The 144,179-nt window shown below is 42.1% G+C and overlaps 1 protein-coding gene and 1 long non-coding RNA gene across 2 annotated transcripts; both read left to right on the top strand.

The window, feature by feature from the left end:
- The first annotated feature begins 79,572 nt into the window (after positions 1-79,572).
- Positions 79,573-104,114, top strand: LOC106607562 (sine oculis-binding protein homolog). Its single transcript, XM_014204613.3, has 7 exons — positions 79,573-79,978; positions 82,687-82,825; positions 83,624-83,818; positions 84,107-84,258; positions 90,835-90,936; positions 91,622-93,679; positions 100,538-104,114. Exons 1-6 carry the CDS (start codon positions 79,886-79,888, stop codon positions 93,668-93,670), a joined length of 2,730 nt encoding a protein of 909 aa, XP_014060088.1. The 5' UTR covers positions 79,573-79,885; the 3' UTR covers positions 93,671-93,679; positions 100,538-104,114.
- Positions 104,115-109,677: 5,563 nt separating this feature from the next.
- LOC145879871 (uncharacterized) lies at positions 109,678-140,322 on the top strand. The gene is made up of 2 exons (XR_014392693.1): positions 109,678-110,098; positions 139,710-140,322. It is a non-coding gene; the product is annotated as an uncharacterized LOC145879871 (long non-coding RNA).
- Positions 140,323-144,179: the final 3,857 nt, after the last annotated feature.

Here is a 144,179-nt window from a genome sequence, read left to right as displayed (position 1 = left end):
AAGTACTTTAGTCTAGTAAACTCAACCAAAGACCACCTCGTGTGTAACATTTGAAGGATCCAGTCTAACGACTGTGTGAAGGATCCATCCTAACTAACACTCTGAGACAAAGAAGCCTACTACAACTACAAAGGACACTGTGGTGTACAAACCAGAGATTTACATCGAAACCAGAGACTTACATCGAACTACTTGCCATAGATGGATCGTGTGGTTTCAACAGAGAGACAACAGAGAAAGAAATCTATACGTACAGTACTGTGCAAAGGTTTTAGGCAGGTGTGAAAAAATGCTGTAAAGTAAGAATGCTTTATAAAATAGACATGTTAATAGATTATATTTATCAATTAACTAAATGCAAAGTGAGTGAACAGAAAAAACATCTAAATAAAATCCGTATTTGGTGTGACCACCCTTTGCCTTCAAAACAGCATAAATTATTGTTGGTACAGTTGCACAAAGTCAGAGATTTTGTAAGCATATAGTCAAGTGTTTGATTAAAAAATTATACCAAACAGGTGCTAATGATCATCAATTCAATATGAAACACTCATTAAATGAAACTTAAACATCTGTGTAGGAGGAATAAAACTGGGTGAGGAACAGTCAAACTCAGGTAACAAGGTGAGGTTGCTGAAGACAGTTTACTGTCAAAAGCCATACACCATGGCAAGACTGAGCACAGCAACTAGACACAAGGTAGTTATACTGCATCCGCAAGGTCTCTCCCAGGCAGAAATTTCAAGGCAGACAGGGGTTTCCAGATGTGCTGTCCAAGCTCTTTTGAAGAAGCACAAAGAAACAGTGTTGAGGACTGTAGACGCAGTAGTCGGCAAAGGAAACTTACTGCAGCAGATGAAAGACACATTGTGCAATACTTCCCTTCGCAATCAGAAGATATCCAGCAGTGCCATCAGCTCAGAAGTGGCAGAAAACAGAGGGACCCTGGTACACCCATCTACTGTCCGGAGAAGTCTGGTCAGAAGTGGCCTTCATGGAAGACTTGCGGCCAAAAAGCCATACCTTCGACATGGAAACAAGGCCAAGCAAAACTCAACTATACACAAAAACACAGGAACTGAGGTGCAGAAAAATGGCAGCAGCTGCTCTGGACTGATGAGTCAAAATGTGAAATATGTGGCTGTAGCAGAAGGCAGTTTGTTCGCCGAAGGGCTGGAGAGTGGTTCACGAATGAGTGTGTGCAGGCAACAGTGAAGCATGGTGGAGGTTCCTTGAAAGTTTGGGGCTGCATTTCTGCAAATGGAGTTGATCAATGCTGGTCTCCTCAATGCTGAGAAGTACAGGCAGATACTTATCCATCATGCAATACCATCAGGGAGGCATCTGATTGGCCCCAAATTTATTCTGCAGCATGACAACGACCCCAAACATACAGCAAAAGTCATTAAGAACTATCTTCAGCGTAAAGAAGAACAAGGAGTCCTGGAAGTGATGGTATGGCCCCCACAGAGACCTGATCTCAACATCATCGAGTCTGTCTGAGATTACATGAAGAGAGAGATCCACCTAAGGCTGCCTGAATCCACAGAAAAACTGTGGTTAGTTCTCCAAGATGTTTGGGCCAACATAACTGCCAAGCTCCTTCAAAAACTGTGTGCAAGTGTACCTAGAAGAATTGATGCTGTTTTGAAGGCAAAGGATGGTCAAACCAAATATTGATTTGATGTAGATTTTTCTTCTGTTCACTCACTTTGCATCTTGTTAATTGATAAATATAATCTATTAAACATGTCTATTTTTCACACCTGCCTAAAGCTTTTGCACAGTATTGTAAATATGTATTGCATTCCTTTTCTGAATGAGCAGTTGTTAGGACGCTAAATATTCATATTGATGGTGAGCATGGTTCCCCCATGCATGTACGATAAGTCCACACTGTCTCTCCTGCTCTTCTTTCCCCATCCCCTTTCATTGTGTAACAAGCCGTCATATCGGGTTAGTCCACTAGGGGCCTTTCATTGCGTTATGTTAATAATCAATGTATACCGTGTGTGTTTATGTATTTCTGTGTGATTATTTAGTTAGTAAATAAATAATTAAGCCAATTTGTGTATCGCTGAATCATCATTTTGACTAGGGTTCATGCAGATTAATAAAGTCAACGACATTCAGAATGAGACTGATATGAGGTAATAATAACTAATAATTGACTGTTATTGATGTAAGAGATATTTATATCTTTAGAGTTTAAGTCAGGAGATAGTAACTCGTTAAATAACTTTTCCTGTGGTGCCCCAAGATTGCGAATGACTTAATTTTTTACATGATCGAATCACAAAATAATTAAACATAGTTGACTGTTATTTGATCAAATCAATTATCACATTAATGATAGTCACGTCACAACAGGGGTATTAGGCTTAATGCCCCCGTAACCCCACCCAGATAGAGGGATGTGGTCAGTTGGTTTAGCCAAGTTACAAAAACTGCTTTTTAAACTTTTAGATTGCCTTCATATATTAGGAAGTCTTGCCCTTATGCGTATGTAGCGGAGGTGAGTCGGAGTCACGCTCTCGTGATGAGGTAGCCCTGCCTGCGACTTGGTCTAATGCTGAAGACGTTGGTTACCTGAGCAGAATACTGGAGATCAGACTCCACCGGTGACACGTATGCATCGTTCACACTACCAGTATGCATTGTTCACACTGCTATCAACTTTCTTTTGCATGCTTACTGTGATGGCCTTCTGGTGCAGGATGAACCCTGAGTGCACGGGTCCCTCCAGCAGGCCCATGGAGTCAGTATTGAGCAGGAAGGGGGTGAGCAGGAAGGGGGTGACCAGGGTCACATACTTGGCCTCTGCCCAGGGCTTCAGCAGGCCCAGGGTCCACTGCTCTGTCCCACCACATTGTCCAGGATCACGTCAAACCTTAAGGGGGAACACAGGGAGACCGATAACTGGTGAAATAAAAAAGTCTAATACCCTTTTCACATTATTGTGTCAACCCGACATACACATTTATTTTCACTTTGTCCTTTCCAGTACGGTTCCAGCAAAGATGGAGGATGCATAACCAGGTCAGTGCAGTAGAGAACGACTTGATTAATTTGTGTAAAAAGGGTAAGACAGGAGGAAGAAAGAGAGACAGAGACAGGAGGAAAGGAGAGAGATAATCCGATCCACAACAACACAACAATCAAGATGGTCTTTACTGCTATACCTTCATGCTATCCAACAGACAAATAAACACCTTAACCTGAAGACAAACTGAGACATATAGCCAAGCCTAAGTGATTGAAGTGTGTTTCTTAGTAATCTCTGTATGTCTCTACACAGGGCCACTGAGGCAAGGTTAACAGGGTTTATCCTGATCAGCCTCCCATAGGAAGGCATTTAGCCTCCCACTGTAGTCCTTCAGCCATGTCACCATGGAAACCAGGAAGTGAATCAGTGGGCAGGTGTGCCAAAGTGCTCTTGCTCTGCTGGGTGAGTAGGTGTGTGGGAAAAGTTGTTTATGATGTTGACCGTGGGGGGTCATGTTCATTAGGCACCATACTGAAAGAATTGACAAAATCAGGGAGGGACTACCTGTACTTGTCCAATAAGAAACATAAGTTGTTGTTGTCTGTTGCAAAATGTTTTTAAAGATTTTCCGTTACATGACCTAATTATGAACATGACCCAGCTTTGGACTCCCCCAGCCCAGCCCCCCACACACACGCACACACACACACACGCACGCACGCACGCACGCACGCACGCACACACGCACACACACACACACACACACACAAACACAAACACACATACACACACAGACACACACACACACAATTTTACATTATTCCAACGAATAAAACCCACTTCTCCTGCAGTCCCAGCTCTGCGGCCACGTCTCCTGCTGTGTAGTCTGCGACTTCATCTGCCCCCAGACGTCTCACAAGCCCCTCGGCATTGTGGGAGCAGGTCACTGTTCACGTGGGCTCCCCGATCCTTCAACAGCTACGGAGGAAACAGACCACTCTGTGTGTGTGTGTGTGTGTGTGTGAGTACATGCGCATATACTCTTTGTGATTGCTCAAGGTCACCACTTGTGCTGGTTTAAGAACAGTGTTGAGTGTCGGTGCTATGTGCTACTGGTCAGTGTACTTACCTGGATGGAGAACTTTCCAACACCACCTGAGGCTCCAGAGATAAGAACTCTGAGGGAAGAGAGAGAGAGATCAGACAAGGTCAGCATTCATAGAGAGAAGAGGATCCATTCACTTGCAGTGTAGCACATGTAGCAGACATAGTAGTATCACTGGCTAGTTTGCCGAGCACCAGAGCGAGCATCGTGCAGCTGTGACGTCATCCCGCATGAGAATTAAAGCAGTGTCACTCTCAATCAAACAAGACCATGTTTTGGTATAGTGATTGGTTAGAACGCTGCTTCGGAAGTGCAAAGTGTTGTTGTTGGGCAGATGGTCTTGGGTTTGATGCCAAATTGGAACATGGTGGGGACCTACTGTTACACACAGCGATGCCTGGGAGAGGGCGTATTTGATCATGTAAGAACGTGTGTGTTACTTGCCGTTTGTTAGCACAATTGTCTCTGCACAGGTAGTCTGCGTTGACCAGGGCAGTCAATGCCGTGGTGGCCACGTACGGGATGGACGCAGCCTCCGTGTGACTCACGGCTTTGATTTGGGGGAGACCTAGGGTGGGAGGGCACACACACAGACACACACACACATTTGTTGATTCATAGAAGGACACATGCACGCAAAAACACACATCTGTCCATTTCCCTCCCTTCTCCTCTTTCTTCTGTTTTAGGCAATGATGGGAAAGTGGAACTACTGGAGTTGCTGCGAGGACAGGACAACAGGAAAGGACAGCTTACCGAGAGGTGCCAAATAAATGATGCACCCCACAACTCAATGGCACAGTGGGCACACAGAGGCCAGTTTGTCTGGTTAGTCTAATTGCTGCTTTTGCTGGCTCACGGAACCAGTTGTACTGTGAGTTTTAATTAATTATGCACACTTCGTTGCAATATGATTACATAATAGACTTGTGCCTTGTCCAAGTTGTACTTTTTACAAAATGTTCTCAGTGATCAGGGCCGGATTAAAGCAGGGGCTTACCGGGGCTGAAACCCCTGAGCCCAGGCCAATGGGGGGCCCAAGAGGCATCAAAAATGATATTTATACAGTATATACAGTTGAAGTCGGAAGTTTACATAAACCTTAGCAAAATACATTTAAACTCAGTTTTTCACAATTCCTGACATTTAATCCTTGAAAAAATTTCCTGTTTTAGGTCAGTTAGGATCACAACTTTATTTTAAGAATGTGAAATGTCAGAATAATAGTAGAGATAATGATTTATTTCAGCTTTTATTTCTTTCATCACATTCCCAGTGGGTTAGAAGTTTACATACACTCAATTAGTATTTGGTAACATTGCCTTTAAATTGTTTAACTTGGGTCAAACGTTTTTAGTAGCCTTCCACAATCTTCCTATAATAAGTTGGATGAATTTTGGCCCATTCCTCCTGACAGACCTGGTGTAACTGAGTCAGGGTTGTAGGCCTCCTTGCTCGCACACGCTTTTTCAGTTCTGCCCACAAATTTTCTATAGGATTGAGGTCAGGGCTTTGTGATGGCCACTCCAATACCTTGACTTTGTTGTCCTTAAGCCATTTTGCCACAACTTTGGAAGTATGCTTGGGGTCATTGTCCATTTGGAAGACCCATTTGCGACCAAGATTTACCAGAATTCCATACTTTTATCACTGAGTGTATTAGACAATGTAAACACACTAATCCACCAGAAGGTGGCATAATACCCATTTTATGCCGGAATTTAATTTAATCACACCGTTACACTAACACCTAATCCAGTTCCCACCTGTGACTGAAAACAGGGGGAGAGATCCCAGTTGAAAAGCCCTCTTAAAAATGTAGCTGGCTATAGGACATAAAATGCTGTGTAAAATAGCTAAGACTATAAAGTTGCATTCACTGTAAAGCTATCAGTCACAAGTGGAAACATTTACAACTAAATTAAGTTCTCTTTCATGTATTTTACCTCAGACGATCTGTTAGTTTGGTTGCTAGCTAGCACTCCTAGCAGTTTATGCTGGCTAGCATTTACTGCTAGTAAAGTTGATAGCTTGCAAGTTAGTGCTGCTTTATGCTAACTGGGCTAGTCATTGTCTAAATGACATTCCTAACCATAAAGGGGTAACTAGCCCCCAAGGCCAGTTACCCCAACATATTAAATGACTTTAGTGCCTTCGAATACATTTTTTGAAACACGAGTTTGGCCAGTCTGTGGCTTGAGGCTCATGCTATGTTGCCTGGAGAGCAGGCCAGCAGCTGAGAATACCGTCTCCACACTTGCAGAACCACTGGGGATGCTAAACACCCTTTTGACCACTCTTGCCAGGCTGGGCAGAGATGCAGAGTACAGTAAACACACACACACACACACGGTTTTTAGGCAACAAAAAAAAACAGAAAGCTCCTTGAAAGTGGGAATATGCCAGGCCTATTGGGCCATAATCAATTATGGCCTATTGTATAGATAAATAACAAAAATCAATCATACGTTTAAGAGATCTGATTCCACAATGATTTAGTTTGTAGCAGGCTCAAGGGTGTGGGGTTTCCACATCACCAAGTTCAATAACAAAATGTACACCAGTAGCACAACTAGAACGCAAATGGGGAGTTTATTAGGGATTTTGGTAGACTGGGGAAGAAAGGGGAATTCATCAATTACTTCACAGTCCACAAGCCGTTCTCGTTGTCCGTTCTGTTCTCCAGCGGTAATCCTCACACTCGGGTCCTCAGCCAATCTGGTTCAGTACACAAGGGGGATAGTCTGACAGTCCAGGTCACAACAGGTAATCACACAGATATTGTTTTCTCTTCTCCCACTCTTTAAAACACACTTTGTTCTCTGCCCCTTTGTGGGGGCTGCTTCCTCCTTTATCCCCAAGCACTCCCTGGCTTAACGAACAACAGCCTCGCCTCGTTGGGGCAGGAAGTCCATATATGGCTCAGGGGTGGAGCCAGTGGCCTGCAAGATATCTCCCTTCAATAATAATATAATCCTTCTAACCCCCCCCCCCGCCCCCCCCAAAAAAAGATGTAGATGTATTGTAAAGTGGTTGTTCCACTTTACAAAGTGAATGCACCAAATTGTAAGTCGCTCTGGATAAGAGCGTCTGCTAAATGACGTAAATGTAAATGTAAATAACCACTCCCCTCACCTCTCCCTGCTGTCTGCCACAAGTTGTTGACACTACATCACCGCACTCCCTCTCTTGCTCTTGGTCCTCATCTTATTAAGTCACCTTTATTTAGTACCTGCGTGTTTTATCAGTTTCTTTATGAAAATATTTAGCGAACTCCATAACAGTAGCTAAAGCAAGGGGCTATAGCAGCACATAAGTAGACTACAAATGCATGCTGGGCCGGGCATGCCCTGAGCTCGTGAAGTGAGAGCTACTGGAGCAAAATTGGAGCGGGCAAGAAGGCCGATGCTCCAGCATTTGGGAATCCCGCTCTGTGCTCCAGTCAAATTGGGCATGCCCCTCTCCTCGCTCTGCTCACATACTCTGGTTCACAGCATTCCAATCTTCCTGCTACGCCAACATGTCTGTATCAATGGCTGATTTCACCAGTAGGCCAATTTCAACATATTGCACTTCAAAGTAAATCTCAGCTCTATTAAAAATACACTGAAGAAAAAGTTGTATATTCATCATAGAGATTCAGGTCTCCCGAGTGGTGCAGCAGTATAAGGCACTGCATCGCCAGTGCTAGAGGTGTCACTACAGACCTGGGTTCAATCCCAGGCTGTGTCGCAGCCAACCGGGAGAACTGCGAGGTGGTGTGCAATTGGCCCAGTGTTGTCTGGGTTAGGGTAGGGTTTGGCTGGCAGGTATGTCCTTGTGTCATTGTGCTTTCGTGACTCCTTGTGCCAGGCTGGGTGCATGCATGCTGACATTGGTCACCAGTTGTACGGTGTTTCCTCCACCACATTGATGCGGCTTGCTTTTGGGTTAAGGAAGCAGTGCGGCTTGGCAGGGTCGGGTTTTGGACTTTTGGCTCATCCGAGTCCGTATTGGAGTTACAGCTAAGGGACAAGACTGTACTTTTTACCCCAAATTACTAGTTAAACACATTTTTTTATTTATAGTAATAATTTTTTAAAAATCATTGTGATTCAGGAGTAATAATAAAACAGAATAATATGCCCCACCAACATTAGAGACATGAGGTTCTTATAGGATTATCTACACAATTAACATATTATTTTACCCATTTGATTGGACACCATACCTGCTGATACATTTAGCCATTTGCTGCCATAGCTATATTTGTAGTAGACAAGTACCATCCTTTGTTTATTTTTGCCCTAGAAAATCCAGAATAAACTTTCATGACAACAGGTATGTTGTTTTTGTGTTAGGTGACGAAGCCCATACCTTATTTACAAATCCAGGTTGGTTAACATATCTTTGTCCGAGTTTAATTTAGTTGGCTAGCTAGCTAACATCCTATGAAGCTCAAATACAATTGTATTTGTCACATGATTCATAAACAACAGGTGTAGACTTTAAGCAAATTGCTTACTTACAGCTCCTTTTCCAACAATGCAGTTAAAGATCAAAATAACTTAAAAATATAAATATTGACACAAGGAACAAGTACACAGTGAATAATGAATACCAATAACAAGTAAAAATAACATGGTTATATACAGGGAGTACCAGTACAGAGTCAATGTGTAGGGGTACGAGGTAATTGAGGTAGCTACAGTATGTACATATAGTATAGTAGGTGTAAAGTGTCTGGGCAACGGGATAGATAATAGACAGTAGCAGCAGCTTATGTGGTGAGTGTGAAAGTGTGTGTGTGTGTGTGTGTGTGTGTATGTGTGTGTGTGTGTGTGTGTGTGTGTGTGTGTGTGTGTGTGTGTGTGTGTGTATGTGTGTGTATGAGTGAGTGAGTGAGTGGCATCAGTAGGCATGCATGTGTGTGCATGTATGTGTGTGTTGGGGTGTCAGTGTAGGTATGTGTGACTGTGTGGGTAGAGTCCAGTGTGTTTATGCATTGAGTCCGTGCAGGAGAGTTAGTGCAAAAAAGTATGTATATGACCATTTATAAAATTGGCATTTTTTTATCTACAGACTAGCCCAAAAATAAATGAAACTTGACAAATTATCCAATGGATTATGATAATTTGCTGATGAAAAAGTGGAGGTGCGAAAACAGTTTTAATTTGTTCCATGGCTCAGATGGCCAAGTGTAGGCAACATCGAAAGCTGTTTGACTCAGCCAAAGATGATCTATTAAATTGCTCAGCTCAGTCGTAACCCGTGAAGAAGAAAAATAACTTTGCAGGTGTTTCTAGTTAATAAACAATCCCATGCAAATTGGTGGTAACATTCAAGTAAAGCCCAGCCTTGAAAAGAAATGTAAACTGAAAAGTATTCCCTTCGTCATATCATTGGGGAAACACACGGCATTGGCACGGAAAATATCTGTAGTTACCGCTTCGGGATCCTCCCCTTCAATTTGTCGGGGCTTGGACTCTACAAGGTGTTCGAAAACGTTCCACTGTGTCACAAACGTTGTTGTAATGATCGGACCAAGGCGCAGCGTGCATAGAGTTCCACATGTTATTTAGATGAAACTTACAGAAAAAAATAAAGTGCAAAACGAAACGTGAAGCTAATGTAGTGCTCGCAGGCAACTAGACATAGACAAGATCCCACAACAAACAGGTGGGAAAAGGCTGCCTAAATATGATCCCCAATCAGAGACAACGATAGACAGCTGTCTCTGATTGGGAACCATACCAGGGCAACATAGAAAAACAAAAACTAGAATACCCACCCTAGTCACACCCTGACCTAACCAAAATAGAGAATAAAATGGCTCTCTAAGGTCAGGGCGTGACACAGTGATGTTGGCCCATGTTGACTCCGATGCTTCCCAGTTGGGTGAATGTCCTTTGGGTGGTTGACCATTCTTGATCCACCTAAAAACCACCAGCGGTACAGTTCTTAACACAAACTGGTGCACCAACTACTATACCCCGTTCAAAGGCAATACAGTTTTTGTCTTCCCTATTCACCCTTTGAACGGCACACGTCTCAAGGCTTAAAAATCTTTCTTTAACCTGTCTCATCTTCTTTATCTACAATGATTGAAGTGGATTTAACAACTGGCATCAATAAGGGATCATAGCTTTCACCTGGACTCATTTGGTCAGTCTATGTCATGGAAAGTGTCACGACTTCCGCCGAAGTCGGCTCCTCTCCTTGTTCGGGCGGCGTCCGGCGGTCGACGTTACCGGCTTTCTAGCCATCGCCGCTCCATTTTTCATGTATCCATTTGTTTTGTCTTGTTCCCTGCACACTTGGTTTTCATTCCCCAATCAATCTACATGTATTTATTCCTCTGTTCCCCATCATGTCTTTGTGAAAGATTGTTTGTGTTACATGTTATTTGTTGATGCGCCAGACTGGTTTGTTTTTTTCCGTGGTATTTCACGAAGATGTTTATTCTTAAACATAATTCTTGTGACTGTTTTGCGCGTTTTGCACTTTTGCCTCAATAAAGTATGCGCCTGCTCACAAATCTCTGCTCTCCTGCACCTGACTTCGCTACCAGTACGCACACACTTGACAGAAAGCGCAAGTGAGCTGAATGTTTTGTATACTCAGTGTATATCATACTTCACTAAAACTATGACCTATTGAGTTAAATCGTTGTGCAACATCATAGATAAGCTATGGGCATCGTCCTTCATCTGTGTCACGATCGTCGTAAGAACTGGACCAAGGCGCAGCATACGTAGAGTTCCACATGTTTAACTTCTATGGGCTAGGTGGGACGCTAATTGGACACAGCCAGTGAAATATCAGGGCGAAAATTAAAAAACAACAAAATGTCATAATTCAACTTTCTCAAACATACAACTATTTTACACCATTTTAAAGATAAACGTCTCGTTAATCTAACCACATTGTCCGATTTCAAAAAGGCTTTACAGCGAAAGCAAAACATTAGATTATGTTAGGAGAGTAAATAGACAAAAATAATCACACAGCCATTTTCCAAGCAAGGACATGTGTCAATAAAACCCAAAACACAGCTAAATGAAGCATTAACCTTTGACGATCTTCATCAGATGACACTCCTAGGACATTATGTTATCCCGGTGAATGTGCACATCAATTTACAAAAATACTCATCATAAAAGTTGACAAAATATATAACAATTATTTTAAGAATTATAGATAGACTACCCATGGATGCAACAGCTGTGTCAGATTTTAAAATAGCTTTACGGAGAAAGCACATTTTTCTATATTCTGAGTACATAGCTCAGCCATCACGGCAAGCTACTCAGACAGCCGCCAAGCCTAAACTCAGAATTAGTATTAGAAATATTCTCTTACCTTTGCTAATCTTCGTCAGAATGCACTCCCAGGACTGCTACTTCCACAAGAAATGTTGTTTTTGTTCGAAATAATCCATATTTATGTACAAATACCCCCGTTTTGTTCATGCGTACAGATCACTTATCCAAAAGCATAATGCGCGAGCGCGGAACGAGAGACGAAAAGTCAAAATGTTCCATTACCGTACTTAGAAGCATGTCAAACGCTGTTTAAAATCAATATTTATGGTATTTTTAACGTAAAATTGCGATAATATTCCAACCGGATAATAGCATATTCAAAAGAAGGAACGGCATGTCCGTGTGACCGCGCCTATCCAATCCCTTTGTTGCCAGGCAGACGACTCAGTAACTGAGCTCCTATTATCTGCCCAGTGACAGGAAAATGCTCAAACCACTTTCTGAAGGCTTTAGACAGCCAATGGAAGCCTTAGGAAGTCCAACGTCCCCCACAGACACTGTAGCTTCGATAGAGAATCAAAAAAAGAACTACAATTCTCAGACTTTTCACTTACTGGTTGGATTTTTCTCAGGTTTTTGCCTGCCATATGAGTTCTGTTATACTCACAGACACCATTCAAACAGTTTTAGAAACTTCAGAGTGTTTTCTATCCAAATCGACTAATAATATGCATATTCTCATTTCTGGGCCAGAGTAGTAACCTGTTTAAATTGGGTACGTTTTTCATCCAGCTGTGAAAATACTGCCCCCTAGCCCAGATAGGTTAATCAATGAAATTCACACAAAAAAACAATAAAGAATGAACGAAACGTGACGTCTGGATTGCTCACAGGCAGCTACACAAAAACAAAACCAAGATCCCACCAAACACAGTGGGGAAACGGCTGCCTAAATATGATCCCCAATCAGAGACAACAATAAACAGCTGCCTCTGATTGGGAACCATACCAGGCCAACATAGAAATAAAACAACCTAGATTACCCACCCTAGTCACACCCAGACCTAACCAACATAGAGAATAAAAGGCTCTCTATGCTCAGGGCGTGACAATCGGAAAAAAGTGAATGGGCGTTTAAGGGTGAAAAAAATATGTTTTGAGTTAAATAGAGTTTGGCAATTCAATAATTTTTCTGATGGTGCACTCTGATGTCATCGGCTCCCCCTTGCATGCAGGAACAATAGAGAGCATTAGTAATGACATATTTTTGTAGGAACTAACTATGGGTCATGGACAAAGCCTATGGGGAAATGAAGGGAGTTTTTGTAGGGTTTTTGGATAAAGGCCAAAAATAAGGTATGTTGCAAACACAGGCTTAGGAGATCTTATACATTTTGTTCTATGAGATACATATCATTTATTTATTTTCCTATCATGGGGAACTACATTTTTTAAATAAATAATACATCTAATTTATTTCTTTTTGGTTCTATATTGACCACAACCCTATACCCTAGACACCCACCTGTATGACCCAGATACTAAGGAGAAATCCTTATCTGTTTTATGGGCCTGCTGTAAGCGGCCTGTATGCAGCCAACATGCGGTCAGAGACCTAGAGCAGCACCGCCCCCTCAAGATTCTGAGCCTGCTTGGCAGGGTTGGTCCTGCAAATCCAAATCCCCCTGAAGGGAGAGCATAATATACAAGGAAATTCTCAAAGCTGCTAATGAGAACCTTCACGACCTTGTACCATAGCCAGTGGGGATTCCGGTAGGGTGCCCCCACCCAGGCAGTGGCAGTGCTGGCAACACTAGCTGCAGTAACCCATGGGGAGGGGGTCACACTCGGACATTCAGAAAGGGGGCATATTATTGTGGCCCTGGTGGAACAAAATCAAAGGTCTGACTGCATGGAGATGCTTGGGAATATGGTCACTATGGGGATGGTGCAACTGTTGAGAATCTCAGTCTATGGTTGTGGGAGAAAGGGGTTGAGTGTGTATGAGTGTGTGGGTGTGTGTGTATCCCACAACTGTTGCAAGGTTAGGGAAAAATATGTTAGGGACAATATAGGATGATTCACAATAATTGTTTGCTAATATATTAATTGCCATGATGTAATTTTGGTAATGGCGAGAGGTAAAAATCCTTTGCATAAATTGCCTACATTACTACAAATATTAATAGGTAATTATGGAAAATAAGATAAACAGGATTTTTTTAAATATAGCTATTTTTAATGGCTATATATAATACAAATCGAGGTGAGGGCGACGGAAATGTATTTGATCTGCTTCTGTTCTGTGGGGGGGGGGGGGGGGGGGGTGGTCTGCCAGGCAGTATGGATTTTCTTCCTATTAATAATGTAAAATTAACATCTGTACAGAAAGACTCATGTGAAGGCTGAATTACACGAGGAGGAACTTCTTGATGCAATTAACATCTCTGGGCTAGGTGGCACCAAATCGTCCCACCTACGTAACAGCCAGTTGAATCCTGTGGCGCGATTTTCAAATACCTTAGAAATGCTATTACTTCAATTTCTCAAACATATGACTATTTTACAGCTATTTAAAGACAAGACTCTCGTTAATCTAACCACACTGTCCGATTTCAAAAAGGCTTTACAACGAAAGCAAAACATTAGATTATGTCAGCAGAGTACCCAGCCAGAAATAATCAGACACCCATTTTTTCAAGCTAGCATATAATGTCACAAAAACCCAGAAGACAGCTAAATGCAGCACTAACCTTTGATGATCTTCATCAGATGACACACCTAGGACATTATGTTATACAATACATGCATGTTTTGTTCAATCAAGTTCATATTTATATCAAAAACCAGCTTTTTACATTAGCATGTGACGTTCAGAACTAGCATACCCCCCGCAAACTTCTGGCGAATTCACTAACAATTTACTAAATTACTCACGATAAACGTTCACAAAAAGCATAACAATTATTTTAAGAATTATAGATACAGAACTCCTCTATGCACTCGATATGTCCGATTTTAAAATAGCTTTTTGGTGAAAGCACATTTTGCAATATTCTAAGTACATAGCCCAGCCATCACGGGCTAGCTATTTAGACACCCGGCAAGTTTAGCCTTCACCAAAATCAGATTTACTATAACAAAAATGTTATTACCTTTCCTGTTCTTCGTCAGAATGCACTCCCAGGACTTCTAATTCAATAACAAATGTTGGTTTGGTCCCAAATAATCCATCGTTATATCCAAATAGCGGCGTTTTGTTCGTGCGTTCTAGACACTATCCGAAATGGTAAATCAGGGTCGCGCGCATGGCGCATTTCGTGACAAAACATTTCTAAATATTCCATTACCGTACTTCGAAGCATGTCAACCGCTGTTTAAAATCAATTTTTATGCAATTTATCTCGTAAAAAAGCGATAATATTCCGACTGGGAATCTGCTTTTCGGTAAATAGAGGGAAAAACAGAAAGACGGGGGTGGCCAGTGCACGAGCCTAAGCCCTTTGTCCTCTGATAGACCACTTAGCAAAAGCGCTCGTGTGTTTCAGCCAGGGCTTTGAATTACGTCATTCAGCTTTTTCCCGGGCTCTGAGCGCCCATGGAAGCCGTAGGAAGTGTCATGTAACAGCAGAGATCCTTTGTAAAGGATAGAGATAATCAAGAAGGGGAAGAAATGGTCAGACAGGGTACTTCCTGTACAGAATCTTCTCAGGTTTTGGCCTGCCAAATGAGTTCTGTTATACTCACAGACACCATTCAAACAGTTTTAGAAACTTTGGAGTGTTTTCTATCCAAAGCTAATAATTATATGCATATTCTAGTTTCTGGGCAGGAGTAATAATCAGATTAAATCGGGTAAATGTTTTATCCAGCCGTGAAAATACTGCCCCCTAGCCATAACAGGTTAAAGCCTTTATGGCTGGGAAAACTCCAGGGCTGGATGGCATACCAGTGGAAGTAAACCAAACTTTTGTGGATATACTCAGAGGACCATTATTAACATGTTTTTACCACTCCTATATAAACGGTAGATTGTCGGACACCCAAAGAAATGCCACCCCACACCATGACTGACCCACCGCCAAACCGGTCATGCTGGAGGATGTTGCAGGCAGCATAATGTTCTCCACGGCGTCTCCAGACTCTGTCACGTCTGTCACCTGTGCTCAGTGTGAACCTGCTTTCATCTGTGAAGAGCACAGGGCGCCAGTGGCGAATTTGCCAATCTTGGTGTTCTCTGGCAAATGCCAAACGTCCTGCACGGTGTTGGGCTGTAAGCACAACCCCCACCTGTGGACGTCGGGCCCTCATACCACCCTCATGGAGTCTGTTTCTGACCGTTTGAGCAGACACATGCACATTTGTGGCCTGCTGGAGGTCATTTTGCAGGGCTCTGGCAGTGCTCCTCCTGCTCCTCCTTGCACAAAGGCGGAAGTAGCGGTCCTGCTGCTGGGTTGTTGCCCTCCTACGGCCTCCTCCACGTCTCCTGATGTACTGGCCTGTCTCCTGGTAGCGCCTCCATGCTCTGGACACTACGCTGACAGACACAGCAAACCTTCTTGCCACAGCTCGCATTGATGTGCCATCCTGGATGAGCTGCACTACCTGAGCCACTTGTGTGGGTTGTAGACTCCATCTCATGCTACCACTAGAGTGAAAGCACCGCCAGCATTCAAAAGTGACCAAAACATCAGCCAGGAAGCAGAGGAACTGAGAAGTGGTCTGTGGTCACCACCTGCAGAACCACTACTTTATTGGGGGTGTCTTGCTAATTGCCTATAATTTCCACCTGTTGTCTATTCCATTTGCACAACAGCATGAGAAATGTATTGTCAATCAGTGTTGCTTCCTAAGTGGACAGTTTGATTTCACAGAAGTGTGATTTGACTTGGAGTTACATTGTGTTGTTTAAGTGTTCCCTTTATTTTTTTGAGCAGTATATATATATGAATGAATGCTTATGTATACATTTATGGGTATGTATATGGATATACAGTTGAAGTCGTAAGTTTACATACACTTAGGTTCGAATCATTAAAACTCATTTTTCAACCACTCCACAAATTTCTAGTTAACAAACTATAGTTTTGGCAAGTCCGTTAGGACATCTACTTTGTGCATGACACAATTAATTTTTCCAACAATTGTTTACAGACAGATTATTTCACTTATAAATCACTGTATCACATTTCCAGTGGGTCAGAAGTTTACATACATTAAGTGTCACGTCCTGACCAGTATAAGGGGTTATTTGTTATTGTAGTTTGGTCAGGACGTGGCAGGGGGTGTTTGTTTAGAGTGTTTCGTGGTGTGTTGGGCTATGTTCATATTTTAAGAGGGGTGTTTCTTTAGAGTGTTTCAGGGTTTGTTGGGCTATGTTCTTTGTTAGTCTATTTCTATGTTAGTTCCAGTATGTCTATTTCTATGTGGTGTTTGTTGGGTTGACCTTCAATTGGAAGCAGCTGCTCCTAGTTGCTTCTAATTGAAGGTCCTATTTAAGAGGGGTGTTTTTCTATGGGATTTTGTGGGTAGTTGTTCCTTGTTTACTGTTTGTTGCACCTGACAGGACTGTTTAGTTTTGTTATTTTTTGTATACGTATTTAGTTGTTTCTCCTTCTTCAAATAAAAAGATGATCATTTTCCAAACGCCTGAAGGTACCATGTTGATCTGTACAAACAATAGTACGCATGTATAAACACCATGGGACCACACTGCGGTCGTACCGCTCAGGAAAGAGATGCGTGCTGTCTCCTAGAGATGAACGTACTTTGTTGCGAAAAGTGCAAATCAATCCCAGAACAACAGCAATGGACCTTGTGAAGATGCTGGAGGAAACAAGTACAAAAGTATTTATATCCACAGTAAAATAAGTTTTATATCGACATAACCTGAAAGGCCGCTCAGCAAGGAAGAAGCCACTGCTCCAAAACCGCCATAAAAAAAGTCAGACTATGGTTTCCAACTGCACATGGGGACAAAGATTGTACTTTTTTGAGAAATGTCCTCTGGTCTGATGAAACAAAATAGAACTGTTTGGCCATAATGACCATTGTTATGTTTGGAGGATAAAGGGGGAGACTTGCAAGCCGAAGAACACCATCCCAACCGGGAAGCACGGTGTGGCAGCATCATATTGTGGGGGTGCTTTGCTGCAGGAGGGACTGGTGCACTTCACAAAATAGATGGCATCATGAGGATGGAAAATTATGTGGATATATTGAAGCAACATCTCAAGACATTAATGCTTGGTTGCAAATGGGTCTTCCAAATGGACAATGACCCCAAGCATACTTCCAAAGTTGTGGCAAACCTGACTAATTTACACCAGCTCTGTCAGGAGGAATGGGCCACATTTCACCTAACTTATTGTGGGAAGCTTGTGGAAGGCTGCCCGAAACATTTGACCCAAGTTAAACAATTTAAAGGCAATGCTACCAAATACTAATTGAGTGTATGTAAACTTCTGACCCACTGGGAATGTGATGAAAGAAATAAAAGCAGAAATAAATAATTCTCTACTATTATTCTGACATTTCACATTCTTAAAATAAAGTGGTGAACCTAATTGACCTAAGACAGGGAATTTTTACTAGGATTAAATGTCAGGAATTGTGAAAAAAAAAGTTTAAATGTATTTGGCTAAGGTGTTTGTAAACTCCCGACTTCAACTGTATATTGTATATTACCCCAAAAATATATGGGGGATTGAAAATGATGCAGACAATTACATTGAAGGAAGCAACAGTCTATTCGCAATATTAAAGCTGATCCACCCCTTACATAAACATTTGTTTTTGTAAATGAAAATTTTACAAAAAATAAAAATACTCAGATGAAACATAGTGCTATTTATCACAGACTACTTTGTGTCAAAGTTTGAGGACTCTCCCCTCCTCACCAGTGTCATGATCAAAGATATGATCAAGAGCCTCACATACGGTATATTGTTTGATCATTGTGCTGCCACAGAATGAATTGTGAGCAAAGCCTCAAAAAAGCTTTAGATACACTTGAGCTGCGAGAAAATGTCTATATATTATTGAAACAATGTTACGATTGTTTGTGAGAATGCCAACAAGTGTTTCCCGTAGGGGCAAGATTCTATTGAGGAAAGGCTCCCGTGGGGGTTGCCATGGAAGCCAAGAAGGGGAGTAAGGTCTGTGTATGTGTGTGTATATATGTGTGTGTGTGGTGTGTGTGTGTGTGTGTGTGTGTGTGTGTGTGTGTGTGTGTGTGTGCTTAAACACACATGCATGTGGGGGTCTGGGAGAGGAAGTGTGTCCATCTGATGAATGGGCATGGGCCTGAACTCAATTTTATACACTAATTGTAGTCTCACCCATTAATTTGTAATGACCGGTCATTTTGATCTGGAACACCACAGGTGTACAGAAGTTGAGTAAAACACCCAAAATGTAATCAAAATTATAAAAATGTATTTTGTGTGTTCAGATGCCCTGTGTGGACAAAGTCATGGAACCTTATGACAATCAAATTAAATGAACTACAATTTTCAGAGAGAAAACTCGTAAATCGGTCCAATTCGACAGGAACACATCAGGAGGGTTAACAAAACGTTTTGTAAATTTTGAAGCATTTAGGTCACATAAAAAAAGCACATTAAGCACATGGGGTGGCAGGTAGCCTAGTGGTTAGAGCATTGGGCCAGTAATCGAAAGGTTGGTGGATTCTATCCCCAAGCTGACAAGGTAAAAATCTGTCGTTCTCCCCCTAAACAAGGCAGTTAATCCACTGTTTCTAGGCTGTTATTGTAAATAGGAATTTGTTCTTAACTGACTTGCCTAGAAAAATGAAGGTTATGTTTAACTGACTGATATTATCTCATAGAACAAAACGTCTAAGATCTCCTAATCCTGTGTTAACCTCAGATCTTATTTTCTGCGTTTATCCCAAAACCCTATTCTTTCCCCATTAATTTACCACATGGGAATGGCTGAACGAACCAGGGGCAACTCATTTTCGTTTTTTAGGACTACAAGCTGGCGAGCTCTAAAGAGGATCACTAGAGGACGAGTGTTGGCAACATCAATTACCTAGCTAATCATCTCTAAACCTGTGAATTGTTTGTGTAATCTTTAACTGGGTCATTGATAGCCTATGACTTCTGCTGGCAAGCTTTTGAAAATTTGTGGTGATGTTCCATCAAGTCCCTTAATTTCCCCACACTTGTATCAAGTCCCCTCACGTGTACGTGGCCTAACATCCCACTGCTGACAACAATGTAGCAAACAGCGACAGTGCAGCGGCAGTCAACAACAGACATGTAGTTAAAAGCTAAGTCATTAAGGCCAAGGCTAATTAAAGGCAAGTAATTACTCGGATGAACTACGCTAATTGTTGTACCAAATCATTGTGTCAGCCAGGAATAACCAGATTTTTAAGACTTTGATTTGATTTGTCTAATTACATCTATAGTCATTCACCTAAGCTTTTCAAGCTTTATACAGTTTTTGTTTAGTGAAAGAACAGGGGTGTATAAGGTTAGCAGTGTTGTTTGGGTTAAGGTTAGGGTTAGGTTTAAAATCACATTTTAAGAACATAAATTGCAGAAATAGGCAGGGTTTAGCCATAATTATGACTTTGTGGCAAATAGTTACGACCAAGACAAATTGATGAAAAGGGGAGGGTCTAACTGAATTTGTCCAATAAGAAACACTTGTTTCTGTTGCAAAAAAAAAATGCTACAGTGTTCACTAATGAATACACCTCTGGTGCAGGTTCCCCAAATTTCCCCCCCTGCCACACTATAGAATCGAATGTAATTTATGTCAGGCTATATTTCCATGTATGATAGTTTGGACAGACATGACGACACACGATTCCAGGATCATAGGACCAAATATGAATAAAGGTGCCTGTAGTCCCCTGAGGTCAGAGATTGGCTCACATTCATTTGGAATAGTTTGTGTCATGCACAGTAGGTTCTAAGAGCAAAGTTGTAATGAATCTGATGATGGTTTGGGCTTCTGGATGAGAATATGTTGGACCAATGATAATGTGATGATTTGAATGAGTCTAGCGAGTCTATCCTGGTTTATCTTTATTGAGATCCCTGCCTCGATTATACTACAGGTATACTACATGTGCAGCCTACTTTTCCACTGCTTCCCTAGTTGTAACAAAAAGCCACTAGTCACAATTATACAGTAGTCCCACTTGTATCATATTAAAGAGCTCACCAGCAGTAGTCTACAAGCCCCTGGCATTGGTTCAACTTCAAACAGTAGCAGATGAGCCCATAAAGTTTCACAGTAATACTCTGCCTCAAATTAGTGCTAGTAGAGATTGGAGTGAAAGAGTGTCCCCAGAGCCCCTGAAGCAGAATAACCATGGTTCTGTTCCAAATGGCACCTTATTCCCTATATAGTGCACTACTTTTGACCAGATCCTTTTGAGCCATGGTCGAAATTAGTGCACTAGATATGGTCTATGTCCCAAATCACCCTGATTCCACATGACACCAGAACAACAGACAGCTGCTTTTATAATCACAGAGCTTTCGGGGATAGACAAGAGGACACACATATTAGATGCTTTGTTTCAGACCGCCTCATTACAGTAGAGGCTGCCTAATGAAGTGTGAGGGGTGATTCTCATGATAACAAGAGTGAGTCCCAATTATCTCTCCTTTCTCCCAGTTTGCACTTGTTCATTTCCCTTCACTGATTCAAATGGAATGAACTGGTGTAAGAAATATGTTGGACATTCCCAACAGCCAATGCCCCCACTAAAAGCCAGTGCTTTTAGATTTGTGGGAAGGATTAAACAAGTGCACCACTTCTATGTGAGAAAGGAGAAATTATTGGGATGCACGGAAGGAACTTGGCTACAGTTTCTGGTTATTCTGAGTGGGGGATCCCTTTCTCCTTACTACACTATGTAAATCATGGACAGTATAAAAAGACTCTTAGATGACTGACATTTTTGGTGTACAACGAGCTCTGTGAACGTCGCAAGGTCCAATGCCTTTTAGTGCCAGAAATAAACTTTCACACCCACATTTGCATATGGAGAGATGTGTTGCATTTTCTGGCCTAAACAGACAAAGAATCGATTTCCTCTGCCTCTGAGAAACAAGCTGAGTCTGGGAGACGGCATATTAAATGGGACAGTCTAGCGAATCCAACAATCTCGCTTCAATATTCTTAGCCTGATTTAGAGGTCTGAACATGAAAGAATACGAAACAATTTTGTAAAATACGAAAGAACTTTGTAGAATTGAAACAAACACTTTCTATTGGTCACAGAGAGAGATAATCACTTTGTGTGTAAAGCTGAAGTTGTAATGAGTCTGCTAACATTTGAATAGTGTCTCTGCATCACTCAGAGTATGACTTGGCAGAAAATGCTTTGTCGTCACTTATATGAAATGGGGACAAAATTGTACCGTTACTAAATATAATCATTTTTATTTTACAGTTGTAAGAAAGGTGAAATCTTAAGGTAAGTTATTTATAATTTAATTGTTACTATATTTAGAAAGCATTTCAGTCCTTTCAAGCCCTATTCCCCCACTTTTGTTGAAAAAAAGGTAACACTACACTGCAACGAGTATTGTAGTTAACTGTAATAACAACATGTAACTGGTAGTAATTGCGGTCTGTAATTACAAAGGTGTAACGATGAACGTTGTTATCATGCTTGTTACAAATGGGCAGGTTAAAAAAAATCACAAATGTAGTGTTTTAACTGTGTGGGATAACTGTGGTAGCCATGGTGGTTAAGTGTGCCTTGAATTCTAAATAAATCACAGACCGTGTCACCAGCAAAGCACCCCCACACCATCACACCTCATCCTCCATGCTTCACGGTGGGAACCACACATGCGGAGATCATCCATACAACTAGTCTGCGTCTCACAAAGACAAGGTTGGAACCAAATATATAAAATTTGGACTCATCAGACCAAAGGACAGATTTCCACCGGTCTAATGTCCTTTGCTCGAGTCTCTTGGCCCAAGCAAGTCACTTCTTCTTATTGGTGTCCTTTAGTAGTGGTTTCTTAGCAGCAATTTTGCCTGATTCACACAGTCTCCTCTGAGCAGTTGATGTTGAGATGTGTCTGTTACTTGAACTCTGTGAAGCATTTGTTTGAGCTGCAATCTGAGGTGTGGTTAACTCTAATTCATTTATCCTCTGCAGCAGAGGTAACTCTTGGTCTTCCTTTCCAGTGGTTTTCCTCATGAGAGCCAGTTTCATCATAGCGCTTGATGGTTTTTGCAACTGCACTTGAAGAAACTTTCAAAGTTCTTGAAATTTTCCGTATTGACTGACCTTCATGTCGTAAAGTAATGATGCACTGTCATTTCTCTTGGCTTACTTGAGCTGTTCTTGCCATAATATGGACTTGGTCTTTTACCAAATAGGGCCATCCTCTGTATACCACCGCTACCTTGTCACAACACAACTGATTGGTTAAAACACATTAAGAAGGAAAGAAATTCCACAAATTAACAATTAACAAGACACACCTGTTAATTGAAATGCATTCCAAGTGACTACCTCATGAAGCTGGTTGAGAGAATGCCAAGAGTGTGCAAAGCTGTCATCAAGTCAAAGGGTGGCTACTTTAAAGAACCTAAAATCTAAAATATATTTTGGTTAGTTTAACCTGTTTAGGATAGGGGGCAGTATTGACACGGCTGGATAAAAAACGTACCCGATTTAATCTGGTTACCACTCCTACCCAGTAACTAGAATATGCATATACTTATTACACATGGATAGAAAACACCCTAAAGTTTCTAAAACTGTTTGAATGGTGTCTGTGAGTATAACAGAACTCATTTGGCAGGCAAAAACCTGACAAGGTTTCAGGCAGGAAGTGGCCTGTCTGACAAGGTGTCGTTCTTCTTGTCTCTGTTTATTGAAGAGTGAGGATCTTAGCTGTCCCGTGACACTTCCTACGGCTGCCATAGGGTCTCAGAAGGCGGCAAAAAGCTGAATCATGGCTTTGCAGGCTCTGGCTGAAAAAAAAGTAGCGCGTTTGGGTAGTGGCTGGTTACAGTACTGTGAGACTCAGGCGCGTGCCCGCGTCGACCGAAAGCTTTGTTTACTTTCCTCAGTTTAGATAAATGGACATTCCCGGTCGGAATATTATCGCTTTTCTACGAGAAAAATGGCATAAAAATGGATTTTAAACAGCGGTTGACATGCTTCGAAGTACGGTAATGGAATATTTAGATTTTTTTTGTCACGAATTGCGCCATGCGCACGACCCTGATTTACCATTTCAGATAGTGTCTGGGACGCACTATTCGGATATAACGATGGATTATTTTGGACCAAACCAACATTTGTTATTGAAGTAGCAGTCCTGGGAGTGCATTCTGACGAAGACAACAAAAGGTAATCAAACTTTTATAATAGTAAAGCTGATATTGGTGAGTGCTAAACTTGCCGGGTGTCTAAATAGCTATCCCGTGATGCCTGGGCTATGTACTTAGAATATTGCAAAATGTGCTTTCACCAAAAAGCTATTTTAAAATCGGACATATCGAGTGCATAGAGGAGTTCTGTATCTATAATTCTTAAAATAATTGTTATGCTTTTTGTGAACGTTTATCATGAGTAATTTAGTAAAATGTTAGCGAATTCCCCGGAAGTTTGCTAGTATGCTAGTTCTGAACGTCACATGCTAATGTAAAAAGCTGGTTTTTGATATAAATATGAACTTGATTGAACAAAACATGCATGTATTGTATAACATAATGTCCTAGGGTTGTCATCTGATGAAGATCATCAAAGGTGAGTGCTGCATTTAGCTGTCTTCTGGGTTTTTGTGACATTATATGCTAGCTTGAAAAATGGGTGTCTGATTATTTCTGGCTTGGTACTCTGCTGACATAATCTAATGTTTTGCTTTCGTTGTAAAGCCTTTTTGAAATCGGACAGTGTGGTTAGATTAACGAGAGTCTTGTCTTTAAATAGCTGTAAAATAGTCATATGTTTGAGAAATTGAAGTAATAGGATTTTTAAGGTTTTGAAAATCGCGCCACAGGCTGCAAGTGGCTGTTACGTAGGTGGGACGAATTCGTCCCGCCTAGCCCATAGAGGTTAACACTTTTTTGGTTACTACATGTTTCCATATGTGTTATTTCATAGTTTTGATGTCTTCCCTATTATTGTACTGTACTATATAGAACATAGTAAAAATAAAGAAACCCTTGAGTGTGTCCAAACTTTTGACTGGTACTGTATATTCGGATATATTACAAGTATACTTAAATATACCAATTCTAATGATATACTACAAAAATAAATATTGTATAAATATAATATAATTACACTACACACTTATTAAATGTGTGCTTTAAATTAATTGTTTTTCAGTCTTTGAGTATACTGTAACTATAATATCATAAACCTTCAATACACTTATTAAAAGTGTACTTAAATTAATAGTTTCAGTCTTTAAGTAAACTATATGTGACTGGAACGAGCTGCAACAAGCACTCAACGTGGACAGTTGTATCTCCATCGCTTCATTCAAAGACTCAATCATGGACACTCTTACTGACAGTTGTGGTTGCTTTGCGTGATGTATTGTTGTCTCTACCTTATTGCCCTTTGTGCCCAATAATGTTTGTAATATGTTTTGTGCTGCTACCATGTTGCGCTGCTGCCATGTTGTGCTGCTACCATGTTGTTGTCATGTTGCTGCCATGCTATGTTGTTGTCTTAGGCCTCTGTTTATGTAGTGGTATGTTGTCCCTCTTGTCGTGATGTTTATTTTGTCCTATATTTTATTTATATATATTTTTTAATCCCAGCCCCCGTCCCCGCAGGAGGCCTTTTGCCTTTTGGTAGGCGGTCATTGTAAATAAGAATTTGTTCTTAACTGACTTGCCTTGTTAAATAAAACACACTCATTAAAACTGTACTTCAATTTCGAATGCTTTCATTGTACAAAAAAGCTTTACGGCGAAAGCATAACATTAGAATATGTTAGGACAGCGCTGAGACAAGAAAAACCACACAGCCATTTTCCAAGCAAGGAGAGGCGTCACAAACACCAGAAATACAGCTAAAATGAATCACTAACCTTTGATGATCTTCATCAGATGGCACTCATAGGACTTCATGTTACACAATACATGTATGTTTTGCTCGATAAAGTTCATATTTATATCCAAAAACCCTATTTTACATTGGCGCGTAATGTTCAGAAATGTTTTGCCTCCCAAAACTTCCGGTGAATGAGCACATCAATTTACTGAAGTACTCATCATAAACGTTGATAAAATATTCAACAGTTATTCAAAGAATTATAGATACACTTCTCCTTAATGCAACCGCTGTGTCAGATTTCAAAAAAGCTTTACAGCGAAAGCTAATTTTGCAATAATCTGAGTACAGCGCTCAGATATCAAAACAAGCCATACAGATACCCGCCATTTTGGAGTCAACAGAAATTACAAAAATTACATTAGAAATATTCACTTACCTTTGATGATCTTCATCAGAATGCACTCCCAGGAATCCCAGTTCCACAATAAATGTTTGTTTTGTTCGATAAAGTCCATAATTTATGTCCAAATACCTCCTTTTTGTTCGCGCGTTTAGTCCACTACTCCAAATGCAGGAAGCGCACGCAAAATGTCACGACGAAAAGTCAAAAAAAGTTCTATTTACGTTCGTAGAAACATGTATAGCATCAATCTTTAGGATGTTTTTATCATAAATCTTCCATAATATTCCAACCGGACTAGTCCTTTGTCTTCAAAAAAGAAAAGGAACACAGCTAACTCTCACGTGAGTGCGCGCCTCTGAGCTCATGTCATTTTCTCACTCATCTAATTCCAGGAGCTCTTGTTCTCTCCCCATTCACAGTAGAAGCATGAAACAACGTTCTAAAGACCGTTGACATCTAGTGGAAGCCGTAGGAAGTGCAAAATGAACCCTAAGTCACTGTATACTGTATAGGCAATCACTTGAAAAACTACAAACCTCATATTTCCACACTTCCGGGTTGGATTTTCCTCAGGTTTTTGCCTGCCATATGAGTTCTGTTATACTCACAGACATAATTAAAACAGTTTTAGAAACTTCAGACTGTTTTCTATCCAAATCTACTAATAATATGCATATCCTACCTTCTGAGCCTGAGTAGCAGGCAGTTTACTACGGGCACGCCTTTCATCCAGACGTCAAACTACTGCCCCCTACCCTAGAGAAGTTAAAGTGGGAGTAAAATTGATTTAATTGTCATATGTAGTCAACAACAATTTGTTCTTAACTGACTTACCTAGTTAAATAAAGGTTACATTAAAAAAAACAATGAACTGAAAATACTCTGTAATGTCAAAGTGGAAAAAATATATAATAATATAAATGTGATAACTAAAATATAGTCATTGCATAAGTATTCAGCCTCTTTGTTCAGGCAAGCCTAAATTAGTTCAGGAGTAAAATGTGGCTTCACAGAATATCTTACATGGGCTCTGTGTGAAATAGTGGTTAACATTATTTTTGTATGACTAACCCTTCCTCTGTCCACCATACATACAACATATGTAAGGTCCCTCAGTCAAGTATCGCATTTCAAGCACAGATTCAGCTACAAAGACCAGGGAGCCTTTCGAAAGTCTCATAAAAGGGGAGTGATTGGTAGAGCGGTAACAATATCAAATCAGACATTGAATCTTTTTAAGCATGGTCAAGTTAATAATTATGCATTAAACCACCCTGACACATCAAAGATACAGTTGTCTGTCAGGTGTGTGCGTACTGGTAGCGAAGTCAGGTGCAGGAGAGCAGAGATTTGTGAACAGGCGCACACTTTATTGAGGCAAAAGTGCAAAACGCGCAAAACAGTCACAAGAATTATGTTTAACAATAAACATCTTCGTGAAAATACCACGGAAAAAAAAAACAGTCTGGCACGTCAACAATAGACACGTAACACAAACAATCTTTCACAAAGACATGATGGGGAACAGAGGAATAAATACATGTAGATTGATTGGGGAATGAAAACCAGGTGTGCAGGGAACAAGACAAAACAAATGGATACATGAAAAATGGAGCGGCGATGGCGACAAGCCAGTGACGTCGACCGCCGAACGAACAAGGAGAGGAGCCGACTTCGGCGGAAGTCGTGACATTGTCCTTCTGAACTGAGCTGCAGGACAGGAATTGTTACCGTGAGGCCATTGGTGATTGTAAAACAGTTCCAGTTAGAGTTGAATGGCTGCAATGGGAGAAAACTGAACATGGATCAACAACAATGTGGTGACACCAAAATAATGATTTAAAGGACATAGTGAAAATAATAATACAAATATACAGAATACAAATATTCCAAAACATACATCTTCTATGCAACAAGGCACTGAAGTAATACTGCAAAGAAAATGTTGGGCCTAAATGGAAAGCCTTATGTTTGGGGCAATTCCAACACAACACATCTCTGAGTAACTGCCACCTTATTTTCAAACATGGTGGTGGCTGCATCATGGTATGGGTATGCTTGACATCGGCAAATAATGGGCAGTTTTTAAAAAAGAATGGGATGGAGCTAAGCACGGATAAAATCCTAGAAGAAAAGCTGCTTCAGTCTGCTTTACAAAAGACACTGGGAAAGGAATTCACCATTCAACGGCACAATAACCTACAACACAAGGCCAAATCGACACTGGAAATGCTTACCAAGAAGACGGTGAATGTGACCAAGTTACAATTTTAACTTAAATCTGCTTGAAAATCTATGGCAAGATTTGAAAATTGCTGTGCAGCCATGAGCTGGTACCAGCAGCTTGACAGAGCTAGAAGAATAATTATGATAAGAATAAAGGGCTAGGCACAGAACTTGGGAAGGGTATCAAAAAATGTATGCAGCATTGAAGGTCCCCATCATTTTTAAATGGAAGAAGTTTGGAACCACCAAAGACCCGCCCGGTCAAACTGAGCAATTGGGGGAGCAGGGCCTTGGTGAGGGAGGTGACCAAGAACCAGATGGTCACTCTGATAGAGCTCCGGTTCCTCTGTGGAGATGGGAGAACCTTCCAGAAGGACAACCATCTCTGCAGCACTCCACCAATCAGGCTTTTATGGTAGAGTGGCTAGACGGAAGCAACTCCTCAGTAAAAGGCACATGACAGTGCACTTGGAGTTTGCTAAAAGGCACCTAAAGTACTTTAAGACCATGAGAAACAAGATTCTCTGGTCTGATGAAACCAAGATTGAACTCTTTGGCCTGAATGCCAAGCGTCACTTGTAGAAAACCTGGCACCATCTCTACAGTGAAGCATGGTGGTGGCAGCGTCATGCTGTGGGGATGTTTTTCAGCGGCAGGGATTGGGAGGCTAGTCAGGCTTAAGGGACAGATGAACGACGCAAAGTACAGAGAGATCCTTGATGAAAAGCTGCTCCAGAGCGCTCAGGACCTCAGACTGGGTGAAGGTTCACCTTCCAACAGGACAATGACCCTAAGCACACAGCCAAGACAACGCAGGAGTGGCTTTGGGACAAGTCTCTGAATGTCCTTGAGTGGCCCAATCAGAGCCCAGACTTGAACCCGATCGAACATCCCTGGAGAGACCTGAAAATAGCTGTGCAGCGACGCTCCCCATCCAACCTGACAGAGCTTGAGAGGATCTGCAGAGAAAAATGGAAGAAGCTCCCCAAATACAGATGTGCCGAGCTTGTAGCGTCATACCCAAGAAGACTTGAGGCTGTAATCGCTGCCAAAGGTGCTTCAACAAAGTGCTGAGTAAAGGGTCTGAATACTTGAATTTGATATTTCAGTTTTACAATTTTTAATACATTTGCAAAAATGTATAGTAACCTGTTTTTGTTTTGTCATTATGGGGTATTGTGTGTAGGTTGATGAGGGGAAAAAACTATTTAAGCAATTTTAGAATAAGGCTGTAATGTAGCAAAATGTGGAAAAACTCAAAGGGACTGAATACTTTCCGAATGAACTGTACAGTACTTTCAAAAAAGTATATTTAACTTGAATGTCCACAAAATATATTTAGTGTACTTTCAAAAACGCAGGTGCACAAAAATGTACACTGCTCAAAAAAATAAAGCGAACACTTAAACAACACAATGTAACTCCAAGTCAATCACACTTCTGTGAAATCAAACTGTCCACTTAGGAAGCAACACTGATTGACAATACATTTCACATGCTGTTGTGCAAATGGAATAGACAACAGGTGGAAATTATAGGCAATTAGCAAGACACCCCCAATAAAGGAGTGGTTCTGCAGGTGGGGACCACAGACCACTTCTCAGTTCCTATGCTTCCTGGCTGATGTTTTGGTCACTTTTGAATGCTGGCGGTGCTTTCACTCTAGTGGTAGCATGTGGCTCAGGTAGTGCAGCTCATCCAGGATGGCACATCAATGCGAGCTGTGGCAAGAAGGTTTGCTGTGTCTGTCAGCGTAGTGTCCAGAGCATGGAGGCGCTACCAGGAGACAGGCCACTACATCAAGAGACGTGGAGGAGGCCGTAGGAGGGCAACAACCCAGCAGCAGGACCGCTACCTCCGCCATTGTGCAAGGAGGAGCAGGAGAAGCACTGCCAGAGCCCTGCAAAATGACCTCCAGCAGGCCACAAATGTGCATGTGTCTGCTCAAACGGTCAGAAACAGACTCCATGAGGGTGGTATGAGGGCCCGACGTCCACAGGTGGGGGTTGTGCTTACAGCCCAACACCGTGCAGGACGTTTGGCATTTGCCAGAGAACACCAAGATTGGCAAATTCGCCACTGGCGCCCTGTCAGGTTGGATGGGGAGCGTCGCTGCACAGCTATTTTCAGGTCTCTCCAGGGATGTTCGATCGGGTTCAAGTCTGGGCTCTGATTGGGCCACTCAAGGTGAAAGCAGGTTCACACTGAGCACGTGACAGACGTGACAGAGTCTGGAGACGCCGTGGAGAACGTTCTGCTGCCTGCAACATCTCCAGCATGACCGGTTTGGTGGTGGGTCTGTCATGGTGTGGGGGGGGGCATTTCTTTGGGGGGCCACACAGCCCTCCATGTGCTCGCCAGAGGTAGCCTGACTGCCATTAGGTGCCGAGATGAGATCCTCAGAACCCTTGTGAGACCATATGCTGGTGAGGTTGGCCCTGGGTTCCTCCTAATGCAAGACAATGCTAGACCTCATGTGGCTGGAGTGTGTCAGCAGTTCCTGCAAGAGGAAGGCATTGATGCTATGGACTGGCCCGCCCGTTCCCCAGACCTGAATCCAATTGAGCACATCTGGGACATCATGTCTCGCTCCATCCACCAACGCCACGTTGCACCACAGACTGTCCAGGAGTTGGCGGATGCTTTAGTCCAGGTCTGGGAGGAGATCCCTCAGGAGACCATCCGCCACCTCATCAGGAGCATGCCCAGGCTTTGTAGGGAGGTCATACAGGCACGTGGAGGCCACACACACTACTGAGCCTCATTTTGACTTGTTTTAAGGACATTACATCAAAGTTGGCTCAGCCTGTAGTGTGGTTTTCCACTTTAATTTTGAGTGTGACTCCAAATCCAGACCTCCATGGGTTGATAAATTGGATTTCCATTGATTATTTTGGTGTGATGTTGTGGTCAGCACATTCAACTGTGTAAAGAAAAAAGTATTTAATAAGATTATTTCTTTCATTCAGATCTAGGATGTGTTGTTTAAGTGTTCCCTTTATTTTTTTGAGCAGTATATATATTCCCCAGTATCCTTTTCTACAGTTGAAGTTTTGATTGATAATATGATATTGCTCCACATAATAAAATACTAGTACAATTGACATTAAATCCATTAAATGTATTTAAAATTGTTCCAAATTAAAGAAATATATACTTAAAATATGTTAATGCAATATGATTTAAGAAAATTTTCCACTTGATTAAGTCCAATTTAATTACTAGGATTACCGGATTTAGCTAGTTAAAATAAAGTGTATCTTGAAGGGTACTTAATTAATGTGTACTTGTATAGTACATTACTCATCCTTACAACCTGGCCCTAATTAGAAGATAAACATACTTGTACACCACAGAGTAGATGTAGTAAGTGCATAAGTACAATGTAATTACTAGGATTTACTATGCTTTGAAATAGTGTATTTTTCCACATCTTGGATGCCACTCATATAGATCCCAGTCAGTGAGCTGGGGTATCACAACCTTTGTGAAAGTTGTTACTGTGTGCAGCAGAGAAGAAGCGAAACACTAAGTTGGTAATTTTTATGGAAACCTGCCCATTTGTAAGAAGCATGGTAACAAGCATTCATTGTATTTACATACCGGAATTATTGCCAGTTACATGTTGTTATTACACTGAAACTATGAGCTGTTACAGTTAACTACAATACTTGTTAGAGTGTAATTACACATGTAATTACACTGTAATAAAGACCCCTTAAATGAAGTGTTACCAAAAAAAATTATATATGATTTTTTATATTTTAATAATAGTTTTACTATGTACTTGAGTTTGTGTCCTCAAAAGTGAGTACACCTCAGCAATTTAGAACCATTTTTACCAGAAGGTGAGTTCTAGACCTTTCTAGAACCATGCAGCATTACTAGTTATTGTTTATGGATGTCTAATGAAAAATAATTACTTTTGGGTACATCTATTTAGGCGGAAATCTATATTTTGCTTTAACGTTCAAGAGTTAAAGATGGTTAGAGCTTTCCCTCAGAGACTTATGAGGACACAAATGGGTCACTCTCACTAGCGTCCCTTTAAAATCGTGTTTGTGTGTAGACTGGTGTCCTGGTTCTTTCTAAGTCTTATAACAGCATGGTATACTTTCTTATCTGGGCCTACTTAGCCACCCTGGGACTGATAGCCCACATCACATCATCACATGGTCGTGTTGGGACTACTGCCTAAATAGACAGGCTTTTAATTGATCCTATTTGGTGTTTTAATTAAGAGCACAAAGGGGCCGGATGTTGTGCACCGACACCATTTGGTCAGGGAGATCTAGCCCAAGGCTTTTGAGGACTTCACCCGCCCTGACCAGCTGGCCACAGATTGATTTATAATCCCTCCTCAAGGGTAGTTTGCCTCTCTTCTGTTTGCTATTCATCTCAATTTCTCTCTCTCTTTTATGTTTCTCTCTTTCGCTATAACCACCTCTAACTCCCTCTTTTTCTTCCCATCTAACACCTTCTTTCTCTATTTTTCCTTTTCTCCCTGTCCCTTTTCTTCTCCCCCCATCTTGCTGCCGCGTCCCTCTCAGAATTAAAACCAAATGACTTAACAGATCATCCTACTTCTAATAGACAACAGATACATTGAATATGTGGTGAGTTTGGACATTGATAGATACTCACGGCACTGTTAATAAAATTGAGCAATGACTAGCACCCCTGTTTACTATAATATTGAACAGATGCCCTGCTCTGGATGTGCTAATAAAGAAAGAGAGGCTCCACGATAACCCATATGAACGGGGCTAGGCTGGAGGATATTTTTAGAGCGGGCAAGTTGTTTGTTCTCCCTGGAAACCAGGCTGCTGCTGCTTCAGTGATTGGGTACTTGACCTCAGCCAAGCCAAGCCGTGGACCAAAGCACGGAGACCTACTGTAACTAACTAACTAACTCCTGGAAGGCTTATCTCCATGGAGTTTTTTTCCAGGCAGAGATGTTGTAATGTTGTAGGCACCCCCTCCATTTCAGAGTAACCTGGGTTGTGTGCATTAGGCACCAAATGGAAGAAAACGGACTTAAAACAGAGGGGCTACTTAGGCTTGTCCAATGAGAAATGTTTGTTTTCATTTGCTGTTGAAAAACGTTTTCCGTTGTGTACCACAATGAAAAGGACCAAGGGTGGGGATGTTCATGACAGTATGATCTACTCAGCATTATTCAAGTTTGTGGGGATGATCCGCTCTCATGACTTGTCTTTTACTCGTGCCTGATTGGTCAGCGGGGAAACACATTTCTTCCCCTACCCCTCTGCTTGAAGGTCAGCGGTTGAGAGTCACCCATATTCAGTACAGTGCATGTGTGCATGTGATGCTTTTGGCTCTCACAGAGCAATAGAAAACCATACACCCACTACATCTGTATGAGTATTTCCATTTGAACAAGTTTACTCATACATTTGATCTGAGACCTCACTTGCTGCAGTTTCAGATGAATAAATCAAATACATTTAATACTTTGATACTGTGAACCATCAGATCCTCCTCTCCACCCTCTCCGAGCTGGGCATCTCCGGCGCGGCCCACGCTTGGATTGCGTCCTACCTGACAGGTCGCTCCTACCAGGTGGTGTGGCGAGAATCTGTCTCCGCACCACGTGCTCTCACCACTGGTGTCCCCCAGGGCTCTGTTCTAGGCCCTCTCCTATTCTCACTATACACCAAGTCTCTTGCCTCTGTCATATCCTCACATGGTCTCTCCTATCATTGCTATGCAGACGACACACAATTAATCTTCTCCTTTCCCCCTTCTGATAACCAGGTGGCGAATCGCATCTCTGCATGTCTGGCAGACATATCAGTGTGGATGACGGATCACCACCTCAAGCTGAACCTCGGCAAGACGGAGCTGCTCTTCCTCCCGGGGAAGGACTGCCCGTTCCATGATCTCGCCATCACGGTTGACAACTCCCTTGTGTCCTCCTCCCAGAGTGCTAAGAACCTTGGAGTGACCCTGGACAACACCCTGTCGTTCTCCACTAACATCAAGGCGGTGACCCGATCCTGTAGGTTCATGCTCTACAACATTCGCAGAGTACGACCCTGCCTCACACAGGAAGCGGCGCAGGTCCTAATCCAGGCACTTGTCATCTCCCGCCTGGATTACTGCAACTCGCTGTTGGCTGGGCTCCCTGCCTGTGCCATTAAACCCCTACAACTCATCCAGAACCTCGCAGCCCGTCTGGTGTTCAACCTTCCCAAGTTCTCTCACGTCACCCCGCTCCTCCGCTCTCTCCACTGGCTTCCAGTTGAAGCTCGCATCCGCTACAAGACCATGGTGCTTGCCTACGGAGCTGTGAGGGGAACGGCACTGCGTTAATCCACCTCTGGCCTGCTCGCCTCCCTACCTCTGAGGAAGCACAGTTCCCGCTCAGCCCAGTCAAAACTGTTCGCTGCTCTGGCACCCCAATGGTGGAACAAGCTCCCTCACGACGCCAGGACAGCGGAGTCAATCACCACCTTCCGGAGACACCTGAAACCCCACCTCTTCAAGGAATACCTGGGATAGGATAAAGTTATCCTTCTACCCCCCCCCCTTAAAAGATTTAGATGCACTATTGTAAGTGGTTGTTCCACTGGATATTATAAGGTGAATGCACCAATTTGTAAGTCGCTCTGGATAAGAGCGTCTGCTAAATGACTTAAATGTAAATGTAAATGAGAAGTTAGCTACTGAATATGACATTTAATACCAGACAGACCCATTTTTCCAGAGGGAAAAGAGAGAGAGAAATAGGTGAATCAACATGTGTCTCTCTAATGAAAACTGATACACCAACCACTCTTCCCAAACACACACACCACACACCCCTCTCTCTCATCATTGTCATTGTGCCTCAGAGGAGGCTCTAACGTGTAGGAAACACAATGTAGTCCGTCATTCATCGGAGGACAGATAGGATCTTATCTGCAGGCTTCCTCCACAGTGCCAGGACAGCGAATGAAATATAATGTTTATCCTGCGGATTAGCGGGCTGATTATGCTGACATGGGAGTTATTGCCCCCTGTGTTCGAAAGTACAGGGAGAAGCCCTTGGGTCGGCACAATGATTTCAGAACAGACAGTACTAATTGGCACACACCATCAAGTAGTGTTCGTTTTCTATCAAATACAAATTATTCGCTCAATTGGCCTTTCCTGGTGCAATGGAATAGTCCCAAATGTGCAAACTGTGCATGATGGAACCAATGGTGTTGTCCCAAAAGTGCAAACCACACTCAATCAAGCACTCATTGCATTTGAGAGAAAGCAAACACTATTTGAACCCAGGTCTAGTACACACACCATCAATATGAATATGAGTTTCCTTCTCCTCTCACGTACCTTTTCAGTTTTTGTTATGAAAGTTCTACTTGCTCTATGAGAGTTGGAGGTTGTGTTTTCGTGGGGGAGCTCATTCCTGCTCAGCCCTGTTAGCTATGTCTGGTTGCCAGTTCTTCATGATATGAGGAATGGAGGAGGGAAGTGTTTGCGGTGGAAGCCCAGCAGGTCGGACGGAGTGTGATGTCTGAATCACCGTCTGAGTCCAGGCTACGGCACATGAGTGTGGCTATTGGACCCATGTCACATCTCACTCACTTCACAACGGAGTGATGCTAGCGAGAGGAAAACGCAAACTTGCTAGGGGGAAAACTCAAAGATGAGTTGACTCTGCTCACACGAATACAAACTCATAAAAAGCTAGATGTTCCTTCTACCCTCACACATACACACACTCTCGCTCCAGAGGCAATTGACTTAAATATTCCAGTCCAGTCACACGCACACACCATAACATCTGTCACCGGCCATGGTATCTGACACTTAATTGGGCACCATGTTCATTATACAAATGTCAGGGGATGGAGGGAGGGTGGAATGGAGGAGTGGGAGAGCTGAGTGGAGCTGGTGGACTGTTAATGAGATTTCATCCAGGCGATAGGCTCCTTAGTCAGACCTCACATCCAGTGTGTGTGGTTGTGTGTGTGTAATTCTAGCCGCCTAGAGAGAACACACTCACTCACCTCACCTAAACCATTAGTTGTGTATATGGTATATCTCAAATTTATGAATGATAGACATATTATTCCACCATCATATGTAAACAGCAGGGTTGCGAACAGTAAGGAGAAAACAGGGAAGTGAAACGGAGAGATAATACCTGAGCTTGTCCTATAACACAGATTTTCATCTTCTGTTGAAAAAGGTTTGCTACAGTTAACCCCACTGAACACGACTTGAGTTTTGATTTAGGACGATTTATCTAGATCTTGGGCATTAGGAGCCATCCACGCTGGTCCGACGAGCTGCTACTCGCTCCAACATTTCCTATGGAAATCTGCTGAAACCTACTTACCATCCAAACCTTTGTCCCATGAAACATGTGTACAACATTGATATTGTATATGCTGAGAACATGGTAACCACATTCTGGGTATGTTCTGTTTGACATTAAGGGAATGTTCTCCTAACTCCAACACCAAAAATGCTGAAACGGTTCTCAAAAGGGTTTTGCTAACATAGATAGAATGTTCCCCTAACTAACGGAAAACTGGACACTCAAACATTAGGGGAACATTACATGTAACATTACAAAAACGTTTTCTCTCCCTATAATTGTAAGCTGGGTTCCTGGGGGATTATAATTGTGATGCATAGGCGTGAACAGGAAGTGAGAGCTCTTGTCTGATTCCTGTGAGGGAGACAAGGGAGCCAATGTGGGTCTAAAAGTAATGCCTCCTGGGTAGGTGATGTGGGCAAACATAGCCCTATACCATGACACGATGAGGGCAGAATGCTATGCGAAGTGCTATGCCAGTCAGGTGTAGGAGCTGGGAGGGTCTGTTAGTGTTGATCTAGTGTTGAGTCAGAGATCTCTATCCCTGATTGAAGAAACCAGTATCTCAATGGTCTACCTATCGTCATTGCAGCTACTGTAAATAAATGTTTATGGTGAATACTTGAAGGAGCCTTTGGTACAGGAGTAAGTTGTGACTGAAAATATTATTTTCGGACAGAAAAAAACATTGTAATCAAGTCAATAGTGTGATGTGTATAACAGGACAATGATTTGAATTTTCATTGTATGTATTCTTCCTATTTTCCTCTCAGTTTGGAGGACAACCATCCTACTCCTCCCTGGAGGAGCCGCCTCTGCTTTGGTATCCAAGAAGAAAACATTTGTACTCGAATGCTTGCTTGGGGGTTTCATGTGCATGAGGAGTAGGAGTATGAGTAGGAGTATGAGGCTCCCCTAGGTCTGGAATTATGTTGGAAAAGAGAAAGTGTCCCCTCTAGCCACAGAACCCTGAAGAATGTCACATGGACCAGCCAATGATGCAGGACACCCTGCCACGGACATCTGAAATGAGAGCAGATAGAGAAGTGATAGAAAGTGGGGGATGAGGTGGATGATATCAGACACTTCTTTACTCTATGACTCATTCCGTTTGAAGGTGCTTTTTCACATCCTCGAAAGTGTTCTCTTTATTCTCAGATCTGTAGGGACAAGCATTTAAAAAAACCAAAATATTTTTGCGTATGTTTCAGAACAGTCTAGGCGCACAATGCTGTTTTGTAAAAAATATGTACTTTTGTCTGAAAACATGATATTTTGTGATATGGCATTTCGGTTGTAAAATTACAGTCCAAAAATGTGGTTTGTTTCAGGTCAGTAAACTTGTCATCTATACTAGGTGACAGGATATTATTCACTACAGTATGAATGCTTTATCCTACGTGTGTATAACAGATTACAGTGTGTTGTTTGTTTTGATAGCTGTCAGATGTTCTTGACAAGTGAGAAAGGTTTGGGGACGCCTGGGTCATGCTCATTGGCTCATTTGACGGAAAACATTTTGCAACAGAAAACAAAAATGAGTGTTTCATATTGGACAAGTCTGGGTAGTCCCTCCCTGTTTCAGTCAGTTTTCTTCCATTTGGTGCCTAATGAACACAACCCTGGTGCCCTGGTGAGCAAAACAAGCCGACTCAATAACACATCCATGTATTCAGCAGTCATTGTACACAGGTATTAACCCCATGTACTTTGTGGGTTCCTGGCTGAGCAGCCTAAATAAATCCTAGTTAAGTCAGACTGAACGCTGCACGTTCAAATGGGCACAGCCTTCAGTCTGGTTTAACCAATATATGGTAGCTCAGATGGCATTCTTTCGTCACACTCCCCCGGCAGCAGACAGAGTGGGTGGAAGCTATTTCCCAGCAGCAAACAGGTGGCATCAGGTGTGTTTCCAAAAGGTGAGGAATAGAAAAGAGAGGGGAGGCAGCTGGAGCTCATCCTAGATATGCTGTTACTAGAACAGACACTCTCAGAGAACAAGTGAGCAGCAGACCTGGGTTCAAATACGTTTAGAAATCTTTCAAATGCTTCTAGTATTTGCTCTAGCCTGCCAGGTTAGCCAAGTGGGCTTTATCACTCCTGTCATTTTAATCAGGTCAGTGTAATATAAATGAGAGAGAGAGAAAGAGCGAGAGAGAGGGAACTTGAGATGGATAGTAAGCAGAAGAGAGGCAGACTACCCTTGAGGAGGTATTATAGGAGCTATAGGAGGACAAGCTTATTGTAATGGCTGGAATGGAATAAACGCAGTCAAATATGTAGTGCATATGTGTTGATGTGTTTGATACCATTCCATTTGAGCCCATGATGGACTTCCGGGTTTGGAGCGGGTAGTCGCACTTCGCTTCGCTCCACAGGTAATATTACATTTCATTACATTACAACGGTTTGATTTGTTTGATCTGAGCAATCTTTTCTTAGCTAGCTACATAGCCGTCTTTGTATCAAAGATAATTGTGTAGTTTAGAGTAATTATCGAGGTTAGCTAGCCAGCCAGCTGTTTTCGTCCTCCTAACTTAGTCAACACTGCTAGCTAGCCAACTAGCCAACTTCTACCGACTAGCAGCACTGTAGAAACTATTACATTATAACGTAACGACTTGATTAGTGTAGTGCTAGCTAGCTACACAGTTGTCTTTGCTGTCTTTGTATCTAAGATAATTGTGTAGTTTAGAGTAATTATCGAGGTTAGCTAGCCAGCCGCGCCTCGACACGACGCCGTTGTCCAGACTCCAGACTTAGTCAACACACCTAGTCACCATCAAACCCACTGCTAGCTAGCCAACCTTTACTGACTAGCAGCACTGTAGAAACTAATACATTACAACGGAACGATTTGACTAGTGCAGTGTTAGTTGTCTTTGTCATAGTTTGATAATTGTGTAGTTTAGAGTAATTATCTAGGTTAGCTAGCCAGCTATTTTCGTCCCCCGCGACGCCATTTTTCCAAACCTAGCCAACTATTACCGACGAGCAGCATTGTAGAAACTAAATACATTACAAAGGGAACGTCTTGATTAGTGCTATGTTAGCTAGCTACATAGTTGCTTTTGTATCATGATAAGGTGTAGTACTGAAACTATCGAGGTTACCTAGCCAGCTACACGTTCAAACAAAGTCAACAACGCAGCCACTGCTAGCTAGCCTACTTCACCAGCCAGCTGTACTGTATCATCTTCGTCATTTTAGTCAATAAAATTTTTGCAACGTAAGCTTAACTTTCTGAACATTCGAGAAGTGTAGTCCACTTGTCATTTCAATCTCCTTTGCATTAGCGTAGCCTCTTCTGTAGCCTGTCAACTATGTGTCTGTCTATCCCTGTTCTCTCCCCTCTGCACAGGCCACACAAACGCTTCACACCGCGTGTCCGCTGCCACTCTAACCTGGTGGTCCCAGCGCGCACGACTCACGTGGAGTTCCAGGTCTCCGGCAGCCTCTGGAACTGCCGGTCTGCGGCCAACAAGGCAGAGTTCATCTCAGCCTATGCTACCCTCCAGCACCTCGACTTCTTGGCACTGACGGAAACATGGATTACCACAGATAACACTGCTACTCCTACTGCTCTCTCCTCGTCTGCCCACGTGTTCTCGCATACCCTGAGAGCATCTGGCCAGCGGGGTGGTGGCACTGGAATCCTCATCTCTCCCAAGTGGACATTCTCTCTTTCTCCCCTGACCCATCTGTCTATCTCCTCATTTGAATTCCATGCTGTCACAGTTACCAGCCCTTTCAAGCTTAACATCCTTATCATTTATCGCCCTCCAGGTTCCCTTGGAGAGTTCATCAATGAGCTTGACGTCTTGATAAGTTCCTTTCCTGAGGATGGCTCACCTCTCACAGTTCTGGGTGACTCTAACCTCTTGGGGCTAGGTGGGACGCTAGCGTGCCACCTGTGGTGCACTCCATCAACAGCAGGTGCATTTCAAGAGCGGCAAATTTGAATCCAAATAAATGTCAAAATTCAAATTTTTCAAAAATACAACTATGTTACACCATTTGAAAGATAAACATCTCCTTAATCTAACCACGTTTTACGATTTCAAAAAGGTTTTACGGCGAAAGCATAAATTTAGAGTATGTTAGGACAGTACATTTACAAGAGTTGTGTGTAATGTTTTGTCAAGTCAAAGACAGGGTCACCAAAACCATAAAACCAGCTAAAATGATACACTAACCTTTTACAATCTCCATCAGATGACACTCCTAGGACATTATGTTAGACAATGCATGCATTTTTAGTTCTATCAAGTTCATATTTATATACAAAAACAGCGTTTTACTATGGCATTGATGTTGAGGAAATCGTTTCCCTCCAATAACCGGCAGTCAAGTCAGCGTCAGAAATTAAATAATTAAAATTAGAAAACATTGTTAAAATATTATATTGTCATTTAAAGAATTATAGATTTACATCTTTTGAACGCAATCAACTTGCCAGATTTAAAAATAACCTTACTGGGAAATCACACTTTGCAATAATCTGAGCACTGTGCCCAGAAAAATACGCGTTGCGATACAGACTAGACGTCATGTTGGGGAGATCTAAAATCGAAAATACTATGTAAATAATCCATTACCTTTGATTCTCTTCATCAGATGTCACTTCCAGGTATCACAGGTCCATAACGAATGTAGTTTTGTTCAAAAAAGCTCATCATTTATGTCCAAAAATCTCCGTCTCGTTAGCACATGATGTAAGCCAGCCGGACTTCTCGTCATGAACGAGGGGAAAAAATATATTTCCGTTCGTTCAAACATGTCAAACGTTGTATAGCATAAATCATTAGGGCCTTTTTTAACCAGAACATGAATAATATTCAAGGTGGACGAATGCATAGCCTTTTATAACGTATTGGAACGAGGGTACCCAACATGAAGTAGCGCGCCAGGTGTCTAATGGGACATCACCGTTCCATGGCTCTTGTTCGGTCAGATCTCCCTCCAGAAGACTCAAAACACTTTGTAAAGGCTGGTGACATCTAGTGGAAGCAATAGGAAGTGCCAAAATATTCCTAAACCCCTGTGTCTTTCAATGGGATAGCTTTAAAGTCAATACAACACATCAGGTATCCACTTCCTGTCAGAAAATGTCTCAGGGTTTTGCCTGCCAAATGAGTTCTGTTATACTCACAGACACCATTCAAACAGTTTTGGAAACTTTAGAGTGTTTTCTATCCATATATAATAAGTATATGCATATTCTAGTTACTGGGTAGGATTAGTAACCAGATTAAATCGGGTACATTTTTTTTATCCAGACGTGCAAATGCTGCCCCCTAGACCCAACAGGTTAACCTCCCCACGTCTACCTTTGACTCATTCCTCTCTGCCTCCTTCTTTCCACCCCTCTCCTCTTTTGACCTCACCCTCTCACCTTCCCCCCCTACTCACAAGGCAGGCAATACGCTTGACCTCATCTTTACTAGATGCTGTTCGTCCACTAATCTCATTGCAACTCCCCTCCAAGTCTCCGACCACTACCTTGTATCCTTTTCCCTCTCGCTCTCATCCAACACTTCTCACTCTGCCCCTACTCGGATGGTATTGCGCCGTCCCAACCTTCGCTCTCTCTCTCCCGCTACTCTCTCCTCTTCCATCCTATCATCTCTTCCCTCTGCTCAAACCTTCTCCAACCTATCCCCTGATTCTGCCTCCTCAACCCTCCTCTCCTCCCTTTCTGCATCCTTTGATTCTCTATGTCCCCTATCCTCCAGGCCGGCTCGGTCCTCCCCTCCTGCTCCGTGGCTCGACGACTCATTGCGAGCTCACAGAACAGGGCTCCGGGCAGCCGAGCGGAAATGAGGGAAAACTCGGCTCCCTGCGGACCTGGCATCCTTTCACTCCCTCCTCTCTACATTTTCCTCTTCTGTCTCTGCTGCTAAAGCCACTTTCTACCACTCTAAATTCCAAGCATCTGCCTCTAACCCTAGGAAGCTCTTTGCCACCTTCTCCTCCCTCCTGAATCCTCCTCCCCCTCCCCCAACCTCCTCCCTCTCTGCGGATGACTTCGTCAACCATTTTGAAAAGAAGGTCGACGACATCCGATCCTCGTTTGCTAAGTCAAACGACACCACTGGTCCTGCTCACACTGCCCTACCCTGTGCTTTGACCTCTTTCTCCCCTCTCTCTCCAGATGAAATCTCGCATCTTGTGACGGCCGGCCGCCCAACAACCTGCCGCTTGACCCTATCCCCTCCTCTCTTCTCCAGACCATTTCCGGAGACCTTCTCCCTTACCTCACCTCACTCATCAACTCATCCTTGACCGCTGGCTACATCCCTTCCGTCTTCAAGAGAGCGAGAGTTGCACCCCTTCTGAAAAAACCTACACTCGATCCCTCCGAAGTCAACAACTACAGACCAGTATCCCTTCTTTCTTTTCTCTCCAAAACTCTTGAACGTGCCGTCCTTGGCCAGCTCTCCTGCTATCTCTCTCAGAATGACCTTCTTGATCCAAATCAGTCAGGTTTCAAGACTGGTCATTCAACTGAGACTGCTCTTCTCTGTGTCACGGAGGCTCTCCGCACTGCTAAAGCTAACTCTCTCTCCTCTGCTCTCATCCTCCTAGACCTATCTGCTGCCTTTGATACGGTGAACCATCAGATCCTCCTCTCCACCCTCTCCGAGTTGGGCATCTCCGGCGCGGCCCACACTTGGATTGCGTCCTACCTGACAGGTCGCTCTCCTACCAGGTGGCGTGGCAAGAATCTGTCTCCGCACCACGTGCTCTCACCACTGGTGTCCCCCAGGGCTCTGTTCTAGGCCCTCTCCTATTCTCGCTATACACCAAGTCACTTGGCTTTGTCATATCCTCACATGGTCTCTCCTATCATTGCTATGCAGACGACACACAATTAATCTTCTCCTTTCCCCATTCTGATAACCAGGTGGCGAATCGCATCTCTGCATGTCTGGCAGACATATCAGTGTGGATGACGGATCACCACCTCAAGCTGAACCTCGGCAAGACGGAGCTGCTCTTCCTCCCGGGGAAGGACTGCCCATTCCATGATCTCGCCATCACGGTTGACAACTCCATTGTGTCCTCCTCCCAGAGTGCTAAGAACCTTGGCGTGACCCTGGACAACACCCTGTCGTTCTCTACTAACATCAAGGCGGTGACCCGATCCTGTAGGTTCATGCTCTACAACATTCACAGAGTACGACCCTGCCTCACACAGGAAGCGGCGCAGGTCCTAATCCAGGCACTTGTCATCTCCCGTCTGGATTACTGCAACTCGCTGTTGGCTGGGCTCCCTGCCTGTGCCATTAAACCCCTACAACTCATCCAGAACGCCGCAGCCCGTCTGGTGTTCAACCTTCCCAAGTTCTCTCACGTCACCCCGCTCCTCCGCTCTCTCCACTGGCTTCCAGTTGAAGCTCGCATCCGCTACAAGACCATGGTGCTTGCCTACGGAGCTGTGAGTGGAACGGCACCTCCGTACCTTCAGGCTCTGATCAGGCCCTACACCCAAACAAGGGCACTGCGTTCATCCACCTCTGGCCTGCTCGCCTCCCTACCTCTGAGGAAGCACAGTTCCCACTCAGCCCAGTCAAAACTGTTCGCTGCTCTGGCACCCCAATGGTGGAACAAGCTCCCTCACGACGCCAGGACAGCGGAGTCAATCACCACCTTTCGGAGACACCTGAAACCCCACCTCTTTAAGGAATACCTAGGATAGGATAAAGTAATCCTTCTAACCCCCCCCCCCTCTTAAAAGATTTAGATGCACTATTGCAAAGTGGTTGTTCCACTGGATATCATAAGGTGAATCCACCAATTTGTAAGTCGCTCTGGATAAGAGCGTCTGCTAAATTACTTAAATGTAAATGTAATCCCCCTTATAGCGCTTCCCACCAGCCTCCGCTGGTCATATTTGACCAATTTACAAGTTTTCTCTCTGAAAAATGTAGTTCATTTAATCTGATTGTCATAAGGTTCCATGACTTTGTCCACACAGGGCATCTGAACACACAAAATAAATGTTGATGATTTTCATTACATTTTGGGTGTTTTATTTAACTTTTGTCCACCTCTGGTGTTCCCTGTCAAAAATGACCGGTCTTAGAAATTAATGGGTGAGACTACAATATAAAATATAAAATTGAGTTCAGGCACATCAGATGGACACACTTCCTCTCCCATACCCCCACATGTATGTGTGTTTGAGCACACACACCCCACTCCCCTTCTTGGCTTTCATGAAAACCCCCATGGGAACCTTTCCCCAATATAATCTTTCCCCGACAGGAACCAGACCTGTTGGCATTCTCACAAACAATCGCAACATTGTTTCAATAATATATAGAACTTTTCTCGCAGCTCTGGTATATAAAGTTTTTTTGAGGCCTTGCTCACAATTCATTCTGTGGCAGCACAATGACCAAATGATATACTGTATGTAAGGATCTTGATCATATCTTTGATCATGACACTGGTGAGGAGGAGAGAGTCCTTGTTAAACTTTGACACAATGTAATCTGTGATAAATAGCACAATATGTTTCATCTGAGTGTTTGTTATAGTCAAAATAATTCATACATTATGCATTATTTTTACTCAAAAACGAGTTGTATGAGCTCAGGTCAATGAGCCCTACAGGCCATAAATAGCCTATAGGTTCAAAACTTGTAATGTTCACAAGAACTTAAGTTGATAAAAATATCTAACACAACATTAGGTGATAATATATGTGTTATTATCGATTTATAATCAGCTATAATGGAGGTCATTTGGACCGGGAACACAGAATTAATGAACATGAAACAAAACAGGAGGGTTAAAAAATACAAATGAGTTTATCTTGATTTGAGAAAGGCATCTTCTAATTATATGGACAGATTCTGTGTTATGATATGTGAGATGCTCTGTTATGAGCAGAGGTAAAATACCCAAAATTCTCTGGGGTTTAACCCAGGGACACACAAAGCCAATGGGGAGGCAGCTTTCTAATGCTGCAGAAATGTGCTTGAAAGCAGTATCCATATCCATTGGATGTAGTGATCACAATATAGTAGCCATATGTAGGAAAAACAAAGTTCCAAAGGCTGGGCCTAATATAGTGTATAAGAGGTCATACAATAAGTTGTGTAGTGATTCCTATCTTGTTGATGTAAAGAATATGTGTTGGTTCGTGGTGTGTAATGAGTAGAAAACAGACATTGCACTTGGACATTTATGAAATTGCTTATCCCAGTTATAAGCATTAAGAAAATGACTGTAAAAACTGTTAAATCCCCGTGGATTGATGAGGAATGTAAAAGTTTTATAGTTGAGAGGGATGAGGCAAAATTAATGGCAAATAAGTGTGGCTGCACAAGCGATTGGCAAACATACTGAGAAATCATGTGACTAAACTTAATAAAAAGAAGAAGCTATACTATGAAACAATGAAAAACTTTGGAGCACCTTCAATTACATTTTGGGAAAAAAAAGGCATACTCTGCTCCCTCATTCATTGAATCAGATGTCTCATTCATCACAAAACTGACTGATATTGCCAAATACTTTAATTATTTTCATTGTCGAGATTAGTAAACTTAGGCATGACATGCCAGCAACAAATGTTGGCACTACACATCCAAGTATATCTGACCAAATTATGAAAGACAAGTGAGTGTGGGAAACGTTAAAAAATTATTGTTGTCTATCAACAACGACAAACCACCAGGGTCTGACAACCTTTATGGACAATTACTGAGGATAAGAGCGGATGATATTACCACTACTATTTGCCATATCTTAAATTTAAGCCTACTAAGAAGTGTGTGCCCTCAGGCCTGGAGGGAAGCAAAAATCATTCCACTACCAAACAATAGTACTGGCTCAAATAGCTGACCAATCAGTTTTGGAAAAAATGGTGTTTGACCTGAATCAATGCTATTTTACAGTAAACAATTTGACAACAGACTTTCAGCATGCTTGTAGGTAAGGACTTTCAACAAGCACAGCACTTACACAAATGACTGATGACTGGCTGAGAGAAATTGATGATAAAAAGATGGTGGGGGTTGTTAGACTTCAGTGCAGCTTTTGACATTATCAATCATAGTCTGCTGATGGAAAAACATATGTGTTATTGCTTTACACCCCTGCTATATTGTGGATAAAGAGTTACCTGTCTAACAGAACACAGAGGGTGTTCTTAAATGGAAGCTTATCCAACATAATCCACGTAGAATCAGGAATTCCCCAGGGCAGCTGTCTAGGCCCCTTACTTTATTCAATATTTACTTACGACATGCCATGACATGGCTTTGAGTAAAGCCAGTGTGTCTATGTAGGAGGATGACTCAACAGTTACACATCAGCTACTACAGTGACTGAAATGACTGCAACACTTAAACCTCTTAAGGATCCATGATATAACCAAATCTAACTGCCTGTAGCTCAGGATCTGAAGCAAATATATGCATATTATTGATACCATTTGAAAGGAAACACTCTGACGTTTGTGGAAATGTGAGATTAATGTAGGAGAATATAACACATTAGATCTGGTAAAAGATGATACAAAGAAAAACACTTTTGGGGGTTTTGTACCATCATCTTTGAAATACAAGAGAAAGGCCATAATGTATTATTCCAGCCCAGACGCAATTTAGATTTTGGCCACTAGGTGGCAGCAGGGTATGTGCAAAGTTTTAGACTGATCCAATGAACCATTGCATATATGTTCCAAATGTTGTATCAAGACTGCCCAAATGTGCCTAATTGGTTTATTAATACATTTTCAAGTTCATAATTGTGCACTCTCCTCAAACAATAGCATGGTATGTATTCACTGTAATAGCTACTGTAAATTGGACAGTGCAGTTAGACTAACAATAATTTAAGCTTTCTGCCCATATCAGGTATGTCTATGTCCTGGGAATTTTTTTGTTACTTACAACCTCATGCTAATCACATTAGCCTACATTAGCTCAACCGTCCCATGGGGGGGGGGACACCAATCCCGTAGAGGTTTTAAATGACTAGCACACAGCTCAGACACCCATGCCTACCCCACTAGGCAGAAATGCCTTCTGGAACATGTGAACTTTCATGTGCCTTAATAACAAACTTGTATGCCATCTGTAAATATGAATACAACTGTTAAACTACGAGCCTAGTTAGTTTAGCTACGGAAAAAAACAGCAACCTTCCTGCAAACCATGATTGTTTGAGATAATGACTGGGCTGGACATGCCGAGAGATGAGTTCGGGTTGGTCTGCCATGTAGCACGCTTCTGTCTAAAGCATGAGCTGGTCAGTATGTGCAGGTAATCCTTTCTAACATGGCTTTTTTTTAAGATATCACATACTATAAGTGTTGCTCTCGACTTTCTGGAGGACCAAATTTAGAAATCAGTGGAATTAGAGTATGTGATAGCTAAGGAGATGGAGACAATTCTGCCGTTGGATTGCAAATATGCAGGCGGGAGAACACACAGAAAAGAGAACACACAGAAGGCATTCTTTTCGCCACACTCCCCCGGCAGCAGACAGAGTGGGTGGTAAGATAGTCTAGCTAGCTACATTTTCAGATATTACACGTTTCTAATTTTGTCAGAAAGTTGTTTTAATTTCAAGTTAAAGTGTACTGTTAGTTAGCTAGCTAATGTTATGTGTATGATCTGTGAAGTAATATTATTCGTATCTCAGAGCCATTTGCATTGCTAGTTATAGCCTAATGTTAGCTAGTGTCGTGGAAATATTGGCTCAAATATTTCTCAGATACCGGAACTTGTGAATTCAAATAGACATTATTACAAAAGTAACAAAGCCGAGCAGGCCCATGGACCAACTGAACTTTCCAGTCTCAGCACTCTCCTTTTATACAGTTTTACCCTTACTGAACATAGTCACTCCACTTTATGTAAATTATTAATACCCTTTAGCCTTGGCACCCCTTATCTTTTTGCCTTGCTTAGTTTCCATTCATTATTGGCTCAGACATTAGGGCATAGATTCTAGTGGTGGCGTGATAGCAATGACACAAAAATAAACAGACATGCTCACTCCTAATGCAAGTGCCTATCTAATGATGACTATAACTGATTAACTAATGTGCCTGTCCAAAGGCCTTCACAAGACCCAGAATGACCAGGCCTGTGTTGATCCAGCTTTGCACAATCACATGGATTCTGCTTACATTCTGCTTACATATGTTTAATGATTTAACCCTATATTGATTAAGCTTTCTACATTCACATGGGCTCAGCCTACATTCTGCTTACACATGTCTAATAATTAACCCCATATTGATTATGTTTCACTACTTCTGGGAAAACAGTATAGATACTGGAAAATCACCAAAGCACTGGAAATTCTCCTACACTAGCTAACATTGAACCTTGTTGCTTATCTACCTGCAGATTCATCCAGGATAGTAACATTATGAGTTGGGATTACAGTTCATTGTTTAGCTAGCTAGCTACATGTCTAAACAAAAGACTCCACATTGCAAGTAAACATTTCAATAGAATGTTAAGGATGTCACTGTGACAACTGTCGATAGACGTAGCTGGTAAATTCGCTCTGGCTATCTACTCCAATTTCAGAGCACTCTCGTCTGAGTGTGCCAGAGCGCAGAATGACTGATGAATTTACAAACGCTCAACATATGAGCATAAATATGGCCAGTGTCAGTAAACGTTGGCAAAAAAAGTGTAATTCAATTGTTGCCAGCAGCACAGTTGCAGTCAATAACACTCTGGATAACATAAAAACAGCCTATCCAGCTCTGCTAGGATGAGTAAAATGGTCAGAGTGAGCTGTTCTCTCCATTGGGTCTGGAAGTAGCTAGCAAGCTAGCCAACATTAGCCAGTTAGCTTGGGTGTTTGACTGCTGTTGTTAGGTCAGAACGTTAGCATCAACCCTACTCCTCGGCCAGAGCATCCAGTGTGCGCTCTGAAAGCTCAGAGCACAATACGCTCTGAATTTACAAACGGACAATCTGACAATGCTCTGAGTTTACGAACGCCCAGAGCACACTCTGGCACTCCAGATTAAATGTACAAACACACCGGTAGTACAAACCAGCCTTTGGTCTTGAAATCTTTGGTTGTTTAGTACATGGCCTCACATTTGAATCTTTAAAGAGATGGGAGGGGCGAAAGCTTAAGAGGGTGTGAACCATGCTGTATGTGTGTAGACAAAGAAGAGCTCTCCAGTAGGTGTCGCAAAATATTCAAGGGCCATTTTCTCAAAAGTGAGGTAATAAGTTTATCAACTTTCAAAGCAGAATTACTTTCACATTGTTCCTGAACTGTAGTATATGATATACCATTTTCGAGCTATGAGTCTCTACTTTATCCAATGTAAAAAACACAATTTCATATGTTGCTACATAAGACCGAATCGAGACAGTCGGTCACATATGTGGTAGTGGAGTAGGGGCCTGAGGGCACACACTTAGTGTGTTGTGAAATCTGTTATTGTCAGGAATCCCGCTTCCTGAGTCTGTTTTCTGCCTGAGCTGACTGTTTTTTGTTTTGGAGTCTGTTTCCTGAGGTTCCTGAACGCACCCTGTCTGGTTGCCAGGTGACGAAGCTAGGCGGGAAAACTCTTGATTACCCGCACCTGCATCTCATCAGCCATCTGCACACCTGGTCCTGATCATCAGCTCTTCTCTTCATAAGCCCTGACCTGACATCCATTCCCTGCCGGATCGTTAGCAATGAACAGTATGTTGTGTCAGCGTATCAGCCTCATGTTTCCAGAGTTAGTTTTGTTGTTCTGTACTTTTTGCCGGTTACTCACCCCCGTTTACTCTGTCTACAGTCATCCTCCCGGAACATTCAACTCCCTTGCCTGGCCGTCGGTGGATTCAGTGACATCATTGGATCTGCCTATTCACTCTCATCAACTCACCTCCGCTGCCGCTCCGTCTCCTGGATTATTCTATTTTCACATCAAGACTGTAAATAAATACTCACCTTCATTTTACTCACCTTGTCCTGGTCTGCTTCTGGGTTCAGCTTTAGAGAATCGTGACAGAACGATCCGGCCAGAAATGAATCCAGCGGACCTGGACTCCGTTCGCCATGCCATTTCCCATCAGGAGAATATGTTGGGACAACACAGCACGGCGCTACAGGAGATCGCGCTTTCGGTTCAGAACTTTTCTGCTAGTCTGACGAGTATCCAGGCTCAGCTCAGTTTGCCGGCCGATCATCTACCACCTACTTCACCTCTCTCACCTGTCGTTTCTGGAGATGTTCCCTTCCGTGAGCCCAAGGTTCCGACGCCAGAGAAGTACAAAAGGGATTTGGGAAGATGCCGTTCGTTTCTTATGCAGTGTGGGTTAGTGTTTGATGTGCAGCCCCCCTCTTACGCCACAGATCGCTTTTGTTATTGCACTGCTGCGTGGAAGAGCTCTGGAGTGGGCTTCAGCCATATGGGAACGACAGGACACCTGCATGGTGTCATACCAGGAGTTCACGGCAGAGCTGAGGAAGCTTTTTGACCATCCTGTCCAAGGTAAGAATGCAGCTAAGCGTTTGTTCTCTCTTCGCCAAGGAGCACGCAGTGTGGCAGAATTTGTTATTGAATTCAGGACATTGGCTGTGGAGAGTGGGTGGAATGAGGAATCACTGCAAGTGTTTTTTTTTTACCAGGGGTTGTCGGAGCAACTCAAGGACGAGTTGATCTCCTATCCTGAGCCTAGTGACCTGGACAGTCTGGTAGCATTAGCGATTCGGGTGGATAACAGAATCCGAGAGAGAAGGAGGGAGAAGCAATGGGGCACGTCCCATCAATCAGCTACTCGGTTACTATTCGGGTCAGGAAGTGGACCGGAATGAGTCGATCATTATTCACCTCACGGGATGAGTGGAGGGGTCCTGCTTCCAGATCCTGAACCCATGCAAGTGGGGCAGCACGGGTTAACCAAGGAGGAGCACCAACGTAGACGTGAGACCAACAGCTGCCTCTACTGTGGTAGCTTGGGACATTACAGCTCCACTTGTTCCCATTGCCCGTTAACCTCTATGGGCTAGGTGGGACGCTAGCGTGCCACCCGTGGTGCACTCCATCAACAGCAGGTGCATTTCAAGAGCGGCAAATTTGAATCCAAATAAATGTCAAAATTCAAATTTTTCAAAAATACAACTATTTTACACCATTTGAAAGATAAACATCTCCTTAATCTAACCACGTTTTACGATTTCAAAAAGGTTTTACGGCGAAAGCATAAATTTAGAGTATGTTAGGACAGTACATTTACAAGAGTTGTGTGTAATGTTTTGTCAAGTCAAAGACAGGGTCACCAAAACCATAAAACCAGCTAAAATGATGCACTAACCTTTTACAATCTCCATCAGATGACACTCCTAGGACATTATGTTAGACAATGCATGCATTTTTAGTTCTATCAAGTTCATATTTATATCCAAAAACAGCGTTTTACTATGGCATTGATGTTGAGGAAATCGTTTCCCTCCAATAACCGGCAGTCAAGTCAGCGTCACAAATTAAATAATTAAAATTAGAAAACATTGGTAAAATATTATATTGTCATTTAAAGAATTATAGATTTACATCTCTTGAACGCAATCAACTTGCCAGATTTAAAAATAACCTTACTGGGAAATCACACTTTGCAATAATCTGAGCACTGCGCCCAGAAAAATACGCGTTGCGATACAGACTAGACGTCATGTTGGGGAGATCTAAAATCGAAAATACTATGTAAATAATCCATTACCTTTGATTCTCTTCATCAGATGTCACTTCCAGGTATCACAGGTCCATAACGAATGTAGTTTTGTTCAAAAAAGCTCATCATTTATGTCCAAAAATCTCCGTCTTGTTAGCACATGATCTAAGCCAGCCGGACTTCTCGTCATGAACGAGGGGAAAAAATATATTTACGTTCGTTCAAACATGTCAAACGTTGTATAGCATAAATCATTAGGGCCTTTTTTAACCAGAACATGAATAATATTCAAGGTGGACGAATGCATACTCTTTTATAACGTATTGGAACGAGGGTACCCAACATGAACTCGCGCGCCAGGTGTCTAATGGGACATCATCGTTCCATGGCTCTTGTTCGGTCAGATCTCCCTCCAGAAGACTCAAAACACTTTGTAAAGGCTGGTGACATCTAGTGGAAGCAATAGGAAGTGCCAAAATATTCCTCAGCCCCTGTGTTTTTCAATGGGATAGGTTTAAAGTCAATACAACACATCAGGTATCCACTTCCTGTCAGAAAATGTCTCAGGGTTTTGCCTGCCAAATGAGTTCTGTTATACTCACAGACACCATTCAAACAGTTTTAGAAACTTTAGAGTGTTTTCTATCCATATATAATAAGTATATGCATATTCTAGTTACTGGGTAGGATTAGTAACCAGATTAAATCGGGTACATTTTTTTTATCCAGACGTGCAAATGCTGCCCCCTAGCCCTAACAGGTTAACTTCTTGGGGCTATGTGGGACGCTAGCGTGCCACCCGTGGTGCACCCTATCAACAGCAGGTGCATTTCAAGAGCGGCAAATTTGAAACCAAATAAATGTCAAAATTCAAATTTTTCAAACATACAACTATCTTACACCCTTTGAAAGATAAACATCTCCTTAATCTAACCACGTTGTCCGATTTCAAAAAGGTTTTACGGCGAAAGCATAAAGTTAGATTATGTTAGGAGAGTACATTGACAATAGCTGTGTGTAATGTTTTGTCAATTCAAAGACAGGGTCACCAAAACCATAAAACCAGCTAAAATGATGCACTAACCTTTTACAATCTCCATCAGATGACACTCCTACGACATTATGTTAGACAATGCATGCATTTTTAGTTCTATCAAGTTCATATTTATATCCAAAAACAGCGTTTTACTATGGCATTGATGTTGAGGAAATCGTTTCCCTCCAATAACCGGCAGTCAAGTCAGCACCACAAATTAAATAATTAAAATTAGAAAACATTGGTAAAATATTATATTGTCATTTAAAGAATTATAGATTTACATCTCTTGAACGCAATCAACTTGCCAGATTTAAAAATAACCTTACTGGGAAATCACACTTTGCAATAATCTGAGCACTGCGCCCAGAAAAATATGCTTTGCTATACAGACAAACGGCCATGTTGGAGAGATCTAAAATCGAAAATACTATGTAAATAATCCATTACCTTTGATTCTCTTCATCAGATGTCACTTCCCGGGATCCCAGGTCCATAACGAATGTAGTTTTGTTCAAAAAAGCTCATCATTTATATCCAAAAAGATCCGTGTTGTTAGCACATGATCTAAGCCAGCCGGACTTCTCGTCATGAACGAGGGGAAAAAATATATTTACGTTCGTTCAAACATGTCAAACGTTGTATAGCATAAATCATTAGTGCCTTTTTTAACCAGAACATGAATAATATTCAAGGTGGACGAATGCATTCTCTTTTATAACGTATTGGAACGAGGGTACCCAACATGAACTCGCGCGCCAGAGTCTAATCGGCCATCACCGTTCCATGGCTCTTGTTCGGTCAGATCTCACAGTAAAAGACTCAAAACACTTTGTAAAGGCTGGTGACATCTAGTGGAAGCAATAGGAAGTGCCAAAACATTAATCAACCCCTGTGTGTTTCAATGGCATAGGCTTATAGGTAATTCAACACATCAGGTATCCACTTCCTGTCAGAAAATGTCTCAGGGTTTTGCCTGCCAAATGAGCTCTGTTATACTCACAGACACCATTCAAACAGTTTTAGAAACTTTAGGGTGTTTTCTATCCATATATAATAAGTATATGCATATTCTAGTTACTGGGTAGGATTAGTAACCAGATTAAATCGGGTACGTTTTTTTATCCAGCCGTGAAAATACTGCCCCCTAGCCCCAACAGGTTAAAGTGCTCGGCTCGCTAAGTTTGGGAGGTCTTTTAGCGAGTCAGTTTCAACCTCTCAATAGTTCTGTTAGCCTGTCCTATTACTTCAATTTCTGAAACATATGACTATTTTACACAATTTTAAAGACAAGACTCTCGTTAATCTAACCACACTGTCCGATTTCAAAAAGGCTTTACAACGAAAGCAAAACATTAGATTATGTCAGCAGAGTACCCAGCCAGAAATAATCAGACACCCATTTTTCAAGCTAGCATATAATGTCACATAAACCCAAACCACAGCTAAATGCAGCACTAATCTTTGATCTTCATCAGATGACAACCCTAGGACATTATGTTATACAATACATGCATGTTTTGTTCGATCAAGTTCATATTTATATCAAAAACCAGCTTTTTACATTAGCATGTGACGTTCAGAACTAGCATACCCCCCGCAAACTTCCGGTGAATTTACAAAAAATGTACTAAATTACTCACGATAAACGTTCACAAAAAGCATAACAATTATTTTAAGAATTATAGATACAGAACTCGCTATGTCAGATTTTAAAATAGCTTTTCGGTGAAAGCACATTTTGCATTATTCTCAGTAAATAGCCCGGCATCACAGGGCTAGCTATTTAGACACCCAGCAAGTTTAGCACTCACCAAAGTCAGATTTACTATAAGAAAAATGTTATTACCTTTGCTGTTCTTCGTCAGAATGCACTCCCAGGACTTCTACTTCAATAACAAATGTTGGTTTGGTCCCAAATAATCCATTGTTATATCCAAATAGCGGCGTTTTGTTCGTGCGTTCAAGACACTATCCGAAAGGGTAAATAAGGGTGACGAGCATGGCGCATTTCGTGACAAAAAAATTCTAAATATTCCATTACCGTACTTCGAAGCATGTCAGCCGCTGTTTAAAATCAATTTTTATGCAATTTTTCTCGTAAAAAAGCGATAATATTCCGACCGGGAAATCGTTTTTTTATTACAAAGAGAGTGAAAGTAAAAGCATGCTATCCCCTCATGCATGAGCCTCAGTCTAATGGCCCTCTGATAGAGCACTTGCCAAACGCGCTAATGTGTTTCAGCCTGGGGATGGAATTACATCGTTCAGCTTTTTCCCGCCTTCTGAGAGCCCATGGGAGCCGTAGGAAGTGTCACGTCATGCCAGAGATCCCCTGTATTTGTTAGAGATGATCAAGGAAGGCAAGAAATGGTCAGACAGGCCACTTCCTGTAAGGAATCTTCTCAGGTTTTGGCCTGCCAAATGAGTTCTGTTATACTCGCAGACACCATTCAAACAGTTTTAGAAACTTTAGGGTGTTTTCTATCCAAAGCCAATAATTATATGCATATTCTAGTTACTGGGCAGGAGTAGTAACCAGATTAAATCGGGTACGTTTTTTATCCGGCCGTGCAAATACTGCCCCCTAGCCCCAACAGGTTAAACCCCTTTTTCCTGCTACACTCATGAACAAGACCCAGAGTTTAGCGATTAACGCATTTATCGACTCAGGTGCAGAAGGCAGCTTTATAGATGCCGACTTGGTGGAACAGCTGGGGCTTTCCAAGGAGAAGTTACCGGAAGCCATTGAAGCAACCACTCTGGATGACAGTTGTCTGTTACGTATCACTATGAGGACTGAACCGGTTAAGATGTTGTTGTCAGGGAATCATTCAGAGGTTGTCTCCTTCTTCATTCTGCCTTCTCCCCATGTTCCTCTGGTTCTTGGATACCCCTGGCTGAGAGAGCACAATCCCACATTCGATTGGGTGACTGGCAAGGTAACTAGTTGGAGCACAGTATGTCATGCTAACTGCCTGAAGACGGCCTGTTCTCATTCTGTTCCCAATCAGGTCAGTTATTCTAACCCCCCAGATTTGTCCCTGGTTCCTGAAACATATCACGAATTGGGTGAAGTGTTCAGTAAGCAGAAGGCTCTGTCACTTCCTCCCCACCGACCTTATGATTGTGCCATTAACCTGTTCCCTGAAGCTGCCTATCCCAAGGGACTGTTATACAGCATCTCTCAACCTGAACGGGAAGCTTTGGAGACCTACATAAAGGAGTCTCTAGCTGCTGGTCTCATTCGTCCCTCGTCATCACCCCTGGGGGCAGGATTCTTTTTTGTGAGTAAGAAGGATGGCTCTCTTCGACCTTGTATTGATTATCGGGGGTTGAATGATATTACGGTCAAGAACAAGTATCCCCTGCCATAGATGAGCTCAGCTTTCGATTCCTTACAGGGTGCTACGGTGTTCACTAAGCTAGATCTATGCAATGTGTATCATCTGGTCCGTATCAGAGAGGGGGACGAGTGGTTGACTGGCTTCAATACACCGATGGATCATTTCGAGTATCTGGTGATGCCGTTTGGATTGATCAATGCTCCAGCAGTGTTCCAGAGCATGGTTAATGACGTCTTGAGAGATATGATCGGTCTGTTTGTGTTCGTTTACCTGGATGACATTTTGATCTTCTCTAAGGAGCCTTCCAGCCACGTCCATCATGTCAAGCAGGTTCTGCAGCGGTTGTTGGAGAACCGCCTGTTTGTGAAGGCCGAAAAGTGACTTTCACGCCCACAGTACATCCTTCCTCGGGTACATCATCTCCCGGGGAGAGATTAAGATGTACCAAGAGAAGGTTAGGGCAGTTCTGGATTGGGCCCAGCCTGATACGAGATTGCAGCTCCAGAGGTTTCTGGGGTTTGCAAATTTCTATCGTAGATTTATCCGTGACTACAGCCGTGTGGCCGCTCCATTAACCTCTATGGACGTAACAGCCACTGTCAGCCTGTGGCGCGATTTTCAAAACCTTAAAAATCCTATTACTTCAATTTCTCAAACATATGACTATTTTACAGCTATTTAAAGACAAGACTCTCGTTAATCTAACCACACTGTCCGATTTCAAAAAGGCTTTACAACGAAAGCAAAACATTATATTATGTCAGCAGAGTACCAAGCCAGAAATAATCAGACACCCATTTTTCAAGCCAGCATATAATGTCACCAAAACCCAGAAGACAGCTAAATGCAGCACTCACCTTTGATGATCTTCATCAGATGACAACCCTAGGACATTATGTTATACAATACATGCATGTTTTGTTCAATCAAGTTCATATTTATATCAAAAACCAGCTTTTTACATTAGCATGTGACGTTCAGAACTAGCATACCCCCCTTCCGGGGAATTCGCTAACATTTTACTAAATTACTCACGATAAACGTTCACAAAAAGCATAACAATTATTTTAAGAATTATAGATACAGACCTCCTCTATGCACTCGATATGTCCGATTTTAAAATAGCTTTTTGGTGAAAGCACATTTTGCAATATTCTAAGTACATAGCCCAGGCATCACGGGCTCGCTATTTAGACACCCGGCAAGTTTAGCACTCACCATAATCATATTTACTATTATAAAAGTTTGATTACCTTTTGTTGTCTTCGTCAGAATGCACACCCAGGACTGCTACTTCAATAACAAATGTTGGTTTGGTCCAAAATAATCCATCGTTATATCCGAATAGCGGCGTTTTGTTCGTGCGTTCCAGACACTATCCGAAATAGTAAAGAAGTGTCGCGCGCATGGCGCAATTCGTGACAATAAAATTCTAAATATTCCATTACCGTACTTCGAAGCATGTCAACCGCTGTTTAAAATCAATTTTTACGACATTTTTCTCGTAGAAAAGCGATAATATTCCGACAGGGAATCTCCTTTTCGGCAAACAGAGGAAAAAATCCCAAAGGCGGGGGCGGTCGGGTCATGCGCATAAGCCCAGTGTCCCTTGATCGGCCACTTGAGAAAGGCGATAATGTGTTTCAGCCTGGGGCTGGAATGACGACATTCTGTTTTTTCCCGGGCTCTGAGCGCCTATGGACGACGTGGGAAGTGTCACGTTAGAGCAGAGATCCTTAGTAAATGATAGAGATGGAAAAGAAGTTCAAGAAATGGTCAGACAGGCCACTTCCTGTAAAGGAATCTCTCAGGTTTTGACCTGCCATTTGAGTTCTGTTATACTCACAGACACCATTCAAACAGTTTTAGAAAATTTAGGGTGTTTTCTATCCATATGTAATAAGTATATGCATATTCTAGTTACTGGGTAGGAGTGGTAACCAGATTAAATCGGGTATGTTTTTTATCCAGCAGTGTCAATACTGCCCCCTAGCCCTAACAGGTTAACTGCTCTGACTTCTAGCACCAGGACCTTCAGTTGGAATCCTGAGGCAGACCGAGCATTTCTGGAATTGAAGAGTCGATTCACCAACGCCCCGATTCTCTCTCAACCTGACGCTGCCCGGCAGTTTGTCGTGGAAGTGGACGCATCTGATGTGGGGGTTGGCGCCATCCTGTCTCAGTGAAGCTCCACTGACGGTAAACTCCATCCCTGCGCTTTCTACTCTCATCGTCTTTCGGCTGTGGAGAGGAATTACGATATGGGTAACCGGGAGCTTCTCACGGTGAAACTGGCCTTGGAGGAGTGGTTGGAGGGAGCGGAGCAACCGTTTATTGTCTGGACTGACCACAAGAATCTTGCTTATGTGCGATCGGCTAGACGTCTCAACTCGCGTTAGGCCGGTGGGCTTTGTTTTTTGGACGCATTAATTTTTCCCTGACGTTCTGGGTCTAAGAACGGTAAGGCAGACGCCTTGTCCCGGATGTTTTCCAAGACGGAGGAGAGTGGGGCCAAGACCGAGACGATTCTTCCCCAGAACTTCGTCGTGGGAGCAGTCACATGGAGGTTCTGGCGGCCCTTCGGACGCAGCCTGGTCCCGGTAGCGGTCCACCCAGTCGGTTGTTTGTGCCTGAGTCGGTCCGGTCTGCTGTCCTCCAATGGTCCCACGCCAGCAAGATGGCTTGTCACCCGGGGGTGGCTCGAACGATGGCGTTACTACGCAGACGATTTTGGTGGACTGCCATGGGAGAAGATACCCGGAGGTTTGTTGCTGCATGCCCAGTATGTGCACAGAATAAAAGTGCCAATCGGGCCAGCTCTGGACTTCTTCACTCCCTACCTATTCCCCGGCGACCATGGTCGCATCTGGCCCTGGACTTTGTCACTGGGTTGCCCTCTTCTGATGGGAACACGGTCATTCTGACTATTGTGGACAGATTCAGCAAGTTCGCCCACTTTGTACCCATCTCCAAGCTTCCCTCTGCCTCTGAGATGTCCGAGATCCTGGTTAGGGAGGTTTTCAGGGTCCACGGGTTGCCCAGTGACATAGTTTCCGACCGTGGTCCTCAGTTTACCTCTGCTGTCTGGAAATCTTTCTATTTGGCCATTGGAGCAACTGTCAGTCTCACATCTGGATTTCATCCCCAATCTAATGGTCAGGCAGAGAGAGCCAACCAGAAGATGGAATCCACGCTGTGCTGCCTTGTCTCCTCCAACCCCAGCTCTTGGTCCTCTCAGTTGCCATGGGTCGAGTATGCCCACAATACTCTCCCTACATCTGCTACTGGGATGTCTCCCTTCCAGTGCCTGTACGGTTACCAACCCCCCTTGTTTCCTTCTCAGGAGAAGGATCTCTCGGTACCCTCGGTCCAGGCCCACATTCGTCGTTGCCACCGGACCTGGCATCGGGCCAGAAAGGCTCTCCTTAGAGTTTCTGACCGTTATCAGCTCCAGGCGAATCGTCGCCGGATTCCAGCTCCCGCTTATGCCATCGGAGATAAGGTATGGTTGGCTACACGGGATCTTCCTCTGCGGACTGAGTCAAAGAAACTGTCACCGAAGTTCATTGGTCCGTTTGTGGTGGAGAGTGATCAATCCTGTTGTGGTTCGACTCAAGTTGCCTAGAACGCTCAGAGTCCACCCCACCTTTCATGTCTCCTGCCTCATTATGAATGTATTGAATGTTAGGAATGTTATGAATGTAATGTTTTTAAAATTGTATAACTGCCTTAATTTTGCCGGACCCCAGGAAGAGTTAATGGGATCCATAATAAATACAAATACAAATATGACAGCAGAGTGATAATGAATAACAAAATCAATGGAGGCACTGCCCTGTGTGCCCGGTTGGTATTCAGCCTTGATTACCTCAAGTTCAGATAGCTTGCTAGACTATCTACCAATCTAAAAAATGTTAGCTAACATGGCTTATCGAGTGACTATCAGTGACTGAAATATGAGAAAAAATGCTGATACACAACCTAATTTCGAAATTGCACCTGTTGACCTCTTATATTGCTTATGCCTGGAACCGGTACTATGTATGTCAAAAGTAATATTGAATTGTGTTTGGATGACACATTTCAAGGACATGCATCTACTGCTTGGATAGTTCCATCTGAGCCACTTTTATTTGTGGTTGAGCATCAGCTGGAGTTGTGTAATGCTCACCGCTATTGGACACTTGAGCAGTGGAAACATGTTCTCTGGAGTGATGAATCACGCTTCACCATCTGGCAGTCCGAAGGATGAATCTGTGATTGACAGATGCCAGGAGAACTGTAAAGCTTGAAGTAAGAGGAATAATGGTCTGGGGCTTTTTTTCATGGTTCGGATTAGGCCTCTTAGTTCCAGAGAGGGAAAATCTTAACACCACAGCATACAATGACATTCTAGACGATTCTGTGCCTCCAACTTTGTGGCAACAGTTTGGGGAAGGCCGTTTCCTGTTTCAGCATGACAATGTCGCCGTGCACAAAGTGAGGTCCATGACCTCAACCCCATCTAACACCTAGGGAAGAATTGGAACCCTGACTGTGAGCCAGGCCTAATCGCCGAACATCAGTGCCCGACCTCACTAATGCTCTTGCGGCTGAATGGAAGGAAGTTCCCATAGTAATGTTCCAACATCTAGTGAAAGCCTTCCCAGACGAATGGAGGCTGTTATAGCAGTGAAGGGGGGACCAACTCCATATTAATGCCCACGATTTTGGAACGAAATGTTTGACGAGCTGGTGTCCACATACTTTTGGTCATGCAGTGTATGTTAAAAATTGGCTACAATGATTACATAATCCTGTGTTTGAAATTTCACACTCAAAATAACAGTTGATTACTTTTTCAAATCCAATGTAATTTCCATTTAGATAACATTGTTTCAATGTAAATTGTGACAAGGTGATTCAACCAGTTTGTGCCCATTGGGACAATAAATAGCCTATTAACTTGTGGACAAGTTAAATTATATGTTGGATTCATGTTTCCAACTAAATCAAAACAACAGTTAAAGAATAGGATTAACCCAGGGGCTCAGATCAAACTCTGTCACAACTGCCCAGAGAAGGTGGCGCCTCTCCCCGGTCGGGCGGTGCTCGGCGGTCATCGTCGCCGGACTACTAGCTGCCACCGATCCATGTTTCGGTGTCTTTTGGTTGTGTCTGTTTTAGTCTGCACCTGTTCATTGTTTGTCATTAGTGGGGGGGTATTTAGTTTGTCTGTTTTGTTTGGGATTCGTGCGGGATTGTTGCTTGTCATGTTTTATGTGGTGGGAAGGATTTTTTCATGTATTGTGTTACGCCGCGTATCTTGTTAGGCATTAGGGTTGCTGGGCTGCGCCCTATCAGTTTGGATTTTGGAGCTGTCCTCCTGCCTTATTTTGATTGCGCACCCTGCCTTGGTGCGGCATTTGCTCTTTGGATTATTAAACGTCTGTTCAACGGACCTCAGTCTCCTGCGCTTGACTTTAGCCCTTTCCTGCTATCGAAGGATAACGTGACACTATCCAAGCATCAGATATCCTTTAAATGTTGATATTTGGTTTTCTCAACCAAAAACAATTCAATATTACTTTTGTTATACAGTAAATAGCCTAAAGTTAAGGCTAATTCATAAACCTGGCATAAACCTTTATTCAACCTTAAAATGAGTAACACATCCATGGCCCCATTGAGGTTAGCCTACTGTAGTCTAACTATAAATGTCTTATGTAATCTTATAAAGCGTGCATGTTCAAGCTGTCATGCAAAGGTCACAGGTCTGTGGAGATCTCCACAATTGCAATAATAATCTGCACAATGTTCAAGCAGCATTAATCACTTGCTCTATGCACTCTGTATTTAAGGCTAGGCGTCCCGCTAGCGGGACACCTGTCGACAACTTCCGGTGAAACTGGAGGGCGCACAATTCAAATAAATAATCATAAAAATTATGGATATTAAACATTTAGGTACATACAAGTGTCTTATATCGGTTAAAAGCTTAACTTCTTGTTAATTTAACTGCATTGTCTGATTTACAATAGGCTTTACAGCGAAAGCATGCCATGCGATTGTTAGAGGACGGCGCCCCACATCAAAATATTTTTCAACCAGCACAGGTTTCATAAATTCACAAATATCAATTAAATATTCAATTACTTTTTGAAAATCTTCCTCTGATTTGCACTCCAAAGGGTCCCAGCCACAACATGTAGTGTCGTTTTGTTAGATAAAAACCTTTTTTATATCCCAAAAAGTCTGTTTAGTTGGTGCCATCGATTTCAGTAATCCACTCGTTCAACATGCAGAGAAAGGATTCCAAATTGCTACCGCTAAACTTTGTTAAAACAAGTCAAAATACAATTCTATTTAATCCTCAGGTACCCTAAAATGTAATTAAACTAAACTATTTCATACGAAAAGATGTATGTTCAATAGGAAAGTGATATTAGCAGGTGCGCACACAGACTGATTTCCAACAGTACTAAAACTCATTATTCTTCCTCGTTTTGGAAGAAACAAGCCTGAACCCTTGAACAAAGACTGTTGACATCTAGTGGAAGCCATAGGAATTGCAACTGGGAGCTGGATTTGGATATGCCCCTATACATTCCATTGTAAGAGCATGGGCTATCAAAAAAATAATTCAGGTTGGTTTTCTCCTACCATATCTATTGTGTTGTAGTCTCCTACATTATTTAAAAATTTCCACAAACGTCAGTGTCTCCTTTCTAATGGTACCAATTATATGCTTATCCTGGCTTCAGGGCCTGAGCAACAGGCAGTTTGCTTTGGGCACGTCAGTCAGACAGGAAGTGGAGAAAAATAGACCCTAGCCTGAAGAACATTTATTTTTAATGTAGCCTAATCGCAACTGCAATCGAGGTTATTTGGTTGTGCCATTAGATGAAGCATCGTGATAACTTTAAAGTGTTGTATAAATACAAAATATCTGACATGCTTTTATATGGTTGAAAGCACAGTGATAATACATTTAGATGAAAACTAGACAAAAAATCAGACATTGTTTTTCCATTAGAATTCGTTTGTGCTTTTAGATGTTTGAAGCGTAGTGATAGCACATCGGGAATTTCAACAAACTTCTGGTTGTCTTTTTGAGTGGGTGAATGAAGGCTGAAATCTCATAATCAACTTCTCAACCAAATACAAGGCATTTGGAAAGTATTCAGACCCCTTCTCTTTTTCCACATTTTGTTACGTTACAGCCTTATTCTAAAATTGACAAAATAAAACATTTCCCTCATCAATCTACACAGTACCCCATAATGACAAAGCAAAAACTGTTTTTTAGATATTTTTGCAAATGTGTAAAAAATACAAAACAGACATACATTATTTACATAAGTATTCAGACCCTTTCCTATGAGACTCGAAATTGAGCTCAGGTGCATCCATTGATCATCCTTGAGATGTTTTTACAACTTCATTGGAATCCACATGGGGTAAATTCAATTGATTGGACATGATTTTTCAGGGGCAGGTACTGGGAGACTAGTCAGGATCGAGGGAAAGCTGAACGGAGAAAAGTACAGTGAGATCCTTGATGAAAACCTGCTCCAGAGCACTCAGGACCTCAGACTAGGGCGAAGGTTCACCTTCCAACAGGACAATGACCCTAAGCACACAGCCAAAACAACGCATGAGTGGCTTCGGGACAAGTCTCTGAATGTCCTTGAGTGGCCCAGCCAGAGCCCGGACTTGAACCCGATCGAACATCTCTGGCAACCTGAAAATAGCTGTGCAGAAACGCTCCCCACGCAACCTCACAGAGCATGAGAGGATCTGCAGAGAAGAATGGGAGAAACTCCACAAATACAGGTGTGCCAAGCTTGTAGAGTCATTCCCAAGAAGACATCAGGGCTGTAATCACTGCCAAAGGTGCTTCAACCAAGTACTGAGTAAAGGGTCTGAATACTTATGTAAATGTAATATTTCATTTTGAATTTTTTTGTTTTTTTGATAACATTTCGAAAAACCTGTATTTGCTTTGTCATTATGGGGTATTGTGTGAAGATTGATTAGGAAATAATCTAATTGAATCAACTTTAGAAAAAGGCTGTAACGTAACAAAATGTGGAAAAAGTCATATTTCCACGTTGAAATTACATGGTGTATATAAAAGTTATATTAAATTGTGTTTAGTTGTCAATGCAACCAAATATTAACATTTAAAGGAGATGTATCTACTGGTCTAGTATGGCTTTGATTCCAGTTTGTCTTCAAATGAGTAATTGATATGTTGGATTAACAGCTCCATCTCAACCAAAAATCAACAATAAAGAATAGGATTACATCAAATAAAACTTTAAATGCACTTTAATGTTGGGTCTAGGGGGCAGCATTTGCACGTCTGGATAAAAAAAATGTACCCGATTTAATCTGGTTACTAATCCTACCCAGTAACTAGAATATGCATATACTTATTATATATGGATAGAAAACACTCTAAAGTTTCCAAAACTGTTTGAATGGTGTCTGTGAGTATAACAGAACTCATTTGGCAGGCAAAACCCTGAGACATTTTCTGACAGGAAGTGGATACCTGATGTGTTGTATTGACTTTAAACCTATCCCATTGAAAAACACAGGGGTTTAGGAATATTTTGGCACTTCCTATTGCTTCCACTAGATGTCACCAGCCTTTACAAAGTGTTTTGAGTCTTCTGGAGGGAGATCTGACCGAACAAGAGCCATGGAACGGTGATGTCCCATTAGACACCTGGCGCGCTACTTCATGTTGGGTACCCTCGTTCCAATACGTTATAAAAGAGTATGCATTCGTCCACCTTGAATATTATTCATGTTCTGGTTAAAAAAGGCCCTAATGATTTATGCTATACAACGTTTGACATGTTTGAACGAACGGAAATATATTTTTTCCCCTCGTTCATGACGAGAAGTCCGGCTGGCTTACATCATGTGCTAACGAGACGGAGATTTTTGGACATAAATGATGAGCTTTTTTGAACAAAACTACATTCGTTATGGACCTGTGATACCTGGAAGTGACATCTGATGAAGAGAATCAAAGGTAATGGATTATTTACATAGTATTTTCGATTTTAGATCTCCCCAACATGACGTCTAGTCTGTATCGCAACGCGTATTTTTCTGGGCGCAGTGCTCAGATTATTGCAAAGTGTGATTTCCCAGTAAGGTTATTTTTAAATCTGGCAAGTTGATTGCGTTCAAGAGATGTAAATCTATAATTCTTTAAATGACAATATAATATTTTAACAATGTTTTCTAATTTTAATTATTTAATTTCTGACGCTGACTTGACTGCCGGTTATTGGAGGGAAACGATTTCCTCAACATCAATGCCATAGTAAAACGCTGTTTTTGGATATAAAAATGAACTTGATAGAACTAAAAATGCATGCATTGTCTAACATAATGTCCTAGGAGTGTCATCTGATGGAGATTGTAAAAGGTTAGTGCATCATTTTAGCTGGTTTTATGGTTTTGGTGACCCTGTCTTTGACTTGACAAAACATTACACACAACTCTTGTAAATGTACTGTCCTAACATACTCTAAATTTATGCTTTCGCCGTAAAACCTTTTTGAAATCGTAAAACGTGGTTAGATTAAGGAGATGTTTATCTTTCAAATGGTGTAACATAGTTGTATTTTTGAAAAATTTGAATTTTGACATTTATTTGGATTCAAATTTGCCGCTCTTGAAATGCACCTGCTGTTGATGGAGTGCACCACGGGTGGCACGCTAGCGTCCCACCTAGCCCCAAGAGGTTAAGATTCGATGTAGTCCTATTTTTTTCTTAGATTTATTGTTGAGATGGAGATGTGAATCCAACGTATTAATGATTTATTTGTAGAAAACTGGAATTAAAGCCAGATTAAGTCAGTGGCACAGGTGGAACTATCTAAGCAGAAGATACATCTTAGTGTTTGCTTTGACAACCAAACACTATCACTAAATATCATTACAACCAGAGCATGAAACCATAGGCCTATTTTATTGTTTATTTTTTATTCTGGGTTGAATTGAAACAATAGCTGCTGATGACTTTGCAAATGATATATAACCCTCAATAGCATCATTGATGATACAGTATATGAGTGCTAAAGTATGGTCACATTTCATTTCCTCTGAAAAAGCTACCCTTTTGAAAAGAAATACATAGTCCGCCACCCCTTGTCTTACCAGACGCCGCTGTTCTATCCTGCCGGTACATCGTATAACTAGCCAGCTGTATGTTGATATTGTCGTCGTTCAGCCACGACTCCATGAAGCATAAGATGTTACTGTTTTTAATGTCCAGTTGGTAGTTTAATCTTCCCCGTAACTTGACAATTTTGTTGTCCAAAGATTGCAAGTTTTCTAGCAGAATTGAGGGAAGTGGGGGATTATATGATCTCTTCCGAATTCTCAGAAGGCAGACCGCTCTCCGGCCTCTCTTTCTCCGCCTCCTCTTCACGCAGATCACGGGGGTCAGGGCCTGTTCCTGAGGGAGCCGTATATCCTCCGCCTCGGGCTTATCAGAGTCGTGAAAGAAGAAAAATAATTCTGCTAGACCGTGGTGAGCAATCGCAGTCCTGATGTCTAGAAGTTATTTTCGGTCATAAGAGATGGTAGTGGCAACATTATGCACAAAATGAGTAAAAAAATAAGTTACAAACAACACAGATAAACGAACAAAAAACAATATCGGTTGGGGGCACGTTAAATATCTGCCTACTACTCCGGCGCCATTTTACAATATTTTTGTAAATAATAGCTGATATCTAAGGATATCTTGAGCTATTGCTCGCCTAAGGTTGAATATATCATGAAAAGCTGTAGACCACACTACCTACAGAGAGTTCTCATCTGTATTCTTCATAGCTGTTTACATACCACCTCAGTCAGAGGTTGGCACTAAGATAGCATTGAAGGAGCTGTATTCCGTCATAAGCAAACAAGAAAATGCTCACCCAGAGGCGGCGCTGCTAGTAGCCGGGGACTTTAATGCAGGGAAACTTAAATCAGTTTTTCCACATTTCTATCAGCTTGTTAAATGTGCAACCAGAGGGAAAAAAACTCTGGACAAGCCTGTACTCCACACAGACAGACGCATACAAAGCTCTCCCTCGCCCTCCATTTAGCAAATCCGACCATAATTCCATCCTCCTGATTCCTGCTTACAATCAAAAATTAAAGTAGGAAGCACCACTGACTAGGTCAATAAAAAAAGAGGTAAAATGAAGCAGATGCTAAGCTACAGGACTGTTTTGCTAGCACAGACTGAAGTACACCACATCTATCATTAGCTTCATCAATAAGTGCATCGATGTACGTACAATGACTGTACGTACATACCCCAACTAGAAGCTATGGATTACAGGCAGCATCCGCACTGAGCTAAAGGCTAGAGCTGCCGCTTTCAAGGAGCGGGACTCTAACCAGGAAGGCTTATAACAAATCCCACTATGCCCTCCGACGAACCATCAAACAAGCAAAGCATCAATACAGGACTAAGATCGAGTCTTTCTACACCGGCTCTGACGCTAGTCGGATGTGGCAAGACTTGCAAACAATTACAGACTACAAAGGGAAGCACAGCCGAGAGCTGCCCAGTGACACGTGCCTACCAGACGAGCTAAACTACTTTTATGCTTGCTTCAAGGCAAATAACACTGAAACATGCACGAGAGCACCAGCTGTACCGGAAGACTGTGTGATCATGCTCTCCGCAGCCGATGTGAGTAAGATATTCACAAGGCCGCAGGGCCAAACGGATTACCAGGACATGTACTGTGAGCAAGCGCTGACCAACCAGCAAGTGTCTTCAATAACATTTCAACCTCTCCCTGTCTGAGTTTGTAATATGATTGTGGACTACAGGAAAAAGAGGACCGAGCACTCCCCCATTCTCATCGACGGGGCTGTGGTGGAGCAGGTTGAGAGCTTCAAGTTCCTTAGTGTCCACATCACCAACAAACTAACATGGTCCAAGCACACCATGACAGTCGTGTAGCGGTCACGACAAAACCTATTCCCCTCAGGAGACTGAAAAGATCTGGCATGGGTCCTCAGATCCTCAAAAGGTTCTACAGCTGCACCATCGAGAGCATCCTGACTGGTTGCATCACTGCTTGGTATGGCAACTACTCAGCCTCCGACCACAAGGCACTACAGAGGGTAGTCCGTACGGCCCAGTACATCACTGGGGCCAAGCTTCCTACCATCCAGGACCTCTATACCAGGCGGTGTCAGAGGAAGGCACAAACATTTTTCAAAAACTCCAGCCAGTCATAGACTGTTCTCTCTGCTACCGCACGGCAAGCGGTCCTGGAGCACCAAGTCTAGGTCCAAAAGGCTTCTGAACAGCTTCTAGCCCCAAGCCATAAGACTGCTGAACAGCTAATCAAATCTGCATTGACCCCCCCCCCCACCTTTTTTACACTGCTGCTACTCACTGTTTATTGTCTATTATCTATTATCTATTATCTATTATCCATGCATAGTCACTTTACCCCTACCTACATGTACATATAACCTCAATTACCTCGACTAACCTGTACCCCTGCACATTGACTCGGTACCGGTACCCCCTGTATATAGCCTCGTTATTGTTATTTTATTGTTGCTCTTTTATTTTTTACTTTAGTTGAAGACCTTTACCGAATGGAACCCTATTCTCCATGTTGTGCACTACTTTAGTACTACAAAAGTAGTGCACTATACAGGGAATAGGGTGCCATATGGGATGCATACCATGAGTTAGCAGCTGTTCTTCACTGTAATTGTCTAATCTTTGGAAAACCTCTTCAACCCCTATTGGCCTTTATCCCTCAGCCTTGGGCCTCTCCTCCCATTACCGAGAACTAACCAACACAGAGTAGGTAGGCGCTTCCGGGTGCTAGGCAACCGGTCATGTGTTGGCCAGGTGTGTGACAGAGATACAAGCTAACATGTTTGTTAGTCCAGTTTACATGAAGCTAATATATCGGAAATAACTTTCCTGTTTCACTCTATTCTGTGTATATAGCTCGTTCCTACAGGTCTAAACATAGTTTACACAAATGAAGAACCTCAATCAAAACCCAGTGCCTATATGCAAAATACCAGACAGGACTCCACACACATCCATACACCAACAGGTCCATACACACTGTCCCATAGGAGTCTATATGTGGATGGAAGGATGGTACACCTGGTTGCTGTTTGGATAGGAATGTCTCTCTCTTTCTCTCTGCATATGATTACCAAACACACAAGTGGTGTCCCACTGGGCGCAAACCGGTTGAATATTTATTCAACCGGTTTGCGCCCAGTGGGACACCACTTGTGTGCTTAATTTTGTGAATTTCGTTCCATCACACAGACAATTGACGTCAAACATTGATTTTTATAACTTTAGTTTTAACTGTGTCTGCAGTTTCAACCTCATTTAATTTGTCAATGTATTGTTCCGTGGAATCTACATGGAAAATGCATTCCATAAAAAAAAAAAAAAAAAGGGTGGAATTTCAACCTCAGCATTATGTCATCATTGTAACCAGTTTACATGACAAACTTCACAAACGTTGTATAAAATGTTGAATTTGTACCTTTGAAACGTCAGATCTTCAACATTATTTCCATTATCAGAAAATGAATTTCTCTGGGCAGCACCTCCTACCGAATAGCTGATCTATCTACAGCTATTAATTTGGTCTCCCATCCAGGGTTTTAACCAAGCCCAGCTTAGCTTTGACATTTCTCACTGACTACTCCCAATGTGCTATCGTGAGAATGCTTATTGAGAGATCTATATATTCACTGTTGCTATTGAAGTCATTCCAAAGGGTAGGTTTAACAGAGCAAATTCAATATTTCAAATTGAACCTTCAAGTTATTCATAAATATGTTTGATTCATTTCTCCACCTCAACCAAAAATCTAAGTTAAAGAATAGGAATAAATCAATTGAAAAATAATTTCAACTGCATTTAAAGTTTGATTAGATTAAATTTAGACCTATTCTTTAACTTAAATTTTTGGTTGAGATTGAGATCTGAATCCAACACATTGGTAGACAAACTGGATATTGAATTGTGTTTGGTTGTCAACGCAAACAAATATCAACATTTGAAGGCGATGTATCTTCTGCTTGGATAGTTCCATCTGTGCAACTGACTTAGTCAGGTTTTAATTCCAGTTTGTCTACAAATTAATAATTTCTATGTTTGATTCACATCTTCAAATTAAAGAACAGGACTAAATCAAATCAAACTTTAAATGCACTTTACATAAAGTTTGATTTCATTTAGGACAATTCTTTAACTTTGATTCTTGGTTGAGATGGAGACGTGAATCCAACATATCAATTATTAATTTGTAGCTAATCTGGAATTAAAACCAGACTAAATCAGTGGCACAAAAGATAGGCCAAAGATATCTCCTTCAAATGTTGATATTTGGTTGTTCAATTCCAATATCACTTTTGCAATACAGTAAATAGCATATTAAATTGTTGGCAAATTAACAAATTATAGGTTGGATTCACATCTCCAATTAAATACAAAATAAAAGGATTACGCCAGTGGATCAGATGAAACTATCCAAGCATTATATATCCTTTAAATGTTGATATTTGCTTGTGTTGTCAACCAAACACAATTCAATATTACTTTTGTAAAACAGCCTTAACTTTAGACTATTTAATATCTTACAAACTAATGTAACAGTACTCATTCAACCTTACAATGAGTAACACATCCATGGCCACATTTTGAGGTAGGCCTACAGGAACTATAAATGTCTTATGTAATCATAGAAAGCGTGCATGTTCAAGATAGCATGCAAAAGTCGCAGGTCTGTGAAGATCTTCACAATTGCTATAATAATCTGTGCTGAATCTTGAACAGCATTGATAATTTGCACTATCATTTTAATGCACTCTCAAGGGGGATAAGACAAGCTGGGCAGGGAAGGGTAATAGAGCAGGGAGAGGATGGAGGGAGACAATAGGCAGGTCAATGGCTCGTAAAGCCTGGCTTTAGGGTTGCTGAGAAGCACTTCCGCACTGCATGGTCTCTCTCCACTGACTGTAGCATCATCAGTTTACTGCGTTCTCACGCTCTACTAGTCTATTCACTGAAGATGTCATTCCACAGCATGCACAACAGGTTGCACAAAAATAACACAGTGGTGGGAACATACTTTAGATTTCGGCATTTGTGCAAAATTTGTTTCCTGTCTATAATGTTGAAATGGATTGAATGTTGTGGATTTTAATACTTTGTTAAATGGGAATTTCACCTCTTTTTAACCTTATATTCAATATCTCCACTCCAGCACCATACCAGTCTCTACATAGGGGTGGCCAGGGTTGGGGAATAACGGATTACATGTAAGGGATTACAAAAAACGGTAACTGTAATCCGTTACATTAACTGCAAAAATATTGTAATCAGATTACAGATACTTTTGAAAAAGTAGATGATTACTTTGAGGATTACTTTTAAATTCAGAAGGGGTGTTTGCGGAAAAAATCTTTGACACTTTTCTGTTTTCTCAATGACTTTCAAATCAGCATTGAAAAAAGGCGCAAGTTTAAGGTGTTTCGACCTGAGTGAGTCTGACCACAAGTCAGAGACCAGTATGATGACACATCATGTGTTTATTGGATCGCGGGAAAATAGCAGGAATAGACTTTTGTAGGCTACAGTCCAAGCTATGTCTTCCAATGCTGCGACTGCTGTCGGCATCCAAAGATTATCAAACTTGAATAAACGCTTAGAGGTAAGGCTGACAGCAGTGGTGTAGTCTACAGTGATACGGATATCACTTATTATTAGAAAAATCTACATAGCGCATTGATGTGAATCACACTGCTGCTCTCTCATTAAGCTATTTGCACCTTATGGATTGTGGCTGTTCACAAATCTAGATGTGCATTTGGACGTTTGGAGTTCTACCTTTAGACATATGAAATGGTAACACTGGTGCTAGAGCTGCTGAATCAAGTGCACCTATTGTCAACAGCATGAAACAAATGAAGAAGAAAAAATAGTTACCCAAGGCTTTGTTGTTTTTTACAAAAATGTTTGGTGATAGACTAGGAATGGCTTGGAGATCGACCGGTTGGTTACCACTGGTCTATGACAAACTAGTAGCATGTTTGTCTGAGGCTACTGATCTCTTCATTTTGCATGGTAAAGATGTCAGACACCAGATAGGTGCACTAAAATGTACATAGTATGGCGCGCCCCTGGAGCAAACGAAGGTTATGTGCCTCGTTCAAACCAGTGACGTTTTGGTTACTTTTTCTGGTATAATTCAACAACGAAAATTGGATGTTAATCCATATTTGTCTGCTGGGACACAAAATGGCCGTCGACGTAGTTGTAGTCCCTTTTTAAAATTAGCCTACATATTAGAACAATATCTGTATTAAAGGGATAGTTCACTGCAAAACTGAGTTTTTGCTACATACTGAAAGTGCTCTCTTGAAATTCTTGACTGCTGACATGGACAATTGTTTGGAACAAACTACATTAAGTGAACTATGCCTTTAAGATGGTTCTAGCCATGAAGCTGCATCCCTGTGAGTATGAAAGTATTTTTCCCCCATTCTCTGCAGCCGTCCTCATGAGTATGCAGCACTGAGGCAAAGACTAGACAGTGTTGGGTAGACTTCGGAAAGCATCTCATTACCTAATCAAATAGTAAATAATATACCTTTGGGGGACCCACTCCAACTCTTGGCAAGTGCATAAAAAAAGTCAGTGCCTTAGGGTTAAAAAGTGATAAATGTGGCATTCTTAGGACCCCAGTCAAAAACGGACATCTAGAGAACATGGTCATAACTATTTTGTAGTGCGTGTCACTGGACTAGAGATCGAGGGGGCATCATAGAATGCAGAGTCTAGCTCAGGCCCATGCAGCCAGCTCAGCAGTTGCTGTCTAGACAAAGTGGCAGCTCAATAAATAATCTGGCTGCTGCTGTTGGACCCCTATAGGAAACTACATTAGGATGTAATGGACCGAGATCGATTGCGAGAGATGATGGATCAAAGTAGAGGTGACAGACCTAGAGGAGTGTTTGAGGGCTGGATCAATGAACAAGCCAGAAATCTTAAAACAAGATTTGGTAGTTTGAAATTACAAAGAGTTTACAGAAGTTAGAAGCTACATGGAACTTTTGCCCTCCAAAAGGGGTTCCTAAATAGAGAATCTTCAAAATGCCAACTCATTGAACCCAGTGACCCAGTTCAGTATCAACCAACAAACCACCTTCAAACAGTAATCCAAGGAGGACACAAAATATAATTTATTATAATTTATTGTACATTGTTATTCTGTACCATTCATTCGGAAGAGCTAACAAAAACTAACATTGCCATTTATACAAAATATAAACTATAAGGGGGAATATACATGTGTCATCCTTTCCCACGTGGTTACAGTACAGTCATTTTGTTATGACCAACCCATGCATTGAAAGGAAGATATGCCAGTTATATCCTCCTTGAAAAAGACCAGAAAATCTTTAGAAATCACTATGCATACAGACTCAAGTCCAGTGTCAAGGTTATTCTCTTCACGTACAACACATTCTGGTACATTGCCAATAACACAAACTAAAAAGCACCAAATCGTGAAAACCCCATTTAAAATATTTTAATTAAAAGAGGTTTGAATTTCTTTATTAATAATCTCCTATGCACAACCTTCACTTTGGGCACATACAAAACACATTTCAGATTATTTTCCTAGGTATAATTAAAAACTACGATTAGAACTTCTGTACACCAAAGTGGTCCACCTTTTGAGAGACATGTGACATGACAACCACCTGCATCCTCCAGGCCTACATCCCCCAGCATTCCACAGACTGATAACCAGGATGTTTTGGTGGAGTTGCTATGGAAACACAGGTCTTGAGGGATGATGGAGTATAGTGCTGGAGCAGGAAGCCATGTTGAAGAGTGCCATTCCTTTGATTCTCCATAAGTGATTTGAAAGGGGTGGTGATGGTGGCAGCTTCCTCTCCAACTGACGTTACACTCCCCCTTCGGAGAAAAATGGCAGCACTAGGATTTTCTTTCTTTTGGGCAAATGAGTGGGTGGGGTGAAATCTTAGATGTGAGCCTAGTGGTCTCTGTTCAGTGCGGTTGAGGGGAGTGGTGGTGGTGATGGTAATAGGGCGGTGGATCAAGGGTTCAACAGTAACGGTGCAGGAGGGAGGTCGCCATGACGGTGGGGAGCAGGTGAGAGAAGGGGCTGGACTGCAGTGACACGCCCGCTCCGGTAGGGGAGGTGGAGTTGGCCGAGCTGCTGTATGTGTCTGTGGCCATGGTGGTGGAATTGACGCTGGAGCCCGCACTTGTCGCGTTAACCCATGTGGATCCTGTTGTGTTTTGGGAGACCACCTGCAGGCAACCAGGAAGAGGCTTGGTTAAGCGGAAACTCAAAACGTAATTCTACAGAATTGGAACAATTCCTCATTGATCCATGACAAAGCACATTTCAGCCAAATCGGACATCTTCAATATGATGTAATATCTAGAGGACTTGTGAAATGTTGACACAGTTGTGAAATTTCGGTTGTGGAAGGCTGGCTGTGAAAAACTAGCACACAATAGGTTGAACACCAGCTATAGTGGCATGGGTATTCTAGGCCAAGCGTGTAAAACAATGGATTGCGATGTAGATATTACAATGAAATGGCCATTAAGGTTTGCGGAACGTAATTATCCCAGCTAGCACATATGGTTCCTTGGACGTTCTGGGAATGCATGTTTGTGGTTTCACATTTGTGTCCTGACCAGTAAAAAGTTAACTTATTTTGTTTATGTTCTGAGAACAAGTAAGAATTGCCTGTTCTGGGAACATTTATTTTTAGGTTGGAGTGAGGTTCTGAGAACAATTTACTGTGGTTCCATGAAGGTTTTATTAACACTCTGAGAATAGAATGTACAGGTTTTTGAATAACTTCCTTAACGTTCCCTGAATGTTTGAAGACTTAACACTGCTAGCTTCTTTTTTTTCTCAAAGCACAGATAGGACACATGAAAGTGTAATTTTCTTAGGCATTGATCATGCAAACACTTTTGTGACATAGCCTCAGTGAGATTCTACAACCTTCTGTTCTCTATGCATGGAATTAGTTCATGCCGCCACCAGGATGGAGCTAGCGTTCCATATTATATATACACAAAAAGCTGTTCATTTGAATATATTCAAACAGACCCAATTTCAAAGGAAACTCATTAAGATCAGGTGTGGCCAGTTAGTGTGAGTGGCCAACACCTGAACAAACTTCACGTGATAGCAGATAGAGTTGTGGATGCTGAGAACGGAATGTATGCGTTTTTAAATTACATTCTAAGAATGTTTTTTGACGGTTACTAATGTTAATTTTTTTGGAAAGGAATCTTAATGTTCTCAAAACAATTGAGAACATGACATTAATAGAACCATGAGGAAACATTATGCTGAAGTACTGAAATCCACACAGAAAGTTGTTTCTTAAAGTTCTCTTAACATTGACAACATTCCTAACAGTCAAACAGTTGGAGAACGTTCCTGGAACATAACCAAAATTGAAATTAATGTAACCATGTTTGAACTTTCACGAAACGTTCTGTTAAAGTAATGAAATACCAAGAAAAGAATGTTCCTTAAATGTGCCAAAGCCAAGCAACTATACTGCACAATTTCCAGAAAGTTGTGGGGAGGTTGTATGCTAAATAACCACAGTTCAACCATGCTCTCACCAAGCTCAGAAACATAGTTCTCAGAAGTTGTGCTAGCTGGGTACTGATTGAACAATTTTGTAGTCCAACTTTTCATGTCAAATCCCACAGGAAACCCCTGGATTAGATCAAATATCAGTTGCCTATCCAAGCCAAGCACATTTCCATGGAATGGAAATTAAAATAGCAAATAAAACGCAATGCACCTTTAAATTACAGACATACACTGGCAATAATTAGGAAAATCTATATATTTTTTGAATTGCTATGTGTGACTAGCCTATCTGGGTCACAACCACGTATTGCATTGGCCAGTAACACCATACAAAGAGAGAATGATAGTCCAAAAGCAGACAGACGCGCAAACTGTTGGTCTTTGCTACCCGTTTCAGGTTTCGTTTTAGCGCGCTGCACTGACATAAACTTTAACCCTTGGAAAGACTCAGGTGTACCGTGGGTTTAAATAATTAATTCGCCTAAGTGTTTTTATAACAAAGTGATACAAGAAATAAATGTGGGATAATTGCAGAAAAGACACCGAAATTATATGATGTATATGTTTAGGCCTATAAATGAGAAGTAACGAATACCCTAATGGGCTAGCTATTAGGCTACTTTAAGTCCTGTCCACTAAAGCCATATAAAACCTAATCAAAAACAATGTGTTATAAACTATCGAATTAATAACCTACCACAAAAATACCGCAAGCAAATGAAAAGCGAATTACTTAATTTAAAAAAAGTATTTTTCTTTTTAATATGAATAATACATGTATTTGTCATACCTGTGTCGATAAATATATGGCGAAGACAATCACTCCAAGATGAACAACTGTCATTTTTGACATCCTGATGATGATCTTGGCCACAACTTCAAGCGCAGCCACAGTCCCTCTGAAAATGTGATCACTGAAATAGTCGGACCAAGGTTTTATACCAGCATCATGACTGACGTGTGACGTTGAAACTTGGTCACATACACAAACAACCTATAAACAAAATAACAATGTAGCCCACTGTAAAAGCATGTGATACACATATTTGTTTTTATATTGAACATATGCGTCGTTAAAATCCACATGGATTGTATGTATTTCATACATTTATTTTAATAGATGATTTAATTAGAGTATGTGTCATCAGTGGGAAGGCAAAATTCGGAAGCATTCATTGGACTACAACCAAACAAAATATGGCTATTAAACCCATTATATAATGCAATTGGATGGAAAGGTCTGCTACACGGGCCAACTTCAATTCAGTTATTATCAGATTTTAACATCCAAATGAAGCCACATAAAGTTGCCAAATATTGTCGAATATTGCAGTTAGAGATTCTTATTTTACATGCCAGAGTCATGTCTGTTCTAGCCTACATCGTATATCTATTACATCTGAACGTTCCAAAACCTTATGTCTTACTGAACGCGACATTACTTTTGACCAACGGTGACATCTCCTGGCTATAGTTGGTAATGAACCTATTTATGGTCCTATGTGGATTATATTAGGCTACCTGCGTCTTTGGTTTTTGTTTTACCATTGTATGGACAGGTTCCTATGACGCATAGAGTTATCTCAAAATGTTCTGTCCGAGCGTTATATGTATGCAAATCTAATGGGTCAAATACACATGGGTTTCATCGGCAGAGGTAGCCTAACGCTTCGAACGCAGCATCATCTGGATATGTATGGAACAAAAGTTCAACATTCACATTCTGATACATTTTCTGTTAAGCCGTCTACGCATACAGTTTGACGCATACGTTCGATAAATCCAAAGTATGCACCACACCGAACGCACTGAAACTGCCTCTGCAACGCAATGCTGCAAGGCAAACGCAGCGTTTCATTGGAAATGAATGTAATGATGGTGTACCGAGATGCATTACACTGTCGGCGTGCTGGAAGCGTGACTCCATAGTCTAAACAAGCATCCAAATGGTAAGCCAATTTGCCTCAACAGAAAATATGGTAATATCGCCCTCTGGTGGCAAGTCAAAGTATCGCATAATCCAAGACCTTATATAACCGCCCATTGTGAATTTATGGGGGGAACCTGTTTGTACCGCACAAACGTTCTCGATAATTTTCTAAATTGGCAGGGACAATACACTATAATCATCCCTCTATGAACAGTAATGCAAATAATGATACATTAAGGGTACACCAAATTGCCCTTCTTATGATTGGATCCAGATGTGGGGATTGTAACTTTAGGCCTATAAATACCGTCTTGAGTCCCTGCCATTTTGGTAAGTGGATTTCAGGGGGAATAGTGAGGGTCTGGGTCCCCTCCAGAGGGAACCCAAGGGACAGTGTTCCCTTCACTGTCTGTGCTCCCTGCAGAGGCACCAGATGTGCTCTGAGACGGGAAGAGAGGGGGCCTTTTGGAAGGCATCTGATAAGCCCCGTTCCCAAAGCCCAGGCGGATCTCGTATCACCAGTGGCCAGCGGGTCTACGAGGGGAGCGCAACCTGAGCCAGCGCACTGGGATCAGGTTTCTGTTTACATGAGCTGTGGTCCCAGGGTTCCTCGAAACAGAGCAGGGCAGAGGGGGCCGAGGGGAAATGGAAGAGGGGTTGTGCAACACCCCGCTTCCTGTCTTGTCCTGTCTGTCTGTCTGTCTGTCTGTCTGTCTGTCTGTCTGTCTGTCTGTCTGTCTGTCTGTCTGTCTGTCTGTCTGTCTGTCTGTCTGTCTGTCTGAGGTCCATATAGTCACAGAGGGAGGAGAGTGAATACGGTAAATAAAGATCAGAGAGCGAGAGATAGAGAAAAAGAGGAGAGAGAGAGGAATGCGAAGAGAGGGAGATCAGCAAATCAGCCACAGAGTTGTTGGAGACGTATACATTTTGCTCCCGAGTGGCGCAGCAGTGTAAGGCACTGCATCACAGTGCTAGAGGCATCATTAAAAACCCTGGTTCGATCCTGGGCTGTATCACAACTGGCTGTGATCGGGAGTCCCAGGGTGGCTCACAATTGGCCCAGCGTCGTCCGGGTTAGGGTAATGTTTGGCCTAGGGTAGTGTTTGCCCGGGGTAGGCCGTCATTAAATAAATAAATAAAAATTAAAAAGACACTTCTCAGTGGCATAGGCCTATGTGGTCTCATCTAAATAAGGCCCTAGCAGGTCCGACTGTGACATCCCGAAAATATAGTGTTAAACATTCATTGAATAGGGATTTCAGCAGAGCAGGCACATCATTATAAGGTACATCAGATCAGTGTGTAGTGGCGTCCTTTCCTCTTGACCATAGCCACTAACAAGTGTGTGGTATCACTGACAGTAAAATAATAGTGGATTGCAGGCTACTTTCCATTGTTATGTATCCCCTGTCCGAGGCTGCTATGTGTCCTCTCGCTATCTCTCTCTTTGATCGAACAGATGTCATTTGAGAAAGCCCCAAACATTATGTATGGGTATCATTTACCCAAACTGACTTTTAATCTATTTATTTAAAGACTGGAATATAACAGACAGTGTTGGTAGTATGTTCCCCACAGTCCTTGCATTCCTAATGAAATGTATCTGTTGAGGGGTGGGCGCCCGGTGTTGGGTTACAGCGCGGAAGCCCCTCCTTGCTCTCCGGGACAGAGAGAGGGGATTGTTCGTTGGCGGCGGTACCACGGCAGCAGCAGGCCACAGCGCCCAACACGCATGTTCAGTGGAGAGTCAATGGAAGGAGCCCTCAGATGACGGACGCAAACGTCTGGGCATGACAGCCGCTGTCACCGAGAGTGACAGCTTTCGCTCTCTGACTCCGCACCTCGACTAGACCCGAGTGAAGCCCGCCAAAGAAGTGACACGGAGCCAGTCAGAACTATGCCAGAGATGGAAAAAGGGAGACCACCGGAAAATAAACGCAGTAGGAAACCTGCGCACCCCGTCAAGAGAGAGATCAACCAAGAGATGAAGGTGAGAGGAAATGTTTTGGCTGCTTTTCTTTTGTCGGTGTTCCGTTTGTGAATTCTTTCAAGGGCAGTTTGAGACAGTGGGAGAGAGCGCCGTGCGTAAAAATCACAGTTGAAGAGGCACAGAAGCGACGCAAACTTTGATTTGTTTCATTGAAATGATTAGCACACCTCCCTTTAAAGTTGTTTTATAATCTAATGCCAATATTATTGAATACTGACGAAATAAAAATGATAAAACAATTGTGTAACATTAGTCCCATATTGGTGAAATAAGACAGCTATATTAGATTACCTGGCCTTGCCATAATAAACCAACTGTCGGGAAATGTACTTTTCCGGGGGGATAGAAAAGTGTGTGTTTAATTAAAGTGTCAATCTTATGTTATCCAATAGGCTATTTGATATCGTGCACACTGAATTGTAGCCCTTCTTTAGTGACGCCATGTCAGTCCAGCTGTGGCCGCGCGCAATGTCCAGTGGTGTTCCAGATGTGCGTCACCACCAGACAGCAAGAACACATAACTTTTTCCCGGCATTGGCTGTGCGCACACTTCTTGTAGTAGGATAGTCTATTACAATCTAACTTTTTATAAAATGGAAGGCATTTGGCCAAACATACTGAGTAACACTGGTCACTTGAGACTATCCGCTTAGGACATTTGAGACTTGTGAGTAAAAGGTAAGGAATATCCATGAGCTTCCCCTCCATAGGACAGAAAACCCCAAAAGGAGTTTGGGTTTTTATTCTGGTCTTTTCGTGAGAGAAGAAATGTGGTCTTTTTACGTGAGTGGTTTGGATTGTAGCTTTGATATACAGGGAGGGGTGTAGAATTACAACTTAACAAATTTTAATCAAAACATGCGAAATGCTATCCGTGCTTGATGTAAGTCAGCCTGGCCTGGATCTGGGCTGGATCTGGGGGTCGGCCCTGGGTTGTTGCCTTTGGCTGGGGCTCTCTCTGTGGTTTGGGATATGGCTTGTCACTCTCACAAAGCAGATGTTTGTCTGAACTGCCAAGAAGAAACAAAAACAACATTGTGGGAAGTAAAGCATGGGGAGGGGAAAGAAAAGATGCCTGTCTCTGTCTAATGAGAAAATAGTGAGACAAAACGACACTTAAATGTAAAATAGAAGGACTTGCCCTGATGTAATCATTGATGAACACTGGGCTAGTCCCATGGCAGGCAGCACTGACAGACTACTACTTTGTGATTCTCAGACATGTACTGGATCTACAGTATAGGCCTTGGGTTATGCGCGGTAATGAACTGGGGCTGTTGGCCTTGAAGGCCAGTTGTATAAGGGTTGCATTATGAAATAGAGAAGGGGAGGGAAAGAAAGAAAGAAAGAAAGAAAGAAAGAAAGAAAGAAAGAAAGAAAGAAAGAAAGAAAGAAAGAAAGAAAGAAAGAAAGAAAGAAAGAAAGAAAGAAAGAAAGACGGATAGACAAAAAGACAGATAGACACAGTTGTTTCTGGGGCATTCTGTCTGCGGGCTGATCCGGTCTGGTCCTGTCCAGTGTTGTGTCAGCTAAAGGATCTATTTCAACACCATAGTCTGACCCACTCCCTCCACGTAAGACCGTAGCACAGCACGGACACCAAAACTTGACTAATCATCATTAGGCATATTTAGCTGGATATGATACCTCTGTGTGCGCACACACACACACACACACACACACACACACACACACACACACACACACACACACACACACACACACACACACACACACACACACACACACACACAGAGCTCCATTTCTTTGAGGCCCTGGTCCGGAGCAGAGGTCAGTCAGTGTGAGGAAAGCAGGGGAAAAGAATGTGCAGTCAGTACTACAGGCCTAGTACAACACTCCCACAGGCAGGCTGTCCACGCTGGAAAAGGTTGAAACCCGAGAGTGCAGTGTCGGGTATCAGGGCTGGAAGGTGCCGGGCGGAGGGGGCCAAGGAGAGGCAGAGAGAGGAGAGGGCAGGGGAGAGGAGGGAGGGGACACACAGAGAGGGACTGGAGAGGAGCGGGTCATTTCCCAGAACCATGGGACCTAGCGGTGGTGTAGGATGTCCCGCTCTGATTTCTGCCCATTCCAGATCCTGTTTCTGCTCCAATCCCCGTTTGCCCCCAAAGCCACAGAGGCAGAGAGGTGGGCGGATGAAGAGACAGGGCGAGACGGAGAGAGAGACCTTTGTGTTGTTTTTTAAATCATGGTCTTAATTTAAAAAAAAGCCAGGATGTTCACTTCTCAACCCATCTGCTAAGAACACTTTTTCTTCTTCTCTGTGTCTCTTTTTTCCCCCTCAATTAAAAGAGATAAACAAATGATGATTCATAGATTTCACAATAGTATTAGGTTGAAAAACTTTTCCGTCTCCGATTTAGCAAGAGTAAACAAACTGGAATACATCATGGAAAAAAGAGTCATACTGTATGCCTCTGTGTTCCCCTATTCATTTCATCCAGGCAGGGCTGGTCTGGAAGTCAAAAGAATCCAGCACATTGATTCGGGAGTGGAAGCTCTGGTTACATTTAAAGAGTGGGATAAAAAAGTTCCACTCACAAACCTTGGATGTAAGGTCACTCAAAACTGAAGTTCACATTGGCTTAGCATTAGCATGCAGTGTTTCAGTTGCCCGTTTCCCGCCATATCACCTGACTGACATAACCTATAATGTTGCTCAGTGATTTATTTTCCTTTTCTCCCTCTAGACGTTTGCAGAGAGCACCATGAATGAGCTCCTAGGCTGGTACGGCTATGACAAGGTGGAGCTCAGAGACAACGAGGCAACCGAGATACGGAACTACCCCAACCGAGAGAGACGCCAGCAGCATGTCTCCGTCCTGAAAGGTAAGAAAAGGCGAGGGTCCCGTTCAGTAGGGCACATCGTAGCAAAACGTTTTGCAACAGATAGTGGAAATCTGTGTTTTAATTGAACAAGTTCAGTTAGAGCCTTACCGTTTCAAAATTGTTTCTGCCTACTGAACACGACCCAAGATCATTAGTTCAGATAGTATCTTCCCGTTTCACTCCCTTTCAAAACTTTTCTGCCAACTGAACAAGGCCCAGGTATCTGCAACACAGGTAACATAGTTAACAGAGGTCAGACAGAATTCACGGGTAACCCAATAACAAAGCATACAGGTTGTTCAATCCAGACATAGAATCACTTTAAACATTTGCTAGACATACTTGCAACTTAATTCACCCTTCTTATGTTTCACTTATTATCCCTACAGTAAACCTGTATGGCTGGATTTTTTCTCTTTCTAAAATGTTCAATGCCATTATTGTCTTAGGTCTCTCTTTATCTAGTGTTGTGTTGTCTCGCTTGTCTTGATGTGTGTTTTGTCCTATATATTTTTTGTTTATTTGTATTTTTAATCCCAGACCCGTCCCTGCAGGAGGCTTTTTGCCTTTACGGTAGGCTGTCATTGTAAATAAGAATTTGTTAAATTAACTTTGTTTTGTAAACATCCTTTGGGCTGCATATACATTATTTGTTTATATAGAGTGATATTAGTGCCCCCAAAAGCTCAACATTTTGAATGCAGATTACATTTATTTTGGCACTTATATCATTCCATACCTATGTTAGAACATAAATTGACTCTCATAAAGTGACCATACATATCCTGTGCCTTCCAGAAAACTCAGTGCCGAAGTCCAAGAGCTTGAACAGCAAAGTCAGCCCCTCTGCACTGCCCATGAGGAGTGGAGAGAGAGAATCATCCAGCGTCCCCTCTTCCACTTCCTCTTCCTTCCCCAGCTCCTCCTCTTTGACCAGCCCTAAGGAGCATAAGAGCACTCCCATAATTGTCCCCCTTATAAAGCCATCTGCAGGTAGGGCAAACATCACACATGCACACACACAAACAAGCACTTTGTGTGAACAACTGGGTTAGAACCTGGGTCTCCTGCACATCATAAAAGCTTGCTAGCCCGCTGAGATAAAGCCTAGTCTTCAGGTCATCATCATCATCATCACTACCACATGTAGCCTACAATTATTTGATACAGCTGTTGATTAAACACTTACATGCTCCTAACATGGTCATCTTCATCATCATCATCATCAATCACACTTCGCATGTTGATGTTGATTCCTCTCTCCTCTGGCTCTGTCCACAGTGGAAGACGTGCAGAATGTGCAGATAGTGTGTGTGTGGTGTCAGAAGGAGGGGGTGAAGCGCTACTCTCTCTGTATGGGCACTGAGCTGAAGAGCTTCTGTAGTGAGAAATGCTTCGCAGCCTGCCGACGTGCCTACTTCAAACGCAACAAGGTGAGGGATTCAACCTTGATTCAACTAGGAGTCAATGGACCATTTTAGGTCCGACAAAACTGATGCAGTTCAGATGGAAATAAAGATAAGCACGCACACACAGATACACACACATATACACACACACACTTTAATGGTGAGATTTCTGGCAGGTAAACAAACCCTCGGAAATGGAATACCACTGTTTTCCTCAGTGAGGTCATCATACCATTGTATTGATAAAAAAATCAAGAATTTAAAAAGAGTGTGTGGGTGCATGCATGTGTGAGGGGTTTTATCCAAGCACAGGTAACACACACACACAGCACACACACAAGCTACCCAGGAAAGGGCTGAAAATAGCCCACATGAATATACAGTGCATTCGGAAAGTACTCAGAACCTTTGACTTTTTCCACATTTTGTTATGTTACAGCCTTATTCTAAACTTGATTAAATAGTGTTTTCTCCCTCATCAATCTACACACAATACCCCCTAATGGCAAAGCAAAAACAGGTTTTTAGACATTTTTGCAAAGTTATAAGAAATGAAAAACTGAAGTGTCAGTTTTACATAAGTATTCAGACCCTTTACTATGTACTTTGTTGAAGCACCTTTGGCGGTCATTACAGCCTCAACTTTTCTTGGGTATGACGCTACAAGTTTGGCACACCTGCAGATCCTCTAAAGTTCTGTCAGGTTGGATGGGGAGTGTTGCTGCACAGCTATTTTCAGATGTCTCCAGAGATGTTCGATTGGGTTCAAGTCTGGGCTCTGGCGGGGCCACTCAAGGACATTCAGAGACTTGTCCCGAAGCCACTCCTGCATTGTCTTGGCTGTGTGCTTAGGGTCGTTGTCCTGTTGGAAGGTGAACCTTCACCCCAGTCCGAGGTCCTAAGCGCTCTAGAGCAGGTTTTCAGCAAGGTTCTCTCTGTACTTTGCTCCGGTCATCTTTCGCTCGATCCTGACTAATCTCCCAGTCCCTGCCGCTGAAAAACATACCCACAGCATGATGCTGCCACCACCATGCTTCACCGTAGGGATGGTGCCAGGTTTCCCCCAGACGTGACGCTTGGCATTCAGGCCAAAGAGTTCAATCTTGGTTTCATCAGACCAGAGAATCTTGTTTCTCATGGTCTGAAAGTCCTGTAGGTGCCTTTTGGCAAACTCCAAGTGGGCTTTCATGTGCATTTTAGTGTGTAGTGGCTTCTGTCTGGCCACTCTACCATAAAGGCCTGATTGGTGGAGTGCTGCGGAGATGGTTGTCCTTCTGGAAGGTTCTCCCATCTCCACAGAGGAACTCTGGAGCTCTGTCAGAGTGACCATCGGGTTCTTGGTCACCTCCCTGAACAAGGCCCTTCTCCTCCGATTCCTCAGTTTGGCCGGGCGGCCAGCTCTAGGAAGAGTATTGGTGGTTCCAAACGTATACATTTAAGAATGATGGAGGCCACTGCGTTCTTTCTGCAGAAATGTTTTTGTACCCTTCCCCAGATCTGTGCATTGACACAATCCTGTCTTGGAGCTCTACGGACAATTTCTTCAAACTCATGGCTTGGTTATTAATCTGACATGCACTGTCAACTGTGGGACCTTATATAGACAGGTGTGTGCCTTTCCAAATTATGTCCAATCAATTGAGTTTACAACAGGTGGACTCCAATCAAGTTGTAGAAACAATTTGAAAATGATGATCAATGGAAACAGGATGCACCTGTGCTCAATTTTGAGTCTAATAGCAAAGGGTCTGAATACTTATGTAAATACATTTTTTCAGTTTTTTACTTTTAATACATTTGCTAAAAACCTATAATCACTTTGTCATTATGGGGTATTGTGTGTAGATTGATAAAGATTTGTTTTTAAATCCATTTTAGAATAAGGCTGTAATGTAAGAAAATGTGGAAAAGGTAAATGGGTCTGAATACTTTCCGAATGCACTGTATGTCGCCTTAGAAATAAGGTTCATGAAATTAATAACTTGCTAACATCAGATAACATGTATATATTAGCCATTTCTGAGACTCACTTGGATAATTCATTTGATGATACAGCAGTAATGATACAAGGATATAACATCTATAGAATAGACAGCAATGATTATGGGGGAGGTGTTGCTGTATAAATTCAGAGCCATATCTCTATAATGCTTAGAGACATTTTTTTGTCAAGTGTTATTGAAGTGTTGTGGTTGCAGGTTCACCTGGCACATCTAAAGCCTTTTCTTTTGGGGTGTTGCTATAGGCCACCAAGTGCTAACAGTCAGTATCTAAATAATATGTGTCAAATGCTTGATAGTGTATGTGATGTAAACAGAGAGGTCTACTTTCTTGGGGACCTGAATATTGACTTGTTTTCATCAAGCTGTCCACTCAAGAGGAAGCTCCTCACTGTGAGCAGTGCCTGTAATCTGGTTCAGGTTATTAATCACTTGAAAAGAAAAGGAGAGCCGCACACTCTAGGATCTCAGATGCAATAATTTAATAACCTAATAACCAATTTTTCGACAAACCTGTCTTCATCAGGTTATTAATCAACCTACCAGGGTGTTTACAAACACTACAGGAACAAGATCATGCACATGTATTGATCACATTTTTACTTATACTGTAGAACTTTCTACGTCTAAAGCTGTATCCATACCCATTGGATGCAGTAATCACAATATAGAGGCTATATCCAGGAAAGCCAAAGTTCAAAAAGCTGGGCATAAAATAGTATATCAGAGATCATACAAAATATTACGTGGATGATGTAAAAAATATTTGTGATGTGATAAATAAGGAGCATCCAGACACTGCACTTTAGTAATTTATGAAATTGCTTCTTTCAATTATTGATAAACATGCAACTGTTAAGAACTGACTGTTAGAACTATTAAAGCTTCATGGATTGATGAGAAATTGAAAACTGTATGGTTGAAAGAGATGGTTGCAAAAGGAGTGGCAAATAAGTCTGGCTGCACATCTGACTTACTGCAAATTGAGAAATTATGTGACTAAACTCAACAAAGAGAAGAATAAACTTCATTATGAAGCCAAGATCAATGATATAAATGAAATTATGGGCCGAAAGACAAATTCAACTCCATCGTTCATCAAATCTGAAGGCTTATTCATCACAAAACCATTTGATGTTGCCAATTATTTTAATGACTACTTCATTGGAAAAGTGGGAAAACTTAGGCAGGAAATGCCAACAACAAACAGTGAGCCATCATACTCATGCATAAAAAAACTAATAATGAAAGAAAATCATTGCAAGTTTTCATTTTGTAAAGTTAGTGGGGGAGAGGTGAAGAAATGATTGTTATCAATCAATAATGACAAACCTCCTGGCATTGAAAACAGGTGGAAAGCTACTGAGGATGGTAGCTGACTCTATAGCCACTCCTATCTGTCATATGTTTAATCTGAGCCTAGAGGAAATGTGTTGTCCTCAGGCTTGGAGGGAAGCCAAAGTTATTCCGCTACCCAAGAGTTGTAAAGCCTTCACTGGTTCTAACAGCAGACCTATCAGCTTGCTGCCAGCTCTTAGCAAACTGTTGGAAAAAATTCAGCATGCTTATATAGAAGGGCACTTAACATGTACTGCACTGACACAAATTACTGATGATTGGTTGAAAGAAATTGGTAATAAGAAGATTGTGGGAGCTGTACTGTTAAATTTCAGTGCAGCCTTTGATATTATTTACCATAACATGTTATTGAGAAAACGTATGTGTTATGGCTTTTTAACCTCTGCCATATCATGGATTCAGAGCTGTCTAATAGAACTCAGAGGGCTTTCTTTAATGGAAGCTTCTCTAATGTCAAACATGTAAAGTGTGGTGTACCGCAGGGCAGCCCCCTAAGCCCTCTACTCTTTTCTATTTTTACCAATGACCTGCCACTGGCATTAAACAAAGCATGTGTTTCCATGTATGCTGATGATTCGTTCATATACACATCAGCAACCACACCTAATGAAGTCACTGAAACCATTAACAAAGAGTTGCAGTCTGTTTTGGAATGGGTGACAAATAATTAACTGGTTCTGAACATCTCTAAAACTAAGAGCATTGTATGTGGTACAAATAATTCCCTAAGTTCTAGACCTCAGCTGAATCTGGCAATGAATGGTGTGGCTGTTGAACAAGTTCAGGAGAGTAAATTACTTGGTGTTACCTTAGATTATAAACTGTCATGGTCAAAACATATAGATTCAATGGTTGTAAAGATGTGGAGAGGTCTGTCCATGATAAAAAGATGCTCAGATTTTTTGAGACCACACTCCAAAAAGCAAGTCCTGCAGGCTCTAATTTTGTTTTATCTTGATTATTGTCCAGTCGTGTGGTCGAGTGCTGCAAGGTTGAGCTGCAGATGGCCCAGAACAGAGCAGCACGTCTTGCTCTTTATTGTAATCAGAGGGCTAATATAAATACTATACATGCCAGTCTCTCTTGCCTAAGATATTGTCTAGTCGTGGTCGAGTGCTGCAAGGAAAGACCTAGTTAAGCTGCAGCTGTTCCAGAACAGAGCGGCACGTCTTGCTCTTCATTGTAATCAGATGGCTAATATAAATATTATGCATGCTTGTCTCTCTTGGCTAAGAGTTGAGGAGAGACTGACTGCATCACTTCTTCTTTTTAAAAGAAACATTAATGTGTTGAAAATCCCAAATTGTTTGGATAGTAAACTTACACACAGCTCTGAAACACACGCTTACCCCACCAGACATGCCACCAGGGGTCTTTTCACAGTCCCCAAATCCAGAACAAATTCAAGAAAGCATAAAGTATTATATACTGTATCCGAGTGGCGCAGCCGTCTAAGGTACTGCATCTCAGTGCTGGAGGTGTCACTACAGACCCTGGTTTGATCCTGGGCTGTGTCACAACCGGCCGTGATCGGGAGTCCCATAGTGTGGCGCACAATTGGCCCAGCGTTGTCCGGGTTAAGGGAGGGTTTGCCCGGGGTAGGCCATCATTGTGAAAAAATAATTTGTTCTTAACTGACTTGCCTAGTTAAATAAGGTTATAAATATAAGAGACATTATTGCATGGAACTGTCCCATCTCGTATTGATCAAATGAACAGCAAACCTGGTTCCATAAACAGATAAAGCAACATCTCACGGCACAACGCCTCTCCCATATTTGACCAAGCTAGTTTGTGTGTATGTATTCATATGTAGACTACGTGTGCCTTTTTTAAATTGATGTAGTTCTGTCCTTGAGCTGTTCTTGTCCATTAATGTTCTGTATTATGTCTTGTTTCATGTTTTGTGTGGACCGCAGGATGAGTAGCTGCTGCTTTTGCAATAGCTAATGGGGATACTAATAAAATACAAACAAAATACACACAGACACCCACATACATGCTGGTTTCTAATAGACAGGCCAGTGTTTGGAGCGTGGGAAGGGGTCAAAGTTCGCAGAGGACAGTTAGGGCTCTATTCAATCTGTATCGCTGAAGCATTACAGATTAGGTGATAGAAATGTAAAGGTAATTTTCGTATGCATCGTTTACCAGGAATGCAGTCTCAGCTAACTTGGGAACATTGCCTTTAAATTTCAGCCATGCTGTAATGCTGAACTTCTGCGATACGGATTCAATAAAGCCCTTAGTATCAGTTCGCCTTAATGGAGAAAGGGCCAGTCATAAATACACCACTTCTCTCCCATACACATTACCACCATTTTTCACCCTCCATCCAAGACATGGATTCCCCCTCTTAGAGGCATGGGGGTGTCAGGCAAGGCTATCCCCATTCAAAATTTCCGTTATTTATGCAGCGCTAGGTTATAGTCACACAACAACTGACAGGGGGGGAAGAGGGAATCGTCTGCTGCCTACCTACCAGGCTGCAACAAACCGTCCATTTTTTTGGTTTGTGGAGGTGGGGATGGAACCGTGGCCATTGGCTTGTCCCTGCTTGTCTCACTGAGGAAGAAGGGCAGGGGGCCTAGGGGCAAGGTGTCCACTTTCAGCACATACCTTACCTGCAGCTGCCTCATGTTTCGTAACTGAACACGACTCAGTGGGTCACAGAGAAGGGGGGTGCTCACTGCTCGCAGATCCACACAGGATCAGCTTACATGAATCGGGAGGAATTTCCAATATTAATACAGCCGGACCATTGACAATAATATAAGGGTTTTATGTTTGTCAACTACTTTATCTTATCAAGACATTCCAAAACGTTCCCTTTGTTTCAGTGACCTCAAAGCCCACAGGTCAATGTACTCTGTTACATTGAACCCCTATGACGAGGCGAATCTTGCAGTGGTTATTTTGGAATTGGTTATGTAAGTTTGCTTTAATGACCACGAGAGCCATCCACGATGACTTAAAGCAAATGCTACCTTATCAAAGCTTGGTGCTTAAATCCCATAGCGGTTCAACTGAATCCAGGCTGTACTCTAAAACAACTTTAACTCAATCCTGGGACGTGTTCACAACGTTTTAAAACATTTTGCAACGGAGATAAAAAACAAGGAGTGTTTCTTATTTGACAAATCAGTCAATTTTTTTGTTTGTTTGGTGCCTAAGAACATGACCGAGCTCTTGATAGTTGGTTATAAGTGTATAATGATGTGGCTTTGCCCCCGTCCATCAGGCCCGGGATGAGGATCTCAATGGAGGTGAGCAATCCCCCCAACACATCCGTGCCGATGAATCACCCCGACTGGTGATGAAGATGAACAGCGGTGGGGCCAGAGTAAGAACAGAACATAATCCACATCATGGAAATACTGAAGTTACTAAAATGTTTTTGCTCAAAGGGTACTAATGAAGTCAAGCATGTTTGTCTTTAAGAGGTATACAGCTACTTTAAAACACTTAGGGGCAGTTTGCAGGACACAGACTAAGCCTTAGACTAGGAGTAGGCTTAATTAATCTGTGACTGGGAAACTGCCCCTTAAATTGATAGTTCAGCTGTTTTCCATATATAGATATTTGTTACCTTAAAATAGGCTATGGACAAGGAGAGGCTGCAATCCACATTAGGTTTTGTTAAAGTAGTCATAGCCAACAATTAGCCACATTAGCATGTTGTGACCAATTCCCCATGCAAATTAATCTCTCGTGTTTAGAATATATTACATTTCATGCCCAAATCATAAAAAAAGAACACAATGAATTTAATATGATTTGGCCATGAAATTGAACACCTGCTAAATAGGGAAGATTGCCTTACATGGAGAATTCTTCCCAAATGTTGAAGTCACTCCTTGTCCATTATAGACTGATTAAATGTTTTTTTGCGGAAACAATTAAGAGCCTTTAAGGCATTTTGAGATGGAAAAACAAAACCACTCTATTCAAATAATGTTATACAGTACATTCCACATTCAAATAATTGGTTTTCCCTTTTCACGAGGCACTTTAGTAATTCTCCACAGTCACTCTCGCCTGTACCGCAGGTGTGCGACTGGTGCAAACACGTCCGCCACACCAAAGAGTACCTGGACTTCGGCGCAGGCGCCGAACGGCTCCAGTTCTGCAGTAGCAAGTGCTTGAACCAGTACAAGATGGACGTGTTCTACAGAGAGGCCAGGGCAGCTCTCACCAGCTCCAGCCCAGGCCCAGGAAGACCCACCCAGGATGGGAGAACTGAGTCCAGCGGAGGGGGTCAGAACCAGAAACTCCTGACCCCCGAATCGTGGAACAATGGCGCGGGGGTCGTTCGGGGGAGGACCAGGTCACCCAAAGGGCCCATGCCGATCCACAGCACAGCGGCGGCAAGGACTGTGTCACCATCTGAGGCGTCGTCCTCGTCCTCCAAGGTCCCCGTCTCTGGGCTGAGACACCTGGAGAGGCATGTCCTGCCACCGTTGCCACCCCCAGAGGTGGCAAACCACCACCCCGTCGCCCCTCCTCCTCCTCGCTCCCCCATGGAGCACCACCAGCACCACCACCAGGCAATTCCTCAGATCCCACTGCCCTTCATCCGGCCCCCCCTCCACGCCCAGGGACTGACGAGCCCCCTTGCCAATCCCCACAGGTGCCACCCTGGCCCCCCTTCCAGCCCCATCAACCGGTCCACCCCTCACTCCCCCCACCACCCCCACCTCCAGCCCCCATCGGCCTCCTCCATGAACCCACCTAGAATGCACTCATACCCGGGGGCATACTTCCCCGGCCTGCACTCCCCTCCAATGATGGGGCCCCGTGGCCCTGTGCCCATGCCCCCTATGATGAACTTTGGGAGATGGCCGTCCCTAGGCCCCTTCTTCCCTCAGCCCATGGTCCTGGTTCCCTACCCCATTATTGTACCCATCCCCGTCCCCATCCCCATCCCTATCCCCGTACCCATATCCCCTAAGGCTTCCCCCTCAGACCCCCTAGGGATCTCCCCCATTGGGGTTATCCAGCCCGTGCCAGATGGGATGGAGAAGAGGTGCTCCAGTGGTGTCAAACTGCCCTCTCCCGGGAGCTCTGTGCCAAACAGATTAAATAGAACCACCAACCAGGGTCTCCCGTCGCCCTCCGAACACCCCAAAAGGGATATCACAGATTGGGTTAAATCAGAGAGGCAGGCTCCGTCGCCCATGACGACCCCCCACAGTGCAGAGTCCTCCCCCAGGGCTTGCTACGATGCTTCCCCGTCTTCCACCTCAGTGATTGAGGCACTGTTAGACTTTAAGCTGGGCCAGCAGCAGCAGCCAGAGAGACAGCTCATTCATAGAGTGCTCCAGAGGACCCCAGTCAAGCTGGAGCTCAACCCCCATGGAATGGTGGACCTGTCGAGTAAACGGGAGTCCAGAGCGGGGCAAAGCACCAGGGTAGTGGATACCAGAGTGGACCACCACAACCACCACCATGACATTATCAAACCCACCCCTCCACTATCCCAGTCCCCCCCTCCCCTGCACGACACTTCCTTCCCCCAGAGCCCAAACACACAACTTCCCTCGCACACTCCACCAATGACCAGAGGGGGATGCCGCAGCCCTCCCTCTGATGCCGCCACCTCCTCCCCCCCGATGTCCCCAGACATCCCTAACCGAACGACTACGTCATCATCCACCGACCCTGCTCCCAGCCCAGACTCCTCCCAGTCCCAGAGAGAGGCCCCGCTCCTTGGCCCTGACTCTGTCCTCAGCGAGCTGGAGGCGGTCAAAGAGAACAGCTGCTCCAATGGCCAGGTCCAGGGGAGGGACCAGGGCCAGTTCCCTCCCCTCCCCACTAGCCAATCAGAGGAGCCCTCGCCCAGTGCCGACCCTGAGGACCCCCACATCCTCGATGAGGACCATGCCTATGCCCTGCCCACCCCCACCCCTACACCCACCAGGACGGGCAGTTCCCCAGCCACCACCCACACCACACTCCTTCTGCCCAAGCTCAGGGACAAGGGCGCCCTCTGGAGCCCACCGAGTGTGGCAAGGCCTGGGGACATGGAGCCTGCTCAGAAGAGACGGTGCCTCCGCATCCGAGATCAGAACAAGTAGAAGAGGGAGGTGGGTGTTGTTACACAGGCTTTTGGGGGGGGGGGGGGGGGGGTCATGGAGATGTTAGGATACCTAGTGGAATCTGAATGAGAAAGACGTAATACAGGTGAAGATTATATGAAGGAACTTCCATATAGATTAAATAACCTTAGAAGAAGGTATACAATTAACTGTTTATATCTATCACCAACAATCAAACACACCCATACACACACTCGCTTGCCCTGACAGATCCCCATATAAAACAGTCCAACATCCAAACAAAGCGTTATCACTGTAACAGGGCCTGCATGGTGGGGTGATCTCTTTTCAAAGTTACTCTCACTGTCTCTCTTCTCTGCTCCTTCCCCTGGCCTAGCTGTAATCCTAGAGCTGTGGGGAGTGCCAAGCTCTAATCAAACACGGTTGATTCAAATACATTTTGAGAACCGAGCTAGCACATTTGGTTCCAAAGCCATACACTTACTGATCAGTAAAACAGAAGGTTTTTAAAACATTCTGAGAAAATTTCACCTGTTCTGTGTACATGTTTAGGTTGCAGAGAGGTTCTGATCAGAACCTTTATTGTAGCACGGCATCAGTGAGATTCAACCCTATGCTCTTCTCTTACTTTACTCATGGTATTAGACCACTGCACCACCAGGGTGAAGGTAACATGCAATGTTTTTTTAACTCATTCAAACCTATTCATTTTAGTCTGTTCAAACAAACCACATTTCAAAGGAAACAACCCTATCAGTCCCGAGACCCCAGCAAAAATCGTCTTTTAATTTATCTGACCTTCATTTATCTGATTGTTCAGCCTTTATATTTAGCCTCACAATGAATTGTTTTACCATTTTCTTTTCAGGATAACCAGGGCTACAAGTAGAATAGAAAACAGTTTGATTGACAAATGAAATAAAAAAACAAGGTCCGCCAAAGCAAAAACCTGAGAAAAAATGAATTTATATGAATGCAGTACAGAAATGGTTTGCTCAGTGGAAAATGTACGTCCTACTAGTCAGTGACAACTGTGTGGAGTTTGTGACAGAAAATATGGGAGCTTATTACAGTATTATAGACACTATGTCCTGGGATTTCCTATGATCTTCTATATAGAAGAACCGCTTACCTTCTAACAACTCTTGTGTAGCTTGTGAGTGTCATAGAGTGTCATAGAGAAACACATGTTACATGTGTGTGTTTGTGAGAATCTCAGCTTTATTTTAATAGTTTGTAGCTCAAACCATTCAGACTCTACGGACATTTTTGTAAAAAGACCCGGCCCGAGCCCCTTCGGGATCCACCCTTGTCTCACAAACACCGCTCTAGCTCAGCCCCCATTAATCACAGTGTCCACGGGTGAGGTCGATTGATCAAGGGTGATCGAGCAGCTCACCCAAAGGTTTGGGTACTGCCAAAGTTTCACACTGTGATATTATTTTCTCCCATGAACCACCACTCTTCCAATCCAGCCCTCTTTCTGGCATTACCTTGGAGACGGTGGCGATCAGCAGACTCGAAGGCGCTGTGAATATGAGAGCCTGTGTGTGTGTGTGTGTGTGTGTGTGTGTGTGTGTGTGTGTGTGTGTGTGTGTGTGTGTGTGTGTGTGTGTGTGTGTGTGTGTGTGTGTGTGTGTGTGTGTGTGTGTGTGTGCTGTGAAAATGAGAGCCAGCCCTCAGTGATAGAGCTCTGGGGCTTCATTAGAAAACTGAGCAGCAGAACCGGAACGATCCGGTTACGTGTGTCACAACGACACTGACATGCAATACTGGCCCTGGCGCCGTCGCTCGGTCGGTCTCACTCCTATGTAGGAGTTTAGTGGTGTGCAATCATCTCTTCTAGTCTCATTTAGTAGCATTTATTGGCGTTCTCTTCTCTCCTCATCTCCCCTATTCTTTCTTATCCTCTCCTTCTACACTCCCGTCCTCTCCTCTTCTCCAACTCCTCTCCCCTTTTCTCTCCTCTCCTCTCCTCCCTCTCTCTTCTCTCCATTTCTCTACTATCTCTCCTCTCTCTTTTCCTTTCCTCTCCTCTCTTATTCCCTTCTCTCACTTCACATTCTTCTTCCTGCCAACCAGATGTTCTATGGAAGACATAAAGTACATTCAAGTAACAACCCTAACGACCAATCAGATTGGAACCCTCCTTACTTTCGACAAATCAGATCCGTCTCCAGTTTACCCTTTTCTAATTGTTCATTCAAATGGTCCTTTTGCCACCCAGAGCTGTGTGATTATGTGCTTCTCTTTCCGTTTTACATCCTGGGCTTAATGTACACATGATGACAGAGAAGGTTTTGATTTCCAGTTACCTCTACTTCCTCCCTTCTCCCCTCCCATTTCGAAAAAACCTCAAAAGGTCAAGGGTCATCTTGTGTCTGAAAGTGAAAAAGATGGCTATTGGCAGAGTGACACATAACCCAATAACTGTTTATGGTATATTCCCAAAAGCCATGTGCCAGAAGTATTAAACCATCCTCTTTCAGAGAGGTCCCCGCTTCACCCTTTGTCATTTGTTGTGTTTTCACGTGGTCCACCGGTCTCCTTAGTAACCAATACACATGAAAATCACAGAGTGTTGCCAGCGTTGCGCAGGCGGATTTATTGCTTGGTGTTCTGTGTAAGGGGAGCCTGTGTGTGTGTGTTTGTGTGTGTGTTTTTGGTTTTACTATCTTTGTGGGGACCACAAGTCCTCACAAGGATAGTAAAACAAGGAAAATTCGGACAAGTGGAAGTTTCCTCAGTCCCCACAAGAAAAAATACTATTTTGGGCTTAGTGGTTAGGTTAGGTTGACAATTAAGGTTAGGGTTACAATTAAGGTTAGGGGCTAGGGTTAGGAGCAGTGCTTAATTTGAACCGGAACCTATTTGGCCGGATCCGGTACATCTCGTGGCATGAAAAATGATTGTCTCTCACAGAACTAGAATGAGATTCACTTTCTATGATCTCGCTCCCTCTCTCTGCTCTAATAGAGCCTGCATGTCACATTCGTCATAATAATGATCGGACCAAGGCGCAGCGTGAGTAGCATTCCACATAATTTATTAGAAAGTGAAACTTAGAAAAATACAAAACAAATAAAGAATAGACGAACTGTAATTACAATGCAACTAAACATAAACAATATCCCATAACCCATAAGTGAAAAATAAGCTACTTAAGTATGATCCCCAATTAGAGACAACGATTACCAGCTGCCTCTAATTGGGAATCATACACAATCATCAACATAGAAAAACAAACCTAGAACCCCACATAGAAATAATAAACTAGACTAGCCCCCCAGTCACGCCCTGACCTACTCTACCATAGAAAGACTAGCCCCCCAAAAAAGCAATATTACAACCTATGTGATGTGATAATTGCGTTGTTTGCTCTATAACCTGTTAATTCATATGCCTTACGACCGTGTTATAGAGGCCTAAAGGCCCAGACAATAAGAAGACACAGTGGTAGAATATATTTAACCACACCTTTGTTTTATCACCGGATAGCAACCTCTGTCCAGTGAAGTCCACAAAGCATATTGCATGTACAGTAACAGACAGTTACAAGTTAATGTTTCTGGCATTTTCAGACCACTAAACAAATATTGATTTAGAGCCACAGAGAGTTACCCCAAGTCGCAAAGAAAACAGGAGCTGCCTCCACTATTCCAGCACCATTTCAACTTCTACATTTCAACATTATCAAATCACCTCTTCTTTTGTCTAATACAGTGAAAACTAAAAGATACCAAAAAATAATTTAGTCCAATCAACATCAGTTAAATATGATGTGGCTATTCATGGTTCTGATTTCTTTGTGTGTGTGTGTGTATGCGCGTTTGTGCAAGTAGAAAAACATTTTGACTCACCCTACTTGTGGAGAAACAACAATGCAATCTTCCTCTCTTTCATGTTGACGAAACGGTCTGTCACTCTGTCATACAGTACACGCTTGTATTTGTTGTTGTCCTAGGTTACCTGGCTAAAATGCTTGTTTGCTATCCTAACTTCCATTCATTGGCAACCTTAGTTAACATTAGCCTTCAACATTTAGCTACATATTGAACTTCCATCCTCTCAGGCCAGTGGCACAACAATGTATGAATTAATGGTTGGATCAGAATAGCCATTATAATCATTGGCCAGTACGGAGAATTAAGTAAAACCTCAAGTCCAAATCCCTATCTCCATCCATGGTTAATTTAGAAAGGGACAATTTTAGCTAGGTAGCTAGCCACCAGAGGACAAGAACACAACGAGATGCAACAATTCAAGTTTTTCTGTCAATACCATATGCTCCAAAATCAAAGCTGGCTTCCCTTAACACTTTTTGTTGATGCTCCAGGACCATTTACAGTTAAGCTGGCTCAGTTTAGTTCAACCCTGATTGGCACATTTTTTATACTTTTTTTTTATCAAGGGAGGCCAGATGCTCGCTGGCTTCCCTTGCCTTCAATGCTATGGGCGACAACAATGTCATACTTGTTTGGACCAGACAGCATCAGATAGATGGCATACACGTAGAGAGACAGAGGGGCGCTGTTTCACACGCTCGGATGCTTACTCCTGTGAGATACATTCAGCTTGAAGGAAAATTATGAAACACAGAACGACAAAAGATCAATTATTTTATATATATATATATATAGGTTTTTTTCATTGGTCCATTTTTTGGGTAAGCCTGGCTTCCCTTGGCATCCATGAATACACACCACTGCTACACCATGAGAAAGCCTCAAATTTAGCCACAGAGGATAAATAGCTTCTTTTAAAAATAGCCTAGCTGTGGAGTGTAGCCCAATAACAAGGCATAGCCTACAGTTGGGAACGTGTGGCAAATCTGTCAGTGAACAAACAGCATGCAGACAAAACTGGCCTTTTGCAATATTTGAAATAGTCTACAATCGCGGGAAAACACAGGTTGTAAACCACATGGCTCCTGCTGAAAAGAAGAACATAACCAGCTGTAGGCTACCAAAATATTTGATCAACATCCAAATATTGTTTTACAAAGTAAAACAAGGGAGAGGGGGGGGGGGGGGGGGGGGCTTTTGGCACTAGCGCATATGCCATCACCAGCAAGTGAGCTGTGCGTCAGAGTAAGTGAAACTGGAAAGCCTTTTTAGGACTATAAATTCCTCCTCATATTGTAGCATACAATATGTCTCCACACACCTAGGCCTAGGCTATTGATGGATTCAAGATAAGGTCGTTTTCATTGATCTCAGATTATCAGTTAGTCAGTGTCAAAGTAGCCTGTCATTTCAATCATTTGTGCAGTATTATTTTGCTTTCAAGACAACTGGGAACTCTGAAAAAAACGAGGTCGAATCATGACGTCAGTAATCTTCAGGTTGGAAAGTCGGAGCTCTAGAAAGAGGCCAGAATTCCCCACTTGGAATTCCGAGTTGGAAGACCGTTCAAAACTAATTTTCCCAGTCGGAGCAAATTTTTTTCAGAATTTTACAGTTGTCTTGAACGCACTGAAGTCGGAAGTCAGATATTTCCCAGTTCTCAGTTCCGAGTTGTTTTGATCGCGGCATAAAAAATATTATGCTAAAGTCTCCAGTAATGTAAAATGACGTAGAATTGGATGAAATGCGTTTATACAAGGCCAAACATTTCCCGGACCCTAGGCTAGAAAAAATGTTTCCCATGTGTGGAACTTCTGTAAGTGCCTCTACTATATTGCTCTTTGTCACAGTGGAAATGTGATGATATGCATGGAATACTTTATTATAAAGAATATTTTTTATTTCTCATGTGTTCCGGTACCTCAAAGCTCCCCAGGTCACCCCCTTCTCGTGCTAACTTTTTGTTCCGGCACCTCCAAATTTACTAATTATGCACTGGTTTGGAGTTAGGGGTTAAGGTTAGGGTTAGGTTGTTAAGGATTAGGGTTAGGGGTTAGAGAAAACAGGATATTGAATGGGAATAGTTTTTTTGGTCCCCAAAAGGATAGTAAAACAAACGTGTGTGTGTGCGCGAGCATGTGTGAGCGTGTGTATACAGTATATGTGTGTGCTGAGGGTGTGTATAGTAACGTGTGTTTGCATGCGTCGCGAGTGCTTATGTGTAATGGGACCCGGTCTGCGTTCACAGTCGACTGACTTTAGCTTAGTAACTCTCAGTGCAGAGGTTAATATGGCTGTCCACTTCCATTGTGTTCGCTACTAAAAGTTTCTTTAAAAATACTTTTAAGTGTTTTAGCTCTGACAAAATCAACAGGCCAACTGGAGGATTTCACCTCAGGAAATAGCCCGGTTTCGTCTCAGTTTTCCCTGCCTTTATTTGGGCTATTTTATTGCCACGTGTAACTAGATCCCTCCACATGGGTATTTGCAGAGCGTTTGAAACTTAAACGGAGAGGGACAAGGGGAATAGAGAGTTAGAGAGTACAGAGCCATGGCTTCTTGGCCCCTGGTGTGTGTGTGTGTGTGTGTGTGTGTGTGTGTGTGTGTGTGTGTGTGTGTGTGTGTGTGTGTGTGTGTGTGTGTGTGTGTGTGTGTGTGTGTGCGAGTGTGTGTTCAGCACAGATGTTCTTGGTTTGATAATAACCTATGCGACAGTTATCTGGGTGTTGACATATCTAAAAGCCTCATTCTCACAGTGTTTATGTTGAGTGGGTGGATTAAGGAAGGGAGGATTGACAGAATAGGAGGGCAGATCTAAGACTACGGTATAGATGTAAATGGAAATACAATTCAAATCTCTTTCTCTCTCTCTCATCCCCCTTTGTCTCGCTTTCTCTTTTTCTTTCTGTCACTCTTTCACTCTCTCCCTCCGTGTCTCTCTCTTCCCTCTCTCTCTCCTTTTCTTTCTTTCTCTCGCTCTCTCTCTTTCTCCGTCTCTCGCTCTCTCTCTGTATGTGATGAACTGCTTTACATTGTACAGCGGTACCAGATCCAGTGCCCCGCCCTCTTATGGACATCACCAGAACCAACGCCCTCTCTCCAATCCATTCCTCAGCCAATCAGTCAGCCACCAGGGAGATTGGCCCCGCCCTTCTTCTGACCACGAGGTGCCAATCAAGGAAGCAGTCCAATGGGGGAAGCAGCCCAAGATGTGGATTTCCAGTATATTCGCAGCATCTTTGGACTTCAGAGATACCTCCTTCTTTGATCTCTGCCATACTCCATGAGCCTATCAGAGCCCACTCCTCAACCCTATTCAGTGGCTCTACACTAGATGGTAGGCTACTAGGCTCCAATCATCAGCCTTGTGTGGTCTTCTCAGATGGAGCCTGAACCTGATCTCTTTCCTGGGGAAACGGTTTGTTTTCTCTGCCTAGCTCCACACAAAGAGCCACATTGTTCCTCTCCCCCATATCCCACGCTAACTCCCCTACTCAGGTTTTGGGTTACCTGGCCGACGGGGGCTCAGGCTTCAGGAGGAGTGTCTTTTTTTTTGGTCTGATTGAGGGCCAGGAATATGTGTGTACCCCCTCTCCTTCTTTCCTCTCCTCTCCTCTCCACCCTGTACCCCCTGCCCAATTGCAGTATACAGTACACACACTAGTCCTGAAGTGCAACTTCTTACACCAATTGCTTGATAACTTCCTCTTTCCCTCTTATATCCTCTCACGAGGGATGAGGGTACACAATTTCAGTTCAAGAATTTATCCTCTGGTATTTTTCTGAACTATTTTAAGGAGGGTTGGAATTTACATTTTTACATTTTAGTCATTTAGCAGACGCTCTTATCCAGAGCGACTTACAAATTGGTGCATTCACCTATAATATCCAGTGGAACAACCACTTTACAATAGTGCATCTAAATCTTTTAAGGGGGGGGTTAGAAGGATTACTTTATCCTATCCCAGGTATTCCTTAAAGAGGTGGGGTTTCAGGTGTCTCCGGAAGGTGGTGATTGACTCCGCTGTCCTGGCGTCGTGAGGGAGCTTGTTCCACCATTGGGGTGCCAGAGCAGCGAACAGTTTTGACTGGGCTGAGCGGGAACTGTGCTTCCTCAGAGGTAGGGAGGCGAGCAGGCCAGAGGTGGATGAACGGAGTGCCCTTGTTTGGGTGTAGGGCCTGATCAGAGCCTGAAGGTATGGAGGTGCCGTTCCCCTCACAGCTCCGTAGGCAAGCACCATGGTCTTGTAGCGGATGCGAGCTTCGACTGGAAGCCAGTGGAGAGAGCGGAGGAGCGGGGTATCTCCTGGAGCAATGAAAAAGGGGAAATTTTGAACTGTAAACAATGTCACATGATAACAAAAGAGAGAGGGCGCAAGTCCCATATATCAATCTACTGATATAGCTGAGTTGGCAAGGGAAGTTTTGACTTGCCTGAGACTTGAAGACTTGTCCCCAAAATGAATGCCAAGGCTTTGGCTCAAAGGGCTAGCACAGTCTTGTGATGTGCAGGAGACCTGGGTTTCAAACCATCACACATGCAGTGATTTATAACACCGACTCAGTCATGGGACTTGGGCTGCATTGTCACAGGCATACCATTTATGAAGTTTTTACCACCAATTGGTCTTTTGACCAATCAGATCTTTTGCCAATAATTGGGCAGCTTGTGTAAACACTGCCATAGAAGTAGATATTTTGAGTTTCCAAACCCACTCCCTCTGTTGATGCTCCTTACCTTACTCAGATAATGTGCAGTGGGCTCCTTTTGGTGGGTTTGGAACAACAATGTAGGTAGTCATGTTACCAGCCATGGTATTATTTTGAACCGTCAAAGGCTGCAAAATGCAGCTATCAGTATTACAGTTTGATGAGATACTAACTATACGCATGGTCCCAGATCTATTTGTTCTGTCTTGCCAACTCTTCTAGTCATTGTCATGCCAGACAGTACAAACAGATCTGGGATCAGCATAACAAACTATCCAGTGGGAGCATCATCATCTAACACTCATCATCACATTGTGAGAATTCACTTTTTGTTTTTGCTATACATAGACTTTGACTTTATATTAACTTATGAATGATGCCTCTATAGATCTTCAAAAAGTGCTTTATTGATTTTTATTTTGATGATGATTATTATACTGTATTTTGCCACTTCTAACCAGTTTCCAAATGTTTTGTTAGAATTTGTCCAGTAGAGTGCAGTGTCGCTTTTGGAACATACAGATACCTGCCAAAATAATGGAAACACTTGAGTAAATGAGGGATACAAAGTAAATTGAGTGCAGTATGTGGTTCCTGAGTTAATTATGCGATTACCATCCCATCATGCTTAGGGTCATGTATAAAAATTATGGGCAAGCCATTATTTTGGCTGCCATGACTATGCCCCCATAGGATGACAATGCCCCCATCCACAGGTCACGAATTGTCATTGAATGGTTTAATGAGCATGAAAACGATGTAAGCCATATGCCATGGCCGTCTCAGTCACCAGATCTCAAGCCAATTAAACACTTATGGGATATTCTGCAGCGACGCCTGAGACAGCCTTTTCCATCACAATCAACAAAACACAAAATTATATAAAAAAAATTTGTGGAAGAATGGTGTCACATCCCTACAATAGAGTTCCAGACACTTGTAGAATATATGCCAAGGCACATTGAAACTGTTCTGGTTTGTGGTATCCCAACGCCCTATTAAGACACTTTATGTTGTGGTTTCTTTTATTTTGGAAGTTACCTTACCTGTAGCAGCTGCCTCTTTTTGTATATACATAATTAGCCGTCTCCAATACCTTTGGTAAATAGATAGGATATTTTCATTAACATAAACATGTATTAATTCACCTTCATTCAGTAAACAACCATACATTTAGTGCCAATACAAGTCTGTCTTTTTCATGCCAATTTCAGCAATGGCTCGATCTATTCATCGATCCTGCCACAGATCACCTGTTGCCATCCCATAGCCAAAATAGAACATTGCCACAACCCCCCACCCCCCCCACACACACACACACATACACACACACACACACACACACTCCCTCTCTCTCTCACACACACACACACACACACACACACACACACACACACACACACACACACACACACACACACACACACACACACACACCTCTGCCATCTCAGAACTGCATTCCAAAGAGCACATGCCCAATCAGCGTATGTGTAGCCACGGTGACAACAAGCTCATTCCAGTCAACAGGCTTACCTTAGGTCATGCCTATAGAATCATTGTCATCTTAGTCTGCCCAGGGGACTGTGTCACAAACTAGTATGACTCAGCAGTGGTGTCACTCTATACTAATGCCTGTCATATCCTGCAGTACTCCCCTAGCCATTCCTTAGTGGCCAAAATGTCAACAAAAAACTGCCATAGTATATTGCACATCTACCTATACCTACCATTTCTGGCCAGTATCAGTTTGGGAAGATAAAAATGTAAAGTTGTCTGAAACCTATATATTGTGGACTCTGAGGACACAATTCAGATTGTTTTTAATGTAAATGAATATGATAAACTGGGAGCTGTTTGGTGAAGACCCGTTTGTAAAGTGAATAAAGGCTATTCTGACAGTAACAACATCATGTGTTATTCAAGTCTGATGTCGTCTTTTACTTTGTATACCACAAAAATATACTTTTCAATGTAAAATGGTCCAAGTATAGCAACCAAAGTCAAAACTATTCACTGAAACATAACATCCAGATGTAGGCTGGATAACATTCTCTCTGCCATACCTTGGTTGTATCCCAAATGGCATCCTAGTCACTCTGTTAATGAAGTTGTTAAAATGTAACACATTTGACCCAATGCCTCACTTATGATGTTGGTGTCAGTATTTTATATTAATACACAGAGACAGAGATGAAGCGATAAAAAGAAGACTCATTTACACCTTGCACTTACATGTGGTTTCGGGATTGGATTAACATGATCCAATCACCATGTGATCAAGGTTTGTTGCGTCTACACGTGATATTTAAATGTGTCTGGTATCAGTCCACTGTGTCTGCATTGTGACCAGATTTCCTGGTGCCTCCCTGAAATGCAAATTATTTGACAGATATTCTTTCAAAATAATGTGAATGTATTTACTTGAACAGTTAGGCCTTTTGATGTCATAAATTGATGGGGCTACCTATAAATGACATTAGACGCCGGTATAATGATGATATAAATGGTCATTTTTTAATTTATTTAACTAGGCAAGTAGGTAAAGAACAAATTCGTATATATAATGACAGCCTACACCGGACGACGCTGGGCCAATTGTGCATCGCACAATCACAGCTGGTTGTGATACAGTCTGGATTCAAACCAGGATGTCTGTAGTGCCACCTAGCACTGATGCAGTACCTTAGACCGTCATTTAAGCCCTAAGTGATTTAAATGACAATCGAGATAAGTTTACACTTGAATTATGAAACAACACATATGGAATCATATAGAAACCAAAAAATTGCTAAACAAATCAAAATATATTTTATATTTGAAATTCTTCAGTAGACACCCTTTGCTTTGATGGCAGCTTTGCACAGTCTTGGCATTCTCTCATTCAGCTTCACCTGAAATGCTATTCCAACAGTCTTGAAGGAGTTCCCACATATGCTGAGCACTTGTTGGCTGCTTTTCCTTCACTCCGCGGCCCAACTCATCCAAAACATCTCAATTTGGTTGAGGTCAGGGGATTGTGGAGGCCAGGTCATCTGATGCAGCAATCCATCACTCTTCTTCTTGGTCAAATAGCCCTTACAAAATAACCCTTGTAAAACAAATGATAGTCCCACTAAGCATAAACCAGATGGGATGGCGTATCGCTGCAGAATGCTGTGGTAGCCATGCTGGTTAAGTGTGCCTTGAGTTCTAAATAAATCACTGACAGTGTCACTAGCAAAGCACCCCCATACCATCACACCTCCTCCTCCATGCTTCACTGTGGGAACCGCACATGCAGAGATCATCCTTCCACCTACTCTGTGTCTCACAAAGACACGGTGGTTGGAACCAAAAATCGTAAATTTGGACTCATCAGACCAAAGGACAGATTCCCACGGTCTTATGTCCATGGCTGGTGTTTCTTGCCCAACGCAAGTCTCTTCTTTCTATTGGTGTCCTTTAGTAGTGGTTTCGTTGCAGCAATTCAACCATGAAGGCCTGATTCACGCAGTCACATGCGCTGAACACAACAGGTGTAGACCTTACAGTGAAATGCTTACTTACGAGCCCGTAACCAGCAATGCAGTTAAAAAAAAATACAGATAAGAATTAGAGATAAAAGTAACAAGTAACTAAAAAGCAGCAGTAAAATAACAATAGCGAGACTATATACTGGGGGAGGGGGGGCTACCGATACAGTGTCAATGTGCGGGGGCACCGGTTAGTTGAGGTAGTATGTACATGTAGGTAAAGTTATTAAAGTGACTATGCATAGATGACAACAGAAAGTAGCAGTGGTGTAAAGGGGGGGGGGGGGTAGTATGGTATGCAAATTAGAGTGGGTCTAGGGTTTTTGGGATAATGGTGTTGATGTGAGCCATGACCAGCCTTTCAAAGCACTTCATGGCTACAGTCGTGAGAGCTATGGGTCAGTAGTCATTTAGGCAGGTTACCTTAGTGTTCTTGGGCACAGGCACTATGGTGGTCTGCTTAAAACATGTTGGTATTACAGACGTGGACAGGGAGAAGTTTAAAATGTCAGTGAAGACACTTGCCAGTTGGTCAGCACATGCTCGCAGTACACGACCTGGTTGTCCGCCTGGCCCTGCGGCCTTGTGAATGTTGACCTGTTTAAAAGTCTGACTCACATCAGCTGTGGAGAGCGTGATCACACAGTCTTCCAGAACAACTGGTGCTCTCGTGCATGTATCAGTGTTACTTGCCTTGAAGCCAGCATAGAAGTAATTTAGCTCATCTGGTAGGCTCGTGTCACTGGGCAGCTCTCGGCTGTGCTTCTCATTGTATTCTGTAATTGTTTGCAAGCCCTGCCACATCCGACGAGCGTCGGAGCCGGTGTAGTACAATTCAATCTTAGTCCTGTATTGTTAGAGTCCTGCTCCTTGAAAGCGACAGCTCAACCCTTTAGCTCAGTGCGGATGTTGCCTGTAATCCATGGCTTCTGGTTGGGGTATGTATGTACAGTCACTGTGGGGACAACGTCATCGATGCACTTATTGATGAAGCCAGTGATTGATGTGGTGTACTCCTCAATGCCACCAGAATGATCCCGGAACATATTCCAGTCTGTGCTAGCAAAAAGTCCTGTAGCTTAGCATTTGCTTCATCTGACCATTTGTTATTGACTGAGTCACTGGTGCTTCCTGCTTTAATTTTTGCTTGTCAGCAGGAATCAGGAGGATAGAATTATGGTCAGATTTACCAAATGGAGGCCGAGGGAGAGCGTTGTACGCGTCTGTGTGTGGAGTAAAGGTGGTGTAGAGTTTCTTTCCCTCTGGTTGCACATTTTTACATGCTAGTGGAAATTTGATAAAACTGATTTAAGTTTCCCTGCATTAAAGTCACTAGGAGCGCCCATCTGGATGAGCATATTCCTGTTTGCTTATGGCCTTATACAGCTCATTGAGTGCGGTCTGCATTGGTCTGTGGTGGTATGTAGACAGCTATGAAAAATACAGATGAAAACTCTCTATGTATATAGTGTGGTCTACGACTTATCATGAGATACTCTACCTCAGGCGAGAAAAACCTCAAGACTTCCTTAGATATCGTGCACCAGCTGTTGTTTACAAATATACATAGACCCCATACCCCTTGTCTTACCAGAGGCTGCTGTTCTATCCTGCCGATACAGAATAAAATGTTGTATGTTGTTCATGTTCAGGCACGACTCGGTGAAACATAAAATATTACAGTTTTTAATGTGCCGTTGGTAGTTTAATCTTGCTCGGAGGTCATCGATTTTATTTTCAAATGATTGCATGTTTGCCAATAGAACAGATGGCAGTGGGGGTTTACTCACTCGCCTACGAATTCTCAGAAGACAGACCAACCTCCGCCCCCTTTTTCTCCATCTTCTCTTCACGCAAATGACGGTGATTTGGGTGTATTCCCGGGAAAGCAGTATATCCTTCACGTCGGACTCGTTAAAAGGAAAAAGCTTCTACCAGTTCATGATGAGTAATCGCTATTCTGATGTCCAGAAGTTATTTCGGTCATAAGAGACGGAAGCAGCAACATTATGTACAAAATAAGTTTAAAAAAAGATACAAACACAAAAAAAGAACAAAATAACACAGTTGGTTAGGAGCACTTAAAACATCAGCCATCCCCTCCAGCGCCATTCTACAATTCGCATTGTAGAATGATGGATGACGTTGTACACAATTGCACACAATTTTCAGGTACCCATTTTGGCTTGTGAGATCTTTCAAAACTACTGACTGAAATGATACAAAACCTCTTTAACTGTTGTCTCTACAGGGCCCCTGACTACCTCTGGTGGTGATCACAATGTTTTTTTTATGGTCTACACGTCTAAAAATGTGGGCACAATCAGAAGTGGACAACTGGACAAATGATGCATGCTTAAGTAGCCTAAAGCCTAAGGATTATTATAGTCATCATTCACCAATAAGATAGCACGAATAAAAAAGTTATTTTGAGCCACAAATACTGTATGTCATCAGCTTTTTATAGCCTATTACAGGCTAGAGAAGACTCACGGGCTACCAAGTAAGCAAAATTACATTGAAAATACATATTTTCCAGACGTTGAAGTTAGGTTCATTTTAGGTTCTGCATGAAAGGGGAAAATACGACTTTTCCGGATGTTTAAAATATGTATTTTCCGGCTAGTGAAATCAACATAATTTCCTATTCTGAATTAAAGTTGAAATTATGTATTTTCCAGACTTTGAAAATGTGTATTTCCCGATGTTTAAATCAGTTATTTTTCAGTTCTGAATGAAAGTTTTCTACAGACGTTGAAAATACATATTTTTTGGTCATTGATTCTACACATGCATTCTCATTGAAGTAAGTATTATATCACAATAATACTTTTAAAATCCATTTAATGTAGGAGAGAAGAGATTTCAACATATAATATAATTATTATTGCACCCATCTGTCACCTGCACTTAAGCTATATTTTTCAAAAGCTTTAAAACTGCCAGCGATGCGATGATTTCCTAAGGATTCCAATCTACTGAATAAAACAACAGACTACTTTCACTACAATAACATTCTCAGTAACAGTTCAAAAATATTTTTTCTTGCTATGACTGAGATTTGTTGTTGTTTATCTACCTTAGTTGAATGCACTGACTGTAAGTCGCTCTGGATAATAGCGTTTTCTGAATGACCAAAATGTAAATGTAAAACAAACACTTGCAAAACATTCTACATATTATTCTAATGAGCTCCGCCCCAAAACAAGTACCAAGTCTGAACGTCTAGACTTTGTTTCACAAGTTTGAACAGCACAATACAGTATGGCACAGTTCAGTACAGTAGAGCATAGTAAAGTACAGTGGAGTACAGTACAGTATGGTACGGCACGGGACTGTAGTTTTATTCAGTAGAGTACAGTATGGTGCAGTTTAATTCAGTAGAGTAGGGTACAGTACAGTTTAATTCAGTAGAGTAGAGTACAGTTTAGTTCAGCAGAGTAGAGTACATCAGAGAGAGTAAAGTAGGTTACAAGACAGTACATTATACTGTATTATAAACTGGCTGGTTCAAGCCCTGAATGCTGATTGGCTGACAGCCATGGTATATCAGTCCATATACCACAGGTATGACAAAACATGTATTTTTACTGCTTATAATGTTTATAATAACAGTAAGGCACTTTGGGGGTTTGTGATATATGGCAAATATAGACCTGTTCGGACCATACCAAATCCAAACCAAACATAGACGTCTAAATCAGGACCCCAATAAAAGACATGCAAAAGACATTGGGATTTGTCCGTGCTTTATGGTACACATGAGCGTTCCAAAACTATTGAAAGTTATGGCGAGTATGAGCTGTGACGGTAAAATCAATCAATGAGATAAGAGGAGAGGAATTCCTGTCAATTAAGAAACTTTGTATTTACACCAAGATAATAGTTGAGTCATGCTGAGCAGAGTGCAGGAGTTCAACAAGGTTGCAGCAGTCGACACTGTCATATGATAAGCACCACCAAATGAATGAGTGAATTCTACTCGGGGAGATTCTGTCAGGATTTGAGTTTGAAAAACAACTTTAATGCCGAATAATACGTTGAGAGAACACTGAAAATAAATGATTAACCCGTTTATACCGTCAAAACAGCGCGTGTTCAGTGGAGCTGTCAGTTTTTATTGCTCATTCAAACAACCTGCAGCAAAATTATTGAGTTGTCTCGAGCGCTGTCCGCCCGCGTTTTAAAGGGCCACGGCAGGTATTGACAAGTTTGTTGTCCGAACATTTCAGTTTGCCATCACATACCATTAACGGACCTGGATTCACTAAATTGTTATCATGTCGTCGGGAGCGGAGAAAAGGCTGGACAGCCGGCTGAAAAAGTTGGAATTCATGATCAGAGACCCGAAGTCAGCGTTAAACTTGGAGAGTTTACTGGTAAGGTTGTAACAATACATATGTCAAAGAGAGTAGTTTGGCTTTTAATGTGTAAATTTAGCTGACGCTCTTATCCAGAGCAATTTACAGTAGCATACATTTTAATATTGGTCCGCCGTGGGAATCGAACCCCCAACCCTGGTGCTGCAAGCTCATTGATCTAGAAATTTAGCCACACGGGACCTTGATCAGAGTAATCAAATTGCTATCTCCATAGCTAACTAGCTATAGAATGGACGTTTGATCAGATAATCTATGAGATGGTGATATTCACTTGGAAATTTTATTTTGGATACTCAGGGTATTTAGAGATTAGGGGAGACTAGGGCTATACCGGAGATATAGCCTATTCACGTCGCAGTTAGAGTGACTATTGCGCTGTTTGCTCCGGCATGTTGGAAGACCAAAGTGAATGTAAAATGAAGATTGGGACACAGCAGTGACGCTTCATGATAATCATAAATGGATTTAAGGTGAGCATTTTTGTTCAATGAACAAATTACTTGCATGGACACGTGGTTTTGTTTCAGAATTGTTTGTTATTTTGACATTTCGCAATGTTAAACCAACCGAACCAAATGAAAATAGTCGAACTCAAGATTCAAACTATAGCTCAAAACTATGTGTGAAAACGCCCTAAGAAAGGGAAGCGCTGCATTGCATCATGTATAGGTTACCTCTATGGGCCACATCTGAGACACAGATAAAGACAGCTCAAAGAGTATTTGCTAAGTCACCATGTAGTAGGCTTAGGTGTTAGATAAGAGCAAGAGCTGGGTAAACACTCATGTTGGTCTCCCTGACAGCTAGCTACCTTGGTTATGGCTAGAAGAGATCCAGCTTTTGTCAAATTAAATCAAAAGTTTTTTTGTTTGTTGTTGCTAATCCTAACCTTAACCCTTTTCCTAACCATAACCGAATTATCCTAACCTGCTACATTAATTCTCATAACCTGCTCCGTAAATTCTCCTAACCTGCTACGAAATGTCAAATCAGACGTTAATTTGACAAAAGCTGGATCTCTTGTAGCCATGACCAGCTACCTCTCCTCTGCTTGGACAAGCCCCTTGTGACCTGGCTGGCAGACATCCAGGAATGCACTAAGGTATAGCTGAAAGCCACCTTGTATGGGTGGAGCTCATTGAAACTACAGTATGTTACTAACAACAAACATGGCAGCATGTTGTTAGCTGATAAATCAGGCGATAGGGGACTCACTTGGTTTTTGTTCTAGCCTGTTATCAGTGCATTCATTTGACTAAATCTCAGCACACACCCCATAGCCCAGGGATCATCACCTAGATTTAGCCGGGCCGATTTCGAGGGTCGGAACATAAATACAAATTATTTATATACACACATACATTACCAGTAAAAAGTTTGGACAGACCTACTCATTCAAGGGTTTTCTTTATTTTTACTATTTTCTAAACTCAGCAAAAAAAGAAACTTCCCTTTTTCAACCCGTTTCTTCATTGTAAAGGGTTTAAACACTGTTTCCCATGCTTGTTCAATGAACCATAAACAATTAATGAACATGCACCTGTGGAACGGTCATGAAGATACTAACAGCTTACAGATGGTAGAAAATTAAGGTCACAGTTATGAAAACTTAGGACACTAAAGAGGCCTTTCTACTGACTCTGAAATACACCAAAAGAAAGATGCCCAGGGTCCCTGCTCATCTGCGTGAACGTGCCTTAGGCATGCTGCAAGGAGGCATGAGGACTGCAGATTTGACCAGGGCAATAAATTGCAATGTCCACACTGTGAGATGCCTAAGACAGCGCTACAGGGAGACAGGATGGACAGCTGATCGTCCTCGCAGTGAAGACCACGTGTAACAACACCTGCACAGGATCGGTACATCCAAACATCACACCTGTGGGACAGGTACAGGATGGCAACAGCAACTGCCCGAGTTACACCAGGAACGCACAATCCCTCCATCAGTGCTCAGACTGTCCGCAATAGGCTGAGAGAGGCTGGACTGAGGGCTTGTAGGCCTGTTGTAAGGCAGGTCCTCACCAGACATCACTGGTAACAACGTCATCCTGTGGGCACAAACCCACTGTCGCTGGACCAGACAGGACTGGCAAAAAGTGCTCTTCACTGACCAGTCGCGGTTTTGTCTCACCAGGGGTGATGGTCGGATTCACGTTTATCGTCGAAGGAATGAGCCTTACACCGAGGCCTGTACTCTGGAGCGGGATCGATTTGGAGGTGGAGGGTCCATCATGGTCTGTGGCGGTGTGTCACAGCATCATCGGACTGAGCTTGTTGTAATTGCAGGCAATCTCAATGCTGTGTGTTACAGGGAAGACATCCTCCTCCCTCATGTGGTACCCTTCCTGCGGGCTCATCCTGACATGACCCTCCAGCATGACAATGCCACCAGCCATACTGCTCGTTCTGTGCATGATTTCCCGCAAGACAGGAATGTCAGTGTTCTGCCATGGCCAGCGGAGTGCCCGGATCTTAATCCCATTGAGCACGTCTGGGACCTGTTGGATCGGAGGGTGAGGGCTAGGGCCATTCCCCCCCAGAAATTTCCAGGAACTTGCAGGTGCCTTGGTGGAGGAGTAGGATAACATCTCACAGCAAGAACTGGCAAATATGGTGCAGTCCATGAGGAGGAGATGCACTGCAGTACTTAATACAGCTGGTGGACACACCAGATACTGACTGTTACTTTTATTCCATTTCTGTTAGTCACATGTCTGTGGAACTTGTTCAGTTTATGTCTCAGTTGATGACTCTTGTTATGTTCATGCAAATATTTACACATGTTAAGTTTGCTGAAAATAAACGCAGTTGACAGTGAGAGGAAGTTTCTTTTTTTGCTGAGTTTACATTGTGGATTAATAGTGAATACATCAAAACTCTGAAATAACACATATAGAATCCTGTAGTAACCAAAAAAGTGTTAAACAAATATTTGAGATTCTTCAAAGGAGCCACCCTTTGCCTTGATGACAGCTTTGCACACTCTTGCTATTCTCTCAACCAGCTTCATGAGGTAGTCAACTGGAATATATTTCAATTAACAGGTGTGCCTTGTTAAAAGTTCATTTGTGGAATTTCTTTCCTTCAGTTGTGTTGTGACAAGGTAGGGGTGGTATAAAGAAGATAGCCCTATTTGGTAAAACTCCAAGTCCACCAAGATTGAACTCTTTGGCCTGAATGCCAAGTGTCACACCTGGAGGAAACCTGGCACCATCCTAAAGGTGAAGCATGGTGGTGGCAGCATCATGCGGTGTGGATGTTTTTCAGCGGCAGGGACTGGGAGACTAGTCAGGATCGAGGGAAAGATGAACGAGGCAAAGTACAGAGAGATCCTTGATGAAAACCTGCTCCAGAGCGCTCAGGACCTCAGACTGGGGCAAAGGTTCACTTTCCAACAAGACAACAACCCTAAGTCCACAGACAAGACAACACAGGAGAGCCTTCGGGACAAGTCTCTGAATTTCCTTGAGTGGTCCGGCCAGAGCCTGAACTTGAACCTGATTTCTGTACTTTGCTCCGATCATCTTTCCCTTGATCCTGATTAGTAGGGATGGTGCAGGTTTCCTCCAGATGTGACTCTTGGCATTCAGGCTAAAAAGTCACATTTTTGTTTCATCAGACGAGAAAATCTTGTTTCTCATGGTCTTAGAGTCTTTAGGTGCCTTTTGGCAAACTCCAAGCATGCTATCATCATGTGCCTGTTACTGAGGAGTGGCTTCCGTCTGGCCACTACCATAAAGGCCTGATTGGTGGAGTGAAGCCGAGATGGTTGTCCTTCTGAAAAGTTATCTCATCTCCACAGAGGAACTCTGGAGCTCTGTCAGACCATTGAGTTCTTGGTCACTTCCCTGACCAAGGCCCTTCTCTCTCGATTGCTCAGTTTGGCCGGGCGGCCAGCTCTAGGAAGACTCTTGGTGGTTCCAAACGTCTTCCATTTAAGAATGATGGAGGCCAATGTTTTTTTGGGGATCTTCAATGATGCAGACATTTTTTGGTACCCTTCCCCAGATCTGTGCCTTGACACAGTCGTGTCTCGGAGCTCTACGGACAATTCCTTCGACCTCATGGCTTGTTTTTTGGTCTGACATGCACTGACATGTCAACTGTGGGACCTTTATATAGACAGGCGTGTGCCTTTCCAAATCATGTCCATCAATTGAATTTACCACAGGTGGAGTCCAATCAAGTTGTAGAAACATCTCAAGGATGATCAATGGAAACAGGATGCTCCTGAGCTCAATTTCGAGTCTCATAGCAAAGGGTTGGAATACTTACAGTTTAAGTCGGAAGTTTACATGCACTTAGGCTGGAGTCATTAAAACTCGTTTTTCAACCACTCCACAAATTTCTTGTTAACCAACTATAGTTTTGGCAAGTCGGTTAGGACATCTACTTTGCATGATGCAAATAATTTTTCCAACAATTGTTTACAGACAGATTATTTCACTTATAATTCATTGTATCACAATTCCAGTGGGTCAGAAGTTTACATACAGTAAGTTGACTGTGCCTTTAAACAGCTTGGAAAATTCCAGAAAATTATGTCATGGCTTTAGAAGCTTCTGATAGGCTAATTGACATAATGTCCTAACCGACTTGCCAAAACTATAGTTTGTTAACAAGAAATGTGTGGAGTGGTTGAAAAACAATTTTTAATGACTCCAACCTAAGTGTATGTAAACTTCCGACTTCAACTGTATATAAACAGTCAACGTATTAATCATAACCTGGTATCATATCATCATTCTGAACAGTCAGAACCTCCTTGCATCTGCAAACACCCACGTCTTACTTATGATTTAGTACAACACAAATTGGTTTAATTGTTTACTAGTTAATTAAATGGCAACATAGGATAAACATACAGAGTGCTGCACCGGTTATTGACTGGAGACCTAATTTGCTGAAAACAGTTCCCTAGCGGAATAACAACAACATTGATGCTTGTGAAAGAAGAGATGGAGAGAGCGGGACAGAGACACTTAACATTGGCACGTTCAAAAACTACTCTCACCTACAGTAACCGTATACTTTGCACACAAACCACCGCCTGCTTTGAGTAAGAAATCATTCATGTATTTACGTGAAATACCTTGGTTCGCCGGGGGTCTCTTGGTGAACAGGGCAGCCTTGGAAAGGGGTTTGGGCCTTTTTCGCAGCATGCTTGTAAGGCTCTGATTGTTCGAAATGGTTCCAACAAGTCTTCTATTGTTGTCCCTCTTTGCAGTTGTCCGGTATCCGGTGACTTGTCGTGTAGTCCTGAACAGAACTACAGAGTTGACTTTTATTCCATTCGCTCTTGAAGAGGCTTCTTTGAAGATAGGCCAGCCAGTCATATCAATAGTTTGAGCAGAGTAACAGGATGGTCCAACTTAAAATCGCTTTCGAAGATACTTTACTATCAGCCGTACCAGTGATTGTCCGGGGGGTGAGTTTATTGTCTCCACCTCATTTTAAGATTCAAAGTTCAAACCATGTGCAGCTTCATGTATTTCTGGTCTAATGTGTTTCATTTATACAGTTTGCTCGAAAGGGGCAGTTCTGGTAGGCTGGCATGCTTCCTGACTTCACTCCGGGCAGTAACTACTCACTGTACAATGTTAGGTAAAATAATTATCTCTTAATGCTTCTCAAATCACATCCCTCTCTTAACAAAAACACTTCAATCATTTTTCATTTTATTACATGCACAATGCAGAGTATGGAAACTTTATATGTGGTGGGTATACTTTCCAAGTTACAGTATTTCCTTCATAACATTTTTAATGACATCACAAAAAAAAAGACATTAGTGTTCTATAGATCGCCTCTGACCATACCTCACGTTCTATGTTAGAAATATTGTTCCAGAATTCGATTTTGAATGTGTTAGTTTCAGCAAGAAAAAGTCTGTTGAAACAAAGCACATTCCTTTGGGTGAATCTTGAGTGCAGACCTGAATCTTCTCCCTTGATTTACAACAGGGCATGAGTTGTTAAACCCCCCTAGTTCTTTCATTCCCACTCTAAGGTGAGAGGGGTCTGATTGAAGTTATTCATTGTGAATCTGATCTGACCAATTTGGATTCTCGTGGACAATCATGACACAGTTGACCGGGGCAGCTCTAGCAGGGAAGAAATTTAACAAACTGACTTGTTGGACAGGTGGCATCCTATGACGGTGCCACTTTGAAAGTCACTGAGGTCTTCAGAAAGGCCATTCTACTGCCAATACTTGTCTCTGAAGATTGCATGGTTGTGTGCTCGATTCTATACACCTGTCAGCAACGGGTGTGGCTGAAATAGAAAAATCCACTAATTTGAAGTGGTGTCCACATACTTTTGTATATATAGTGTATCTCATAAGTATTCACACCCCGGAGAATACTTTGTAGAAGCAGTGATTACAGCTGTGAGTCTTTCTGGGTAAGTCTCTAAGTGCTTTCCACATCTGGATTGTGCAACACTTGCCCATTATTCTTTTCAAAATTCTTCAAGCTTTGTGAAGTTGGTTGTTGATCATTGCTAGACAAACATTTTCAGGTCTTGCCATAGATTTTCAAGAAGATTTAAGTCAAAACTGTAACTCGGCCACTCAGGAACTTTTACTGTCTGCTTGGTGAGCAACTGTATATTTGGCCTTGTGTTTTAGGTTATTGTTTTGCTGAAAGATTAAATAATCTCCCTGTCTGGTGGAAAGCAGACTGAACCAGGTTTTCCTCTAGGATTTTGCCTGTGCTTACATCCATTCCGTTTCTCCCCAGTCCTTAACGATAGCAAGCATACCCAAACCATGATGCAGCCACCACTATTCTTGAAAATATGGAGAGTGGTACTCAGTAATGTGTTCTATTGGATTTGCCCCAAACATAACACTTTGTATTCAGGACAAAAAGTTAATTGTTCTGCAATTTTAGCAGTATTACTTTAGTGCCTTGTTGCAAACAGGATACATGTTTTGGAATATTTTTTAATCTGTAAAGGCTTCCTTCTTTTCACTTAATCAATTAGGTTAGTACTGTGGAGTAACTACAATTTTGATCCATCCTCAGTTTTCTCATATCACAGCCATTAAACTGTGTAACTGTTTTAAAGTCACCATTGGCCTCATTGTGAAATCCATGAGCGGTTTCCTTCCTCTCCGGCAACGGAGTTAGGAAGGACGCCTGTTTATTTTTTTAGTGACAAAATGTGTATTTTATTTTATTTTTTAATGTATCTGTGAGGGGTTCAGATAACAGACAGGCAATAATATTAAAAAAAGCATTATTTGTCTTGTCTGTCCCAACTCCCCTCTCCCTCCCCCCTTCTTAGTAGGTGTGGCCCATTCCTATTCCCGAGGTGTGAATACTTTCTGAAGGCACTGTTTTATTTTTCTCAGAGAACTTGGGGGGCCAAGTAAAAATACTTGGCAAGCGGACCGCCAGTTGGGGAAACCTGCCTTAGCCTCAGGCAGTGGTCAGATGCCTTAATCTCTATGATGTTCTCAGGGTTTGGGGCACACCTAATGTGCTAAATGAAGCCCTTTAAAGAATACACATACAAATGTCTAGGCTGGATTGACATGCTTTTTAGGTGGGGGTGTACATACGGTATGTACCCACTCTGCTCATTTAGTCTCTTTCAATCCCTCCCCCATAACGCCCATGTGCGTATTTAACTGGTTTGGAATAAACAGATTATCTATGTAGTCAGATTGTTGTTAGGCAGATTAGATCATTATGGGATTATAAAAGAAAGATTAGCTAGCAAACTCCATAGACAGATTCTGAATCATACATTATGGGCGTGTATGTATCACGGATCTCAAAGTAGGATGGCTGATTTAGGATCAGTTTTGCCTTTTAGATCACAATGAACAAGAATATATGGATGGGGGGACCTGATCCTAGATCAGCACTCTTACTCTGATACACTTGATATATATGGCCCCTGACCTTACAGAGGGTCTACTCTTGGAGTGGTTGGTTGACGTTGGTTGTAAGAAAAAGTCTCGTGCTCCAAGTTTCAAGTTTTATTAGTCGTATCTACTAGAGGTCGACCGATTATGATTTTTCACCGCCAATACCGATTATTGGAGGGCCAAAACATCCGATAACGATTAATCGGCCAATTATTGTTATGATTTTTTTTTATATGTGTGTATATATATATACACACACACACACACACACACACACACACACACACACACACACACACACACACACACACACACACACACACACACACACACACACACACACACCCCCCCCGCTCTGAAGTGACAACGATACTGAAGAGTCTGCTTAGGAGACAAATTCTCTCAACTGTTTGAATAATAAAAATAGAGTTTAAGTTACCTGTGATGAATGCTGAAAACAAAAACTAATTTCTATATGCAGGAAATCCTATTTTAATAATGGGCATGGTAAGAATTGACTACCAAAGTGCGAGTCACAATTCCCAATTCTAGCAAAATCTGAAAAGCAGTTCCTTCATTTATTCCATAGGATATTTTTAGATTAATTTAAAATAAGGTCTGTGTTTGGTTTAGGCTTACACCACCTTGCCAATTTTATAACTGTGTAGATATCCATAGGATGTAACTCTGATCAATATAAGCGAAGATAATTTTTTTTGTAGAGTGGATTTATGAAAATATGTTGACAAACGTTACCTAGTGAGATTTACACGGGTATCAAAACGCCGAGGCGGTTTAAGCACAAAACACAGACCTTATTTGAAGTAGATCAAGACATTCTCTATGGAAGACATGCACAGTAAAATAACGAAGGAACCCCTATCAAGTTCAGCCGCAAGTTATTACAGGAATTATGACGCGTTGACTATTTCTCTCTAAACCATATATCTTTGACTATTACGAGCCTGCTGCTGCCTACCACCGCTCAGTCAGACTGCTCTATCAAATATCAAATCATAGACTTAACTATAATATAATAAACCTTAGGTCATTAATATGGTCAAATCCGGAAACTATCATCTCGAAAACATTATTCTTTCAGTGACATACAGAACCGTTCCGTATTTTATCTAACGGGTGGCATCCATAAGTCTAAATATTCCTGTTACATCGCACAACCTACAATGTTATTTCATAGTTCTGTAAAATTGTAGCAAATTAGTTCGCAACGAGCCAGATTCTGTATACCCTGATTCTGCGTGCAACAAACGCAAGAGAACTGACACAATTTCACCTGGTTAATATTGCCTGCTAACCTGGATTTCTTTTAGCTAAATATGCAGGTTTAAAGATATATAGTTCTGTGTATAGATTTTAAGAAAGGCATTGATGTTTATGGTTAGGTACAGTCGTGCAACGATTGTGCTTTTTTCGCAAATGCGCTTTTGTTAAATCATCCCCGTTTGGCGAAGTCGGCTGTCTTTGTTAGGAAGAAATAGTCTTCACAGTTCACAACAAGCCAGGCGGCCCAAACTGCTGCATATACCCTGACTCTGTTTGCAAGAGAAGTGACACATTTTCCCTAATTAAAAGAAATTCATGTTAGCAGGCAATATTAACTAAATATGCAGGTTTAAAAATATATACTTGTGTATTGATTTTAAGAAAGACATTGACGTTTATGGTTAGGTACACGTCGGAGCAAAGACAGTCCTTTTTCGCGAATGCGCACCACATCGATTATATGCAAAGCAGGACAGGCTAGATAAACTAGTAATATCATCAACCATGTGTAGTTAACTAGTGTTTATGATTGATTGATTGTTTTTTTATAATATAAGTTTAATGCTAGCTAGCAACTTACCATGGCAATGTAAAGCAGGTGGTTAGAGCGTTGGGCTAGTTAACGTAAGGTTGCATCCCCAAGCTGACAAGGTAAAAATGTGTCGTTCTGCCCCTGAACAAGGCAGTTAACCCACCGTTCCTAGGCCGTCATTGAAAATAAGAATGTGTTCTTAACTGACTTGCCTAGTTAAATAAAGGTTAAAAAAAATTAAAACATAAGAATTTTTTTTTTTGGCAAATCGGTGGCCAAAAATACCGATTACCGATTGTTATGAAAACTTGAAATCGGCCCTAATTAATCGGCCATTCCGATTAATCGGTCGACCTCTAGTATCTACAGGATACACATAGTATACACCGTTCAACGAAATGCTTATTTGCAGGTTCCTTCTCGACAATGCAACAACAATAAGAAATTATAAACGATAAGAATAAAAACATAAAGTAAATGGCTCAATAGAATAAAAAATGTTGCGTAAGTAAAATACTGGAAGGCACAATGTATAGTCCAATATTTACACGTGTTTTGGGGAAAGGGGGATTTGGGCAAGTGTTTAAATTGTGCAGTATTTAGCAATCATAATAAGAGTCTGGTAGCAGCAGTTGTGGTGTGTGTGTGTATCATGAATGTATATGTGTGTCTTTATAGGTGTGTATGTCTTTGTGTGTTTGAGTGAGTGCATGTGTGCTAAGGTGCGAAGAATCAGAGCAGGTGGTCAGTCCAGTTCAAGTGTTCAACTGTCTCTGAGCCTGTTGGTATCAGACCTCATGCTCCGATATGGGTGGGATGCACAGTCCCAGTGATCTACTGGTCTGTGGTCGTGGACAGAGCAATTCCTGTACCAGATTGTGATGCGACTAATCAGGACACTCTCGATCGTGCAGTGGTAGTATTTGGAGAAGATGGGGTGGCATGCCAAATTTCTTCATCCACCTTAGGAAGTAGAGATGCTGTTGCGCCCTCTTGACAAGAGTGGTGGTGTTGTTGGTCCATGACATGTCCTTTAAAAATATATATATATATATATTTAACCAGGCAGGCTAGTTGAGAACAAGTTCTCATTTGCAACTGCAACCTGGCCAAGATAAAGCATAGCAGTTCAACACATACACAACACAGAGTTACACATGGAATAAACAAACATACAGTAGAAAAAAAGGAAAACAAAAAGTCTATATACAGTGAGTGCAAATGAGGTAGGATAAGGGAGTTAAGGCAATAAATAGACAATGGTGGCGAAGTAATTACAATATAGCAATTAAACACTGGAATGGTAGATGTGCAGAAGATGAATGTGCAAGTAGAGATACTGGGGTGCAAAGGAGCAAGATAAATAAATGCAGTATGGGGATGAGGTAGTTGTTGTTGAGTAGAGTGTTGGAGGCTATTTTATAAATGACATCGCCGAAGTCGAGGATCGGTAGGATGGTCAGTTTTACGAGGGTATGTTTGGCAGCATGAGTGAAGGATGCTTTGTTGCAAAATAGGAAACAGAGTCTAGATTTAATTTTGGATTGGAGATGCTTAATGTGAGTCTGGAAGGAGCGTTTACAGTCTGACCAGACACCTAGGTATTTGTAGTTATCCACATATTCTAAGTCAGAGCCGTCCAGAGTAGTGATGCTGGATGGGTGGGCAGGTGCGGTTGAAGAGCATGCATTTAGTTTTACTTGCATTTAAGAGCAGTTGGAGGCCACGGAAGGAGAGTTGTATGGCATTGAAGCTCGTCTGGAGGTTAGTTAACACAGTGTCTTACGATGGGCCAGAAGTATACAGAATGGTGTCGTCTGCGTAAAGGTGGATCAGAGAATCACCAGCAGCAAGAGCGACATCATTGATGTATACAGAGAAGAGTGTCGGCCCGAGAATTGAACCCTGTGGCACCCCAATAGAGACTGCCAGAGGTCTGGACAACAGGCCCTCCGATTTGACACACTGAACTCTATCAGAGAAGTAGTTGGTAAACCAGGTGAGGCAATCATTTGAGAAACCAAGGCTGTTGAGTCTGCCAATAAGAATGTGGTGATTGACAGAGTCGAAAGCCTTGGCCAGGTCAATGGATACGGCTGCACAGTAATGTCTCTTATTGATGGCGGTTATGATATCATTTAGGACCTTGAGCGTGGCTGATGTGCACCCATGACCAGCTCTGAAACCAGATTGCATAGCGGAGAAGATACGGTGAGATTCGAAATGGTCGGTAATCTGTTTGTTAAGTTGGCTTTCGAAGACCTTAGAAAGGCAGGGTAGGATAGATATAGGTCTGTAACAGCTTGGGTCTAGAGCGTTTCCCCCTTTGAAGAGGGGGATGACCGCTGCAGCTTTCCAATCTTTGGGAATCTCAGACGATACGAAAGAGAGGTTGAACAGGCTAGTGATAGGGGTTGCAACAATTTCGGCAGATCATTTTAGAAAGAGAGGGTCCAGATTGTCTAGCCTGGCTGATTTGTAGGGGTCAAGATTTTGCAGCTCTTTCAGAACATCAGCTATTTGGATTTGGGTGAAGGAGAAATGGGGGAGGCTTGGGCGAGTTGCTGTGGGGAGGGCAGGGCTGTTGACCGGGGTAGTGGTAGCCAGGTGGAAAGCATGGCCAGCTGTAGAAAAATACTTATTGTGGATTTATAGTGGATTTATCGGTGGTGACAGTGTTTCCTAGCCTCAGTGCAATGGGCAGCTGGGAGGAGGTGCTCTTATTCTTCATGGACTTTACAGTGTCCCAGAACTTTTTTGAGTTTGTGCTACAGGATGCAAAATTCTGCTTGAAAATGCTAGCCTTAGCTTTCCTAACTGCCTGTGTATATTGGTTCCTAACTTCCCTGAAAAGTTGCATATCACGGGGGCTATACGATGCTAATGCAGAACGCCACAGGATGTTGTGCTGGTCAAGGGCAGTCAGGTCTGGAGAGAACCAAGGGCTATATCTGTTCCTGGTTCAACATTTTTTGAAAGGGGCATGCTTATTTAAGATGGTGAGGAAGGGTATTATAGCCCAGGAGTGGCTGTTGGGCTTCTTCTGCTAGCCGGGATATGGGCCTAGCATGGGCTAACTCCAGGCTAATTGGTGCTAGCTTCTGGACAGGGATGTGACGTTAAACCAGGAATAGTCACTCGGATTACAGCAAACTAGCTGTGGTGATCCGGGTGAAAAGGTTCAGAGCTTGCGGTAGGAAACTGGGAATATGGAGAGAGAATAGGTCCGGTATGCTTTGTTTTGAATCGCGTTGTACAGACTGGCGAGAGCTTTCCGAGCTAAAGGTTAGCTGATGACCGCTAGCAGTGGTTAGCTGGCTATTAGCTAGTTAGCTGGCTAGCTTCTGTTGGGGAATACCGGTTCGGAGGTGGATAAGAATACTTTAGAAGAGACAGATCCACACCACATTGGGTGAGGCGGATTGCAAAAGAGTATTTTGAAGTTGAGGTTTAGAAAAATATAAAAGATATGCAAAAAAAAGATATAAAAAGATATATACATGGGACATATTCAAGACGAAGAAAAAAGATGTCTGACTGCTACGGCATCTTGGATCAGTTGGTGATGTGAACGCTGAGAAACATAAAACTGCTGACTCCCTCTACTACAGTCCCATTGATGTGGATCAGGGCATGTTCCTTCCTCTGTTTCCCAAAGTCAACAATCAGCTCAACAATCAGCTCCTTTGTTTTTATGACGTTGAGGAAGTGGTTGTTGTCCTGGCACCACAATGTCAGTTCACTTACCTCGTCCCTATAGGCTGACTCATCATTGTTGGTTATCAGGCCTACAACTGTGGTGTATTCAGCACATTATGGAGGTGGTGTTGTGAGAAGCCATGCAGTCGTGAGTGAACAGGGAGTACAGCAGGGGGCTGAGGACACACCCCTGGGGGGCTTTTGTGTTAAGAGTCAGTGTGGAGGAGGTGTTGTTGCTAGGCCTCACAGTGTGCGGTTTGCCCATCAGTTGCAGAGGGTGATGTCCAGGCCCAGGGCTCTGAGCTTGTTGTCGAGCTTGGAGGATCAATAGTGTTGAATGCTGAACTGTAGTCAATGAACAGCATTCTCACATAGGTGTTCCTCTTATCCAGATGTGTTACAACCATGTGAATTGCGATGGCAATGGAATTTTCCGTGGATCTGTTGGAGTGGTAGGCAATTTGGAGTGGGTCCAGTGTGCCTGGCATGCGGGTCTTGATGTGGGCCATGACCATCCTCTCGAAGCACTTCATGATGACGCATAAGTGCGATGGGACTATAGTCATTTGGGCATGACAATTTGTTTTTCTTGGGTGCTGGGACAATGGTAGTCTCTTTGATGCAAGTGGGGACTACAGCCTGGGACAGGGACAGGTTGAAGATGTCAGAGAGGACGTGTGCCAGCTGGTCAGAACACACTCTGAGGACGTGGCCAGGGATGCCATCTGGGCCTGGGCTTTGTGAGTATTCACTCTTTTGAGAGTTTTCCTCAAGTCAGCCTCGGAGAGTTGAAATCACCTGGTCATCCGGAGCAGAGAGAGTCTTCCTGGATGGCTCGGTATTGTTTGCCTCAAAGCAAACATAGAATTTGTCTGGTGGGCACCGCACAGCTAGATTTGCCTTTCTAGTCTGTGATAGTCTGTAGACCTTGCCACATGCGACGCGAGTCTGAGTTGTCAAACATCAAATCAAGTTTGAGTCTGTATTGTCTTTTTGCGTCCCTGATGGATTTGCAGAGCTCGTACCTGCTTGCCTTGTATGCATCGCACGCCACCGAGTCATCAGGCTTCGTTCTGCTGACATTGAATGCTGCAGGCATGGTAAGGATATCTCCGTTCATCCAGGGTTTTTGGTTGGGGTATGTCCGGATTGTTATTGTGGGTACAACATCAACACATTTCCTAATGAAGCCTGTAACTGACAATGTATATTCCTATATTCCTGGATGAGTCCTGGGTGGATGACTCTTTGAACATATTCCAATCAGTATTCTCAAAACAATGTTGTGCCATTGAGTCAGCCTCATGTCCAGCGCCTCACTATTCTCAGTGATGGTAGCTCTGTCTTAAATTGCTGCTTGTAGTTGGAGTAGGAACAGAGAGACATAATCTGATTGGTCGAAGTGGGGGCGGAGGATGGCTTTGTATGTGTCACAGATGTTTGTATATACATGATCCAGCGCGTTGCTTCCTCTTGTGGGGCTTGATACATTATGGGGATATTTTGGAAAAATGTGTTTTAAATGTGCTTAAATTCACCCGTGACACTAAAGACTGCTTCCAGGTGAGAGGATTCTAGCTGGCTAATGAGCTTGTACAGTTCGCGGCGTGCCACCTTGGTGTTTGCTTGTGACAGTATATACACAGCTGTGATAATAACACACGTGAATTCCCTTGGCATATAGTGGGGCCAGCATTTAAGTGTCGGGAGAACAGGAGCTCGAGATGTTTTCAACCTTTGGTACACGAAGAATGGTTGATAAGGAGACATACCCCTCCTCCTACTCTTACCAGAAGCCACCGTTCGATCCATACGGAAGATGGAAAAGCCATCTTGTTGAATAGTGGAGTCGAGTGTATTGTCTGTAAGCCATATCTCTGTAAAAACAGACACAGCGTTCACTGATGTCCCTCTGTGATTAAAGCCTTGCTCTGAGTTCACAAAGTTTATTTTCCAGCGATTGGACATTAACCATCAGAATACTAGGAAGAGGAGGCCGTGTAGCCCGTCTTTTCAGCCTAGCTTGGAGTCCCCCTTACCTTCCTCTTCTTTGTCACCAGCTTGGTCAGCAGCAACAGGTAAGCCTGCTTGCGGGAAACAAAGGAGCGAAGGTAGTATTCCAGAAGTGTTTGTCGGTCGTAGGAAATTATTGCACAAACATTCTGAGCAAACAGATGAATAATTTACGCAAAAATAGCCATAAGTCGAGCTGGAACTGGCAAGACGTGCGCCCTCCTCAGCATCGCCATCTTATCTAAATCCACAGACATTGATAAAAAATCCATATTTTACCCACAACATAAGTTTACTGCAACTAGTTTGTTATGGTACACCCAGCACATTCAGTGCCTTCAGAAAGTATTCACTGACTTTTTCCACATTTTGTTGTGTTACAACCTGAATGTAAAATTAATTGCATTGAGATTTTTTTTGTCATTGGCCTACACATAATACCCCATAATGTCAAAGTGGAATTATGTTTTTCAAAATTAATGAAAATGAAAAGCTGAAATGTCTTGAGTCAATAAGTATTCAACCCCTTTGTTATGGCAAACCTAAATAAGTTCAGGAGTAAAAATTTGCTTAACAATGACTAAATTGCCTCACCTTGCTTTCCTGGTTGGCTGGATGCAAGTTACACCGTCCAATTATAATAAATTATCTATAGGAGTGCAAGTTTCACCATGGCACAGATTGTGCGGCGACATGTTGGCACATGAAAATGAATAGAATATGACAAATATGAGTAAATTCTTGCATTCTATCCATGCTGGTTTTTGTGGGCAACCTGAGATGTAAAACAGGTAGCTGTCGCCAATGTATTAATGAGCAATTTGCCTAAATGGGTAATGAAAACACTTCAACCACTTCATTAGAGAAAGGCCCATAGAAACCCTCAGACTAAAGCACTATTGTGAGATTACTAGAGCTTGATCTGTCATGGATTCAACTATAAGCATTTTACTTTACACTATAGGCTAGTTGCTATCCCAGCTATGCTAAGCCACACCTATTCAACCATACCTAAATTAATAGACAGTTGTTATTTTACAATGATAATCTATTGTTATTCAGATACAGTGCCTTCAGAAAGGATTCATACACCTTGAATTATTCCACATTTTGTTGTGTTACAGCCTGCATTCAAAATGGAATCAATAAATGTCTTTCTCTCAGTCATCTACACAATACCCCATAATGACAAAGTCAAATCATGTATTTAGAAAAGGTACAATTTATTGAAAATGAAATGCAGAAATATAGTATCTAATTTACATAAGTATTCACACTCCTGAGTCAATCACAGGAGGTTGGCGACACCTTAATTGGGGAGAATGGGCTCGTGGTAATGGCTGGAGCGGAATCAGTGAAATGGTATCAAATACACCAAACACATGGCTTCCATATGTTTGATGTCATTCCATTCTCGCCGTTCCAGCCATAATTATGAGCCGTCCTACCCACAACAGCCTCCACTGGTCAGTCAATACATGTTAGAATCGACTTTTGTAGCGATTACAATTGTGAGTCTTTCTGGATAACTCTCTAAGAGCTTTGCACCCCTGGATTGTACAATATTTGCACATTATTCTTTTTAAAAATTCTTAAAGCTTTGTCATGTTGGTTGTTATCATTGCAAGACAGCCATTTTCAAGTCTTGCCATAGATTTTTAAGCCGACTTAAGTCAAAACTGTAACTAGACCACTCAGGAACATTCAATGTCATTTTGGTAAGCAACTCCAGTGTACATGTGGTTATTGTCCTGGTGAAAGGGGAATTTGTCTCCCAGTTTCTGTTGGAAAGCAGACTGAACCAGGTTTTCCTCTAGGATTTTGCCTGTGCTTAGATCCATTCCTATTATTTTTATCCAAAGAAATCCCTAGTCCTTGCCGATAACAGGCATAACCATAACATGATGCAGCCACCACAATGCTTGAAAATATTAGTGGTACTCCGTGATGTGTTGTGTTGGATTTGCCCCAAACATAACCCCAAAAAATGTGTATTGTTAGGTTCTAAATGAACCGAGTAAAACTCACGGCTCAAACCAAGTTTATTCCCCCAAGGGTCGGACAGCTGCACAGACAAAGACATGTTTCCACCAGTGGTATTGTAGTATATATATATATATATATATATATATATATATATATATATATATATATATATATATATATATATATATATATATATATATATATATATATATATATACCCCAATTTGGGTGAAGTATCCTCCTTCCCTTTAAACATTACATATTTATTTCTAGGAAATTAAGTGATGCGGGCAGTAAACTGTTCCTTCTCCCTTAATGTGACCAGACCTCCATTCCTCACTAATCCACATCTCTCCATCCTTATCAGTGACTGCAACCATGTCATTGCCTTTCCTTTACTCAGTACATTCCAAGCTTAATTGCCTCCACCATATACATTCCTCCTACAGATAACCATTAACTTCTGGTGTAGAAACCAGAATATGGGAGTCAATATTTCAATAGGGTACCTGAGAATTAACAATATTTAAAGTTTAGTAGTCAGAACCCATCAGTATTTAAGACATAAAGTTAATTTCTTTGCCACATTTTCTTCAGTTTTAAGTGCCTTGTGGCAAACAGGATGCATGTTTTGGAATATTTTTTATTCTATACAGGCTTCCTTCTTTTCACTCTGTCATTTAGGTTAGTGTTGTGGAGTAATTACAATGTTGTTGATCCATCCTCAGTTTTCTCCTATGACAGCATTAAACTTTGTAACTGTTTCAAAGTCACCATTTGCCTCATGGTGAAATCCTTGAGCAGTTTCCTTCCTCTCCGGCAACCGAGTTAGGAAGGACATCTGTATCTTTGTAGTGAATGGGTGTATTGGTGCACCATTCAAAGTGTAATTAATAACTTTACCATGCTCAAAGGGATATTCAATGTCTGCTTTTATTATTTTTTTCTCCCATCTACCAATAGGTTCCGTTCTTTGCGAGGCATTGGAAAATCTCCCTTGTCTTTATGGTTGAATCTGTGTTTGACATTCATTGCTCAACTGAGGGACCTTACATATAATTGTATGTGTGGGGTAGAGAGATGAGGTAGTCATTCAAAAATCATGTTAAACACTATTATTGTGTACAGAGTGAGTCCATGCAACTTATTATGTGACTTGTTAAGCACTTTTTTATTCCTGAACTTATTTAGGCTTGCCATTACAAAGGGGTTGAATACTTATTGACTCAAGACATTTCAGCTTTACATTTTTTCATTAATCAGTACAAATTTAGAAAAACATAATTCCACTTTGACATTATGGGGGCCAGTGACACAAAATATAAATTGAATCCATTTTAAATTGAGGCTGTAACACAACAAAATATAGAAAAAGTCAAGGGGTGTGAATACTTTCTGAAGGCACTGTATCTCAATAACAATAGATTATCATTATCATCAATAAACCCTCAATCCACCTCACTTAGTTAAATCACAAGCGTGGTAGGCTCAGATGGGTACACCTGGTGATATGAGGCCACTGGATGATACTAAAGCAGTGTAATGTTCGGGCGAAAACGTTTTGATTCAGAGTGAATCAAGAATGCCACCTGAACTTGGCCAATAAGTAATGCAGATTTTTGTGTTCTGTTGTAAAAATAATTGCTTCGCTGTGCCCTAATAAACAGGACCCAGCTCTCTAGAAGGCCTAACAATGAGGCATGCTGGCCCCAGGGTACCACCCCTCAGGAAGCTCAAATCACTTCCTGGAATTGAGCATGGAGATAACCCACCATGACCTTACAGTACTATTTGCTGTTTGTTCACGCTTATTTTGGTGTAGTCACTGGCACTCAGCAACGTTTGTGAGGAAAATAAATAGGAATACATGTTTCAATGAGACGTGTGTCTCCTGAGTCAGTTTACCATAGGTCTGTTTGTTCCTGTATTTGTTTTATTTTTTCATCTCACATTCAATCAGAATGTAAAGACAGGCCTGTAAGGAGTTTTTTTGTGAGAGAAATGTGATAGCGCTAAAACATTAAGAGTACCAAACACGACTCAAAGTTTAATGTACAGTAAATCATCTGAATGTAAAGTTATGTGGCCCTATTCCAAATGCATGCAGTCAATGACAAAATTGACTCAGTCACACACACACTGCCCCTTAAATGAAGTGGACCCCAAGCTCCCAGAAATGCTGGGTAAAGTCAGAGAACTCTGTCCCATAAGGAACTGTACGTTATTTATAATGAGGGCTACCTGGAGAAAATCTGACCTTTATGAAATTAAAATGGATGTCTCTCCCTTCAGTAAAATATATTTTACCCAACCCTCCCTGAAAGCTTGGAGGAAAAAAGCAAGTGGCCCTCGACTATACCCAAAATAATAATAAAACATAAGTGGATAGCAGAGAACATGCCTACCATTTACCCTCACTCCTAGTACAGACCAGGGCTGGGTTTACCAAAAGCATCGTAGCACTAAGATCATCTTAATTCCATTGACACTAAATGGACGGAAGATTATTTTAGTGCTACGATGCTTTTGGGAAACCCAGTCCAGAGCCTTAGCTATGCAGTTTTAGAAACTGGTCTTCGTTTTGTAAGCATTACATGGCAAAGTAACCATAAGGTTGCGGACAAGTGTAGGGGTGAAAAGAGTTCGATTTTAATAAAAGCCCTGCATAAATCATTTGTTATTTAACACAGCAGCCGTATATCATCAGGTAGGCTTATATGCACTTGAAACTTCTTTCATTTGGGAAACTATAATTTTCTAATTTATTCTTATTTTATTCTATGATATTGTTGTTACAAAATAGATATGTGTTGACTGATTAGGGCATGGGAATATGAAGCTAAATTTACAAGCTAGGCATGCATAGCTCACTGCATGATCCTCAAACCAAAGACCGGCCAAACTTGTGTTTCTAAAAGCGAATTAAAAGTCACTGTAGAATGACTGTATAGCCTAATAAGGCATTTTTCATTAAATTATTATTTAATTCTAAGTACTTTATTTGCATGTTGTTGAAGTGCTGTTGTTGGTGTGTTGTTGAAATGCTGAGTGCTCCTGCCAGCCTGTAGCCAAATGCTGAAGCCAAATGCTGAAGCCAAATGCTTCACAATTGATTTCTAAAATGGCAGGCAATAACCTTGAAATAATAGTCATACAGCCTAAATAAGTTATTTTTGTTCCTTCTTAGGCTACCTGGCTTGCTCCTGACTGATTTAGAGTTAGTATGTTATTTAATGTCTAACGTCAATTAATATTGACAGAATTACACATTACTTCCCAAGCAAAGTCAATTTATTTTTGTCTCCTCAACTATAGAAAGTTGTAGTGCAGCCCCTGAATGACATAGAGACAAACAACATATATGCCATATGAATCAGTCACGTCTTTCCTTGGCATTTTACAGCTTGTTTCTAGCATAAAGCATTACGGACTAAAGCATCGTTATAGATCGCTTTATATAATCCGGTCCATTAAATGTTTTTCAAAGGGGTAGACCTATGCTTTTAGCCATTTTCTATAACAAAAGTCACTATCTTCACATACCCCCTCAATTCGAGGCTTGGTTTTAACTTAACACACCAAGCTCTTCGCTGAGATATTTAAAGAGAGACTGTCAAACAGGTAGATCTATCTCGTATTTCTTGAATAGGAAGAAATAGGCTCCAACACAAAGCACTCTTGTTTTTAGTAGCTTAAAGTCAAATTAAAATGAAGACTGTTTGAATGAATTAGGCCTTCTCGAATTGGCCTACTTTCAGCACCCATGCACACTATCTCCGCAGCTGCGCTTCATAGTAATGTAAGTTATGTAAATTACTTGAATATGGCTTAATGTGAGGTCAATAACTCTGATAAATAGCTTCATTATTTTTTATTCAAATAAATTCTAGCAGTAGCAAGCTTACCTCTGGTCCTTCTTCTCATCTTCGTGCTCTCCCTCTCAAACTGAACTGGGTAGGCCTAGTCCACTTGCAATGTCAGGGTTTCCATTAGCATGCAATTGCCGGCTTTTAGCTAATTTTGTCGTCTTTTGGCCAAAATCCACAAATAAAACTGTTGCCGGCCAAAATGACATGGAGAAAAGAAATCCCATTGCAAAATAATGCTTTTTATTCATTGATGGAAATACCACTCGATGTAAACACATTTGACCATCATGTTTATTCATCGATAGGTTAAATTGCATAATTTAAATTGACCTGTGTATTTTTGTTAGTCATCATGTACAGTTGAAGTCGGAAGTTTACATACACTTAGGTTGGAGTCATTAAAACTCGTTTTTCAACCACTCCACACATTTCTTGTTAACAAACTATAGTTTTGTGCATGACTGTAACAGCTATCTTCAGAAATGAACCAAGGCGCAGCAGGTATGTGAATACTCATCTTTAATTACCCAACAAAAGGAGTAAAGCATCCACAGGAAACAATAAACATGACAGCAGCAACAGCTTGCAGGCTAACAAACACAGTGCAAAACAACCACCCACAACCCCAAAGAAAAACACACACACCTATATAGGACTTCCAATCAAAGGAAACTCAACACACCTGCCTTCAATTGGAAGTCCCAATCAACAATACAAACATTCCCCATACACAAAACTGCCACGTCCTGACCCCAAAACTAAAACAATAGCTCCATCTGCTGGTCAATGACACAAGTAATTTTTCCAACAATTGTTTACAGACAAATTATTTAACTTATAATACACTGTATCACAATTCCAGTGGGTCAGAAGTTTACATACACTAAGTTGACTGTGCCTTTTAACAGCTTGGAAAATACCAGAAAATGATGTCATGGCTTTAGAAGCTTCTGATAGGCTAATTGGCATCATTTGAGTCAATTGGAGGTGTACCTGTGGATATATTTCAAGGCCTACCTTCAAACTCAGTGCCTCTTTGCTTGGCATCATGACAAAATCTAAAGAAATCAGCCAAGACCTCAGAAAAACAATTGTAGACCTCCACAAGTCTGGTTCATCCTTGGGAGCAATTTCCAAACGCCTGAAGGTACCACGTTCATCTGTACAAACAATAGTACGCAAGTATAAACACCATGGGACCACACAGCCGTCATACCGCTCAAGAAGGAGACGCGTTCTGTCTCCTAGAGATGAATGTACTTTGGTGCGAAAAGTGCAAATCAATCCCAGAACAACAGCACAGTAAATCGACCTTGTGAAGATGCTGGAGGAAACAGGTACAAAAGTATCTATATCCACAGTAAAAACGAGTCCTATATCAACATAACCTGAAAGGCCGCTCAGCAAGAAAGAAGCCACTGCTCCAAAACCTGGTCTGATGAAACAAAAATAGAACTGTTTGGCCATAATGACCATTGTTATGTTTGGAGGAAAAAGGGGGATGCTTGCAAGCCGAAGAACACCATCCCAACCGTGAAGAACGGGGGTGGCAGCATCATGGTGTGGGGGTGCTTTGCTGCAGGAGGGACTGGTGCACTTCACAAAATAGAAGGCTTCATGAGGAAGGGAAATTATGTGGATATATTGAAGCAAAATCTCAAGACATCAGTCAGGAAGCTAAAGCTTGGTTGCAAATGGGTCTTCCAAATGGACAATGACCCCAAGCATACTTCCAAAGTTGTAGCAAAATGGCTTTAGAACAACAAAGTCAAGGTATTGGAGTGGCCAGCACAAAGCCCTGACCTCAATCCCATAGAAAGTTTATTTTGGAAGGATGATGTTGAATGACCTTGACCAGGAGGCCATCCTTCTGAGAGGCCATCCCAGTCCCTGTACATCAGAGGCAGAGCTCTACTAGTCATTGTGTCATATCCTTGTTATGCTGTTTATTAGCAGACTCATCTTCTCTCCCAGCTGTGTTGCATTTGGGAGAACACTGCTATGGAGGGCAATAAGGGATGATGGAGGGTAAAGATATTGAGTTCATTAGCCTAGTAGTTTTGATTTTTAACCATTAATATTAATACATTTTAATGTATTAATCATTAGGTTGTTTGATGGAGATGAGACGGTAGCATACTACTTAGAATGCATGCCCAGCCCAATACAGTACATTGCTTCATTCTTAGTTAAGTTATTGAAACATAGCAAGTTTTAGTTAAAAAGATTTCAAACTTAAAGGGATAGTTTAGCAATTTTACATTGTTGTGTCTTTACTATGGATTAATAAATGATGACGTGCTGTTTTATTAAATCAATTCTCTGTAATTAATATTACCTGATTAAACTAATCATGTAAATGTAAATGTAATTAACTAGGAAGTTGTGGCACCATGGAATAATGTTTTATAGAGCTGTTGTCTTCCGAATAAACTCTTAAAGATCTGGTAATCTTTTATATCAATAGCAGTCAATTATTAATCGTCACTTTATTCAGTGTCATCTGAACGTCGTGAAATTCTTGGTTATCTTCACGAACCCTGGCTAACAAGTTGAATCAGCAATACAAAATTTGGTTTAATTATTTATTTACTAAAAACCTAAATCACACAGAATTACATATACACAGGATGGATCATACATTGATTACTAATTATGTCATAAAAGAAAACGTCCCTGGCGGATAGAACCGATATGACGGCTGGGTACACAAAGAAAGAGGGTTGGGTTTGAATGAAAGAGCGGGAAGACTGAGGAGCAAAAGGATTGGGTCTCTATCGGACCTTATGAAGCTATGCTATCGTAAATACGGAATCTTATGCATTCTTAATAACCAGCCATTCGAAAAAGGAAAATGCAAGAAATACATTTACTCTGAGCTGCACTTCGATAGATTTGTCGAAGATGGAAGGCTGGGTTGCCCAGCAGAGATCTCCCTTGTCCTTTGAAGAATATTTCTGGCTGGATACAGTGGGGGAAAAAAGTATTTGATCCCCTGCTGATTTTGTAAGTTTGCCCACTTACAAAGAAATGATCGGTCAAAATTTTAATGAGGGAAATAAGTATTTGACCCCTCTGCAAAACATGACTTAGTACTTGGTGGCAAAACCCTTGTTGGCAATCACAGAGGTCAGATGTTTCTTGTAGTTGGCCACCAGGTTTGCACACATCTCAGGAGGGATTTTGTCCCACTCCTCTTTGCAGATCTTCTCCAAGTCATTAAGGTTTCGAGGCTGACGTTTGGCAACTCCAACCTTCAGCTCCCTCCACAGATTTTCTATGGGATTAACCTCTCTAGGGTCGGCGGGACGAAATCGTCCCACCTACGTAACAGCCAGTGGAATCCTGTGGCGCGTTATTCAAATACCTTAGAAATGCTATTACTTCAATTTCTCAAAAATATGACTATTTTACATCATTTTAAAGACAAGACTCTCGTTAATCTAACCACACTGTCCGATTTCAAAAAGGCTTTACAACGAAAGCAAAACATTAGATTATGTCAGCAGAGTACCCAGCCAGAAATAATCAGACACCCATTTTTCAAGCTAGCATATAATGTCACATAAACCCAGAAGACAGCTAAATGCAGCACTAATCTTTGATAATCTTCATCAGATGACAACCCTAGGACATTATGTTATACAATACATGCATGTTTTGTTCAATCAAGTTCATATTTATATCAAAAACCAGCTTTTTACATTAGCATGTGACGTTCAGAACTAGCATACCCCCCGCAAACTTCCGGTGAATTTACAAAAAATTTACTAAATTACTCACGATAAACGTTCACAAAAAGCATAACAATTATTTTAAGAATTATAGATACAGAACTCCTCTATGCACTCGATATGTCCGATTTTAAAATAGCTTTTCGGTGAAAGCACATTTTGCAATATTCTGAGTAGATAGCCCGGCATCACAGGGCTAGCTATTTAGACACCCAGCAAGTTTAGCACTCACCAAAGTCCGATTTACTATAAGAAAAATTGTATTACCTTTGGTGTTCTTCGTCAGAATGCACTCCCAGGACTTCTACTTCAATAACAAATGTTGGTTTGGTTCAAAATAATCCATAGTTATATCCAAATAGCGGCGTTTTGTTCGTGCGTTCAAGACACTATCCGAATGGTAAAGAAGGGTCACGAGCACGACGTTTTTCGTGACCAAAAAATTCTAAATATTCCATTACCGTACTTCGAAGCATGTCAACCGCTGTTTAAAATCAACTTTTATGCCATTTTTCTCGTAAAAAAGCGATAATATTCCGACCAGGAATCTGCGTTTAGGTAAAAAGACGAAAGAAAATAAAGCATGGGGTCGACTCGTGCACACGCCTAAGCCCATTGTCCTCTGATCGGCCACTTGCCAAAAGCGCAAATGTGTTTCAGCCTGGGGCTGCCTCGATATCATTCAGCTTTTTCCCGGGCTCTGAGAGCCTATGGGAGCCGTAGGAAGTGTCACGTTACAGCAAAGATCCTCAGTCTTCAATAAACAGAGACAAGAAGCTCAAGGAATGGTCAGAGAGGGCACTTCCTGTAAGGAATCTTCTCAGGTTTTTGCCTGCCATATGAGTTCTGTTATACTCACAGACACCATTCAAACAGTTTTAGAAACGTTAGGGTGTTTTCTATCCAAAGCCAATAATTATATGCATATTCTAGTTTCTGGGCAGTAGTAATAACCAGATTAAATCGGGTACGTTTTTTATCCGGCCGTGTAAATACTGCCCCCTACCCCCAACAGGTTAAGGTCTGGAGACTGGCTAGGCCACTCCAGGACCTTAATGTGCTTCTTCTTGACCTACTCCTTTGTTGCCTGGGCCGTGTGTTTTGGGTCATTGTCATGCTGGAATAGCCATCCACGACCCATTTTCAATGCCCTGGCTGAGGGAAGGAGGTTCTCACCCAAGATTTGACAGTACATAGCCCCGTCAAATGATGCGGTGAAGTTGTCCTGTCCCCTTAGCAGAAAAACACCCCCAAAGCATAATGTTTCCACCTCCATGTTTGACGGTGGAGATGGTGTTCTTGGGGTCATAGGCAGCATTCCTCCTCCTCCAAACACGGCGAGTTGAGTTGATGCCAAAGAGCTCAATTTTGGTCTCATCTAACCACAACACTTTCACCAGATGTCCTCTGAGTCATTCAGATGTTCATTGGCAAACTTCAGATGGACATGTATATGTATTCTTGAGCAGGGGGACCTTGCGGGCGCTGCAAGATTTCTGTCCTTCACAGCGTAGTGTTACCAATTGTTTTCTTGGTGACTATGGTCCCAGCTGCCTTGAGATCATTGACAAGATCCTCCCGTGTAGTTCTGGGCTGATTCCTCACCGTTCTCATGATCATTGCAACCCCACAAGGTGAGATCTTGCATGGAGCCCTAGGCCGAGGGATATTGACAGTTCTTTTGTGTTTCTTCCTTCTCACCAAGCTGCTTGGCGATGGTCTTGTAGCCCATTCCAGCCTTGTGTAGGTCTATAATCTTGTCCCTGACATCCTTGGAGAGCTCTTTGGTCTTGGCCATGTTGGAGAGTTTGGAATCTGATTGATTGATTGCTTCTGTGGACATGTCTTTTTTACAGGTAACAAGCTGCGGTTAGGAGCACTCCCTTTAAGAGTGTGCTCCTAATCTCAGCTTGTTACCTGTATAAAAGACACCTGGGAGCCAGAAATCTTTCTGATTGAGAGGGGGTCAAATACATATTTCCCTCATTAAAATGAAAATCAATTTATAACATTTTTGACAAGTGTTTTTCTTGACATTTTTGTTGTTTTTCTGTCTCTCACTGTTCAAATAAACCTACCATTAAAATTATAGACTGATCCTTTCTTTATCAGTGGGCAAACGTACAAAATCAGCAGGGGATCAAATACTTTTTTCCCCCACTGTACGTTGTAGTCTGTCATTGTGTGGTAGAACGGATACGTTGTAGTACCCTGTCGTTCTGAAGAGATTGTCCGTCCTTTCCTAGGCCACGCACGTTTGCAGCTGCTGCTGATAACTCGACGTCTAGGATGTATCACTTCTTTAGTGAATAAGAGTTCAAAGTTTGTACCAAGTTGCCATACTCAACTCGTGCAATATTCTGGCTGGTGAAGCCGAAATTCATCCTTCCAGCGTGGCGATCATCAACTCCGCGTTGAAATTAGCCCTTTTTTAAACGTATGGACATCAGTCCTCACGTCATCGGGAACACAACTGTGAATTTCGTTAGGTTGTAGTCGTTCAACCATTCGCAACCAGAGCTCACGCTGGGGTTGGCTTAGTCTGCCGTGAATTGTCACGGGGGCTCTTATAGAAATGTAGAAAAGGGGTTGGTTCATAATTTCCATCCAATGCCTATTCACTTGGGTGTGGCCACTGAGTGAGCATATTTTGCTTATGAAAACAATTCTCTAATTTTAAAAACTAAAATTACATGTCATGATTTCACAAATAGTTTCATATTTAAACGTTTAAATTGCACAACAATCACATGTGAATCCGATAACTAGAATGTGTAGACTTTCCAAGATACAGTTTATGTCGTCCTATCATCAGTAATAATGTTTCAGACGACAACTGATCTAACATCATGTTCTCTAGGGGCTAGGGGGCAGTATTTTCACGGCCGGATGAAAAACGTACCCAATTTAGACAGGTTACTACTCCGGGCCAGAAAATAGAATATGCATATTATTAGTAGATTTGGATAGAAAACACTCTGACGTTTCTAAAACTGTTTGAATGGTGTCTCTAAGTATAACAGAACTCATATGGCAGGCAAAAACCTGAGAAAAAATACAAGCAGGAAATGACAATTTTGTGGCTGTACTATTTTCAAGTCGTTGGCAATAATCAACAGTGACAAAGGATTCATTTTGCACTTCCTATGGCTTCCACTAGATGTCAACGATCTTTATAAAGTTGTTTGAAGCGTCTATGATGAACAGAGACCGAATGAGAAGGAAGGGAAGTTGACGTCCCTGGGAGGTCGTCACTTCATTATTGTGCGCACATGCACGTTCATGTGAGGCGAGACATTTTTCAAAACTTGTTTCAAGACACAGGAGAGGTCGGGTTGAAATATTACTAATGTTTCACGTTAAAAATGGACCAAAAGATTGATGCTAAACAACGTTTGACATGTTCGAACGAAGGTAAATAGATTTTTTTTTTTACTTTTCGTCGTGACTTTTCCCTCCCATTTTGAGTAGCCTACGGAACGCGCTAACAACACGGAACAGCATGGAGTTATTTGGACATAAATTATGAACTTCATCTAAAAAAACATTTGTTGTGGACCTGAGATTCCTGGAAGTGCCTTCTGATGAAGATGATTAAAGGGAAGGGAATATTGCTAATGTTATTTATGGTATTAGATGATCCCAACATAGCGGCTAGCTGTATAGCCTAGTGTATTTTTCTGACCAGAGTACTCAGATTATTGCAAAGTATGCTTTCCCAGTAAAGTTATTTTGAAATCTGTCATCTGAATGCAACCGTTATTCTTTGAATAACAGTTTAATACTTTAACCACATTTTATAATGAGTATTTTTTTGTAAATTCACTGGCAGTTTTGGGGGAGACACATTTTCTCAACGACACGCGCCGATGTAAAATGCTGTTTTTGGATATAAATATGAACTTGATCGAACAAAAATGCATGTATTGTCTAACATAATGTCCTAGAAGTGTCATCTGATGAAGATTGTCAAAGGTTAGTGCATCATTTTAGCTGGTTTTCTGCTTTTGGTGACGCCTGTCCTTGAATTGAAAATGGATGTGTGTACTTTTTTAGCTATGTACTCTCCTAACATAATCTAACTTTATGCTTTCGCCGTAAAGCCTCTTTGAAAATCGGACAATGTGGTTCGATTCAGGAGATGTTTATCTTTTAAATGGTGTAAAATAGTTGATTGTTTGAATGTTTTGAATTTCCCGCCTTGCTAGCAATCCGTGGGATTAGATACCTCGATACCCAAGAGGGTTTAAGTACCAACGGATACTTTCAACTGGTTGGATTACCTAAATATTGTTCCGTTCCCAACCTTTTGATGTTACCATACTCTCTCTATGTTAACAAAGGGCTTTCCAAGAGTCCATTCTGTAGAGTAGAGAGAGAAAAGGGGGAAAGGTCATAAACCTCAAAAACAGGGCAACGTCACGACAACATTTAGATCATCAGCTTTCAAGGTAAGTGAACAGATATCTAAATATGTAACATCGCTGAACTATCCGTATTTTTTATTTTTTTTGCAGGGGAACTGAATTCTCAGATGAATTGTGTATATAAGACATAAAATCATTTCAAACACAGTAAATGTATTACATGTATTTTTCTTTTCCCAGGAGTCCATGAATGCCTTGGCCCTGGATCTGGACAACCCGGCGCTACGGAAAAACAAAAATATAGACACCTTCTTAAACCGATGTAAGAGCTTTCCTAATAGAATTGCTTTTGATAATAAGATTTGCATGCATTGCATTATCTAGACTTCTTCCCTATCAGACATAATGGAAGACAGGTTCCTGATTGTTTTACAGTCGACTTCTGATATTCGCACATTTGACACTGTTGTGTGTTTGTGCCTAACTGAAGCATGGACATTAAAATAATATATATATTTTTAATTAGGACAGGTAGATTGCATTGTTACGGAGTTAGCTCTCACTGTATTGCAGTGGAGGCTGGTGACTGGGAGAACCACAGTATAGGCGCGAAACGCACGTAGATGACAAAGAGTGTTAATAAAATTGTCAAAGACTGACAGAGGTTGAGGTGTTCATAGGCTTTAGTGCAGGACAGGCTCATCATGGATGGATGGTGTAGGAGAAGAGCTCAACTCCTCCACTGAAGACAGGACAGGATTTAACTGAAAAGACAAACAACAACAACAGATTGTTACGTGAATTAAGTTATCAATGTTCTTAAACCGAACTTCAATTAAACTACTCAGTCTGGCCCCCCCCCATCCTTACGATGTGCAAAGCCTTTTATATTAACACACACACACACACACACACACACACACACACACACACACACACACACACACACACACACACACACACACACACACACAAACTTACATCAGTAGAGAACTCCACCCAGCTTTAGGCGGCTGTATTTTTCCACAGTACCCAGACCACCTGTCTCCTTATCTTTTGCCAGCCTAGCTGTTCTCTGGCCGTTGTTTCTCTCCCTAACTTAGGGAGACATCTTCTCCTGTTCCTTTCCCAAGGTCGTCTTATCAACTCTGCCCTGCTCATTTTGAAGTGGTAAAAGTGTCTTACTCACACACAGTATTGGAATATAGTTTTTAACCCATTATTATAGCCTTATTTCGAATACATTTCAACAGGTTATAGGGTTTCTGAGTGAAATCATTTAGTCAAACCTTTAATCATATAATTTCCATTACACAGATGAACTCAGACATCTCAGAAATCACAAAGTCAAACACCGACTGCGCATTTCGCCCACTTGACACATCAAAGTAGCCCAAAAAACGTTCCTGAATGAAGCCCTGATCATCCACATACCTGACGATAACTGACAACTGCAAGCAGACTGGTGGCACCGTAAGTCCCAGAGCGATGGGGCAATTTTTACCCCCTGGGGCCTGGAGTTTTTCCTTATATGTTAACCTAATTAGGACAACTCTGGACCCTATAAGGTATGACAGTGATTAATCAGTTGTAAAACTGATTTCTATGGGCTATGATGTGACCAGTTTTTCCTAATCAGGTCACATGGTTTTAAAAAACTCCTGAAAAAAACTCCTGGTCCTGGGGGGGGATGAAAACCCTGTCAAACTGCAGCAACCTTATACAGTGCTTCAGAAAGTATTCAAAACCCTTGAATTTTTCCACATTTTGTTACTCTAAAATTGATTAAATAAAATAAATCCTCAACAATCTACACACAATACCCCATAATGACAAAGCAAAAAACAGGTTTACAAATGTATTAAAAGCAGAAAACCTTATTTACATACATTACCCTTTGCTATGAAACTCGAAATCGAGCTCAGGTGCATCCTGTTTCCATTGACCATCCTTGTTTCTACAACTTGATTGGAGTCCACCTGTGGTAAATTCAATTGATTGGACATGATTTGGAAAGGCACACACCTGTCTTTATAAGGTCCCACAGTTGACAGTGCATGTCAGACCAAAAATCAAGCCATGAGGTCAAAGGAATTGTCTGTAGAGCTCTGAGACAGGATTGTGTCGAGGAACAGATCTGGGGAACTGTCTGCATCATTGAAGGTCCCCCAAGACAACAATGGGCTCCATCATTCTTTAACCTGTCTGGGAACGGTCCCACCCTAGTCAACAGCCAGTGGAATCGCGTCGCGCGAAATACAAAACCTCATAAATGCTATAACTCTCAAACATATGACTATTTTACACCATTTTATAGATACACTTCTCCTGAATTGAACCACGTTGTCTGATTTCAAAAAGGCTTTACAGCAAAAGCAAAACATTAGATTATGTTAGGAGAGTACCCTGCCAAAAAAAATCACACTGCCATCTTCAAAGCAACTAGATGCATCACAAATACCCAAAACACAGCTAAATGCAGCACTAACCTTTGCCAATCTTCATCAGATGACACTCCTAGGACATCATGTTACACAATACATGCATTTTTTGTTCGATAAAGTTCATATTTATATATAAAAACAGCAGTTTACATCGGCGCGTGACGTTCAGAAAATATTTTCCCTCAAATGCTTCCGGTGAATAAGCGCTACAATTTACAAAATTACTATTCGAAAACATTGTTAAAAAGTAATATTGTCATTCAAAGAATTATAGATTAACATCTCGTGAATGCAACCGCATTGCCAGATTTAAAAAGAACTTTACTGGGAAATCACACTTTGCAATAAACGACGTGGTATGCTCAGAAAAATAGGCTAGGCGATACATGTTAGCGCCATCTTGGAACCATCTAAAATCAAATATACTATTGTAAATATTCCCTTACCTTTGATTATCTTCATCAGAAGGCACTTCCAGGAATCCCAGGTCCACAACAAATGTAGTTTTGTTCGAAAAAGTTAATAATTTATGTCCCAATAGCTCCTTCTTGTTAGCGCGTTCCGAAGGCTACTCATAATGTACTGAAGCGCGCGGGACTTGTCGTCACGAATATGCAAAATATATATTTACTTTCGTTCAAACGTCAAACGTTGTATAACATAAATCTTTAGAGCCTTTTTCAACCAGAGCTTCAATAATATTCAAGGCGGATGATTGCATTGTCTTAATAAATGTTTCAGAACAAAAGGGTTCCCATGGGCGCCCGCGTCATAGTAGTAATAGCCTTCCCCCTGTGACCAACTTCCCAAGCCTCTCTTTGGGTCAGTTTCTACCATAGAAGACTCAAACCATTTTGTAAAGACTGTTGACATCTAGTGGAAGCCTTAGGAAGTGCTAAATGATTAATAAGTCCCTGTGTGTTTCAATGGCAAAGGTTTGAAGTGATTCCACACATCAGATTTCCATTTCCTGTTAGGATTTGTCTCAGGGTTTTGACTGCCATATGAGTTCTGTTATACTCACAGACACCATTCAAACAGTTTTAGAAACTTTAGAGTGTCTTCTATCCAAATCTACTAATTATATGCATATTCTAGTTACTGGGCAGGAGTAGTAACCGGATTAAATCGAGTACGTTCTTTATCCGGCCGTGCAAATACTGCCCCCTATCCCCAACAGGTTAATGGAAGAATTTTGGAACCATCAATACTCTTCCTAGAGCTGGCCACCCGGCCAAACTGAGCAATCAGGGGAGAAGGCCCTTGGTCAGGGAGGTGACCAAGAACCCAATGGTCACTCTGACATAGCTTCAGAGTACCTCTGTGGAGATGGGAGATCCTTCCAGAAGGACAACCATCTCTGCAGCACTCCACCAATCAGACCGTTATGGTAGAGTGGCCAGCAGCAGGGAGACTAGTCAGGATCGAGGGAAAGATGAACGGAGCAAAGTACAGTGAGATCCTTGATGAAAACCTGCTTCAGAGCGCTCAGGACCTCAGACTGGGGCGAAGTTTCACCTTCCAACGACTCTAAGCACACAGCCAAGACCACGCAGGAGGAGCTTCGGGACAAGTCTCTGAATGTCCTTGAGTGGCCTAGCCAGAGTACGGACTTGAACCGGGTCTAACATATGTGGAGAAAACTGAAAATAGCTGTGCAGCAACACTCCCCATCCAACCTGACAGAGCTTGAGAGCATCTGCAGAGAAGAATGGGAGAAACTTCCCAAATACAGGTGTTCCGAGCTTGAAGCGTCATACCCAAGAAGACTCAATGCTGTAATCACTGCCAAAGGTGCTTCAACAAAGTATTGAATGAAGGGTCTGAATGTTATATTTCAGGTTTTTTAGACCTGTTTTTGCTTTGTCATTATGGGGTATTGTGTGTAGATTGATGAGGGGAAAAAAACTATTTAATACATTTTAGAATAATGCTGTAACATAACAAAATGTGGAAATGCCAAGGTCTGAATACTTTAAGAAGGTACTGTAACTAACCGCTAGATCAACTGCACAGGGATTTGACCTCTGTATGCAGGCAGGTCACCCCTCATACAAATCAGTGTTCGATGTCCATCCATGTCTGAGGATGTCGGGAGATGACCTGGAAACCGTCCACTAGGGGCAACAGTGAGCCTTGTTAACTTCAAGGAGGCTTTGCTCTTGCTAGAATGTTGTGGACGGGGAGGGCGGATGGGCATAAGCATCTGGTTCTAAACGTTGCATGTTTGAATCCAGCGATAAAGTTAGTTACCTTAACCATTCGG

Source organism: Salmo salar, chromosome 06 (genome assembly GCF_965601325.2).
Source record: "Salmo salar chromosome 06, fSalSal1, whole genome shotgun sequence".
Lineage (NCBI taxonomy): Eukaryota > Metazoa > Chordata > Actinopteri > Salmoniformes > Salmonidae > Salmo > Salmo salar.
This window is presented reverse-complemented; position numbering and strand designations above follow the sequence as displayed.

Excerpts from the sequence above, each read along its gene's own strand:
- LOC106607562 (XM_014204613.3), top strand. The coding sequence starts at position 79,886 with ATGCCAGAGATGGAAAAAGGGAGACCACCGGAAAATAAACGCAGTAGG. Across the intron at positions 79,979-82,686 it reads AGATCAACCAAGAGATGAAG|ACGTTTGCAGAGAGCACCAT; the intron begins GTGAGAGGAAAT and ends TTCTCCCTCTAG. Across the intron at positions 84,259-90,834 it reads CCTACTTCAAACGCAACAAG|GCCCGGGATGAGGATCTCAA; the intron begins GTGAGGGATTCA and ends CCCGTCCATCAG.